Source organism: Sus scrofa, chromosome 1, assembly GCF_000003025.6.
Source record: "Sus scrofa isolate TJ Tabasco breed Duroc chromosome 1, Sscrofa11.1, whole genome shotgun sequence".
Lineage (NCBI taxonomy): Eukaryota > Metazoa > Chordata > Mammalia > Artiodactyla > Suidae > Sus > Sus scrofa.
The window spans coordinates 220,714,822-220,836,717 of record NC_010443.5 but is presented as its reverse complement, the minus strand read 5'-3'; the positions used below and the strand labels follow the sequence as shown (position 1 = coordinate 220,836,717).

Sequence of the window (121,896 nt, the reverse complement as noted above, 5' to 3'; positions counted from 1 at the left end):
GCTATTTTCCAATTAAAAGCTTAATAGCCCTGGAAACGGAGTTCATGTGGTGAAGTTTACCATAGCCCCTTGTTCTGAAAGGCTTTCTGCTGGGATCCCATTATGTGCTTGAATAAACCCTTTCTGCAAACAGAAATGGGACTCGGGGTTGTCAGGTGTTGGGTTACAATAGACTTTGAGGCAGGGGACATTTTACCAACATAAATACAAACCTGTCCCTATAGCGAGATGTTGTCAAATACTGGGATATGGAAAACATTCCCATCAAATATGAGAAAAGGATTACCGCGCTATATCAAATGAGTATTTAGATCTCAGCCCCTGATGTGCACTGGAGTGAAACGAGTCCCGGCACCAAATAATGCCAGACTGTTTGAGGAGTAAAGGGATAGGGTGGCTAGGTGACTGAGGGAGGAAAGGGGGTCGCCTTAGTAGTGGAAATGCCCCCTTCAAAAAAAAAAAAACCTGGTGCAGAGCTCTGCTGCTTTCCTTTAAAAAAATTATTTACTCCCGACTTCTTTATATACCCTGATTTTGCTGACCATTTGGTGACTGTCAGGAGAAACTTGGCTTTGAAAAAAGTCTGTGGTTGCCACCTTCCCAAGAGCCTGGAGATTTCAGCATGGAAACTCCCAGATACAATGTCATTCTAGGTCCTCTCTGTCTCTCCTCACGTGAATCGCGACTGGCTATTTTCCCACTTCCCTGCTGCTGGCCCACGGGGCTTCTGGTAACCTATGCCTCCATTCTTGAGAGTTTATGAAGTTCCTCCCAGTTGTAGTGTTTTAGGGCTTGTTTCCTCTCCAAGTGTGGGAGGAGAGGATCGATGAGGTGATGAGAAGTAGGAGGGTTAGGGGCAAGACCCAGGGGTTGGTGCCTAAAGTGGCTTTGGGGACAGGCCTCTCTTGCAAAGTTTTCCTTTCTGCACCCCACTGGATCTGCAGGTCAGAAATGGGAGAGATGGGGGGCAGTAAAGGGCCTCAAGGGAAATACAATCAACCATGTTCCCTTTTTAACTTCCTCCCCTCCCGGAATCACCCTTCTAGGTGGAGGGTTGGCTGCTAAAACGTGTGATGGTATTTGAATTCACAGCAAATACAGAGGGACATTTTTGGGTTGCCTGTTGGCTTCATGGGCAGGTGAAGGCAGATAAAAGCTTAGAGGACAAGGACCACTGTGCAACCAAATGTTTGCCCATCGGGGAACTTGTCTATGTAGGTGTCCCATTTGATTCGCCCAGATCGCCAAGAGATGAGTTCAGGGTCTGCTCTAAGGAGCTTGTAGACCTTTAGCTGTGGGACTGCCGCCTCCCCTGCTTCGCACTGAGACATCGTGCTACTCTGTGCAGCTGTATCCACCTGCCCTTTATTATTATTATTATTATTTGCTCTGGGGGCAGGCCCATGTGCATTTGTGGCAGTAGTCTGCTTTATGCCAAACCCGTACTCAGAGATTAAAAGCACGCAGATAACAGGTTAAACAGTTTTATGCTGTTACCTTGTGCAAGGGCCCTCTCCCACCCCATCTACCCAAAGACGCTGGGGGTGTTGGTGTGATCCTATCCCTTACTCATAACTAGAGTGCTGATTCCGTGGAGGTTTGAAATGGGTGATGCGAAACCTCCGTTTGATCGGTCAAAGGCAGTTGGGCGGAGGAGGGGAGATCATGACTGGTAACTCTGGGGATGCAAGCGTGGCTCCGTCTGCTCTCTGAAAGTTTAGACCCAGTACTTAAGTAAATCCTCCATAAGAGCACTTCTCAGTCTTTCAGAACAGAGACTTTTATTAAAACGTGGGGATGAGGGTAGAGAAACTCAGCGCCAGAGAGGAGGGACTGGTTTCCCCTGTTAAGTAGCCTGCAAAATGGATTGTCATCCTTGGACCAGAGGTTTTCTAATATTGTCTTCCGCAGCTGCAAAAGAAAAAACAAAGTTGCAAAAGGAAATCAAGAAAGCTAACATTTCTCGAACCAATTCCACTGCCCTTCCCCCAACTCCCCCCGCCAGTGGCCGCCGGGCCTCGCTCCCCCCAACTTAAAACCCTCTTGGCTCACGCCGGGACCAGGGTGCACCCACAACTCTCCGGTAGACTCCGGTTCTCTCGGAGCGGTGTATCTGTGGCCAAGTGTGAGAATGAAGGCGGCCTTGGGGTCGGCGCTGCCAAATCAGGCCTGGAGGGAGGGGAAAGAGAGCGAAGGAGCTCGCCTACAGTCACCCCCACTCTCACCCGCGCTGGTCCCTTCTTCCCCGCCCCGCGTGCACCACCGCGTAGCGAAGCGCTGCAGTGACTGCCGCCGCGGCAGAGGAAGCGCTGGGTGCTTGGAGGAGGGGCCTTGAGCGCCCCCGTGAGAGTGGCCGTGCGGCAGGTGGCAAAGAAGGTGAAGTGCAGGAACTGGAGGGGCTTGAGCTGCAAGGAAGGAGGCAGGCTTGGAATAAGAAGCCAGGGACCCGGGGGGTTGGGGTGGGGGTGGCGGTGGGAGGGAGGAGGAGAGGGGGGAGGGCGGCGGAGGAAGTGCCTGGCCGGCCAGCGCGGGAGCCGCAGACGAGCTGGCTCAGATCTTAATCGGAGCTCTTGCCGGCTCCTGGCAGCCGCTGCAGCGCTTGGGCGAAGAAGGACGTGCCGGCCAAATACGCTACCGGCGTGGGATAGGTAGAGCGCCAGCCGGGAGTCTGAGGCTGCTAGCTGAGCGCCGCGGGAGCAGTAAACAGCTGCTGCCCCGCCTGCCACGCCGGAGCGCACGCGGCTGCTGGGACTGCGTGCCTGCGGGACCAAGGACTGCGCCGCCCGGAGGCCGCCCCAGAGCCGGCCTCCCAACCCCGCCGTCCAGCGTCCGCCTGACCCGCTCTCGCCGCCAGTCCGCCAGCTCTTCCCGGGGCCCGGGGCATGAACGGCTACGGCTCCCCCTACCTGTATATGGGCGGCCCGGTGTCGCAGCCGCCGCGGGCGCCCCTGCAGCGCACGCCGAAGTGCGCGCGCTGCCGCAACCACGGCGTGCTGTCCTGGCTCAAGGGCCACAAGCGCTACTGCCGCTTCAAAGACTGCACCTGCGAGAAGTGCATCCTCATCATCGAGCGGCAGCGGGTCATGGCGGCCCAGGTGGCGCTGCGCAGGCAGCAGGCCAACGAGAGCCTCGAGAGCCTCATCCCAGACTCTCTGCGCGCCCTGCCGGGACCTCCACCGCCAGGAGACGCCGCCGCCGCCCCGCAGCCGCCGCCGACCTCGCAGCCGTCGCAGCCGCCTCCGCCGCCGCGTCCAGCCGCCGAGCTGGCAGCGGCCGCGGCGTTGCGCTGGGCTGCTGAGCCCCAGCCCGGGGCGCTGCAGGCGCAGCTCGCCAAGCCAGGTAAGAGCGGCTGGGCGAAAAAACTTCCAAGCGGCTGTTGTGGCTTTGCCAGGGAGGCCGGGAGGCCAGTTTTGGGGAAGTTGGCTCGGCCCGGCTTTCCGCCCCATCTTTCAACAAGCTAGTCCTAAGTCTCTCGGCCTAAGCAGCCTTCAGTCTGGAGCACGTGGGAATGACGCCTCGGCTCGCCAAGTGCCTTTCCCAGGTTAAAAGAGGAAGGGTTAATAAAGAGGTCAGAACTGGACCAAGTTAAAATGCAGCAGGCCAGGATTTTCTGGCTTCCGGCTTTAGTGGGCTCGGTATTTAGAAGCTGCGATGGATATGTGCAGGAAAGGAACTGAGATCCCAGGCGTGTCTGATTCTCGGCGTTTTTCTGGGCTCTCTGGGAACTGCAGGGAACCTGAAGCCTTCATAGTAGCCAACTGTGGGCTCCAGCTTCTTGCAGTTTGTTGAATGAAGCCTCATTTAGAAGCAATGATAAAGACGACCAGAAAGGCCCCTAGACTGATAGCAGGGACCCAGAATCTGGTGCCCCCAGAGTCAGCCAACTCCTTTTGCAGAAGGGCTCAGGTCCTTTAACACCATTTTGAAGGCAGCCCTTAGCAGTCTCTTTGGTTTTAAAGAAATACAAATAAAAAGACTTACAGTGAGAAAGGCCCCCGCCCCTGGAGAGTGCTTTCCCCAGTTGTGGGGGTGGGGGTGCTGGGCCTCCTCTGGTCCTCTCCCCTTTCCTCTCCTCCTCTGCTGCATGCCTTACAGTTAGAGAGTGTGGATCTGCCTTCAGCCTTGAAGATGGGCACATTCCCCTTCCTCACCTTTATGTCCTTCAGGCCTCTCTACCCTTGCAAACCCCTGTGGAGTCTTTTGTGCTTGGGAATTTCTGGCTTATATTGTTGTCCAGCTCAAGTGTTCCTTAGATTTCAAGCTCTTGGAATTCAGTGGACAGGTGTTTGATGTTTCCCTTTCACTGAGGCAAATGTACCCATCTCCTCAGGGAGGGGGTTAAGGTGTGTGTTAGAATTCAGAGAGGAAAGGCCTTGGAAGGCCCAAAGCCCTCCTGTAGGTGAAACTAATGGTAGAGCTTCTGCCTACTATCCCCCAACCCCCACAAAAAAAGACAGTACCTCCGGGTTCTCGAGATAGGCTTTCAGGAGCCCTAGTCTACTGTGTGGAGCTGGGGAAATGCTGTTTTGGGGTAAATTGGTAGGTAGCCTGGCAGGTGTAGTTCTGCTGCCCTGTTGCTCATTTATGTTCTCCAGACCCAAAGCTCTGAGGACATTTTATGTGAAGAGCAGATCTGGGTATTTAAGGACAGAAGAGAGTTTGCTGAACATGGATTTTTGTGGTTATTTAATCCAAGGTAGGATATAAGCATTTCCCTGAGCAATATCCCCCCACTCCCAGTTTACTCTCTCTTGTCAGTGTGATGTCTTTATAGTTTTCCATAGAGGAAAAGGTTAGCAGGTGGAGAAAGAACATTCTTTTTGTTTTTTTCCCTTTAAGTTCGAGCAAGTAACCAGCAGAGTTTTGTCTCGGTTCTAGAAGTCGATCCATGCCAATAACCTTTCCATTTCCAGTTTCTCGGCCTCCGGAGTTTGAGTTTGTATAGGAGGTAGCATTTTGCAGTGGCCACCTGTCCAACAGCACCCCCAGTAATAGTGCACAGGCTATTATCCAAGGAGGGATTCCTTTTCACATGGATTCTTGTGGTCTTCAAACCCTTCTTTGGGATAGCCAACATTTATGGTTTTTAAGAGTCAGAAAACCAAAAGCAGGCCTGGGAAGCGGGGAGTGAGGGCAGGCCGGAAGGTGGAGCAGCAGCAGCAGTGGCTGTGGAAAGGTACCTGCTTGGGGAGAATAAGAGAGGGAGAATGATTGCAACTGGACAAACCAGACCTGGTCCTCTCTCTTTTCCGGGGAACCAAACATTCAGGGACAGCCTGGCTTTCCAAATTGAAAATAAGTAATGGCAAAGGAGAACAGGATTTACCACAAGAAGAGGTCAGAGTGAAGGCCTCTGGGGACTGAGCTGTCAGGGACCAACGGCTTGGTTTCTAACTGGTCCTGCTGCATACCTTGCACGTTCATTTATATAACTTTTGTTTTTGTCTTTCGATTGGCTCAACCCCAGAATTCCATCCAACACCAACAAAAAAAGCCAATCACCAATCTGATGGTAGGAGGGAGCAGGAAAGGAACAGATAATTGTTTTCCACTAGAAAGGCAAGCATACAAGTGGATCAGTTCTATGCAGTGCTTTGTACAGAGAAAGCCCATGTGGGGTTGACGTTAGGGAAAATAGGTGGATGAGACTACCGGGTTGCTGTATGCATTATATGTTGTTGTATGTTTTTGGCTGTTGTTTTTATTCATGTCTAACATACCATCGTGCATATTGAGAAACATGTCGGCTATACTTCTGGACAGGTGGCTCACTGCATGTAGAGAAGTAGGTCAAGCTCTGTTTGAATGGTAGGCTCACATGTACAGTAGTTCCCAGACCATTAGGAATGTCTCAATATCTGCCGGCAAGTTATGGAGATCTATTTCTTTGTGATGTCCATGTCGAAAACTTGGTTGGTCCCTTTAGTACGTAGTTGTGGAGACATTTGCTTTTTTTGTTGGAGGCAAATGCAGGCGCACAAACACGGAGTCTTTCCCCCCCTTTAGAAAGCCTTGAGAAAAGCCCCACAGCCTAGAGAAGGGCACACCTGGAGGAAAAAAACACCCGATTTAGGGAGTCACATTAACACCAAAACTCAGTTTTGTCGCTGGAAGAAATTTTCCCAAATTCTGCTTCAGAATCTTTAAAGAAACAAGGATTATTTTATATAACGATGTGTTATGTTTAACATCCCTTTTAACGTGGCGGGAGAATTTTCATATTCTCACGTTATCTCTTCTAGCTGTCGATTGCAGCATTCTTTTTTTTTTTTTTCTTTTGGGGTGTACATTTCCCTTGCCCCTTGTTTATTATCCATGACTGGCCTGGAATTATTAGATTTTGATTGAGCTCCCAATTCTAATTTAAGCTTCTTTCAATCTATCCTGTTGATTCCTTTCTTTTCCATTCTTTCTTTATCTTCCTTACTCCTTCCACCTTCTTGTAATGAAAATATCTCGGGAAGTGTGAACATCTTTCAGCTCTTAGTGTCTCTGAGTCAGCAGCCTCAACCAGCCAAGCCAGCCTTTCAGGACCTGGCCCTGGAGCTGAGGAAAGTTAAGGGTCACGACAAAGGTGAGAAGCTAAAGTTACATTCCTGTGTTTGGCTCCCTCCCCCATCCCCAGCTCTTTCGGCGGTCTCCACAGGCTGAGAGGTCTGCGGCTATGGATTCTTCCTAGGTTTACATCTGCCATCCAAATAAATATGTTAACAAGTTGTTTACAATTTTATTAAAAAAATCAAAAACATCATATTTGATTAGGAATAAAAAAGCAGGATTAAATAGGAAGGTAGGATTTCCTTTCCTGTTTTGTATCTCCTGAAAAGGATGGACCAAGAGACCTATAGGGAGGGAAGTTGGAAGATTTGGGAAAAACTGGCTTTATTTTGTTTTACCTTTTGTCTGGCACCTCCTAGCATCTTTATGCTTGTTCTTGGCTTTTCAGCTCCAGCCTGATTAAATTCTGTCTGGGCAGCTTCCTAATTTTAAATTGTACTTTAATTTATTTTTTTAAAAAAGAGAGAGACACACATACTCACCTGTAAGGATAATGAGTGTTGCCAGAACACCAGTCCAGGCCCAGATGGGAAATCCTCTGTGACTAGAGGCTAGATGCAAAGGAAAAGTGGATGAGACTTCAGAGTCATTCGTGAGGTATAGCTATGAATTTAAAATGAAGGTCTGGTTATTTAAGATGGTTTGATTTGGGGCAAGGGGCCTGACTCAGAGTTGCAGTTTGAAAATTAAAGCCAACCAAATGAAAAGGAATATTCGACACTGAGACCGTGCTGGTCTCTTTCAAACCTTAACTCCAGGTCGGTTCAGGAGGGCTGGACACCGGGATGCTCACAGCCCAGGGCCTTTCCCACCAGGGCCCAGGGAGTTGCCTTTGGGCTCCACACCCCGGGCAGCCAAGCTGAACAAAGCGAATGAAAGTGTCAGTAGGCAGATCTGGGACCCAGAGCCAGCTGGGGCGATGGATAGGACCCAGTGGTGGCAGCCCCTTCTGCTTCCCGGAGGCTTCCCTGGACAGCTGTCCCCTTGCACAGGGTCCCCATTGCACCCTGCAGCAGCGGCTCCTTCCTCAAATTCTCACTGCCCCTCTGGCAGGGCCCTAGACCCTGGGAGGGGCTAGACGCCAGCCATGCCTTTTCCACTCCTACTGTTCTGGACACCTGCCCCCTCTCTGCTGGCTCCCTGCTTTGGTTGCCAGATTTAGCAAAAATGAAAACAAAAACACCACCCCCCCCCGAAAAAAATCCCCAAACCCTGCAATTAAACCCATAAAAATGGGATATCAAAGATTGCATGGGGTATCCTTATACTAAAACATTCTTTGTGATTTATCCTAAATTCCGATTTAACTGGGCAGCTTGCTCTTTTATCTGGCAACCCTAGGCTGCAGAAGCCAGCCCAGCCCCAGTGGCCCTCAGGGGTACCCCTTGGGGTGAGTGTAGCTCTGGCAGGTCTCCCAGCCTCTCTCTCCCGGTGGAGCCCAAGCGGCCAGGGCAGAGACTCAGACAGACGCTGGTGTCCATCTTGTGGGAATGAGCACAAGGCTGGCAGGAAAAAGGAGCGTTCCCAGGTCTGGGAAGCAGAATTCCACTGCCATCCCGGACAGAATCTCCCCCACCCCAACATGCCCCTCCAGGTTATAAATCTGGCAGATAGCCGCGCTCTCGACTTACACAACCAACTTTTCTTTTCCCTGATGGATGAACTCCCGGGTTTAAAAGATTACAGTAATCACAGGAGGACAGTGTAAATCGAATCTGATAGCAATAACTTTCGGGGAAGGTCAGGCTCAAGTGAAATGTTACCAAGCAACAGGCATTTTGTTTGCAAAATACAATCAAAGAGCATTGATGAGAAATTCTTTGCAGCAGCCAGTCAGCACTTTCTGCTAACAGCTTTACTGAGGGAAAGGGAGTAAATCTTCATAAATCAACTTCCCCGGAGGACTCGGAGCCCCTTTCTGGAAATGTTGCACTTCTTCCTGACAGGGAGGCAGACAGAACCCAGTGAAATCCTATTTGCCTGCGGGACTCTCCTTTCTCGTCTCCTCCTCCTTCACTCCTGCTTTCCTCCTCTGTTTGGTTTTTAACCTGTTGCAGCCCTTCAGCCATCACTCACTGAGGTCTCTGGATCCCCACCTCCAGTGCCATGTGATTCTGATGGTACAGTGGGGTTTGCATGGGTGCTTCTGGCAGAGGTCGGGGCCTGGGTGGTGGAACACTGGTCATCGTGGGCCCATCACCTTGGGATCTTGTCACATCAGTCCCCAAGAGTCCTGCATGGCTTTAGTGAGTCACCCTCTTGTCTGAGCACTGCAAACTACTGTTCTCTGAAGAAACAAAGGGGAAACTAAAATATAACTAGGTGGCTTTTTAAAAAATCTGTATCATACAGTTAAACAGCTATTTAAAAATGGGCACAATCAGCTACTGAATAACAGTATTACGGAAAACCTAACATACAGAACATTTTTTTAAACTAAATATCTAATCTCTTTTATTCCAGTGACTAGGCAGACATCAGTTTTCTGAAACTGGGACCAGTGTTCTACCTTCCCCCCCGCCCCCCACCACTGATTATTCCTTTGTTTAGTTCAGTATGTTGTACCCCTAGTTTTTATATGTGAATGTTTATAATAATACTCCCTCCCATGAATTCAGCAGTCTGCCCAGCTGCCAGCCTTTGGGTTACTGTGTTACCTGCTGTGTTTCAATGTAAAATATGACACTGCTCAGATAACTTGGAAATTTTGCAAAATATTAGTTAGTTAAAAAACCCTGAAAGCCTCTCAGAGGCCAAGAGGCAAATGGTTTGATCATCTCTGTATAATCCTACCTAGCACAGTGCATGGGCACATAGTGAAGGAGTTAATGCTATTTATTAATAGATGGATAAATGAGTCGCCAGCTGCATTTTTCTAAGTTTCAAACATGTGTGTAGATGTATAGGTAATTTCCTTCCTACTTCTTGAAAATTACTCTTTTTGGAGTCAAGAAAGAGATCAAAAGCCAAGTTTTGTAGGACTTACAAAGTCCACAGTTGCAAACCATACTTCCTTATGTCCAGCCCTTTCTATATCAATGTACCCCCCCAAATATTGGTCCTAAGGAGTCACCCTGATTTCTTCACATGTTATTAAGCCAGTATTGTTCATGATTTTTAAAAAGCAAAGCATGATTATTTATTTTTACTTTTCACAAGTTCCCCACTCCCCCACCCCAGGAAGAAAAGAAAAGATTTTAGACTGGCATTCACTCCCTGCTGTACTTTAGGTTTTCAGCTATTCAGTTTTTATGATTCAGCACTTCTAGTGCAAGGTAAGGACAACAACAAAAAAAATGTAAAAAACCTGCCTCCTGTTTGAATTCTGACTGGATTGTGGTCTTTTCTGGAAGCTCCATCCTGCCAGGGCTTCTTTACTGCCATTGCTGTAAGACTTGTGTGCTTTGAAAATGACCCATCAGGGACCAGTTATTTAGAGGTGTTGTTCCCCAAAGCTCAAGTGAACAAATGGGGATGCGACAATCCGTGTTTCAAAATGCTTGACGTGATTTCAAAAGAAAAAAAAAGGTCCAGTGACTTTCGCTCTAGGAAACAGCACTCTCTATTCCAAAGTGTTTGTGTTTTCATTCTGGACATTTGCCATATTTTGTTTTTGTAGATATAATTAGCTGGCATGGATAATACACCCCTCCTCTAAGTGAGGAAGATTTTCCATTTTTATGTGTCTTGAGGAGAATGTCTGTTTACCATTGGTAGTATGCTTCCTCAAAACCTTTGAAATGAATACCTAGGGGGTTTTTTTGAACTGCATTTTCATCTGAAAAAATCCACTAGAGAAAGTTACATTTTGCAAACTGTAATTTTAGATTGGAAATCACTTTTGTGTGAGTGTTCATTTTCTTTCTTTAAAGTCCTGTAGCTGTTCTTTTTAATAATGATTTTTATTTTTTCCATTATAGCTGGTTTACAGTGTTCTGTCAGTTTTCTACTGTACAGCAAGGTGACCCAGTCACACATACATGTATAGATTCTTTTTTCTCACATTATCATGCTCCATCATAAGTGACCAGATATAGTTTTCAGTGCTATACCACAGGATCTCATTGTTTATCCATTCCAAAGGCAATAGTTTCCTATAGCTGTTTCATGGAATAAATATATTTTAAAGTTGATAGTGTTGTTTCCCATGGAAAATATTTCCTCCTTGTAAAGAGTATCTAATTTACAAAAATCTTACCCTTGTGAAGAGATTATTTCAGGGGTGGCTGTGAGTTTCCACATCATGAAAAATATGAAATCGAAGAGTGAACATCTAGTAAGATTTTTTATAAATCTAAATGTTTAGCTTTAGAAATAGCAGATTTTATATAATTTTCAATAACTGGTTTGTAATATCTGATTAAAGGGACTTCTTTCAACTTTTAGTCTAATAGTTTTGGCCTTCAGCACCCATATACTAAGGAGTAAAAATATTATCAATTGAAACATACTCTTTTTAGGTGCTAGGAATTAAGGTGTAAATTTCAAGAAGAAAGAGGTTAAAATATTTGGGAAGTATTTCCCTTTTCATTTTGCTACTTGGCAGTTTTACATTTCTCCATCTAGAAAGGCCTTTGTGTTTTAAACCAACATGAACAATTTATAAAGCTCATTTAGGAAAAAAAATCTAAAGAGGTAAAGAAATACCTGTTATTAAATTATCCTTTATCACTGGGCTCAAAAGGCACCCTCTATAATTACCTGTGAAAGTCTGTATTTATGATAGAATAATTTATAATACTTGTAGTTTAGGTAAACAATACAACCAATACTTGGCACCATGAATTTTCAGGGATCATATATTCTGCCCTTTAGAAATTATTGCTGGGTGAGGAGTTGTTCTTGGTACAAGGTGAAAGGCCAGTCTTCCTTTGCCCAGTTTTGAATCCCCTGTGGTCTTGGATATTGATTGGGATTCTGCTTACCCAGCAGCCCTTAGCAGGACTTTATATGGTGCTCAGGTGTGTGGACCCCATAGGAGTGTCCCATTCATTGCTTCATTCAGTGCCTTCTGTCTCCCCTTTGTATACAGAATAAACAGTGCTGAACTTGGTTAGGATGCTCTGAATTTGTAGATTTGATTTCCTTGACAGCCTATTACGTTTTCTCACTTTTTGGCCATAGCCCCCACACTCTTTGGGAGAGACTGATCAGTCCATGAATCTGCAGAGAGAGAGTGGATGAATAAGCACAATCCACCATCACTTTCTGAGAAGTGACCAGAATTCTGTGCTTGTTGCACTGGGATGTCACAGTAGCAGGTTCAGAGGGTAGCACAATAAAATGCAAAAGAGGCTTCATGCAGTCTAGGGGTTCATGGTTGGTGAACAAGCTGGCACCCATCTAAGATTCCACTGTGGCCTGTTCTGCAGAGCAGGACAATAGGTTCAAAAGTGAAATTTTCTCTTGTCTGCTTTGTAATCCTGTCATCCAATAACCAGTTGATTGGGACAGTATATCCTTTACCATTGTGGGAAAAAATGCTGCACTTTCATAATGGTAGATGTGTCAGATTAGCCAGAAAATCATTCCTCAGTTAACCTTTTGGCTAAACCTTTTGGCTAAACTTCTGCTCTTTGAATCATTTCTTCTGGAGCCTGAAGCATTCTGAATCATTCTTAATTGATAATAGACCCCGAAACATTTTCCTCAAATGTCTTCAGTGTTTGCAACTCACCCAGGTGAGGGAAAATTACCTTTTAAAATAGGAAGCTATTTTTAGGTTCACACATTTCATTTAAATATACCTAAGTTTAGAGTTTTTAGCTGTACTTACATATCCTTTATTTCCTAGAAGAACCAGTTGTTTAACACTTAAAAAAGAATCTCATCATCTCCTATATTGCTCTGATACTCTGTATCATATTTCCTTCACTGTTTTGTGGTAAGATATACATAATGTAAAATTTACTATTTTAACCTTTTAAACGGGATATCTAATAGTGGCATTAAATACATTCACAGTGTTGTTCAGCCATCACCAATTTCCATTTTCGAAACTTTTTCATCATCCTTAACTGAAACTCAGTACCCACTAGACAATAAGGCCGCATTACCCACCTCCCGCAGCCCCTTGTAATAGTGTTTTACTTACTTGCCTATTCTAGGTAGCTTATGTAAGTGGAGTCATAGAATATTTGTCCTTTTGTGTCTGCCTTATTTCACTTAGCACATATCTAGGGTTCATCCACATGATAGCATGTGTGAGAATGTCATTCCTTTTTTGTTTCATTCCTTTTTTGAAGCCAACTAACATTCCATTATATGCACAGACCACATTTTGTGTATCCATTCATCCGTCATGGATGGGTACTTGGTTGTTTCCACTTTTCGTCTCCTGTGGATAATGCAGTTGTGATGTTTTCAGTGTGTGCATATTTGCCACTTAGCAAATTCTACCTGACTGCATTTGCTCCCCCTCCTCCTGGCATACGAGTATTTATCTCCCCAACTTGGTAATAAATTCCACAAGTTAGGGGCCAGTCTTAACACTCTTGGTATTTTCTACCCTTTATTCTGTTTCCCGCAATGTCTTGCAAGTTATCGTGGTATAGATATTTGATACTGATAATGATCGATAATGAAAGCCAAAGGAAGAACACTGTTTTGGAGAAGCACCATATTTAAAACATCATTTTATGTCCATATTTCCTCGGGGAGAATATTTGACTTGTTTTCTCAAGCTCCACTGAGCAGGGGCCACGATTCAATTGTGTGTTGAGTTCAGTGCTGAGTTAACATACTGTCACTGTCCACTCATTCTCAAGTGTTTAATAATAGAGTAACAACCAAGAGGCAGGCATGGGGTCATGAGTCAGGAAGATTTGGACAGGTCTAGCTAATTCAGATATGAAAGTGTGGAAGCTTTTTTGTTGCTCTTTTTCTTGTTAGGATCAAGGACAAATACCATATTAACCCACGAGATGAAAACTGGGTCCCCAGTCCCAGGAAGTTGCAGGAGAGACTGTCTAGTTTCTCTTGCAAAAATAGGTCTTTTGTGCATATCTCAGAGTTGTTATAGCAAAAATGGCTTCATATGTCATCCCCACCTGGGTGCCTGATGTTTTATATTGGAAAAGGAAGCAGTTTCGTTAAAGTGCACATTTGGGATAAGCATGAGTTTGTGTGATATTTATGACTCAGTGTTTCACTGATGTAGTTTAAGAATATTGTAAAAGTATTTAAGCTTAGCACATGTTTATTGCTTTGCAGAGAATCAAAGTTTTGTTTTTCTGATATAGTTAAGGTACATCCTTAACTGTACGTTCAAAAATGGGCCTTTGTTTAAGGCATTTAAACACCAAGCAGGAGGATATAGAGGATATAGAATTTAGAAGCTGCTATCTACACATAATCAGGTGTGCCCACAGAGAAGGTGACAATGAGGCTATTCAGGCAGGGCAGTAGAGAACACAGGCAAACCGGTTGTTTACAACCTGACAACTGGGTCATTAATAATTTTCATCTTTAGATCAGTTACACTGGCTTTGAGTAGACACAACCAGTACATGTTTGAAAAAAGATAAAAATCCACTTGCATATAGCTTATTAATAAAGGTTTGTTAGCATCTACTTCTGCAAGCAAACCAGTCTTACTTCTTTCTTCCTTCCTTTCCGCCTGCTTAGCACTGTAATACTAGCCCTTGTCGGCGTAATTGTCTTTCATCGAAATGTTAAGTTTGCAACTGGTTTACATCACAGCAAGTCTCTGCTCTATTTGGGAAGGTTTTTTGTTTGTTTCTCTCTGCTTTATTTGGGAAGAGAGCTTTATTGGCTCTCTTAATAGCATTGAGGAAGGTATCTTTAAGTCTCCTCTATGAGTTTTACTAATTAAACAGTTCATGAAAACACATCTGCCTCTTGCTCTCCCAGGTCCTAGAGACACACTGTTTCATTGGTGGATCTGGCTCCCTGGTGGTTTCACAAACCATCTCCAGCCATTTCCTTCTTCCTCTTCTGCAGCCTATCTCACATCCAGATTTCACAGCTGGTGTTGCTGGCCCTCTAGCGCAGGTTATAGGCAGTCAAGGTGGCCAGACCACGATTGGCCTTTTAAGAAAGATTTCAGTGTATGGAGGCTTCCTCCACTCTGGCAGTGGTATTGACTAGTACATGCTAGTCTGATGAAACTTACAAGACAACTAGTTCGCAGGACATTTAACGCAAAATCCAACCATGAGAAAATGGATTTAAAATGTGGAAATTTCCCATGGGCATATGGGTCATGCACCAGCTAATGATGTCCTTGGGTGACATTGCCCCCTTATTTGCAGAAGAGGAGCCTGAGTTCATTTTCTTGTGTTTATCTCCAGCCTGGTCCCTGTTTAGACTGTTCCTGCTAGATTGCCACATCTTCTACGGTTGTAGGTATCGTGTTGCTCTTCTGTGTTGAAAGCCAGCTTCCCCACACACACCATTTTGAGAAATCACTTCAATTTCTAGATCTTTATGTACAGAGTTCTTTTTGTTTTTATTTTTTGCCATTTGCCAATCACATAGTTGGGATTTTTAAAGGCTGGCAGTATGTTATAAGCCGCTTCCCCTTTTAAAAAGCCGGCGTAGGACCCTCTCTTGAGCACATCTGTTCTTCTTTATGCACACCAGGAAAGGATTAACCCAGCTGCTCTGTGCTTTTCAGATCTGGCTGAAGAACGGCTTGGGGACAGCAGCACCACCGACAACACAGAGACCTTCAGCGACAAAGACACGGACCAGAGGAGCTCCCCGGATGTGGCCAAAAGTAAGGGCTGCTTCACCCCTGAGAGCCCTGAGATCGTGTCAGTGGATGAAGGCGGGTACGCGGCCCAGAAGAACGGAGGCAGCTCCGAGAGCCGCCCTGACAGCCCCAAGTATCCAGGGGAGCAGAACCACCTCCTGATCGAGGGCCCCTCGGGGACCGTCTCACTGCCCTTCAGCCTGAAAGCCAACAGGCCGCCTCTGGAAGTGTTAAAGAAGATATTTCCCAACCAGAAGCCCACGGTGCTGGAGCTGATCCTCAAGGGCTGTGGCGGCGACCTGGTGAGCGCCGTGGAGGTCCTCCTCTCCAGCCGCTCCTCCGGCTCGGCCGCAGAGCGAACTTCAGCAGAGCCCGAGGGCCTGGTGTTACCCTCCAATGGGCACATCTTCGAGCACACGCTGAGCTCCTACCCCATCTCCTCCTCCAAGTGGTCCGTGGGCTCGGCCTTCAGGGTCCCAGACACGTTGAGGTTTTCCGCGGACTCTAGTAACGTGGTCCCCAACCCCTTGGCGGTGCCCCTGCAACACCCCTTCCCCCAGCCGCCCCGGTACCCTCTGATGCTGAGGAATACTTTGGCGAGAAACCAGTCGAGCCCCTTTCTGCCCAACGATGTCACCCTGTGGAACACCATGACGCTGCAGCAGCAGTACCAGCTGAGGTCCCAGTATGTCAGCCCTTTCCCCACCAACTCAGCCAGCGTCTTCAGAAGCTCACCTGTCCTCCCTGCCCGTGCCCCAGAAGACCCTAGGATTTCCATCCCTGAGGATGGGTGTCCCATTGTGTCAAAGCAGTCCATTTACACCGAGGACGACTATGATGAGAGGTCTGACTCCTCAGACTCTAGAATACTCAACACATCATCTTAGAAGTGGCGCCTGATGGGTGGTGACCAGGTGACATTTTCTGTGCATTTGAACCCCGGGCTCCCCCTTGAGGAGGGCCCACATCCTGTGTATACCTTTTCCTTCTGTTTGACAAAGTGACTGTGCTTGATTCTATACCTTAGCAATAAAAACATAACTTATTTAATTTCTTGCACTTCACTGGAAAATGCCAAATAGCTCTGCTCTGTGGCTTTAGTGCTGAATGTTCATTGTAAAAGAGAGTCTAATGCTAAGAATAGGCGAGAAAGCCTTGGGCCCATGGAAGATTTATTTGGGGATGTAAAGCTGAAGGTCAGCCTTGCTCCTAAACTCAATCTGGAATGTTCAATAAAATAGTATACTTGAATGCAATTTTGTAAAGGAGGATTCCTCAGGATATGTGAAACCTCAAGGAAGTGGTTCAGTTGCAAACAGACTATAAACAGGGACCTTATATTCATGTGCTAAATATTCTTCTTGCATTTTAAAGAGAAACTGCATTTAATAGAGTGAACTGCTCTCATGCTTATTTAAGCTTGGACAGTTTTCAGAGACAAACTCCATTAAGAATTATTCTTTTCACATGGCTGAATCGAAACATGTGTTATGTCAATGTAAAACCAATCACAGCTGTGAACTGCATGAACTGTATTGTGAAATGAACACAAGATTAAGCTTTGTCAGGTTAATGTAGCATGCTAAGGAGCCTAGGAAAAAAATAAACTAAGGAGATGATCTTGGTTTATGTCATTTCTGTTTGTTGAAAGAGGATGTCTAAAATAGAAACTTGATATAAAAGCTGCTTTCTAATGCATGGATCAAGGTTTCCGTTGAATGCGACATTCCTCGAGAAAAATGAATGGCAAAGTTTTGGGGACTGCATTCAGAAAGATAGAATGTATTGTTCAAGAATAGAGATAACTCAGCTATCCATCCATTTGTTTGTTTCTTCAAAAGATACTTATCGAGAGCCTACTATGTGTAAGACAAGGCTCTTTGTCTGCTATTGACCAAGTTACCTGCCCATGAGTTGAAGATGGCAGGGATTACATGATGGAGAATCTCATTAAAAACAAAGTAAAAATGAAACAATCTGCAGTGTGGGAAGTAAGCACAGTGCTTAGCATGGTACCCAACATAGAGACAGCACTCAATCAACGAGAGCAGTTCCTCCTATTCAGTTCAATATATTCTGCTATTTGCCGTCAGGATGCAGAAGTGAATTTCCTCATTCTCAGTTGGAGAAGATGCCATTGCAGTTTAGGAGGTGACTGCAACAAACCATTGGAAACAGGGCTTTTCCCCTTCATTTAAAAAAGCATTTCAGGGGGAGGACACTAATATGGCAAACCTCTTGCTCAGATATTTTTATTTTATTTATTTCATTTGTTTTTATTCACTTTTTTGCTCAGGTATTTTTAAAAGTGAGTTTTAATAATGTGCAGTGGTGTTCCCACCAACCATTTCTTACTGTTTCCACTCTCCTGAGTGCTTGAGAAGAAAGATGACTGCTCAGGTCAGACAATAAACTTATGAACGTGGAAGGGAAAGTAAATAAGAAAATAAATAAAAGCCTCTACATGACAAGGATGCAGAGAGAGCTCCCAGGGCAAGAATAAGTCTCCAAATGTTCTTCAGTCTGGGAGGGAGAAGGGTAGATCCTCTTGGCCTGAGATGCTTCCTCGGCAGGGGATAGGGGCTGATGTCAGCTGCCCCTCGGCCTTGCCTGGGTCCCAGGAGAAAAACAGGTATTTTAAATAAAATCTCATTTGTATTTCTATTGGGCACCTTTGGAATGAGAAATCCTTATACTAGGGGAAACATTCCTTATATTAGTTGGACTAATGTGTACTTAATTGATGTGATTACATACCAGAGTTTAAAAAAGGAAATGATTTGTTGTTAGAGTTCTATTTAAACAGTTTGCATAAAGGAAGAAATAGAGGGGCTGGAGAGGAGAATAATGTAACCCCTGATTCAAAAGACACATGTCCAAGACATTTTATGTGGTGGTGAAGGACTAAAGTCTGGGCCTACCTAGCACCAATGTACTTTCAAAGGCATCTTCATCTCAAAAGTTTATCTGCATTTATCTAATAAGAAACAATGATAACAGATCCCATATGTGACGACAGTGCTGCAGTCTGTCCCGTCTTCAGGTAGAATGACCGGGATTAAGCAAAACTTGGCTTAAGATACGAGATCCTGACAGCTTGATTTTGCCCACAGATCATCAGTCTTTGCCTTCTTTTTGCAATGGCCAGCGACATGGAATGATCTGAAAGACAGCTTATTCATGGGCTACTGCAGGTATGTTTGATCCTCAGTAACTCTTCTGAAGCAAGAAATGTTTGCTTCGGTGTGGTAGGTGTGGTCAGTGGTCAGAGGGAGAAATTGGCTGTTAAGATCCTTTGTCCTGCATTCACTTTTGCTTCCTCTGCAGTTTTGACAGCTGAGGCTCCTCTGGTTGAAGTGGCAAAGCCTCTTAGATTCTAGCTCAGCTCTCAAAGACCATCCTGCCACAGTGGTGTGTAGATTTCAAGGGAAATGAACACTCCTGCCCATGGGCACTCGGGACACTGAACATCTGGATGAAAAGAAAAAAACAGCATCAGCCACCTCTTAGTTAAATCCCATCTGTCACACACAAAATATCTGGGTCCTTGGCTGTACACTTGCAGTTGAGTCAGACCAGGCTTATAGAAAGTTAATACATACTAGGAGTTCCTGCTGTGACACAACAGAATCGGCAGTGTCCTGGAAGCCACTGGGACACGGGTTTGATCCCTGGCCCAGCACAGTGGGTTAGGGATCCAGTGTTGCTGAAGCTGCAGCTTAGGTCACAACTGTAGCTCTGATCTGATCCCTGGCCTGGGAGCTCTATATGCCATGGGGTAGCCAAAAATGACCTCCCCACCAAAACATTAATGCATAGGAAAAGAAACCACATGGCCTCTCTCCCCTTCTAGAAAGGACCTACTGGTTTAGGGTAAATGCTTTGCACATCTGAGATGTGAGGGTGGTGGGTATGTTATGTTGTTTCTCAGCAGTTTGTCTCAAAGTGTGGTCCAGGAACCCCAACACTTAATTTCTAGTTAAGATTCCTGGGCCCCATGCATTGAGTTGAGAATCCCTGGTTGCCCAAGAACCTACATTTTCACCATCCTCTCCAGGTAGTTCTTCAACTCACTACAATGTGAGAACCACCTGACTCTGCATTACATCGTTGGATTTCCTTCTTAGGATCTCTGCCATGTGAATGAGCTAAGGGATGCAAACTGTGATGCTGGGATTTCTAACCCCCCCTTCACTCCCATCTGCTTCCCTGTGACTTCACCATGTACACAGTCTTGCTTCATGCCCTAGAGCTAGTTCAAGTAACTGTCAGTGTCAGTGTTAATGATTAGATTGAGTACACATTTTGGATCAGAAATGCCTATTTCAGGAAGCTTCTAGTTAGTAAAAGACCAGATATTAGCACAAATGTGCTACCCTTTCTCCTGTGGGCAGTGTTGCCAGTTTTTCAGTTGTTTTGTGATTCCTGGCTTGCTGACCCACCTAGCAATGGGTGTTGCCCTGGAGCTTTGAGTTTTAAGAAATAGCAACAAACCGTTACCTCCTTCTGGCTCTACTGAGACATTATTGGCATATAGCATTGTTTAAGATGTACAGTGTGATGATTTGGTATATGTATACATTGCAAGATGATTACCATACTAATGTTAGTTAACACATCCATCACCTCACGTAATTACTTTTTTGTGTGTGGTGAGAACATTTAAAATCTATCTTAGCAACTTCCAAGCATATGGTACAGTATTGCTAACTCATCACCATGCTGTACATTAGATTTCCCAGGACTTACTATCTTACAACTGGACCTTTGTACACTTGGACCAACAGCTCTCCACTTCCCCCCGCCCCTCAGCTCCTAGTAACTACCAGTCTACTTTCTGTTTCTACGAGCTGGGCTTTTTTAGATTCCACATATAAGTGAGATCATATAGTGCTTGTCTTTTTGTGACTGGCTTGGTTCACTTAGGATGTAAAATTTTCTTTTTTCTTTTTTTTTTCTTTTTAGGGCTGCATCCGTGGTATATGGAAGTTCCCAGGCCAGGGTTTGAATCAGAGCTATAGCTGCCAGCCTACACCACAGCCAAAGCAGCGCAGGATCCGAGCCGCATCATAACTCACGGCAATGCCGGATTCTTAACCCACTGAGCAAGACCAGGGATCGAACCCACATCCTCATGGATCCTAATAGGGTTCGTTAACCGCTGAGCCACGAGGGAACTCCAGGATGTAACATTTTCTTTGTTGATTGGACACTTAGGTTGTTTCCATATCTTGTGAATAATGCTGCTATGAACAGGCAGTGCAGATCTCTCTTTGAGACAGTGTTTTCATTTCCTTTGGATATGTTCCCAGCAGTGGAATTGCTGGATCATGTGGTAGCTCTGTTTTTAATTTTTTGAGGAACCTCCATCCTGTTTACCATAGTAGCTGCACCAGTTTACATTCCCACAAACAATGCACATGGGCTCCCCTTTCTCTACTCCTCACCAGCTATTGTAATCTCTGGTAATCTTGTAATTATTCCGGTAATAGCTATTCTAACACGTGTGAGTGAGAGCTCACTGTGAAATACCAACACTCTTGATGATGGAAAAGACAAAAGGAGTTTCACAAATGTCTTGAGAAGCAAGGCATTTTTAGCCAGGCACATGGCTGTGGTTGAAATTAATGTAGAGCAACCTGGGAAGGTGACAGGTACCAGGGGAAAGGGGCACTGATTCTGGACCCCTGGACTAGGCTCTTACAGTTAATTGGCCGGCTTCTTAGAGCCTAAGAACATTAAAAATTATTAAAAGACTAGGACCAGAGGAAGGGATGTGCAGTGTAGGACTTATATATCATGGGCTTTGCTCTTCAGGGACTTGTCTTCCAAAGGACCTCAGGGTGCCCTGTGGCTGGATCGGCAGGAGGCGATGGGAGGAGGCATCTCAGGAACATTTGTTGGGTGCCCAGAAAACAGGCGCTGACTGCATTTGAACTGGTGTATTTGAAAAATGAACTTGATTTCACTGCATACTGTTTCAGTGATTCATTCTTTATATGTGCATTTACTCAGCAGAAGTGAGTTGAAAATAAGATGGATGCTAAATTTATATGTTAATTTTAATACTGAAGCTATCCTGTATTTGACGAATAAGATCAATGCTTCAATTTCATTTCTTATGGGGTACTGAATGTTGTCATTACTGGGGAGGGGGGAAATCATTTCTGAATGCATCCTCCCCAAATTCCAATCTTAGAGGGCAGAAGAGTCGTAAAGAAGCAATTTTGCCTTTTGCTGATGGTCTCTTCAGTGGTGGGCTTCATTGTTCCCACAGTATCATTTACTATTTCAGTGTGAAGGATAAATAGCGAGGATAGTGGTTTTTCCTTGAATTACAATGGAGTTTACTTAGTAATTGGATTCTGAGAGTTTGCTGGGATTGTTAGGCTGTGTCAAGCGTTTCATATAGCCCATAGACAAAGCCACTGGTTTTAACCAAAAGTAAACTTAGTAGCTGTTGAGAAAAATTATCCCTCCGGAAGACCTGAGTCCCTGCCTGGTGGTTTTAGCTGTGACCTCACACTTACACTGTGATTTCAGTGAAAGATTCCAAAGGTCTGTGGAAGGTCCTTTTGGGGAAAGATGGAATCTCTGATTTGGTGGAACCAAATGTGTGATGGCTTCTGCAGAGGGAGAGCAGGTGAGTTTGACTTGGGACTCAGCTCTTTATAGCCCCAAGGCTGCTTTGGTGATACAAGTGGGCTCTGTTTCCACCAGAAGACCACTGGCTCTCCACACAGGGGGTGGGGGGACGACACTGGGTGACATTGGCTGCTGGGGGTGGTTGTGTCTTTTGTGTTTTGCACCAAGGGGCTCAGCCAGTAAGGCACAGATCCAGAATGAGTGTTCTTTTCTAATTTGCCAGGTCAAAGAGGGTGCCTTTTTATTTCAGGAGGTACCTTTTTCTGTTGTGCACAAAAACATGATAAAGTGTAGCAGGACTCTGGGGAAAGATAGGGAGAAGGAAAAAGAGCAAATGAGTTGCCAGGAAATGGCTCATAGTATACAGATAATTAAGAAAGCCATTGATAAATCTTAGCACTCCATCTCCCTCAGCCCTTTTGAAAAAATAGAAAGTGGTTTCAGTTCACCCACAGTGTTGAGCAAATCTCACTCACTGGAGTTGAATGAGAAATGCAGGGAGATATTGGAAAGGGAGGCAGGAGAACTAGCCTTTATGGAGCACCTACTGCTTGCACCTGTTATCTCAGGCTGCTGTCCTGACTTTAGTATGTTTCTAAGGATTGTTCCTGCTCTAAAACCAGCTCAGGCCACTAGCAACCAGGCAGGCAGATGTCACTGGGGGCTACCTGAGCAGACAACAGTGTATGGAAAACAAAGCTGATGAATGAATGAAAATGCCTGCAGCAAACACTGAGCTATGCAGTTTCCTGTCTCCAAGAGAGCTCTATGACCCAGCCTGCCAAATATCTCCAGTACAGTAATAGCTGTGGTTCCCTGCAGACCCTGACCCTTCACGAAACATTATGTCTAATGTGGCTCAGTATTAAAGATATTTTATTATATGGAGAGTTTTGAAAACCGGCAATTGGGCACAATGCATACCTAACTCCCCTATTAAATGGAATATTGTATTTGCCAAAGTACCCTGTACGTATCTGTCAGAAATAGATACAAATACATGTTCTATATATTTGTGTTTATACCTGTAGACAAAATCTTATTAGTCCAATGGACTTATTCAAATATCAGTTTAAAACACCTGTTAGATGTTATTAAATATTGAAAAGATCTATTTCGGCCCAATCCAAATGCAAATTATGAAAAATCAGTGCTGGAATTCCCTTGTGGTGCAGTGGGTTAAGGACCCAGTATTGTCACTGCAGTGACTCCCAGTCGCTGCTGTGGTGCAAGTTCAATTCCTGGCCCAGAAACATCCACATGCTACAGGTGTGGCCAAGATAAATAAATAAATAATATATGGCGATCTGTTGCATTTGGGCCCCTCTCCTGCATGTTTTTTGTTTTTGTTTTTGCTTTTTTTAAATCAGTGCTACCCAGAATCTGGCATTTTCCAAAAAAGGTTTGGAGTTATGTGCGACTCTTATAAAGGATCTACTTTGTCTAGCTAGCCCTTTTATGTGATTAACATTTATTAGTTCATTTCATCTCTCATCAATCACATGAGGAGGGTAGTATTACTATTCCCCTTCGGTAGATAAAGAAGCAAAGAGGTAACCTGCCCAAGGGCACTACCTGGAAGTGTAGATGTGGGTTTCAGTCTCAGCAGTTTGGGTCGTTCTGTCGGCTAGGAGTTCACAGGGTGTTTCAGAAGCCCTGTCCCTTTCTTTGCCCAGCCCCTGGTTTTCTCCAGGCTCTGGAGATACCTCAATCACAAGTGGGAAATGCAGCCATGGCTGCAGAATCCTGGGCGTTCAAGCAACCAGAGCCCTCCCGTCCTCCCTTTCATTCAGTGAGTCTGTCAGTACAGCTGGACAGACCGTGAGGAGCCACCCACGTTAAGGAGTGTTCTTCCCGCCTCTGCTGCCCCCTGGAGGGCAGAGGGAGTAAAGTGGATGAAGCCGGCATTTTCCCTCTGCTCTTTGCTAATTAATTCCTTGGCTAAACAGGAAAGGTGTGAGTATATTTCAAAGGTATATTTGCTAAGTTCTGTTTCACTCAAGTTCTAGGATCTGTCCTCCAGGACAGTTGTGAATATGGACCAAGGCATTCACACCCAGCACCCCTGTGACCCTGGACCTGCAGGGATTCCTGAGAAGCCCCTGCCGACTAAGGAGTGAACTCCCCAATGAGTGAGTTTTGGTGTCATTGATGGTTGTGCTGTTGGCCACAGAGATTCCTGAAGAAGAGATTGCTGGTAAACAGATAACAATATGTCTCCTGGACTAAACTCAAATATGAATTGTCTAAATCCATCAAGAAGGAAGTACAGTGGGTTATTTTGGCCATGCCTGTGGCAGGCAGAAATTCCCAGGCCAGGGATTGATCCTGTGCCACAGCTGTGACCCCAGCCACAGCAGTGACAATGCCATATCCTTAACCGTGAAGCTACCAGGGAAACCCAGGAACTATAATTTTAAGTCACAGCTTTATTTAACCTACCAGACAAGTAATAGAAAATGAGGAAGATCATTTAATCCAAATCTTTTTCAATTGCCATCTATGAATCACCCGATTTGGAGTGCTGGGAGAGGTTGGTCAATAATCCAGATACCAGATTGCCCCCAAACCTTCCCAGTCAACACCTCTGGGAGGAGATGTCCTCTTCTCCTGCTAGCAATTACAGTGGCAACGAAAACCACCCAAACCTGCTTCTGTCTGGAGAACAGGCTTCTAGAGCCCAATCCAGCCTCCAGTGAGGGGGGAAAGACAAATCTACTCACCATAATGTTTGAGGAGAGATCGCTCATCGTTATAGTACTAACCCGGCTGACTCCAGTACCCTCTCAGGGTAAAAGCACATGTGAATTTGTCCAAATCACTGTAATGAGGCTCCTGGGTGGGGGGTGGTTAACATCAGGGTTCAGAAGTAACGTTAAATAAATCACCCTCACAGGGCTTGGGGTGAGAGAACAATTATTTACCTTCGCAGTTACTGATTGGTTTGATCAACTACAGGAAAAATGACTCAAGGAGAATTTCCCCCTGTCCCCCAAACTTGGAGTTGGACCCAGTCGTGAGGGTTTTGAAATGTGGGTGAAGGACCCAGTTGCCTGAGAGGGGGCTCCTTGTGGGGTGGGAGGAAGGAGAGGGGAAAGAGGCAGTGAAGGTGGAGATTTTCTTGGCAGGGAGAAGGGAGAGCAGGACTTCCTCCAGGTTTAGTTGTGTGGGTCAGACCTGTCAGACGGCTTAGTTGTAGGAGGTCCACAGTCTGTGCACAAGTATTTGGTGGTGGCAGTACTTGGGGCCTCTGCTTGGCTTCCTGGCCAATAGGAATATCCACCACTGCCCCACCTAGTGCAGACTATGTGAGGGAATCAGAATATGCCACCCCCAAATATGCCACTTTGGCACAAGGATTAAGGGGAGCTGAAGGTGACCAAGAATGAACAGATGCAGGAGGAGTTCTCTGCCCTCCTCATATCTGCCTAAACACAGGGCATCAATTTCCCTTTGAAGGAGGTACCTGCCCTGTGCCAGGGAGAGAAGAGTGACTCTTGTCATTGGTGATGGGGAGCCAGAACCAAGATGAGTTTACATCTACAGCCTTCCTAAAATAGCCATAACTTCCACTGGTTCCCTCCAGACCTCTCCTAGTCACTTCCCCACAACTTATGGTCTTCTGAAGCTCAAACCCTTTCCTTTGTTAAAAAGATATAAAATTCCTTGTGTCTAACCACTTCTCTGAGTTTCCTTTTTTTCTGTGAACCCACATGTGTGTAAATAGTAATGAAAATTGTGTGCCTTTCTCTCCTGTTAATCTGTCTTTTGTGAGTTTAATTTGCAGACCCCCCAGTTACTCAACATGAGAGCATGGAGGAACAGCCTTTCCTTCCTGATGATGGACAGTCTCAGACAGGACGTCCACAGTAAGGAGGACTGTGGTTTCTGGGCTGGCCTCCCTCTTACAGAGGGTTCGGGGGAGAAGACCAGGTGCAACCCCAGCAGAGCTCTGCACACCACAGTCGGCCTCCACCAGGACCTGTGGGAAGGTTGAGCCTTCAGAGGGCAGTGCAGGTGAGCATACCTGTGCTCTGGGATGCCAAGCATCCTGCTTGCAGTCCTTGTGGAAGAGACAGCAATGGGCTATGGATGCCAGTGCAGCCTGCAGAGAATCAACCCATGGGCAGTAGGCCAGATCTCCAGGTGGGTCAAAAGTATGGGGAGAGTAACATGTATTTTCACTGTAGCCTGAGGGATCCCCCCGAAGGAGGGGGGGACCAGCCTGTGTAGGGGTGCCTAGCCAGACAGCCACTTGTAGTGGTCCAGGCCCCTCTTGCCCACGGAGTGCATCTCTCTGAGGGAGGGATTACGTTCATGCCTTCCTGCACTGACCTGGGCAGCCTTTCACACTACAGAGCTTTGGTGATTTACTCTGAGCCTAGCTGGCTTCAAACACAGTTGTTTTCCAGATTTCCCGACCAATTGAGGCTGAAGAAAGTAGAGCTCACCAATGAGCTGCCTTGGTCAGGAGCTGGATGCAGCAAGCCAGTTGAACCTGAATGACAGGTAAACAGTGACTGTCAGGTAAACAGTGAATACTCTGAATAAGTATGTCCCAGGCCAAATTTGTATCAGTATCTCTGTGTATCTAAGTGCACATGTGTGTAACTATTTGTCCAGTATGTATAATAGATCCCAGGCAATATTCCATAAGTATTCTTTAATGTATTCTTCAAAATAAGGATTGTCTATACATACTTGTACTAAAAAATTACTTGTTGATTGTCTGAAGTTCCATTTAACTAGGGGTCCTGAGTTTTTATTTGCTAAATCTGGCAACTCTACCAGGAGAACAATGCTTTTGCAGCCTGACTGTGGCCATGGCCATGGTCATACCCCCACAGTCAAGGAAACAGGAGAGCCAAGGTTTTCTCTTGGGCTGAGGGCCTCATCTAGCCCTCACATGTATTTCATTTGACTAGTATAGAGTTATTGTTTTTTATGATTGCCAACATTTAAAATGGAGAGAACTCACATCTAACAAGGTTTGAGGCTGTTCTGGAAAAAGCGGGAGTTCTGACAATATTGCCTGGAAACACGGGGTGGTGCCTGCCTTGGCCTCACTCATTTATGCCTCTTGGAGCTGAGTTTGGGGTAGGCTCATCCAGAGCATTTAGTTTTCTACATTTTGCCCTTGAGCAGGGAGGCATTTTCTCTGGTCCTGAAAACCCAGAGTGACCACTGACCCTGATCAGGTGGATCTAAGGTGTGGGGGCTACTTATCTCTTACCCTCTCCTCTGAAGGGCTTAGGTGTGATGTGGGCAAGTTCTCAAAACTCCTTCTGGGTCTGTTTTTTTTTTTTAATATTTTTAAGTTTTATTGAAGTACATTTGATTTACAATGTGTTAGCTTTTTTCTGTACTGCAGAGTGATCCATTTGTATATGTATATGCATATATGTATTCTTATATTATTTTCCATTATAGCCTGTCACAGGGGATTGAATATAGTTCCCTGTGCTGTACAGTAGGACCTTGTTGTTTATTCATCCTCCGTAAGAGTTTGCCTAGTTTGGGAGTTCCCGTCATGGTGCAGCGGAAACGAATCCGACTAGGAACCATGAGGTTGTGGGTTCGATCCCTGGCCTTGCTCAGTGGGTTAAGGATCCGGCATTGCCATGAGCTGTGGTGTAGGTCACAGACGTGGCTCGGATCTGGCATTGCTGTGGCTCTGGCATAGGCTGGTGGCTACAGCTCCGATTAGACCCCTAGCCTGGGAACCTCCACATGCCATGGGTGTGGCCCTAAAAGGACAAAAGACAAAAGACAAAAGACAAAAAAAAAAAAGAGTTTGCCTAGTTTGCTAATCCCAAACTCCCAGTTCTGCTTCCACCCCACCTCCCCCTTGGCAACCACAAATCTGTTCTCTAAATCTGTGAATTTTTTTCTGTTTTGTTGATGTGTTATTTGTATCATATTTTAGATTCCACATTTACATGATATCATATGGTATTTGTCTTTCTCGAGTTGGTTTTTTTTCTCTAAAATGAGAGGGAAACAAATCCATGTTTTCCAACTTTTTTTTCCTTTTTTTTTTGGTATGAAAAGTTGTGTTTTATCACCCTCATGTCACCGTGGGCCTAATGTCTTGAAAGATCTTGTTTATCCGAGCAAATGACATATGCTACAAACAGCCTGTGAATTCTGGCCAGCCTGAAAGCTAACCAGTGTCACCACACCTCATTGATCAAATTCCCTCTAAAAGCAAAAACATTCCCTGCGCTCATATAACCCGACTGAACATACGTTGAGGTGCCCCAGGCTGCCTTCAAGCCCTTCAGGGTTGAGGGCCATATCAGTCAGCTTAGTCTAAGCTATGCCGAAGTAACAGACAAGCTTCACATGAAAAGTTCAAGCCCATGCAGACATGGGTTTGGCAGCCCTGTAGGTTCTGACACAAGGATCCCATTTCCTCCTTTTCTGTGGCTCAGCCATCTCAACACATAGCTTTTGTGGCAGGAAAAGAGATTGCTCTGGGGCTTTTGAGGGCCACTCCTCTGCTCCTATTTCTTTGGCAGGATCCAGTCTCAAGGCCTCACTTAAGGGCAAGAGGCTGGGAACTACAGTTTCTGTATGCCTGAGGAGGTGCCGAGAAATGCATAGAGTGAGCCAAAAGGGACTACCCTAGAGACAAGGGGTGGCCCATGGAGCCCCTTTTAGCCCCCAGGTCCTACATCCTGTCCTTCAGACTGCTCAGAGGATGTGATTTGTGGGTACATCTGCTGGCTCTTGATGGCTGATAGCCATCCTGCAGAGCAGATGCCATAGACACTTTGTTTCTATGTCTCATCTTTTTCTTCCTGATAATGGTAACTGACCTTTATTTTACCTCTTACTGGATGCATATATTGACCTGTTTATGCTCATAACAGCCCTACCAGGTACATCCCTTTTTTTTTCTATTTCTATTTTATTTCATTTTTATAGATACATGTTTTTATAGATTTAAAAAATGGGTGCTGTCTGTATTTGAACTGGTGTATTTGAAAAATGAACTGGAGTGCACTGCACACAGTTTTAGCGATTCCTTCTCTGTATGTGCATTTACCCCAGAAAGAAGGCCTAGAGTCACTGGAGTCACTCACTAGGGGTCATGAAGCTGGTTGGTAGGGATCGGCTTCCTTTGCTGAGAGCTGTGTTGCAGAGCCTGGCCCTGATGGCTTTGCCTTTGCTGGCACTGAGACAGCTAGGCTTTGGGGCTTGGATGAGTTCAGCTGTTTTCTAGACTCCCCCACCTCAGGATTTCAGAGCCCTTTGCATCTGAAGACTTCATTCTGAGCACAAGATGAAACAGGCATTGGTTTGACCAGCTATTGTTGACTTGGCTTTAATTTGATTTAAAATGGATTATATGTCACCCCCACAGGGGGTTTGGACTAGATTTTGTTCCTCGCATTGCCCAGTGGCCCACATTCCAGCAGGCGTGCCTTCTAGCTATCTGTGGCTCTGGCCCAGTCCAGCCCTGAATCCAAATAACTGCTATTTTCTTATAAGCTCGGTTTCAAAGTCAACTGACTCCTTTTTGTTTTCTGTTGTTAGGAAATTTTTTCCCCCTTTTTACAGCTGCTTTTGCAGCATATGGAAGTTCCCTGGGCTAGGGGGGAATCGGAGCTCCGTCTATGGCCTCTACCACAGCTTGTGGCAATGCCAAATCCTTAACCCACTGAGCGAGGCCAGGGATCAAACCCACATCCTCACGGAGACTATGTCAGGTCCCTAACCCACTGAGCCACAATGCGATCTCCCAGGAAATTATTATTGTTAGTCTTTTTAGGGCTGCACCTGTGGCATATGGAGGTTCCCAGGCTAGGAGTTAAATCAGAGCTACAGCTGCCGGCCTACACCACAGCCACAGCAACTTGGGATCTGAGCCACATCTGCGACCTACACCACAGGTCACGGCAATGCCAGATCCTTAACACACTGAGCGAGGCCAGGATCAAACCTGCAACCTCATGGATACTAGTTGGATTTGTTACCCCTGAGCCACAACAGGAACTCTTCCTAAGAAATTATTTTTATCTTTATATTTTGAACAGGTCATATATTTACAGAGTTCAAAAGCCAAGAGAAAATTCTCCCTTCTCTCAGCTACCTGAAGGCGACCAGTCTTATCAATGTGTTGGGCATCTTTCCAGAAATATTTCATGCATACACAAGCAGAGGTTTTTTTTTTTTTTTTTTTTTTTTTTTTGTCTTTTTAGGGCCACACCTGTGGTATATGGAGAGTCCAAGGCTAGGGGTCCAATCAGAGCTACAGCTGCTGGCCTACACCAGAGCCACAGTAACGCCAGATCTGAGCCACATTTTCGACCTACGCCACAGCTCATGGCAATGCCAGATCCTTAACCCACTGAGCGAGGCCAGGGATCGAACCTGCAACCTCATGGTTCCTAGTTGGATTCATTAACTACTGAGCCATGACGGGAACTCCATAAGCAGAGGTATTCTTTATTTCTTTTTCTACAGGAACGATGGAGTATTATATACCCAGTTGCTTTATCTTGCTTTTTCCCCTCACTTACTATGTCTTAGAGATAGTTTGCTGTAATTATAGAAATGATTTCTTAATTTTAAGAAAGTTACATAGTATTCCATGGTGTGGCTGTTCCATAATTTTTTATCAGTCCCTCTAATAGGTTTTTACAGTTTCTAATCCTGAGTAACTTTAGACAAATATGGATTGAGGGGGGAACAGGTGTAAGTCAAATAAATTCATGGAAGAGGAATTCCTGGGCCAAAGAGCATATGCATTTGTAATTTTTACTAGATGCTGCAAAGTGTGCCCTGTAGGTATCGTTCCAGTTCATACTCCCACTGATAAGGTCTTAGAATATCCATTTCCTATAACTTGGGCAAGGGTGTTTAATTTGCATTCTTTCGATGACCCGAAAATCTCAGTGTGTTTAATTTGCCTCCTCTCAATATGAAGGAGAGCGAACATCTTTCACATATTTTAGAGCCATCTGCATCAGTGAGCATTTCTTTCATGGCATTCTGGAAGGACAGTTGGCTTTGAACAGGTCTCTGACCTAAGCTCAAAACTGGCAGAACCCATTCCCCCAAAATGCACAGATCCACAGGTGAATGTCATAGGGAGTGAGGTGCTTGCAGTGCTTTTACTGAAGTGCTTGGAGGTGCAGAATCCAATCTGAACCAGACTGATGGCACCATCTGTCTTGAGATGGATGAATGGAATGCCATGCAGTTGGATAAGGGGGATATTCGGGTCCTGGCTTAGCTCTGAAGGAGCTCTAGTGCTCGTCCTGGGTGTGTCCCTTCAAAGCTGAGAATGATCTCACTGATTTGCTAAATTTTCTTTTATCCCACCCAATATCACAGATGTGGGCATGCCTTTTTACTTTTGATTATTAAAAAATCTTTTTTTATGAAACAAAAAAATGCGTATAGAGAATAGCAAAGTGAACCCCAATATACATATTACTAAGATTAAGCCATTATGAAGATTATGTCATGCTTGATTCATATATTTCCATTTTCCTCTTCCTCTCAAGGCAAATAATGTCATTTTACTCTTACATACTTCAGTAAACATCTTTTAAAAATGGATGCCTTCATATATAACTGGAATGGCATTACCACAACTGACAAAACTCGTGGTAATTCCTTGGTATTATTAAATACCCGGTTCTTGTAAAAATTATCCAGTTGTCTCACACGGCTCTCTCCCTTTCCTGTTGGTTTGTTTGTTACAGAGTCCACATATTGCATTTTGTGCGTATGTTTCTTAAACATTCTCCATTTCAGAGCAGACCCTATCTCCCTTTGTGAGGAAACTGAGTCCACTGCCAGCCATTCGGCAGAGTGCTGTCCATTCTAAATTTGAGTATTTGCTTCATTGTGGAGTTAATTTGTTCCTGCACCCTTTACATTTCCTGCAGAGCAGAAGCTAGTTCTAGAAGCGCATTTGATATAGGTTCGGATATTAGGGTGAGAGTCATAGGACATTCTGAGCACCTCTTACTGCATCGTTTGCATATAGTGGCTCTTTAGTCCACTAAGCAAGATCAGTGGGGTCAAGTGGGGTCAAGTGACATCAATCAAGTCTCTCCACTGCAGATTTCCCCTTCTCTCTTTCCCCTGGTTTTATCTACTGGCTGTGTTGCCTGATTCAGTTATTCATTGGGCGTTGAAAACAGAGATTTTCAAGTTCTATCATCCTTTTCAATTTATTAGCTAGATATTTTTTTTTTTATGGCTGCATCTGCAGCATATGGAAGTTCCCAGGCAAGGGATTGAATCTGAGCCATAGCTGTGACCTACAGCACAGCTGTGGCAATGCTGGATCCGTTTAACCCACCACGATGGGGTCGGGGATTGAATCTGTGCCTCTGTAGCTGCCTGAGCTGCTGCAGTCAGGTTCTTAACCCTCTGTGTCAGAGTGGGAACTCCTAGATTTTTTTTTTAATATAAAGAAAACCAGGGCAATTTGGTCACCCTGGGATAGTTTATAAACCATTCTTAAAATGGCCAATGATTTTCTCCAGTTTCTTTGCTTCTTAAATAGCCTACCCCTTTGCACTTGAGAAAAAATAGAAAAGTAAATAAAGAGGCCCATGTATGTTCAGACTGTGAAAACTAGCCTAGGAGAGCGCTTTCTTCGTAACTTTTCTCATTATCATTTAATGTTCAGCAGTAAATGTGTGTGTAATTTCATAATTACTAATTCATTCTTTTTTTTTTTTTTGTCTTTTTGTCTTTTTAGGGCTGTACCTGAGGCATATGGAGGTTCCTAGGCTAGGGATCCAATCGGAGCTGTAGCTGCTGGTCTACGCCACAGCCGTAGCAACGCAGGATCCAAGCCTCGTCTGCAATCTATACCACAGCCCACGGCAATGCTGGATCCTTAACCCACTGAGCAAGGCCAGGGATCGAACCCGAAACCTCCTGGTTCCTAGTCAGATGTTTCTCCTGCGCCACAATGGGAATTTCACCAGTTGATTCTTTTTAATCACTGGTCTTACTGTTTCTCCCTGCCTTTTGTCTTCTCCTCGGGGTGTGTCTCCTTGAATAGGCAAAGTATTGAAATATTAAGCAAACATGTAGCCTGAAATATCGTCATTGAATATTCTTTTAGATCTAAGGCCAGACACTTCTTGTTTAGATAATATACTGCACTGTCAGTTATATACACTTTAGTTAGAATTAATGCAGCCAGCTTGCTTTCCATTTCACAGGTTAGTTTACTGAGGGAAAATAAATTTGGGAGTTGGTGAGGAGAAGCAGACCCAGGGGGGGAAGCAGTGAACAGACAGAATTTAGCTTCTGATTGCAGGTCACTGCCTAGGTGGTTGTGAGAAGGCTGAATTTGGGGTTAATAAAGGCAACTGAGGGCATGTGATGCTATAAAGAAGTACTAGGAAGGAGAGAAAGAGATAAAGAGGTGCCAGGGAATTTTTGCTACTCAGGTATGGGTTAGGTGCCCCTATTATGGGCACCTAGAGTCCTTCTTCTTCCCTTATCACACCCTATCATGAAAGATATTTTTGCTGTAAATCACAGAATACCAGACTAAGAAAGACCACTGTGGAGACAATGTGCATTTGTGAATGAACATTGATTGGGAGGTAATATAGCTAGTGGTCAGTTCACAGGATTTGGAAACAGATCAAACTGAATTCAAGTCCTACCTTCATCATTTTGACAAGCTGCTTTAATTGCCTCATTCCTGTTTCCCCATCTGTAAAATGGGGATATAAAGCCACAGGGCTATTATGAAGATAGGTGAAAAATGCACTTAAAGCACTAAATACATTTACATTTACGCAAACTCTCAATAATAATGTTGAAAAAGAATTTATTTATTTACTTTTTTGCTTTTTAGGGCCACACCCATGGTATGTGGAGGTTCCCAGGCTAGGGGTCTAATCAGAGCTACAGCTGCCGTCTTACACCACAGCCACAGCAATGCCAGATCCTTAACCAACTGAGTGGGGCCAGGGATCGAACCCGCAACCTCATGGTTCCTAGTCAGATTGGTTCTGCTACGCCACGATGGGAACTCCTGAAAAAGAATTTAAAAACAAAACGTGGAACAGTGTTTTTTTCACTTTGCGAAAGAATTCCAATAGTGTTTGTAGACAAAGATTTCATTTTCACCAATCCAGGGGGGCAGACAACTCCAGGGATCTTTCTGTCATGAAAACAAGAGTGACCTGGACACCCCATGGACATTGCTAGATTGTTCCAGATGTGAAAGGTTCCTGGCCAGATGAAAAGCAGCTTCTAGCAGCCCTGATTTTCCACTCCTATTGTTTTTCATTCCACCTGTCTAGAGATTGTCCGGAAAGTAAGGCTGAAGCAAAATCCACATCTCACCTTTACTGACACCTTATATTCCTTGAGCTGGCAGCGCCATCTTGTGGTGAAATTATGCTAACACCGTTTGGCACCGATCCCATGTTTTGCTTCCGCTCTCAGCTTTACCATGAGCTGTTTTTGTGACATCATCTTATCTTTCACACTTAATAGATAAAGTACAGTCATGTGCCTAGGCTCCATCAGCGCCGATGGCAACATTGCTCACTGTTTGTATGGCCCTCTTTATATTTGGGAAGAGTGATGACAAATGCCAGGTACCCAGGTAAAAACAATTTAAGTCTTTTTTGGGGTAGGATTTGAGGGATGCTTCTATCTCTTATGTACCCTTCTTGTAATCCTGAGTATTTGAGAATTCATAGTCTCTGTAATTAGAACTCACTGCCACATAAGTCTGGAGCACTTTCAAAAAGGCACAGTCTATATATATGACTGTATTTTGCTAAGGCAGGGTGTTTGTGCACTGAGATGAGGCCATTGTGTGTCTGAGAACATGAGGGACCAAGAGTGTCCAGGTAAGATTATTAATCAAGCTAATTCTAGAACCTTGGTACAAGGTATGGTCCAAGGACCAGTAGCAGCAGCAATGGCAGCTCTTTAGTAATGCAGACTCTTTTTTTTTGTTGTTTTTTGGGGCTGCACCTGCAGCATATGGAAGTTCCCAGGTTAGGGGTCAAAGCAGAGCTGCAGCTGCCAGCCTACACCACAGCCACAGCAACGCAGGATTCAAGCTGCATCTGTGACCTACACCACAGCTCATAGCAATACCAGATCCCTGACCCACTGAGCGAGGCCAGGAATCAAACCTGCATCCTCACAGATACTAGCCGGATTCATTTCTCCTGCACCACAACGGGAACTCCAGTAATGCAGACTCTTGAGTAACACCCCAGACCTTCTGATCTGAATTTTAATTAGAACCTCAGTGATTAGCATGCACCTTAAAATTTGAAAAGTCCTGAGCTGTAGCAGTGGTTCTCAACTTGTGTTACACATTTGAGTAACTCGGGGGCTTTTAAAGATCCTGATACCCAGGTCTCACCTCAGACCGATTTCATTAGACCCTCTGGGGGGTGAGACACAAATTTAGAAACCGATTGACCATTTAGAACAGGTCCATACCATCACCAAGAGCTGGACTTCCCCATAAAGATAGTTCAGGAAAGCTTGACATAGACCCTTTCTTCCTTACAAAAAGTGACAAAACCCAGCAAAAGTGCTCCAGTAGCAAATATGCTAAGGAAGAGGTAAGTATTCTTCCTAAAGAGTTAAAAGCTTTAAAATGGGGTGGACGAGAAAATAAACACAAGATTCAGGTGTAGAACAGAGAAGACCTACCCACCCAAACTTTCACCAGATGGGATGGTGTTTCAGGGAAAGGAGGCTTTTTCAGAATCCCAAGAATTCTCACTATGATCTACCAAAATAGAGACAAAAAACCTGGAGAGTAAAATAGGCAGGCTGAAGGAAAAGTTAAGAGGATTGTGAGTTCTTGAGACCTCAGCAGAAGCAAGAAAACCAACAGCTTTAGTTGTTTCCCGGGGACCTGTCAGAACCTGATGAAAGTCCTCTGAAGGAATGAGATTCATCTCCTGGTCCAGGATGCGTGTAAAACCTTATGTTGACGAGGGAGCTTAGGACCTTCAGTAAAAATCTGCACAGTCCCAGCAGAGCTCTCCGTGCCTTTAGGCTGGAAAAATTGGGTAATACATAGTATGCAGCTTTCCAGAAGCTGTTTGGACTTCAGAAGACCAGGTCTCAGGTAGTCAGGAAAAATTCAGATCAAATCGATCCCAGGTATTATAAACATAATTGCCTGCAGGGGCCAGGCAGGTGCTGTAAATAAGTGATGCTGGTTACAAGTGAGGCAATAAAGGGTGTGGTCCATGGTAACTAAAGAGCAAAAGCTTTATCTGAAGCAGTGGTTCTTAAAGTGTGATTCCCCAGCAGTCTCGGCATCACCTGGGAACTTGTTAGAGATGCAAATTTCTTAAATATACTCTGTAGGTGGAGCCTAGGCAAAACTATTTTAACAAGCTCCCCCAGATGGTTCTGATGTTCATCAAAGTTTAAGAGCTGCCAATATGGAAAGTCTCTAGCTGATGGTTGCTATCTGACAATAAGTAAGTCCGGTACTGTCCTGTCTTACGATTTTTTTTTTTTTTCCAACAGAAGCTATAGTTCTGGAATGTTATGTGGAAGCTCCCAATTTTCAAATGTTGGTAACAAGTTTGTATTTTGTAGAAAACATCGAGTGGACCAAACAAGATACACGATTGTTTCACAGGGTGCAAGTCTGATTGATGGATAATATCTGGATGAAATTGCCCATGTTAAGCATGACAAAGATGAAAAGAAATGACATGGCAAATGTATAAAATACTACAGGAAAGAAAAGGAATGAATGAAAGGGAAGGAATCTTTATGTAAGGATAGATGAACAACTCAATGTAGAAGGAAAAAATACCCCCTAAAAAAGAAAACTCAAAAATTAGATGACAAAATGGTAACAAAATGGAGCCATTACACTTTGAAGAGATTTGAGATACATCCTCACTTTTAAACCCAGCAAACGGACAAACACTGCAATTCAGTGCACATGCTTTAGCCAGCCCACCGCTGAGTGCCATGCCTTCCTTCTGAAAGTCAGCCAAGCAGAGAGGGGCCCGCCTCCCGCTGCCAGCCAATCAACAACAGTCTCATCCAGTGACGTCATCCACGTACGCCCCTAAGCCCGCCTTTCCCAACTCTTAGATTAGATGGTCTTGTCTAATGGACAAACTGTAATAAGGCACTTCCTTCAGGTTTGTCTTTTTTATTTCAGATATTGAATGGGGGTCTCATGCTTTGTCGAATTCAAGGAACGAAAAAGTTGAAGTAAAATGAGATGGGTGGTAAGAAATGAATGTGTCAACTGAAAAAAAATGCTTAATGTGGGAATTGTGAGTTTAGTTTCATTTGGGTCAAAGGAGGACTCTAAACCAGGGAGGCAGCATTTCGGAGAGCTCTGAGAAACCACATATATATGTGATTTTGCTGACGGAAGAGATACATGCAGTCGAGCACAGGGTTTGTAGAGGCTTCCTAGTCAGCATGTCACCATGAAGGAATTTAGTGCTTTTCTGGATATGAGGAGATGCTAGAATTGGGCTCACAAAATCGTCTGAAAATATCTATCTGAAGACCTGTTCTGCCAGTTTTCCCAGAGCACAGAGTGCCCCACTTCTGATCTCAATCCTGAGCTCCTTTCAAGGGGTGTTGAAGGTCAGCAGCTGCAGTGGCTCATGATTTAATCCACTTAGAGGTAGATGGCAAGTGCCCGTCTCCAGTTGGCAAATGATAATAACCAGAACAAAGAATAGAACAATGATTGTGGTTATTGAATAGGATGTAAATGTTGTAGGTTGACAAAGTAAAATAAGACTAACAACAACAAAAACAGAAGGTTGGGGGAGCAAGGTGGAAGGAAAGATGTTTAATCTCTGCTTTTTTTTTTAACCTGGCATCATTTAGCAATATCTAAAATTCAACCAAAGTGTTAAAAAATTTAAAAAAGAATGGCTCAGCGGTTAATGAACCTGACTAGGATCCATGAAGATGTGGGTTTGATCCCTTGTCTTGCTCGGTGGGTTAAGGATCTGGCATTGCCGTGAGCTGAGGTATAGGTGGCAGATGCAGCTCAGATCCAGTGTTGCTGTGGCTGTGGTGTAGGCCAGCAGTTGTAACTCCAATTTGAACCCTAGCCTGGGAACCTCCATATGCCACGAGTGTGGCCGTAAAAAGAGCAAAAAAAAAAAAAAAAAAAAAAAAAAAGAAAGAAAAAAGAAAAAAGACTCTACAATGTTAGTCTTCCCCCATTATCTTTACAAATTATTTTTATTGTAATATAATTTAAATATGTGTGCTAATATGACTAGATATTATCTTCATATACTTGTAGTGTTTATACAAAGTAAATTCAAACAAAACCAGTAAAATCCAGATTAGCAACAATTTAAAAGTATATGTTGAATATGACATCCCTACAGAAAAGAGCACACAGATCATTGTATGGCAAAATGAAATTTTCACAGGATGAACACACTCATTGTCAGCACCAGGATCCAGTCTTAAAACATTGGCAAGACCTCAGAGCCACCTCTTGTTCATCCTTTCAATCATCAGCTTCTCCAACAAAGGTAACCCAAATGTGATTTCTAATTCCAGCTTCGTTTTGCCTTTTTAAACTTTATGAAAATGGAAGCATACAGTGTGCTCTTTTTTTGTGACTGGCTTTTTTCACTCAATGTTCCATCTGTTATGTTAACCCACATTGTTGCATGTGGTTGTATTTTATTTTCATTTTACGTGGTTTTCTATGGTATGAATATACCATAGTTTATCCATTCTATGGATAAATGGGCATTTGAGCTATTTCTGGCTTTTGGCTACTGGGAACAGTGCTTCTGTGAACATTCCTACACATGTCTTTTGGTGAACATCTGTTCATTTTTTTTTACATATATTCCTAGAAGTGGAGTTGCTTGGACAGAGTATACATATGTTCCATTCAAGTAGATGCTGCTGAACAGTTATCCAAAAGAGTTGTAGCAATTTATGCTCCCACCAGCAGTGCATGAAAGTTGCAGATGTTCTATATTCCTGCCAACAGCTGGTACTGTCAGTCTTTTTAATTTTAGTCATTCTGGTGGGTGTTCAGTGATTATCTCACCGTAGTTTTATGTGCATTTCTCTGACAGCTAATGACACGGAGCACTTTTTCACATTTCTGTTAACCGTTTGGATATTCTCTTTCATATAGTATCGATTCATATTTTTTCATTATAATTGGATTGTCTGTCTCTTTTTAATGATTTGTAGAAGGTTTTATATGTTGTGAATTCAGGTCTATTATTGGATGTTTTAATAACAAAAGTTCTTAATTTTAGTGAAGTCTAAGGTGATGAAGTCCTTTTGTCTAGGAGCTTTATTGCTTTATACTTCGTATTTAGATTTGCAGTTCATCTGGAATTGATTTTTGTGTATGGGAAGAGGTAGGGGTCAAGATTTATTTATTTTTTTCATATAGGTTTCCAGTTAATCCAGCACCACTTAGTGAAAAGACCATCTTCCCTTCACTGTATGGCGATTCCATCACAAACCATGTGACTGTCTGAAGGCTTGTTTCTAGTCCATTTTTAAGTCTTTTGGTCAGTCTGTTTATTCCTCTGTCAGTATTACACTGTCTTAATTATTAGAGCTTTACAGTCTTTTTTTTTTTTTTTTTGTCTTTTTTTGCTATTTCTTTGGGCCGCTCTCGCGGCATATGGAGGTTCCCAGGCTAGGGGTCGAATCGGAGCTGTAGCCACTGGCCTACGCCAGAGCCACAGCAACGCGGGATCCGAGCCACATCTGCAACCTACACCACAGCTCACGGCAACACCGGATCGTTAACCCACTGAGCAAGTGCAGGGACTGAACCCGAAACCTCATGGTTCCTAGTCGGATTCGTTAACCACTGCGCCACGACGGGAACTCCCCTAGAGCTTTACAGTCTTGATATCTTGCCATAGAATTCCTTTAGTTTTGTTCTTTAAGATTTTCCTGCCTTTTCGTGATCATTTTCCATATAAATTATAGCTTTAGATTGTCACCTTCTTCAGGGGAAGAAAACATGTTGGGGTTTTCAGTGGGAATTTAACTGAATCTCTAGATCATGTTGTGGAGAACTGATATCTTTACAATCAATCTTGAGTCTTCCAGCTCAGGACATATCCCTCCGTTTATTTACATCTTTTCTAATTACACTCAGTAATATTTTGTAGTGTTCTGTGTAAAGTGCATGCTTTTTGGTGGATTTATTCCCAGATATTCATATTTAGATGCTATAGTAAATGGTCCACTTAGAGACATTTCATTTAAAAATACTTGCCTAATGATATGTAGATTGGTTTTTGTACTTTGGCCTTTTATCCAGATATTTTGCTAACTAAATTCATTATTAATTCTAATAGTTGATCTGTTAATTCTTCTGTTTTTGTTTGTTTTGTACTTGCACAGTCGTGTGATCTAATTCTGGCAGGCAGATGGACTAGGGGTGGATTACTTTATCCAGCTGGATTTAAGCTAATTGGAAGCTCCATTTCTGTATTTGTGAGAGTTGGCTTATTTCCATTGTCCTTAATCCTAGAGTAGATGCTTTCAGGGGTCCTAACAAAACCTAGGGTATTTCACAGGGCCTCTCTCCTGAACTCCAATTTTGTCTTTTAGCTCCAAAAATCCTGTTTAGCTTCTCAGCCTCTCAGTCATCAATTATGTACTGGAAAATGCCTGAGGGGAAGTGGGGAGCTCATATGCCTTTTTTCCTTCTGGGACCTTGGCCCAGAAATCTGCTTTCTTCTTTTCTTTCTTTTTTTGATTATTAGGGCCGCATTTGCGGCATGTGGAAGTTCCCAGGCTAGAAGTTGAAATGGCGGCCTATGCCGCAGCCACAGCAACACCAGATCCAAATCCAGTCTTCGACCTACACCACTGCTCATGGCAACACCGGATCTGTAACCGACTGAGCAAGGCCAGGATCCAACCCACATCCTCATGGACACTAGTCAGGTTCATTACCGCTGAGCCATGACAAGAACTCCTCTACTTCCTTTCTTTTATTATCTTTTAAATTACAGCCATCTTAGTGGGTGTAAAGTGGTATTTCATTCTGACTCTGATTTTCATTTATTTAATGTCTAATGGTATCGAGCATCGTTTTGTGTGCCTTTTGGTCATTTGTGTATCTTCTGTGAAGAAATCTCTACTCAGATACTTTGTCTATTTGAAAATGGTATCATCTTTTCATTATTGATTTGTAGGAGTTCTCCGTGGGTTCTGGATACCAGTCTCTTATCAGATACACAATTTGGAAATATCTTCTCCCATTCTGTAGGCTGTCTTTTCACTTTCTTGACAGTACTGTTGGCAGCACAAAGAATTTTAATTAGATGATGTTCAACTAATTTATCTTTCCTTTTATTGCATGTGCTGTTGGTATTGTATCTACTTGCCCAATGCAAGGCCACAGAGGATTTCTCTTGAGAGTTTTGTAGTTTTAGCTCTTTACGTTTAGCTCTGGATTTAGGTCTCCAATCCATTTTTGAATTAATTTTTGTGTATGGTGAAGAAAAGCCTTCCCACCCCCTTCATTTTTCTGCATGTGGATATCCAGTTGCCCCAGTAGTATTTGTTCCACATCTTTTTTTTTTTTTTTTTTCTTTTTAGGGCCATTCCTGTGGCATATGGAGGGTCCCAGGCTAAGGGTCGAATTGGAGCTGTGGCTGCCAACCTACACCACAGCCACAGCAACATGGGATCTGAGCCATGTCTGCAACCTACACCACAGCTCGCAGCAGTGCCGGATCCTTAATCAGATGAGCAAGGTGAGAGATTGAACCCTCATCCTCATACTAGTTGTGTTCTCTAACCCCTGAGCCACGATGGCAGCTGCAGTTCCACATTTTCTAACTAGTCCTTTCATCATATTATCCTCAGTGACCCCAGGACCCTCAATTCTACATGGCTCATGCTTACCGAGGAACTGCTTATTCCTGGGACATCTCCCTCATGCTGCTGTTGGTTCTTACCCATTTCTTCCCCAGGACCTGGATTAGATTAGAGATTACTTCTGTTGGGCTTTGCTGTCATCAGGACTTAGTACTGAGGAAGGAGTGTAGAGTTTGGTATGGGATAGAAATAATTTCATGGAAGGTGGGCAGTGATCAGGCTACTACACTGTAAAATAGACACACTTCCAGCCCCTCCACCCTGCTCCCCCCAGTTTTCTAAGGTGGTAGGAAACACATGGTCTGGCAATTAGAGACTGCTGTGCTCCCCAACCTATAGCATTGCTCTTCCTGCTGAAGTCCTGCCATCCAAGTGCCAGGGGAGGGGGTTCTGACTCTTGCCACAACGGTCATTAAAGCAACATGACTTTTCCTTTCCTCCAAAAGAACATCATAAATGCAGCCCCATGCCTGAAGATTTCCTGGGTGTCCAAGGCTCATCCACCAGGAAGCCTGCTTTTCAATACTGTTTAGAACTTTCCACAACACTTTGAGCATGCTACTTCTATTTTTTCTTCAGGAAAGTGTGTGTGGAGTATCTATCTTAAAGCATAAAGAGAAAAATACCACCACCTCCTGAAATGTGGGATGAATCCTTAAGTCTAGGCACTGTTCATGAAGCGTATCAAGATATCTGGGAGTTCCCGTCGTGGCGCAGTGGTTAACGAATCCGACTAGGAACCATGAGGTTGCAGGTTCGGTCCCTGGCCTTGCTCAGTGGGTTAACAATCCGGTGTTGCTGTGAGCTGTGGTGTAGGTTGCAGATGAGGCTCAGATCCCGCGTTGCTGTAGGCCAGTGGCTACAGCTCCGATTCGACCCCTAGCCTGGGAACCTCCATATGCCGTGGGAGTGGCCCAAAGAAATAGCAAAAAGACAAAAAAAAAAAAAAAAAAAAAAAAAAAAAAAAAAAAAAAACATCTGGATGGGAGTTCCCATCGTGGCACAGCGGAAACGAATCTGACTAGGAACCATGGGGTTGCGGGTTTTATCCCTGGCCTCGCTCAGTGGGTTGAGGATCCGGCAGTGCTGTGACCTGTGGTATGGGTCGCAGATGTGGCTCAGATCCTGTATTGCCATGGCTGTGGCATAGGCCGGCAGCTGTAGCTCCGATTGGACCCCTAGCCTAAGAACCTCCATATGCTGCAGGTGTGGCCCTAAAAAGCAAAAGCAAAAAAAAAAAAAAAAAAAAAAAAAAAATCTGGATGATAACCTGAGGGGTATAAAGAACTATGTTCCTGTAGTTTTTATCCTGTCCTGGCCCCGTGTTCAATGATCACTAGCAGTTGTAAATGGGCTTTTCCTCAGGAAGATTTACAGAAACTCTTTATGGTCGGGAAGGACCTCATCTACCTTCCTGCCACAATTCTCCCTGTGTTCAAAAGGCAGAAAGCAGAACCAGCGCTAGGAGGGAGTGTTTAGCCAGCAGAGGGAAGTCTTTCAGGCAAGGATTCCTGATATTTTAAAGGCTCAGAGCTGCAGCAGGCAGGTCAGTGGAGCCTCTGTCACAGGTTACTAAGTCTCTCAACAATACAAAAGGAAAAAGGGGAGATGTTTAGATAAATCAGATGTAACAAGGGCTGAACTGTCCCTTTGCCTGCATTACTCTGTAACTAACATCTTTCCTGGTCTTGAACTGCCAGTGAAGTTTCCTATTCAGTTACTGATTCAATCAACAAATATTTATTGTGCACCTACTGTGTGCCAGGCAGTGCTTGGGTTGGCAAAAGCTGCTATGGAGTTTATAGTCCAGTGGGGGAAATCTGGCAATAAATATAAATTTGAAAATAAACATAACTACAGATAAATTACAAACAGAACTATTATGAGAAAAAAAATTAAGGGTGCAATAATATAGGATAGCGAAGAGGCTGATTATTTGGTAGAGGAGGCTTTTCTGAGTGTGATGGTTAATTTTTTGTGTCACCTTAACTGGGCTAAGGGATGCCTGGTTGATTAGAAAAACCATATTTATGGGTGTGTCTGTGAGGGTGTTTTGGGAAGAGATTAGCATTTGAATTGGTGAATTGAGCCCTTTCCCAGGTGGAGAGGATCACCCAGAACTTGAGAGCCTGAATAGACAAATTGGCAGAGGAAGGCTGAATTCACATTCTTCTTCTTCTTTTTTTTTAAATTTTTCATTATAGTTGATTTACAATGTTCTGTCAATTTCTGCTGTGCAGTAAAGTGACCCAGGTATACACATATATACATTCTTTTTCTCACATTATCCTCCATCATGTCCCGTCACAAGTGACTAGATATAGTTCTCTGTGCTGTATAGCAGGATCTCATTGCTTATCCACTCCAAATGCAATAGTTTGCATCTTCTAACCCCAAACTCACAGTCCATCCCACTCCCTTCTCCACCCCCTTGGCAACCACAAGTCTGTTCTCCATGTCCATGAGTTTGGTTTTTTTCTGTAAATAGGTTCATTTGTGCCATATATCAGATTCCAGATATAAGTGATATCATATGGTATTTGTCTTTCTCTTTCTGACTTAATTCACTTAGTATGAAAGTCTCTAGTTCTATCCATGTTGCTGCAGTGGCATTATTTTGTTCTTTTTATGGCTGGGTAGTGTTCCATTGTGTATATACACCACATCTTCTTAATGTAATCATCTGTTGATGGACATTTAGGTTGTTTCCATGTCTTGACTATTGTGAATAGTGCTGCAATGAACATGTGGGTGCACGTATCTTTTTCAATGAAAATTTTGTCCGGATACATGCCCAGGAGTGGAATTGCTGAATCATATGGTAGTTCTATATTTAGTTTTTTACTTTTCTTGATCTGAGACATTCATCTTCTCCTGATTTTGGACCTGAAAGTCTCTTGGACTCAGACTGAATTATACCACTGGCTTTCCTGCTTCTCCAGCTTGCAGATAGCATATCATGGGATTTTTCAGCCTCCATAACTATGTGAGTCCATTTTTTTTTTTTTTTATCTTTTGTCTTTTTGTCTTTTGTTGTTGTTGTTGTTGTTGTTGCTATTTCTTGGGCCGCTCCCGCGGCATATGGAGGTTCCCAGGCTAGGGGTTGAATCGGAGCTGTAGCCACTGGCCTACGCCAGAGGCACAGCAACGCAGGATCCGAGCCGCGTCTGCAACCTACACCACAGCTCACGGCAACACCGGATCGTTAACCCACTGAGCAAGGGCAGGGACCGAACCCGCAACCTCATGGTTCCTAGTCGGATTCGTTAACCACTGCGCCACGACGGGAACTCCACGAGTCCATTTTTGTAATAAATCTCCTCACATATAATGTGTATCCCATTTGTTCTATTCATCTGGAGAACTCTGACTAATTCACTGAGTGAAAGACTTGAAGGGGGAAAAGTGGAAGAAGAAGGTTCTGAGAAGAAGGAATAGCAGGTGCTAAGGGCCTGGGGTCAGAATGAACTTGGTGCCTTTGAGGAAGTGAGAAACGCCATGTGGCTGGGTGAACATGCAGAAAGCCATGAGCTGAGACTAAAAGGCTTAGTGGGCGAGTTCCCATCATGGTGCAGCAGAAATGAATCTGACTAGTATCCATGAGAATACAGGTTTGATCCCTGGTCTCACTCAGTGGGTTAAAGATCCAGCATTGCCATGAGTTGTGGTGTAGGTCGCAGACGTGGCTCTGGTCTGGTGTTGCTGTGGCTGTGGCATAGGCCAGTAGCTGCAGCTCTGATTCGACCCCTAGTCTGGGAACCTCCATATGCTGTGGGTGTGGCCCTAAAAAGACAAAAAAAGACAAAAAAAAAAAAAAAGGTTTGTTGGGATGTGCTACCTGTTTTGACTTTCTACCTTGAGTTCGTTGGGAAACCATTCTAGGGCTTTCAGAAGGGGACTGCATAGTCAGATTTTATCTGCACACCCTGAGTCTGTGTCTATGAAGACAGCTCTTCAAAGCAGGACCAGAGTCTTATGTCTGTTTATCTGCTTCACAGAGCCAGCACTGCATCACAGGGGCCTATCAGACTGTGCTGTGATGGTGATTCATGTAGAAATTCATTTAACTTGATATTTACGAGTTTGGTTGCACATAAAAATAGAACACAGATTCCCTGTAATACAGTCTGGGTAAACCAGGGTTATTTTAGTGTACTGAAAGGATAGATGCCTTTCTCTTCTTTGTATACATAAGTATAGGTATGTCTGTATATACACACAAATATGTAGTTAGGTATATGTGTATATGTGTATTTTCTACATGGAAATCCATAAATGATTTTTCACTTTTCTTAACCACTCTCTATTAGTAATTGAAGGCTGTACCTTTTTTCAACTCACCCAAAAATATTGTCCAGCTAATAAATAGGTTCAAAGGCAGACAAAAGAAGCTTCCACAGGTTATGAGAAAATGCCAGGCTCTTGAAAGACCTCCATGGATACAAGAACATAAATCTCAGGAAGTGCTTTTGAAATGTCACTCACCTTCCTTTCTCATAGGAAATCAGGGCCTAGAGAGAAATTAGCTAACGTTACAGTTCATCTGGACCTTGTTACTCAAACCAGGATAAGGATGGTAGAGGAGGTTGGACCCAGTAGAAGCAAATCCATTTGGAGTTTTATAGTTTCCCATTAAAAGAAAACAACAAAAAACCCCCAACCTCTTGAGCTTTCTGCTAAGACAAATGTATTTATCCAACATTCAGCACCTGGAAAATATTATTCACTGATGACAATCCAAAGAGTTATCTCTCGGGCAGCGTTGGGATGGCAGACTAACAGTGCAGGAACAGAAGCCGTCATTTGGTGCTGAAGCATCAGGGCCTTTAAGAAGACATAAAAGCCATCAGGGTTGTTTTAGCATCCTGGAGCCTGAGGTTCTAGCAGGCCGGGGAAATATCACATGCTTCTTAATATCACTTCTGGTTACCGTCATTAGTATTTCAAAAAAATATGCATCTGTTCATTCATTTTCTCCCTCCTCGTCGTCCTCTCTCCATTTCTTCCTTCCTTCCTTCCATCCATCCAATATGTTGTTCCACTGCTAATGTAATGTAACCAATGCTGAAGTGGATACACAGAGATTTAAGTAGGAACTCCATCTTCATGGAGTTTTCATTCTAGTGGGAAATGGAAAACACACGGTGTATGCAAGGCTGTGTTTGAAAAGTACCCCATGATTATAAATCTCAGGTTAGAGGGAAGGAGGCTTCTAAGGGTGATTATATAGTTGTGACACCAGACTTATCGGAAACAGGGGTTCCCAGGAAGTCCTCCTACTTATTAGTGGGCTTCGGGAATGAGCTGATTCATCCTCTTGCATGGCTTGTTTAGGAAGCCTCCTGTGGTCAGGTGAACTTTTTGGATATTAATAATGATGCCTGGTACCAAGGTTAACCTCCCTCAATCCTGCCCTTAGGGATTAGCCAGAGAGGAGCTTTGTCTGCTTTTGCAAAAGTGACCATTTTCCTGCTTAGTTCCCTCTGCACACAGAGGAGTCTCCAGGTGCCACCTCTCTCACATGGGCTGTTTTTCTGCATCCTGGGGACCCGGTGGACCCTTCCTTTCTCACTATTTGTCTCAAATGTTTTTTCATGCCCCTTGCTGGATAAACTATTTTGGATCTCAGTATGTTGGCCCAGGTGCATTTCGCACAAATACGCTTTCTTATAATCTCCAGCGGTGGCTAGGGATAGGGAGAGGCTTTCAGAGGTTATTTGAATTCATCTCCTGCCTCCAGAAAACAATTCCCTGTGAGCAGAGCTGTCTGTTTTTTTTTTTTTTTTTTTTTTCCAGAAAATCTTCTCAGCAAGAAAATCTCTTTCTCCTTCTGGACAGTGCTCCCCCCGCCCACTATCTAGAACTATTTTCAGTGCTGCTTCTGTTCCTTGGAGTTTCTTTAATTCTGGGAAATTTAAAGTCTGTGGTAACGGAGTTCCCCTTGTGGCTCAGTAGAAACGAATCTGACTAGTATCCATAAGGATGCAGGTTCAATCCCTGGCCTCGCTCAGTGGGTTAAGGATCCGTGAGCTATGGTGTAGGTCAGATGTGGCTCAGATCTGGTATTGCTGTGGCTGTGGTGTAGGCAAGCAGCTGCAGCTCCGATTTGACTCCTAGTCTGGGAACCTCCATATGCTCTGGGTGCAGCCCAAAAAGACAAAAAACAAAACAAAACAAAACAAGGCTCTGGGACCAAAACATGATCTGCTCCAAGAGGCCGTATAGCCAAATGGTGAAGGAAGTAGATTCCCAGAGTCGCACTGCCTGCGTCCAAATCTGCCTTTTGCCCTTTGGCCACTGAGACACTTAGCAGGTAAGGATCCTCTTGCACCTCTGTTTCAACTGTGAGGATAATACCAGTGCATACTTCAGGGGCTCCAGAGGTCCAGAAGGGGCCCTGGCAAGGAACACAATTCATGCACATTTTCTCTATTACTATTTCACCTTGAGTAATAGAAAAAAAATATTTTTAGACTAAATTCTCATGAACAACTTTTTTCCGCTCTTTCTTTTAGGAAGTTTATGATAGGGAGTATTGATACATATATCCACAGCTAAAGAGATAGAGAAATTGAGGAGTCCCCGTTGTGGATCAGTGGATTAAGAACCTGATTAGTATCCATGAGGATGCAGGTTCAATCCCTAGCCTGCTCAGTGGGTTAAGGATCTAGCATTGCCGTGGGCTGTGGTGTAGGTCGCAGTTGCAGCTTGGATCTGACATTGCTGTGGCTGTGGTGTAGGCTGGCAGCTGCAACTCTGATTCGACTCCTAGCCTGGGAACTTCCATATGCCGCAGGTCCAGCCCTAAAGAGAAAAGAAAAAATAAAGGGATTCATAAATTGAGAATCACTGACTTCCTTATGCCCCTTCCCACCCCGAGCTCTGTGGAACCCCTGCCCCGCTTGTGTCACTATACATTCCATTTGTCTTTCTAGAGCATCATGTAAACAAAAGTGTACAGTATGGAGTCTTCTGTGTCTGACTTAGTTGGCTGAATGTGATGTTTTTTAGGTTCAGCTCTGTTGTCCTGCGTATCTGTTCATTTCTTTGTACTGTTGAACAGTATTCCACTGTGGGGACATATCCATAGCACACTTTGTTTATCCATTTGCCTGTTGATGGACATTTGTTTAAATTCCAGTTTGGGCTATTATGAATAAGGTTGCTGTGAGCATTCATGGAGATGTCTTTATGTAGACGCATGTTTTCGTTTCGCTTGAGTAAAAACCCAAGAGTGGAATTGCTAGGTCCTTTGGCCAGTGAATGTTTTACTTTGCAAGCAACTTCCAAAATGTTTTCCAAAATATAACCATTTTTCATCCTTGCCAGCCATGTATGAGAATTCCAATTACTACGGATCACCCACACTTCGTATTGTCAAATGAAAAAAAAAATCAGCTACACTAATAGGTATATAATACTATTTCATTATGGTTTCAGTTTGCATTTCACTGATGACTAGTCATGTTTAAGCATCATTTCATGTGCTTGTTAGGGGTTTGTATATCATCTTTGGTGAGTGTCAAAATCTTTTACTCATTTTTCTTCACATTAGATTGTTTGCCTTTATTTTTTTATTTTTATTTTTTGTCTTTTTGTCTTTTTATGGCCACATCTGAGGCATATGGAGGTTCCCGGGCTAGGGGTCTAATCGGAGCTCTAGCCACCGGCCTCTGCCAGAGCCACAGCAACTCGGGATCTGAGCCACATCTGTGACCTACGACACAGCTCACAGCAACACCAGATCCTTAACCCACTGAGCAAGGCCAGGGATCGAACCCGCAACCTCACCATTCCTAGTCAGATTTGTTTACACTGCACCACGATGGGAACTCCTGTTTGCCTTTTTATTGTTAAATTGCTAGGGTTGTTTATGTATTTTAGTTACAAGCCCATTGTCAAATATTTGTATTATGATTATTTTCTTCCTATTTCAGGTTTAAAACTTTTGCTTCTTCCAAGGTGTATTAGGTACTAATCAAGAGTTAAGTTACCCGCAAGTAGTCCTAAACCAGGGGATTGCTTAAAGAAACACCATGTAATTGCTTGCCCCCACAACCTGGTATTTCTTCCATTCTTGGAGCTAAATGTTTACATTTGGAGTTGAAAAGACACCCTGTGTGAGCCTAGAAACAGCATTCCATCTAATGCTGTCAGAAAAAACAGCTCTCAGACCCAGCATTCCCAAATCTGCAAGATGGAACAAACAGATGTTCTGTCCATCACAGGAGGGGGTCTATCACATTTCTGAAAAGTTGTCTCTTTCTTCTGCAGTGTCCTGGCTTTTATTAGTGAGCAGTCTGACCATATGGGCTATCCCTGGCCTCTTTGATTCTCTTCCAACAAAGAGTGAAGTTACCCAGGATGGGCAAAGTAGGTCCTGTAGGCTTAACGGATGGATACTGGAGGCCACTCTAGCCTCACAGGAGAAGGACTCAGGGACACTTATCCGACCAGGAAAATAAACCTCTGAGCCAAAAGCCAGTGAAGGAGGAAGTGGTCGTTTAGATAGTTGGGAAATTTCTAATTTCTATCATTATCTAAAAGATAATAAAATAAAAATACTAATTAATGTTAGTTGAGTTCACATAGATCTTTTCCTTGAGTCTTCGTAAACCCAAGGAGCAAGGCACCTTTACTATCCCCATTTCTGATAAGGAAACTGAGGCTGAGAGAGATTTTATAACCAATAATGGCAGAGTGGGGACATTAACTCATGTCTGCCCCTAAACCTGTGCCTCGAGATACTCAGAAACATTTTCACTCATAGACAAGGGGTTAGCATTTGTTGTTAGCTCACACTTTCTTTTTCCTTTCTGGCTGCCTTTTCTTTGCTCATCCCACACGTTCCCAGATGAAGGCATGGAGCCCATGGCTTTCCTGAATCCTTTGCTTAGGACAGAATTCCTGATTTGGTGGGAGTGTAGACTGACTCTATGGACTGACTTACTGACTGATCCATTCAGACTGTACTATGAACACAGCTCACAGAACCAAATCTCTTATCTTCAGCCATGCTCAGGATATAGTTTCTGGTTTCTTTATGGTTGTGAGAGAGGAGGCTGACCCACGACATTTGTAGATGCATTGTAGGACTTTCATGATAGCCCCTTATGTATCAATATGCTTTTTTCTTCCATAAAATGCCTTCTAGATTTTGAGAAGAGCCACACAGTTGAGCTGAGGTGTACTCACTGGGTGCTCAGCTGGGCTCACTCACTGTAACTAAGGGGCTCACCTCCACGCCAGCTATGCAGTGAATCTGATTCAAATTGGTGCTCTCCAGCTCCCCCAAATCATAGATATATCCCACGTCCTGATCTCTAAGATTGCTCAGAGATCTGGGACCATGAATATTAAAACTGGGAATGCTAGAATTCCCGCTGTGGTATAGTGGGTTAAGGATCTGGCGCCGCTGCAGCTCTGGGATAGGTCATGGCTGCAGCTCAGATTTGATCCCTTTCCGGGAACTTCCATATGACATGCGTGCGGGCAAAAAAAAACAAACTGGGAATGCCAGGAGTCCACACTTCTTAATCTGAGATAGCTCTTGAGTTTTGTTCCAAATAAATTTGTCCACATCCTAGCATATTACAGAAGAAATTAGGAAAGGTCTTTTCAACAATAAAAGGGGGAAATAATCCAGTTCACATGAGAGCAGAAGCTCAGGAAGGCCTGACATGTGTCCATAGACACCTCTTGTTAGAATCTCAGGGGTGGCTGTGCTCAGCTATGAGAATCCTGGAGGAGGCAAGACGGAGAAACAAGACAGGGAAAGTCCACAGAAGTTCACACTCTGGCCAACCTGGTGAGTGGGAGATAGAGTGTGTGGCTGAGGCCACTGCAGGTGTCAAGTCCATCCTCTGTGCTCTGTGCCCCGGGCTGGTTCTGGCAGGACTGCAGGGGTTTGGACTATGAGGAAACTCACTTCGGGAGCACTGCTCAGTAGCCTGAAATCATGGAATCTGCTAGGCTCCCGCGTAGCTCGGCTTGAGGCTCTTGAACAATGGCCACACCAAAACCTGTTAACAAGCTCCTTTATCAACCCTAAGGCATGGATAGAAATTTCGTTTTGGTTTAGATAAGCTTAGTGGTTCTGAGGCTTTGGGGGGGAATGAAAGTGTGATTTTTTTCTTAGAAAAATTAGGTCAGTCTCTAGCTTAGTACCTGTTTATTTTTGATTTTGAAAAACAAGAGGAGGGGGAGGTAAGGAGTTTGATTTTTGGAAGGAACCCAGACCCAGTGTAGGCAACATGTGAAGTCAGCAAAATGTGTTGCCTGAGCCCTGATCCTAATCACCGCCACCACATTCCCCATCTTTCAGGCATTAGTTTCTCCCTCATTTCCAAACTGCTTTCAGGAAGGACTCTGTATATCAGCTGTTTACCAATGCGTAAATTTTGGTGGTTAGTCTCTGGTTATGGAGGCAGAGTGGGTGTTGTAGTTATTGTACTAGAGCCAGCCTGCCTGGGTCCAAACCCCAGCATAAATGGATGCATTTACTCAATTGTTATTCTCTCTTTGTTATTATTTTTAGAGTAACTTCTTCCCATGTTAAAATTATAATATTATATATCATCACAAATATTATAATATTTGTGATGATATAATATCATCACAAAGATACTCATATATAGAATTTTTCTTTGCTGGGGGTTCATTTATTCCTAGAAGTGAGGTCACTGGGTCAAAAGGCATCCCACCAGTGTGTGTACTTGACAAACTACTAGACATCTCTCTGCTTAAGTTTCCCCCTGTGTAAAGTGGGATTGACCATAACACTACTTTTCTCACAGGCTTGTTGTGAGAATTCAGTGTGTTGCCATATATTAAACACTTAGAATGATATCTGGCATGTAGCAAGCACTATACTTAATTCTTTTTTTTTTTTTTTTTGTCTTTTTGCTATTTCTTGGGCCGCTCCCGCGGCATATGGAGGTTCCCAGGCTAGGGGTCGAATCAGAGCTGTAGCCACCAGCCTACACCAGAGCCACAGCAACGCAGGATCTGAGCCGAGTCTGCAACCTACACCACAGCTCAGGGCAACGCCGGATCGTTAACCCACTGAGCAAGGGCAGGGACCGAACCCACAACCTCATGTTCCTAGTCAGATTCGTTAACTACTGCACCACGACAGGAACTCCTATACCTAATTCTTAATATATATTTATTATCTCTGTCAGGCATATCAATTTGAAGCCTTATCTCTAATTGGGAAATGAAGGATTATGCCCTGTTGAAGGAATACCTTAGGCTTTAGGGTGTGGCCAGAAAGTGGCTTCTGTGGAGGGGGGCGTCTCAGCTGATACCTTGATTTGTAGCCAGGGCAGCCCTCTCTGCCAGGGAGATGGGGGCTGCTCTCAGCACCAAGTGGCAGGTGGTGCAGCCAGAAGGGCTCTCTTTGGCCCTCCCAGAGAACCCAGCAGACCATGGTCCAAAGGTGGGCCAGCTTGCTCAGATTTCCCTGACTTTCTTTCTGGACAGTCAGGGGGCCTCCAGAGACCTGGGGATACAGTACAGGCACATAATAAGGTCTCAGGGGAGGCACTGAGGAAAGGAGGAAAGGAGTCCCATAGGAGAGCAAAGCTGTTTCATCACCTGCTTCTGCCTGTCACTTCTGTTGCCCCCAAGACCCAGGTATCACATCAACATTTATGGGGCTCTTCGAAGGCAAGTGGTTGCTCAGGTCTGGGGGCTCCATACACTTAAGTTCAAGTTCTGAAAGCAGTAGACTGAATTCTGGGCTACTTGGAGTCCTTGACATTGCTGTCTCCCATGATCTTCCCAAGGCTTATGTCCAGATGCCCTAAGTAGTTAGGTTGACCTCAAGGACAATTATCATCAATTTCCTTGATAGTCACACTGGGCATTTTATTTAAAGGTTTCAAACTTTTATTTCATTTTATTTTTATTTATTTCCAACTTTATTTGGATATCATTCACATATAGCATTGTATAAATTTAAAGTGTACCATTCATTGATATGAAACATGTATACTACAAAATTATTACCACTATTGCATAAGCTAACACCTCCATCATGCCACATGTCTGTGTGTGTGTGTGTGTGTGTGTGGTGGAGGTTCCTGGGTGAGAGGTTGAATTAGAGCTGTAGCTGCAGGCCTATCCCATGGCCACAGCAACACCAGATCCAAGCCACATCTGTGACCTGCACTGCAACTTGCAGCAACACCGGATCCTTAATGTGAGCGAGGCCATGGATCCAACTTGCATCCTCACAGAGACAATGCCGCAATGGGGACTCCAAGTTCAGCTTTTAGATTCCATATATAAATGAAATCATATAGTATTTGCCTTCCTTCACCCATGTTGTTACAAATGGCAGCATACCCTTCTTTCTCATGGCTGAATAATATTCCATTTTGTGCATATACCATATAATCTTTATCTATTCATCTGGTGATGGATAGTTTGGTTGTTTCTTTTTTTCTTTTTGTTGGGCCGCATCTATGGCATATGGAGGTTTCCAGGCTAGGGGTTGAATTAGAGCTGCAGCTGCCGGCCTACACCACAGCCACAGCAACTCGGGATTCCTAACCCACTGAGCAAGGCCAGGGATCAAACCCACATCCTCATGGATACTAGTTGGCTTTGTTAACCACTGAGTCGTGATGGGAACTCCTTGATTGTTTCTTATTGTAATTAATACTGCAAAGGACTTCCTACTGTGGTACAACAGGATTGGTGGTGTCATGGAGGGCTGGGACACAGGTTCTATCCCTGGCCTGGCACAGTGGGCTAGGGATCTAGCGTTGTTGCAGCTGCAGCTTTGGTTGCAAGTACAGCTCTGATCTGATCCTTGGCCCAGGAACTCTGTATGTTGTGGGGCGACCAAAAAAGAAAAAAAAAATGCTGCAGAGAACATTGGGGTGCAGATGTCTTTCTGAGTTAGTGTTTTCATGTTCTTCAAATAAATACCCAGGGAAGAAATTGCTGGGTCATGTGGTAGTTCTATTTTTAATTTTCTGAGGAATCTCCATATGGTTTTCTATAGTGGCTGCACTAATTTCCATTCCCACTATGAGTGCACAGTGGTACCCATTTCTCTCCATTCTGGCCAACTTGTTGTCTATTTTTTTTTTTTTTTTTTTGTCTTTTGAAGCCTGCAACCATGGTATATAGAGGTTCCCAGGCTAGGGGTCTAATCGGAGCTGTAGCTGCTCGCCTACGCCAGGGCCACAGCAATGCCAGATCCGAGCCATGTCTGTGACCTACACCACAGCTCATGGCAACACCAGATCCTTAACCCACTGAGCTAGGCCAGGGATTGAACCTGCAACCTCATGGTTCCTAGTTGGATTCGTTCCCTCTGTGCCACGACGGGAACTCCTCTGTTGTATTTTTGATGACACCTATTCTAACAGTACTTTGGATATTTTATTCCCTGATGACTTGGGAGTAATATACATGGTTCATGCTATATGTGGTCCACCAAAGACTGACATTTCTTGGTTTAAAGGGAACAAATCTAAATGTATATTTCATCTCCCTTATCTGATATTGATTATCCTTAGAATTTGACACTGGGAAAGGATTCACTGGTACGTGGAGGGTGATTAATGCATGCTTGTTGAATAAATGAGTAGATGAATATACCATAGATTACTTACCTATTTCCTATCGTTGGGCTTTCAGTTGCTTCCTTCTTAAAAAATTATAAATATTACCTTGAATATATTTGTGTATAGCTTTTCTTTCTTTTGGGTTATTTCCTCTTTTAGAGGTGGGATTTCTGAGTCAAAGGATGTGAATAATTTTATGGCATTTGATATTGCATTTTTTTTTTTTTTGTCTTTTTGCCTTTTCTAGTGCCACACCTGCGGCATTTGGAGGCTTCCAGGCTAGGGGTCTAATGGGAGCTATAACTGCCGGTTATAATTTTGCATTTTTTAAATTTCCACTGAGGCTATTTTTCTGTTTTTGATTACTAGTTGAATTTATTATTTTGTGAATTCTGTTCACTACTGTGTTCTATTATCAATGAAATAACACATATCTAATAAAGTTATTAGCCCTTTATCCTCCGTGCTATAAATATTTCCCCTAGTCTGTTATTTTTTTCTTTCCTCTTTCTTTCTCCTTCCTACCTACCCTCCTTCTTTTTTTCCCTTCTATTGTTTTAATATTCAGGTAGTCAAATCTGTTGCTCTTTTCTTTTGACTTCTTCATCTATAAGCCAGAAGACTGAATACCAGTAACAGAGGAGAAAGACAGGCACCTAATACACAAGGTGGGAAGTTTTCTCTAGTTTTGTATTGCTGGCTGGTTTACCTCTCACTCCATGTACTGTGGGAATTTTTCAGTCATATGAATAGTTGGTAGTGTGAAGGGTATGCGATAGTTCCAACACTTTTGGCATTGAACCTTTTTCTGCGGGATTGAGCAACAACTAGGCAGAAGGGTCACCTTGTTTCTTTCCTCCTCTTCATCTGTTTTGTGAAGACTGTGAAGGTGGCAGAGGCGGAGAAACGCAGCTGGCTGATTTGAGCCTTGGAGGAAGGAAGAGGATTATCATAGTGAAATGTACTTCACTCCTAGGTGAAAAATGTGGGAAAGGAGAGGGCTGGGGCCAGTGTTTCTTGGTTCATACAAAGTTGGCTTAGAGGGTTGAGCTGGGGGGTCTTTGCCTAGTGGGAGTGTTTATGCTGGCACCAGAGAGCACCTGCACTACACACAAGAAGAAAATTAGCCATTAAATGAGATGGAAATGCTAGGTTGGGCCTCCTCTGGGGATATCAAAAAATCAGAATATTGAGGCTCCAAAAGCCTAGTTCCATGGAAAGATCTGAAGGGCCTGTTTCTCCAGGGTCTGCCATCTGGGTTTTCAATATTTTCTGTGTTTCCCAGGCTGGCTGTGTATAGGGCAGGGATGGTGCTCGTTGTTTCAGAACCAAACAGAGCATGTGTCCCAACTCCCCAGTGAGGGGAAACTACTGTCTGGGCCATTCGTGTGGGAAGGAGGGGGCCATAAAAATTCTCTTTCTCAGTGGGTGAGTCTTGTTCTCCCTTGTGTTATTTTAACCATTAAGCTGTCATTTCCCTGTGGCCTGAAGGCAGCATGTGGCTTGTGTGATGTGTTTTAGCAAAAACCAATTATTTGAGAAACTGACATAATTGACCTAAAAAGCCATTGGAATTTTTTTTTTTTGTCTTTTTAGGGCCACACCCTCAGCATTATGGACATTCCCAGGATAGGGGTTGAATTGGAGCTGCACCTGCCAGACTACACCACAGACACAGTAATGATGGATCCTCAACCCACTGAGTGAGGCCAGGGTTTGAACCTATGTCCTCAAGGATGCTAGTCAGATTCGTTTCTGCTAAGCTACAACAGGAACTCCAAGCCACTAGATTTTAATCATTGCTATTTCCCCTCTTAATTATGCAGTGTATACAGTGCCCTTAGAATAATTGGTAATTGTAATGAGAGGTGGGTATAAGAAGTTACATAATTTTCATCTAAAGGTAGTGTGAACCTCAGAGTGGGTGACTTATGAAAGATTAGTGACACAGCAGAGGAATTTGGGCTTCACTTAATATTCAGTCTTATCTGATGCTAGGAGTGGCCTCTGTCAGCCCCTGTTTGTTACCAATAAATATCAATGCAGTCCAGGCATACAAATGATGAACCACTGAGAAACAAGCAAACAGCAAACTTGAGTGCCTGATGGAAGGACAGCTGCCCTTCAAGGGCTTCCTCTTTTGGTTGGTGATCTCAGGAAGTAATCATTTTTGATTCCTGTCTCTTTAATATATGTGTCTTTTAGCCCTTCCCGGTCTTCATCTGTCCAAGCTGGGGGTGGGGTTGCCTTGCCAACTGATGGAGGGAGCAACAGAGGGAGAAGGGATGTTCGCCTGTACCCTTGCTTGAGGGCAGCCAAGGTTGCTCCTAGATCCCAAGAAGCCCTTCTGAGATAGTGTGTTCATTTAAGACAGGCCTGGGTCTTCATGGTATGGTCTGTATTTAGAGCAGTGGCTCTGACCTCTTAGAATTGACAACATAACAGCCAATATTTATTGGATTGTAGGCACCATACTGAAACCCTTATGGTAGTGTTTCTCCAAGCATCAGCTCTGAACCAACCCTGTCATCACCACCTGGGAATTTGCTAGAAATGCAAACTCAGGCCTCCTCTGGAAACTTGTTAGGAATGCACATTCTCAGGCCCCGACTGAGACCCACTGAATTGGAAACTTTGAGGGTGAGGCCCAACCATCTATGTCTTAGCAAGCCATGTAGGGGTTTTTGATGTGCACTGAAGTTTGTGTGTCACTGTTTTAGAGAGTAAGTGAGTTCCTTAATCCACACAGCATTCCTATGGAGAAGAACCTACATGGTGCTTTTTTTTTTTTTTTTTTTTTGGCTGTGCCCAAACATACAGAAGAGATTAAACTTGATACAGCAGTGACAGCACCAGATTCTTAACCCACTAGACCTCCAGGGAACTCTCTAGAACCTATTTTAAAAAGTCTCAGTGTTGTAGATGAGAAAGGACAAAGGAATTCACCCAGGATTTCATAGCATTAGAGCTGGGATTTGAACCAGACATGCTGACCTAGAGCCCCAGATCTTTTCTTTCTTTCTTTCTTTCTTTTTTTTTTTTTTCTTTTTAGGGCCACACCTGGGGCATATGGAAGTTCCCAGGCCAGGAGTTGAATCGGAGCTGCAGCTGCAGGCCTACACCACAGCCACAGCAATGCCAGATCCTTAGCCCATTCAGCAGGGCCAGGGATCAAACCTGCATCCTCATGATAGTAGTCAGGTTTGTTACTGCTGAGCCACAATGGGAACTCCCAAAGCCCTAGATCTTAACCACTACACTGAGATGTGGGGACAGTAACAGATAAGAGGAGGAGGGCAAACTTTGCAGATAGTGTAAAATGGGCCATTTCTATTTGGTTGTATTTTTCCAGTTTATAAATCGTGTACTGGAACCTGTTCCTATCGGCTAGTGAGAACCAACTGTGAAATCTTGTCTTTGAAACTCTGAGTTCAGTGATAGCAGATTGGTTGCTTGAAATTCGTTATGGTGGGAATATTTACACCCCAGAAACTATCAGGCATTGCAAATCAGGGCTTCCCTGCCTCCGCCCTCAGCATGCCACTGTCCAAATGTATATATTATATAGTCTATATGCTTAGTAGAAATCACACACCAGTTATATAGGCTAAGTTAAAGCCAGCACCATTCATGGATTCATTTATATTTTAGCCACAGCTCTATTTTCTCATATCTGTAAAATTGCTTTGACAACATTAAGACTCGGGAACTTCAGAGTGAAAAGGAGCTTGGCATCTATCTTCTCAAAGACTTCTGATTTAAAACAAATCAGCTGGAGTTCCTGTGGATCAGTGGTTAATGAACCCAACTAGCATCCATGAGGATGCGAGTTTGATCCCTGGCCTCACTCAGTGGGTTAAGGATCTGGCATTTCCATGAGCTGTGGTGTAGGTCTCGGATGCGGCTTGGATCCCATGTTGCTGTGGCTGTGGCAACAGGCTGGCAGCCATAGTGCCAACTTGACCCCTAGCTTGGGAACCTCCATATGCTGCTGGTGCAGCTCTAAAAAGACAAAACAACAAACAAACAAAAAACAACCAACCAACCAACAAAAAAAGAAACCCCCCAAAAGACAGTACTATCACCTGCTTCAAAGGAACTCCAGGGTTTGAGACTTCTTTTCTGGGCCCTTTTGGTGCCCATTGGGCTGAAGTGGGGGTAGACACAGCTGGTCCTGAGCTGAGAGGTGGCAGCTGGTGGGAAAACTGGTGAAAAGGAGGGCAGCGCGGGAGTTCCCTTCTCTGTGGCCTGGTGAGCTATGGGAGAGATGGGGTCGAGGGTTCCCTGCTTCTGGAACAGGGCAATGAATTGAAATGTCAACACAGAGCCTTCTGTGAACTTCTGTCTCAGAGGGATTCGTGTAGGAACAACTGAGGATTTGAGATTTCAGGGTTTCTAGGCTGGGGTCGGGGGCCGGGGCTTTCTGTAGTTTCCCGCCAGCCCCTCCTTCCATCTCTGTCTTGGATGACGCGTTACACCACTCGCTGGCTCATGGGGTGTCCCTCTCCCCAGACGGTATCAGGAATGAATTAGCATGTTTCCCTCTTGTAAGTGATCCTCTTTTTGAGTAAACATCCCCTGGGTTTCTGTGATGTGTAACTAATGGAGTGCTAAACTCTCAGGGCTGGTTTAAGACTCAGAGCACACACGTGTTGCCTATCCATCATGCGCCTAATACTAATTAACATAGCAGGGACACAATAAAGCCATAGATCCTACGCACATTACTCAGCTCAGGTTACGCTCTCATAACAATCTCGCTATTGACCCGAGGAGAGCACACGTTGGGAAAAGGAGCTCCGGCTCCTTCTCCCTGGGCTAGGCCTGCCCCACCAAACAAAAACTGCCACTGAGCATCATCCTAACTGCTGTGCCTACTGTCTCTCTGGTGTTTCAGCTTCAGGGCTGTGCTTGAGTTCCCTAACACCCTGGCTACTGTTCAGACTGGAGTTTGGGGCCCTGCCTGGTTCCCAGCCCTTAAGCAGGCCTCTCAGGAAGATTTTCTGACTAAAGAGTGGCTCACCTGCATACCACCAGAGCATTTATCCCTCACCCTAAAGTCATCCAAATGGATAGGCACCTGTATCTCAGTTGGACTATTATTTATTTATATATTTATTTTTAGGGCCACATTGGCAGCATATGGAGGTTCCCAGGCTAGGGGTTGAATTGGAGCTACGGCTGCTGGCCTACGCCACAGCCATAGCATCACCAGATCTGAGCAGCATCTGTGTCCTACACCACAGCTCTTGGCAATGCTGGATCTTTAACCCACTGTGCAAGGCCAGGGATCGAACTTGTGTCTCATGGATGCGAGTCAGATTCAGGTCCACTGAGCCACGAGCGGAACTCCTCAATTTGGCACACCTCTATCAAAAATCATTGGAGTGTATGCTTGATGCCTATGATTTTACTGTAAATAACTTCTCCCTCAATTAAAAAGTTCTAAAAATTATTCTTTGCAGCTACTTTTCTGAAAGAATCAGGAGTTTCTGAGTGTCCTATAGTCAAAGCAAGATAGAGAAACAGTTGCCAAAGTTCTTAGGCATCCATACCCTTGTCAAATCTTATGAACATTATTCTCTCATGACACTATTGTCATTCATTTAAATGATTTTGGATGTCAACTTAGAAAATAAATGACAAAAAAAAGAAAAAAGGAAGGTTATGTTCAGACCCATCGTGGTGGAGCCTCATCACATATTAAAAACTCCTGCTTTAGGAAGTTCCTGTTTTGGTTCAGAGATACCGAGCCTGACTAGTATCCATGGGGATGTGGGTTCAATCCCTGGTCTTGCTCAGTGGGTCCAGCTTTGCCATGGGCTGTGGTGTAGGTCGCAGACATGGCTTGGATCCTGCGTTGCTGTGGCTGGCAGCTGTAGCTCCAATTCAACTCCTAACCTGGGAATTCTGTATGCTGCATATGCTGCCCTAAAAAGAAAAAAAAAAATTCCTGCTTTGGAGGCCTTTCATAAAGGGGCCGTTGATATAAGGGAAGCATGACAAAGTGTTCCTAGGCTGGTGTTGAAATGCTCAGCAAACAAATCCCACACAATATAGCCTCCAGCTAAGCCTACCTTTTCTCAGTTCCCATGATTTAGGGACCAGAGTGCCAGACTAGGCTGGGGGAAGTGGAGAAGCAGGGACATACAGGGCCCACACTCCTGTTTAAGTCAGGGTGGTTGGGAATTTAACACATTGGGGCCTTGTAAGATGCTTTCTTTTGCAGAAAGGTCCTTGAGCTAAAATATACTAGAAAACCAAAAGCAGATGATTCCAGCCCTCAATTTAATGTATTTATCATTCTCTTAATGAGGAGGTAGTTGCCTGAGCACACATTATTGGGTGAGATGTTCTTTACCATTTTTCCAGAGTCAGCACATCTTTTCATGTTGAAGCATGCCTAGCATGTAATGTACAAAAAGTAATAGTTGTGCATAATGTAAGATGCCTTTAAAAAATCACGTGTTTAATAGTTTCATGATATAGAAAAGAATAACTATGCATAATCCAGAATATTCAATTTAAAAAATTATACATGACAAATTGTTCCATAAAAAAAGGAGAAAATGTTAAAAACAATTTTAAAGTTGTATTGCATGGAAAGAGAAAGATGACCTAAAAATGGTATTATATGTATAGGCCCATGAAACTATCACCATAAAGTGATGGATTTAACATATCCATCACCCTCCAAGTTATCTCATCCCCTTTCATAATCCCTCCTTCCCATCTACCCTGGCTCCCCATTCCTACGACCTTTTTTTTTTTTTAAGGGCCACACCTGCGGCATATGGAGGTTCCCAAGCCCGAGACTGAATTGGAGCTGTAACTGCTGGCCTATGCCACAGCCGAGGCAATGCCAGATCTGAGCTGCATCTGTTACCTACGCCACAACTCATGGATCCACTGAGCGAGGCCAGGGATCGAACCTGCATCCTTATGGATGCTAGTCAGCTTTGTTTCTGCTAAGCCACGACGAGGACTCCCCCATGAACTTTGATTTACTGTCTTTCACTATAAACTTGAAGTTCTAGTTTACACTTTTGCTCTCCCTGCATCGTAATTATTTTCAGATTCTTCCATGTTACGTATATGCATACTTCATTCTTTTTACGAGAGACGAGTATTTACCTGTGTGGATTTATCACAATTTGTTTTTCTGTTCATATTGTAACATTTTCAAATATTGAAATATAATATTTTGCCAAAATATTTTTTAAAGATCAGGTCTCTGGTAGATAGTTGCTCCCCCCCCCGACATATTCTCAGTCTATGGATTTGCTTATTTAACTGTTGAACAAGTAGGCACATCAAGAAAATAATAAAACAAGCCAGCATTAACCTTGGGAAAGGAGTTCCCGTCGTGGCGCAGTGGTTAACGAATTCGACTAGGAACCATGAAGTTGCGGGTTCGGTCCCTGCCCTTGCTCAGTGGATTAATGATCCGGCGTTGCCGTGAGCTGTGGTGTAGGTTGCAGACGCGGCTCAGATCCCGCGTTGCTGTGGCTCTGGCGTAGGCCGGTGGCTACAGCTCCGATTCAACCCCTAGCCTGGGAACCTCCATATGCCGCGGGAGCGGCCCAAGAAATAGCAACAACAACAACAACAAAAGACAAAAACAAAAAACAAACAAAAAACCTTGGGAAAAAAGACAAAAACAAACAATGTCACATTGTCAGGCTTAAGAAACGTCAGAGGAAGAAGCTGTTAGCTCATAATGGATACTGATGGACAGCAGTTAAATCAATAAACCCTTCAGTTAAGAAGAGTCTTATCAACACATTGATAATTTGATAATTGGCTAATTGTTGATGACTTTGCTCCACCTTTGGGATTGCACTAAAATGTAACTTCATTAACCATAATATGCTGGATAGACCAGTTGATAATTAAATCTATCCTTCCTTTTATACATTAGTATTATTAGGTAAGTTCATAAATCATAAAGACTAGGCTCTCTGTTGAGCTCGAATTCTGAATACTCCAATAATTAAAAAGAGAATAGATGGATTTTTACCTGCTAAATATCAATTTTGATGTTTCCTGCAATTTTCTTTTTTTGGGGTGAAGTAGGATGCCTTTCTCCTACAGGATACTCTCCCTCTTAACTCTCATGTGAAGCAGCTGTTTCATCTGCACATCTGTGGTAGTCATCGCTGATTGATCACTCCCCTCTTTGCTATGAAAGCCTCGGAATCCTTTTGCACCGTGCAGTGCTCTTGGCAGCCACAATCAGCAGTCTGAGTTTCCTGGAACTGAAACCCATTTGCCATCCTGCCTTTGATTTCATCCTGATCACCGCTGCTGTCTGATTCAAGGATGCACTTAATCAGCGGGTCTCTCTCTTCGAAGCGACAGTACTTCCTATTCAATTTTGGCTTATTAGAGTACCCCTCCATAGCTCCTCCTTTTACATATGCAGATCCAAATGTGGAGTCTAGAAGTGTATCTTACAGGCACATGTTTTATGACTCTGAAATGAAATAGAAAAATAGAGAATTTGTTGGATAGATATTTGCCAAATAAGCCGTTCATTTACTTAGTCCAAGCTGGACACAGTCCCTGAATATCGTGGTTCTAACAGACTTTTTGAGCCCCTTGACCAGTGATTCTTAATCTTTGATGGCTCTCAAAAAGCCTGGGATCCCACTTGAGATGTGCTGATTTAGCACTGCCTGGGTACTGGCCTGGGCACTTTCTTTCTTTCCTTCCTTCCTTCCCCCTCCCTCCTTCCTTCCCTTTCCTTTCCCTCCCTCTCTCTCTCTCCCTTCTTTCTTCTTTCCCTCCTTCCTTCCTTCCTCCCTTCCTTCCTTCCTTCCTCCCTTCTTTCCTCCCTTCCTTCCTTCCTTCCTTCTTTCTTCTTTTTAGGGCTGCACCTGCAGCATATGGAAGTTCCCAGGCTAGGGGTCAAATTGGAGCTGCAGCTTCTGGCCTCTGCCACAGCCACAGCAACGCTTGATCTGAGCTGTGACCTACACCATGGCTCATGGCAATGCTGGATCCTTAACCCACTGAGCGAGGCCAGGGATCAAACCTGCATCCACATGGATACTAGTTGGATTGGTTACCACCGAGCCAGAACAGGAACTCCCTGGGCACTTTTCAAGGGTTGAGGGAAAGCCAAAATTTCACAGGTAATTTCCATCTGTTCCAGAAGTTAAGAGCTTCTACACTCAGGATAGATGCAGTATTTGCCCCTTTGGATGTTGAGGCCAATGGAGAGGCTTCAGTGACAGGACACTGGGGCCTGGACGCTGGAGAGTTCTAAGTACTGGCTCTTGCTCTCAGGCCTCCATATATCTCTGTTCCACAAGAAAATTTCTAGCAATATGTTAATGGCAGTTAACTTATTTATCTCAGTGGTGTCACTTGCCAGTAGTCTATATCCAGATTCACAAATGTTAACAATACTAAAAGCACATGTATATATGAACTCAACCATTTATATATAAGTCCTCTGTACTCAAGTATAATGTATGTTTGAGTCTTTTGCAATTTCTACCAAGAGAGGTTAAAGGATAGGTTCTGTAGGTAGATTCATCTAGGTTTGAATTCTAGGCCCGTCGATAATTGATCAGATGTGTGAGTGTGGGCAGGTTTCTTAGACTCTGTATGTCTACAAAATGGACATATTGCTCAACTCAGAGAAATTAATTGGATAATCTCTTCACTCACCTGGCCTAGGTAGGTGCTATGTAAATGCAGTAGTGATTTTATTTTACGTAATAGCCTGAGTGTTGGTCTGATTTTAGACACTGGCATTCATGCTAAATGATACAAATGGCCTTCATGCTTCACACGACTATTTATTTATGTTCTCTGTGTTCCTCAGACTGAAAGCCTAGGTTCTGTAGATTGTACATGATCTGCACCCCCCACCTTGCCAATGCTCCTTTGCCACCACTGTCTCCCTCACTTATTCTGATAGGGCTGCATTTGTGCCAGTTCTTAAACATGCTAAGCACCTTCCTACAGCAGGGCTTTTTTTTTTTTTTTTTTTTTTTTCATTTGTCATTTTCTCTGGCTGGAATGTTTTCCCATCAGCTAGGAACACCTCTTTAGGTCCCTGCTCAGATGACCCTTATGTGAAGCGATTCTGTGTAAAATAGCACCCCTTCCAGACACTCTTTCCTCTTACTTAGGTGTTTTTTTTTTGTTTGTTTTTGTTTTTTTTTTTTTTCATGCCACTTATCACCATCTGACATTTTATGTACTCGCCCAACTGTCTGTGATTGTCTGTCTTCCTTCCATAAGGCCAGGGGATTTTTTTCTCTTTTGTTCACTGCTGTGTCTCTAACGCTTAGAACTGGTCTTAACACATACTTTGTACTCAATAAGTGTCTGTTAAATTAATGAATGAAAGATCTTTATTTGCCACTCATAAACTAATGACTTAACCAGTTGATTAACAAATATCCACTGACCACATATCTTTAAGGTACTATTCTAGGGGCTATTGGGAACATAAAGAATTTAAGACACGGTCCTCTTCTTAAGGAACTTACTGCCTGGATTTGGAAAAATCACTTACCAAAATGATAAAAGCAAAATAAAACAATATTTAAAATAACCAGGAGTTCACAACATGGCTTAGTAGAAACAAATCTCACTAGTATCCATGAGGACACAGATTTGATCCCTAGCCTCACTCAGTGGGTTAAAGATCCAGTGTTGCTATGAGGTGTAGCATCGGTCGTAGACGTGACTCAGATCCCATGTTGCTGTAGCTGTGATATAGGCTGGCAGCTACAGTTCTAATTTGACCCCTAACCTGGGAGCCTCCAGATGCTGCAGGTACGGCCCTAAAAAAAAAAGACAAAAAAAAAAAGAAAGAAATTAGAAAATTTTGGAGTTTCCATTGTGGCGCAGCGGATATGGATCTGACTAGGAACCATGAGGTTGTGGGTTTGATCCCTGGCCTTGCTCATTGGGTTAAGGATCTGGTGTTGCCGTGAGCTGTGGTATAGGTTGCAAACATGGCTCGGATCCTGTGCTGCTGTGGCGGTGGTGTAGGCTGGCAGCTGTAGTTCTGATTAGACCCCTAGCCTGGAAACTTCCGTATGCCATGGGTGTGTCCCTCAAAATAAAAAAAAAAATTAAAAATAATAAAAATAAAAATAACTAAAATTACAGGGCAGAATATAGAGTGCATAGATACTGAGATAAATTAAAGGTCAAAAGAGAAAGTATTCCTTAGATGGGGTGGTAAGAGAAGATTTCATGAAGCGTGAACACATCCTTAGTAGATTGTGATTGTTGGAGTACTGAGGAGCTGGCAGCAGTGGACAGATTTAGAGGAGGTATTGGTAAAGACCTGCAGGTACGTTAGAGGGCACTGGGTAGCCCAGTGTGGGTGAGTTCTCATGGAGAGAAGTGGGAACTGGAGTTGTGATGGCTTTGCAAGCTGAACGAGAGCTAGGGCAGATGGCACTGGCCTAGGGCCCTCAGAAGGGAGTGAGCGAGGTGGGGGTGGACCACAGTGATGCGCCGGGATCTCCATATGATGCACCTGCTGATGAAAAGGGGAACTGGAAAGGCTTGCCAATAGGCCAGTCTGAGGGCACGGGAGACTGAGCCATACCCCAGACAGGAGGGCTGGCCTTGAAAATAAACTTTTTTCTTTTGGCTGCACCCATGACATATGGAAGTTCCCAGGCCAGGGATTGAACCCACCCTGCCATTGTGGCCTGTGACACCTGCAGTAACACCAGAACCCGCTGGGCCACAAGGGAACTTCTGAAAACAAACTCTTGATGGCACAGAGGCTGGTTAGACAGTGCAGGAATTATCCAAGCCCGTTGTCAAGTTTTAGTTGTCTTATATCAACAGGTTTTTGTCATTTTGTGGTTCACTGGTATCTTTAACCAGATAAGAAGGGTGAAACCTAGTGTTTTAAAACTTTTCGAAACCCCTCTTTCAAAATTAGTTTGCAGAGGACAGGAGGCTTGGGTCCATGGCTTTTATAAATATTTTGTAAAGAAACATTATGAGCATTAATTATGATGGCTTATAAATTTAATTACATCAGGCCGCCTGTTTATCAAGATAGTTCACATCACCTGCCCATCTCCAGTGGCATGTGCCCAGAGATGGAGCTGAGGACGCTCTCTCTAAACTGTTTCAGCTGTCTTACTACAGCCCTCACTAGTGTGTTATTGCTTAGAAACTTCTCCAAGGGCAAGGCATGACACCAGAGTCAAACAAATGTTTTGCCGATCTCTGAGGCCCCGTCGTGTCAGTGGACTTCTGTTCACACCTGCAAGAGTCATCTGTTCATGGCTACTTGGAGACATGGCCTGCTCCACCTTCTCCAAACCCAAATGGTGGAGACAGCAGTTGGAGCCTCTGAATGACTTAGCTTGTTGCCTCATCTGTCTTCTAGGGGTTCTTTGGCCAATAGTCCATGTGATGAATGTGAATTAAATTTCTCAAAGACATTAGCGTGATCTAGTTATGACTTGGAATCTTGGAGAGCCATCAAGTATATGGACCTACAATTCTTAGAATTTCATTGACAGTTGAATTAAACTCTTTGTCTATCTACAAGGGAAGGAAGCTCTTCCAGTGTTTTGAACCTAAGTAAGAGTGAAAAAACAAACAAACAAACAAACTGCTTTCATAGAAATGGCTTTAAAGCCCACTGAGATCTGCTTTCCCAGAGGCACTGAATGGTATGGGTTTATATGTGGCTTTCCCATCCATTCTGGGTCTTCTGAAAGCAGCTGCCCCAAATTTCAACACAGCTCTATGAAGCTTAGTAGGGCTGACTCAGATTGAGATTAATTGTCTCTTGGTTGGTGGAGATTTAAATCGAAAATAAGACTGGGACCCAGGTCCCTTGGGATGGTTATCAAATAACACAGTAGCGTAAAGCAAACAGCATTGTGTGAAAACTCCCTCGCCTGTCACTTCTGAATAACTCTATTGCACATGATAAATTGCACTCCCAAGTTCCTTTGTCAGAATACTGGAATTATGGAGTATTTAAAAATATCCTGTTTTGGCTATTTTCAGTTAAAGTTTTGCAAGTGGTTAATGAGAAATGGAAATGAAATGGTTAGCACCACTGCGCTAACTATCCTTCCCCCAACCAGGAACCGCAGACTTTGTATTTTTCATATCAATTTAATAAATTTTATAGTTTTTAGAGAAATGAATTTTACAACAGAAGTACCAGCTAAATTGTATACTTAGAAAGTGTTTAAATTCTAATTTGTATCAAGTATAGGTTTGGTTAATAAATCTTTAAAGCCTTCCAAACACACAGACAAAAACTGGATTAATCTCATTATGATGTAAATTGGTCAAAATTACTGGATAAAATTCCGCACTTATTATCTTTCCAGAAAATTTATACACAACATAGATTTTTTAATGCAATGTTCTAAACTTTCTTGAAATTAATTTTGTTTTTCTCTGGTTATGAGTAATCAGTTTCCTTTGCTTTTTTCAAATAGAGGAGTTGTTAAAAGCTTTTTTCTTTTTTTTTAAAATAGAGGAGTTATTGAAAAAAAAACCAGAAACCTTTCCTCTAGCAGTGATAACAAAATTATTTATATGAACCTAGCAAGTATGTATGTCCTTGAGGTAATGAATGCTCATAATTACGGAACTTTAGAGAAATAGAAATAATTCTGCTGTGTTGGAGAATTGGTCATCTAAAATGGTTGTAAAAACACTTTTGCTTTTACTAAGTATTTGATTACTTTCAAAGGCTTAAGAATCTTTCTCATCTCAGGTTAAATGCATGGATTTTTCTCCTTCAATTTTTATGTATCAATAGGTTCAAAGCTAGGTTTAGAAACCAGCATATATGTTACCTTGATCAATTAACTAAGAATTGGTTTTCTCAAACTTTGAAAAGATCACTGGTTGAGCTAAGTGTATGAATGGAAAATTTCACCCCAGAAGAATAACATTTTTAGGAGAGAGAAAATAGGGTTTGAAAGGAAGTGTGTGTGTAATCGGAAGAGGAAGGTGAAAAAGGTATCAGTGACCTTCCCTGGTACAGAAGTCACATTGTAGTTACATTAAGTTTCACTCCATGAGACAGTGACTCTCCTCATATCTTGACTTGAAAAACACTTGAAATTTAGAGACCGTGATTCCATAGCCAGAAAGGCACATTAAAACGTGTGAATTGAGGAAGTTCATTGATTTTTTAAAATGTTTTATCTTCAGTCAGGAACAGATATGTTAGATAGACTTTTAAAAAGTGTTTTAAAACACCAACAATCCACAGGGACAAATTAAAAAAAAAAAACACTACAGTGAAATTCTGCATCTGGTTGACATTTAAATAAAGCTGCCAGAGTACAAACAAATTTCAGGACAACAACTCTAGTGACATATTTTTAAAAGAGAGTGCAGAAAAAAAAATCTGGCTGAGCAAATCTTAATACCACATGTAAGAGGACCATCAATATTTATTAGATTATAGATTTGCCAAATGACGTGGAGCATCTGGGAATACTATAGAGGATGCCGTAACTGGAACTTGATTATGTGCTTTCATATATCGGACTCTGTTCTGACGCCAGTTCTAGTTCTTTTGGAAAAGATAAGCCAAGTCTACTAACTTATAACTCTTAAGTAGATGAAAGTTAAGCGTACAGATGTTAGCATGCACTGTGCAAACTGGGACGAAGAAACACTGCAGAAAGAAAATAATGACAAGAAAACCTCTGTTCTTTGAGTTCCAGAGAGGTTGTGTGTTCATGTGAATGTGAGGCAAGAGTTGCCTTCGTGGTCCAGCGGTTAACGAACCCAACTGGCCTCCATGAGGACTCAAGTTTGATCCCTGCCCTCGCTCAGTGGGTTAAGGATACTATGTTGCCGTGAGCTGTGGTGTAGGTCACAGACATGGCTCGGATTCTGAGTTGCTGAGCCTCTGGCATAGGCTCGCAGCTATAGCTCTGATTGGACCCCTAGAGTAGGAACCTCCATATACTGAGGAAATAAATGTGAGTCAGGTGTAGCTGTCTTAGTCTGGGAGCAAAATGTGTCCTGGGCAAAGACTAAAATTCTTGGAGTGTGGGGAGCCCAGCGGTTCAAAGATCTATACCCAAGGCTGAGATAAACTCTTTGCTAAAGTAACTAATTCTAGGCCTTCACAGTGGAAAAATCCTGAACCTTTTGAAGGAGTAATTGATGTCTGTGTTTTTGAGGGGTTGTCCCAAGTTGGTTAGAAAGAAAAAGGAGCCTGCACTAGAAAAGCAGGAATTCAGTTTCTAGACTCTAGACTCTAGAATCACTTGTGCCACCTGTGTCTCTCATTCCAGTCTCCTGGCTTCAAGCCACGTGATCAAATAATGAGTATTTTGCTGCAATGGTTTTTCACAAGATTGTGAATTCTAGCAGATTCAGTTCTGAGGTCTAAGAAATGCCATTCAGCTGTATAATTAAATCTTACCAACTCAGTGGGGCTACAGCTTTATTTGATAGAAATGCAGTGGACTTTCTGAAGTATTCTGAGAAAGAGGAGCAGAAAGAATGGCCCATGACAACTGTTAAATCTGGCTTAATGGATATATAGATAATCATATGCCCATATGGATGTACAAATAGCATGGATATTCTATTATTGGATTACACTAAGGGATATTATACTATCTGGCCTGCTTTTGTATGTTGCTTAACATTTCCATTATTAAAAGTATTAGAAAAAGAAAGGAAGACATCTCAGCTTATAATTCTGGTTGGAAATGGGTCTTAGCAAACTGAGCTAAGAGAGTTAAAGATGAACCTGTTCTTTCCTGCACAATAATACAGAGTTTCTTTGGAAGAAAAATGAAAAGCCTTTGGGTCAGGCTGTTTATTTAGCAAAGTTTTATTACCTTTCTGCATCCCTCCTGTTTTTCAAATTGAGAATAATATTTCCTTCTCAACACTTCCGTGGGGAGAAAGAAATCTATGTAAACATTCCAAACTTTGTTCCTTCTTGACCACAAAGGAGATAAAGCACTGAAGTTTTTATTTGACTAATGAATGTACATAGTGGCAGCTTCAGTTCAGAGAATGACATTGCTTGAGTGTATTAAATACCACAGTACTTCTTCCCTCTGTGGATTTCCACAGCTATCATCTTACTTGATGTTATCAACTTGCTACCCTGGGGTGTGATGTTCCTGATTTGACAAAAATAAGGGGCTCCACTGACCTGCTGACCCCACCTGGAAAAGGGGGCGGGAAGGCAAGAGGATTTCACCGGGCGGGTGCCTGTTCTGCCTGAATTCTAAGGTGGTGGGACCAGCGCTTCTGGGTCTCAGCCAGATCTTTTGAGCACTGGTTAGTGTGCCCACCCCACAGCGCCCCCACATGGCCCCTTGCAGTAGGGGGGACACACCCCCACTGGTTTTGGTAAAAATGGGTCCTTGGGCAGTTGGTGGGGCCAGGGGGTCCCTGGCGTATGACAGTGTAGCTGGCTGGGGACTACTAGTTGCTGTGGGAAGATCAAAGCATTCTTGTGCGGCCCAAAGCACCAGGGGTTGCAGTTTTGTTAGCCTGGTCTCACCTCACCAATAAATTTTCTGCAAAAGAAAGGGCAGGGGTGGAGGGCTGGGGAGAGGCTTGGTGGCCAAGAGCTGGGGACAGGAGTTTCTTGCACTGCGCTCCCACTGCATTAAATCAGTGTGAAACAAGTGACATCTCCCCTTTGTCTGCCCTCTTCCAACTGCTCATCTTCCTCCTTCATAACACCAGTCTGCTCTCTAGGGTCAGTGTTGTCAAAGAGGATATTTCCTCCTGACTCTTAAAGTTTTTGTAGCACTTTGTTATAAGGGACGTGCCCTCAAGCTGGGCTTTCAGCCCCCCTCCCCGCACCCGCTTTCCCACACACCTCCGTGGAAAAACCTTTACACAAGCCTTTTTCATTTTCTCATCCCACCTAGTAGTATTTAAAAAAAATATGGGAAAGACCTTTAGAGGTGATCTTATTCAAGTCTTTCATTTTGCAGAGTCAAGTACTATGCAGAAATGTTTGTGTTTCTGCCAATTGGCTTAGAGGTCCGTGATCACTCTTCAGTCACTTGGATATATGGTCAGTCGCTTGCTATCCAGGAAAGCAAGGACAAAGCCAAGTATAGCTTGGTCCTCTCTTCTTGGCCACTCCCTTCTCCATGCCCAGTCCAACACAACAGACATCGTGGAGCATCTATGCTGTGGATGTCTCACTGCTGGAATCTTCTACTAGGTTGGAGTAAGGCTTGGCCATAAGGATGCTTCTGGTAGAAATTGGGAGGAATTCCTCCAGCAAGGACACATTTCAGAGAGATTTCCTGAGGCTAACAGCAAAGGAAATAAATACTTTGGCCCTCTCCAGAGCCCAAACTCAGATCCCAGAGAGAGCATATCACACAGGGCAGGGCTAAGAAGGCCTGTTTAAGTGGCCTGGTAATATTGTTTTGCTCAAAATTCATGCAGACCAATGTAGAAGTCACAGGATCATGGAATCCTGGTGACATGTGAGAATGTTCTTTGTCAATGTAGAAGTCACAGGATCATGGAATCCTGGTGACATGTGAGAATGTTCTGTGTCAATGTAGAAGTCACAGGATCATGGAATTCTGGTGACATGTGAGAATGTTTCTTTGAAACTGCTTTGGGTCTGGGCTCTGGGAGAGTGGATCTTTTGTGAAACTATTCCATATCTCTATCTTTCACTAGTTGGCTTTTTTTTTTTTTGGTTTTATTATCACATCTTGACTAAGATTTTGATTATACATGATTAACAACAGAAGTATGGAGGAGCAGAAATATCACCAAGATGTCAAAAGCAACACCAGAGGTTATTTCTAATCCTTTATCCTCCTTCCTCCTCTTCTTGTCCTTCTTGGACTTTCTTCACGCCCTTGAACTTATTACCTGAACTATGAGTCCATCAAATGGGCGTTCACATTTGTTATAACTGTTAATGTTTGAGAGAAAACCTGGAAACCACAGAATTTCACTCCTTTCTTTAGTCAAGGAACTTCAGGCCCAGGAAGGTGAAAAGCTTTGCCCAATGTCTCCTGCACGTGGATGAATTAAATTTTCACCATAGTGCCTGCGCCTGCACCATGGACACTTAGTTTTCCTCTTCCTCTTTGGATTCCTCTCTTCTTGGTACTTGGGCTGTTGCGAAGATATGAAGAGTGATTTGAATGTGGATAACATCTGCCCCCCAGAAACGTTAAGCCCCAATATGGGATGGGAGTAGAGGTGGACAATTGTCAGGGTTAAGGGTTTGTTGTCCCCTAGGGGATGCAGGCAGGCCCCAAACTGGCTCTCTGTGTGTGTCTGGCCTCCTGATGGGCAACAAGCCACATATCTGTCTTCTGATGGCTGCCTTTCATAGCATGGACATGGCCCTTGGGATGGAACCCAGGCTCTGCTACAACCCTGAGTCTCTACCTCCCCTGACGACCATTTGGAATGGGTACTGAGAAGTCAAGGAGGTCTGCAGTTGCCTCATCTCTTAGCTGCTGCTTGACTTCCAAGTGAATTGAGCCACATTTCCCAGCATGGAGGATGGAAAGTGCCTGCCTGGCCGTTGGGGCAGGCTGGCTGGCAGAGCCCTTGATGTAGGATTGCTTCACAGACCGACATCTGGGCATCTGACTCCGCATCCCGCCACCGCAAAGGGCACGTTTTTGCTTGTTAGAATTGTGTGATGACATTGAGGTGGAGGGGGAGTTACTCTGGCCTCTTCGGTCCCACGCAGTCACTATGGAGCTGTACGCCTCCCTCACGAGTCCCTTGAACTTCTAAAAGCTCAGTTTTCTTTTACGTTTGTAAAACGAAAGGGTGTGGACAAAGCGCGTCCCCTTCTGTCAGAAATGCCTGTGATTTAAACCCTGCTTCCCAAGGAGGAGGGATGAGCGCCCAGACCGCAATGTCTTTTTTTTTTTTTTTTTTTTTGTTCAGTGTATTTTTTGTTTTTTGGTTTTGGACACGCAGGGCAGAGAAGGGGAGCCTTCTAAAGCCTCTCTCGGAGAATGGTCATCTTCCGAAGGCTCCCTCGCTATCCCCCCTGCCCCCCATCTTGTGACAGGTCGTATATTTGATTACGCAAAACAAATTGGGAAATCATATCTCCGCAATCCCATCTGGGATTATTTATTTCGCCGCGTTCACAGCCGGTCAAAGTTGCGAGATGATACAATGTTAAGAGTAGCTATCTGCGGGAGGAGGTGGATTCGCGGTCCTCTTCTGAAAAAATCAGAGCCATAACCGGCCAGAGGAAAGCACTTTCTGCGATGTCCAGACAGTTCCAAAAATCATTCACCGCCTGGGTGGGGCAGTCGCGGTGTAGCGGGGGAGACTCAGGCCAGGGGTGGCTCGCAGGCAGCACCTCCAGGCCTCAAGGTGGAAAGTCCGATGCGGTTGGAGGAAATCGCCTTGAATCTCCAGGCCTTGGGGCTCTCTGCAGGCCAGTTTGTGGAGCTAAAATAATAAAACTAATGCAAATAACTCCCAAGTACTGCTTGTTCAGTATGGGGAAGGTCACTGTGCCAGGGAGTCTACACCCGTCATCGGCATTAAGGTTAACGCCCTTTTGCAGTTGTGAAAAGTGGGGCGCAGGGGGAGTTGAGGATTCTCCTTGCTGTCCCTCAGCCCATGACCAGCAGAGGTGGCGTTTTAACCCCCGAGTACCTGCTCCAAAACCTGTACGCTGGGCCTCCGGGTCGCATTGCCTGCACAGAGCCTGACTTCAGAAACCCTCCCAGGATCCGTTCCACGGGCTGGAGCCTCACCGAATGCGACAGCACATGGCCCGGCCAGGCCAAGCTGGGGAAGCTAAGGGCTCTGGAGTCTGGAGTCTGACCCGAGCCCGTGGCCACGCGGAGGGGGAGATTGGGTGGACTAGCGGGGATTCGTGGCAAGGAATTGATGGGTGAGCGGGGTGGGGGGTGGGGCCGTGGGGGGGATTTAAAATACACTGATTTTTTTTTTTTTTGGTGCGATTAGGAAAGTCCCCCTCATTTAAACAGGGAGAGGGGAGAGAAAGAGAAAAGAGAGAGAAGAGAGACACTAGTTCCCTGCCCCCTTTTTCTGTCTTTTTTTTCTCCTTCAGTTTCCCCTGCTCCGCTGGCTACAAAAGAAAGGGAAGGAGTGTGGGATGAGAGGGATTTTGGGGAAAGGGAGAGGGAAGCAGAAGAAGAAGGGGTCCCCAGCTGACCAGCTCAGAGAAAAGCAGTCCCCGCGGCCATTCCCCGCCCCGCCCCACCGGGGAGGGACTGGCTGAGTCTACCTTGCCCCCGGTGCTTTGTAATTTACTAGAGGGACGCCGAATTGCACTTGGTAATTTGGTGTCGGTTTACAAGCCAAAGGGGCTTCTGTTTCCTCACCTAAAAGGTCCTCAGTCACGGCCCTTTTAAAAGAGGGACCTGGAGAAAGAAGCTGGATTTCTTCTTTTTTTTCTCAAGGTATTTATTTATTTATTTATTTATTTTTATTTATTTTTATTTTTTTTATTTTCCCACTGTACAGCAAGGGGGTCAGGTTATCCTTACATGTATACATTACAATTACATTTTTCCCCCAGCCTTTCTTCTGTTGCAACATGAGTATCTAGACAAAGTTCTCAATGCTATTCAGCAGGATCTCCTTGTAAATCTAAGTTGTGTCTTATAAGCCCCAGCTCCCTATCCCTCCCACTCCCTCCCTCTCCCATCAGGCAGCCACAAGTCTAGAAGCTGGATTTCTTGACCCTGCCTTTCAGTCAATTAAGGCACTCAGTGGCCTGCCTAGGGCTCCAGCCCGGTGACTGAACAAATAGTTGGTTATTGAGCTCTATTATGTGAAGACTATCATTATTACTGAGTCCTAACAACAAAAGGCCAAGGAAAGCTTTTCTTCCCGTTTTGCAGGTGAAGCAACTGAGGTGCAGGGAAATAATTAACCAAGATCAGGTATTGAATGGAACAACCAGCCTGGATGGAGCCCAGGTTCTCTGACTCCTGTTGCCTCTGCATATTTGGTTTACAAACAAGCTTGTACAGTCCTAGGTACTCCCCCTTCCATCCCTCCCAACAAGATAATTTCTTATTTAATATTAGAGTCCCTCAGACTTCCTGGAACTTGTCCCATGATAAAAATCTCTTTCTCCACCCTACTCCCACACCTTCTCACCTTTCAGCAATTGTCAGGGCCCGTGACTTTCTGGAGGAATTCAGGGACAGTGAATGGAGTGTAATTCAACTGGATCATAATTATAGCTGAATGCCCCTAAGTACCGAAGAGGATGAGGTGCAAGTAGAATAGGACTGGGGTAGAGAGAGGGGCACCTGGAGTTGGGCAGGCAGGGAAGTCTGGAGGAAGCAGGAGGGCTGTAGTGTAGATTTTTCCTGGAGGGAGAGTGTACAATGGAGGGGATGATCCTGGACCCACCCACCTAAAGCCAGGGAGCCCTGCCCTTGAAGTAAGGTTGAAGGCACTGCTTTCCCTGCTAGAGCCAACACAGCCAGAACCTTCTGGGGGAATGCACCACTGGATCGGTCTTCTTAAGTCCGTGATTTCTCCATATGCTCCCAGGAGCTGCCTCTGCCTCCCTGTCCCTCAGACGCCCCTCCCTTCAACTCCTATCCCCAGTCCTGGCTTCAGCCAGCACAGTTTACTGTACACAAATTCCACTTGTTTCCTCCTTATATAGCAGCTTTTACAACTTGAACTAGTTCAAGCACTTCTCTTTTGTTTATTTCCTTGTTAAGAAACAGCTGCTCCAGCCCCTCCCCCCATTCCCTCCTGGCTCCCCTTCCCCTCATTCTAGTTACCCCAAATTTGCAAACCTACTTTTTGTGACCCCTCTTCCTTACCCCTCTCCACAGGTAAGCTCTAGTTTAACAAACCCACTTTTTTGATTTTATTTCTTAATATTCACACTAGTGAAAGGCTAAAGGTTTGCTGTCCTCCACCCACCCTGCCCTGCCCCTCTCCCCCACATAAAAGCAATAAGTGAAATAAAAACCCTGCTTGCACACGAAGCAGGCAGTGGTAGAGGTTTGCTGTTTGCATATTGTGGGGCAGAAGCACCAAAATGCCTGTTTGTAAAGGCAGAATTGAAGCTAGTATGGGGAGATGCAGAAGGGCAGCTCATAACACTAGGTATTAAAATCAGAAGTGGTGCAGGAGAATAAAGTAAAAAAAAAAAATCACGAACCCATTATGAGTTTTTCTAGCTTAGAGCAAAGGTGTCCTCCAAGTTTGAGACCTAAGAGCAGAGGCTCACCCAGAACCAGTACTCACCAGTCCATTGCCCTCCTAGGGCAATGACCTAGGGTTTCTCTTTGACCTTCAGTTTCCACAGTGGAAAAATGGGAAATAACCCACTTCTGTTGCGGTCAAGGTCGAGGATTCAGATGTTAATGTAATTGAACAAATGCACATTGACAAGTACAAGAAACTACACAAAAGCTAAAACCCATCGGCGGGTGTTATTAGGTGGTGACAAAAGGGAGGAATGAACATGTCTGCTTGATTGTGTCCCCGTGTCTGAGCTCTCAGCTCCCAAGCACCCTTGAGATGCCTAGACTGACTGAACAGCCAACAGGAATAAACAGAACTGCTTCTCTACTTCCTTCACTGGGCACTGAAAGCAGATCTGGGGAGAAGAACCCTCACAAAGAGAAATCCTAGGGCTTGGTAACTCCCTGTTGCCAGAGGATTTGGAATACCTTTGGTCTGGCAGATGGCATCAGCTTCAAGGTAGTAATTCCTAAGATGCCTCCTTCCCACATCTCCAAACTTGGTTAACTTCTAACTTTCAGTGATTTCCTTCCTTTAACAAACATTTATTGTGGGCCTACTATGTGCTCAGTGCATTAGCACTCATTTTCTTTCTTTGGCCACAACCACTGCATATGGAACTGGAAGTAATGGAGCTAGGGACCTGGGGATCGAATCTGAGAGGCAGCTGTGACCTGCCTGTGCCCCAGCTGTGGCAAAGCAAGACTGGATCCGTAACCCACTGCCTGGGATGGAACCTGCTCTGCTGCTGCCACCAAGACAATGCCAGATGCCTAACCCGCTGTGGAACTCCCTCACTTAGTTTTCTAATCTGTCTCCTAAAGGGATTCTAAGGGACACTGATTATTTAAAGATGTAACCAGAAAATCCTCTAGGTGACTTTATATTTAGTTCAAGAAATAAAATGCAGCATTGAAATAGAAAACTAACTCTCTCTTTCACTATGTTGGAAGTGTCACTCTTATTAAACATTTACGCGAGAGATTTTTGAAGGAGCCCTTTTCCTCCCGTATAAATACATTCATGAATACCAAAAGGTCCTCTTTTAAAAAAAGCTTCGTTTTAAAAAAAATGCTTAGGGTGAATATATTGTACTTAAATTTCTTAATGGCATGTCTTCCATTCCCCCCCAGATCAACTCATAGTAATTCAGATAGAAAAATATAAATGATGTAGGTGGCCTAGCGACCCGCCTGTATCACGGGCGTGGTGAAAATTATTGAGGAACTACTTTGCACTTTGAGAATGAGTGGCGCTAGCCACAAAAGTATCTACAGATCTTAAGTACTCCAAACAGCAGCTGTGGTGTAAGTTAACCATTGATTTATTCTCGAAGGAGAAAGAAGGGTGCCGCCGCGCGCCTCTCTTATTTCTGCACCTAACTTTGGGTTAATTATTTAGTTACAGACATCGGTGATGCTGTGACGTAGCTTTTCTGATCTCCTCTTTGTCGTTTTACTTTTTCTTGAGGACATCGCGATTCGTAAGAGTGTGTCTGTTTTTTTTGTTTTTGTTTTTTCCCTAGCCTGCGAGATAAATGGCGACTCTGCTCCTGCCGGCGCCGTCACACTTTGGTTTTAACCTCGGGACAGACTTCTCTCCTGCACCGAGGGCCGCTCTGGAGGATTGTGCCTGAGCGCGGCGGGAGGGGCGCGGCGGGAGCTCGGAGGCGGGGAGCACAGAGCGGAACCTCTTCGGCCAATCGGCGTGCACACCGCCTGACAACCAGCCAATCAGCGGGAGCAGAGCTAGGGGGGCCGAGCGGATAATACTAGGAAAGAGAGCGGAGGCCGGCGACTGCAGCGAGGGGCGCTGCGCTGCACGCTGTAGCGTGCGCCCGCCGGCTCTAGGAACCTGAGGTCAGAACCTGGTGAAGGCGGCCCAACCTTCCCGTCCAGCTAGGGCCAGAGGAAGCCAAAAGCAGCCTCTGCGAGGTGAAGCGCTCCGGACTGCTGAGGACAGATCAGAACTTTGCAGATTCCAGGATGTGGTGTGGGATGAGGTCCCTGAGGATTTGACTCACCTCTCCACCCCCTTTCTCCTCCACTCCTCATCCACTGGGCTCCGAGCCTTCAGCTGTCAGACCCCAATTTCGTGGCAGGGTGTGGCGACCCTGATTTCTGTTTGCAAGCACAGCCAGCAGCCCAAGAGCAAGGTCCCAAGGCTGGATATTTTTTGCCTTGGCTGCTTAGCCTGGGCCTCAGAGTCTTGGTGAGTGCTGTGATGTTTTGGGGGTGTCAGGGAGGGCGAAGGGCGTGAATCATCTTTCTTTATCTTTCCTATTTTACTTGTACGTCTTAAAGTGCAAATCATGACCGATCTGCACAGAACCGTCGCGGCATAGCGCTACAGCGCCAAAGCATTGTTGATGCCGGACGGGCATGTGCAGTTCTGTGCCCAGTGTCCTTATGGGTTTCTAACAGCAGCAGAACAACTTTTGGTTTTATTTGATAAAACCCTGGGTGTGCTGGGGTGGGGGAAAGGGGTGGGAATGAGAGGATCTCTCCAAGCCCAAGAGGGGCTCCTTGTGGTGCTGTAGGAGGATGAGAAGCATTTGGGAGGCATAGGGTGGTACCTTGCTGGATCTGAAGGGCCCTTGTGATCAGAAGGAAAATAATTCTTCCATTGACATTTTAATATTAATCATGGCCAGATTAGTTGGGTATGGGAAAGCCTGACAAGTGGCCTGGATCAGCCTAGTTGAACACAATACTTTTGGTGTGTGATCAGTGTCCCCAAAGCATTTTTAAAGCCAGAGAGAGCTGTGGCTAAAAGTCCGCTCTTCAAAGAACATTTAAAATTCTTCGATAAAAACCTTGTTGGGTTTGAGATCCCTGTCGGGGCCAGGGGGAGGCTGAAGACACGAGAAAGAACGTGTGGTCTGGATGAGAAGGGCAGGAAGAGAGCTGGCCTTCTCAAGGGGCCGGCGGTGGGCAGACCAGGAGCTCTGGGCCCAAGGCCTGGAGTCAGCGCCTGACGGCGGTCGGTGGTCGATGGGTCTTTGGATCTTTTCGTTTCTCCCCAGAGAGCAGACGACTGAGAGTAGGCCAGGGCGAAGCCTTGTGCGCCATGGCGGAGGGGCAGAAGGGTCCCGCCACGGACTGGGAGATCGATGTGGAGAGCCTAGAGCTGGAGGAGGACAGCAGCGGGTTAGCGCTGCCTGCGCCGCCCGGAACCACCCAGCCGCCGGCCGACGGGGACGGCGAGGACGACGAGGACGCAGAAGACGAGGACGACGAGGACGCAGAGGACGAAGGCGATGGCGAGGAGGCGGGCGCGTTCCCGGAGGTGCCAGGCCGGCTGGAGGAGCAGGGGGCATTGGCGCCGAGGCCGCCTCCAGCGCCCCAGGCCTCGCAGGCGCGGGCAGGGCCCCCGGAGCGCGGTGCTAACGCTGTCTGCGGCTCGGAGCCGCGCAAGCTGAGCCGCACGCCCAAGTGCGCGCGCTGCCGCAACCACGGCGTGGTGTCCTGCCTCAAGGGCCACAAGCGCTTCTGCCGCTGGCGTGACTGCCAGTGCGCCAACTGCCTGCTGGTGGTGGAGCGGCAGCGCGTCATGGCCGCCCAGGTGGCGCTCCGCAGGCAGCAGGCCACCGAGGTGCGTACCCGCCGGCCCGGGGCGCGTCCAGCCGTGGTGTCTGGAGCCGTGGTCGGGGACGGGAGTCGGAGGGGCGTGCTCCAGACACAGCCGGGCCTGGGGCCTTGAGGCGCCTGGCACTTGCTCGGAAAGATTGTCAGGACACTTCCCTGCCCACGGTGGCCTGCAGGGTTGGGAGGGAGGAGCGGTGGCTGTCGCTGGGGAACTTGGCATAAAAGATTTTCTGTTAAGAAACGGACAGAGAGAACTTGAAAGTGGTTAGTCCTATTCGGGGCATTATGAGAAAGGTATTTTATTTCTATTTTGTATTTATTTGTATTTTAACGTGTTTTTTGGTGGTACTGAGGGACGAAGGACAGAGGTTGATGCAGTGCACAAGGTCTCTCGTCGTGTTACCCGCGCTGATCGAGAGAAAGAACCACGCAGCGCGCAGGCAACGCACCCAGTGCTTCCGCTGTCACAGGCCATTTAGAGAGAGAAGGTGTTGCTCATTTTACAGATGAGCCCAAAAGTGATGGGAAAAGTTAGAGGAAACTTCTATCCTGGAGAATTACCTAAGAACCACTGAGGGGCTAAGGCTGTGAAGAGAGCCTGAATTTTCCTTAAGGAAGAGGCTCCTCTGGAACCGTGGACCTTGTGTTTCCTTGTGTTCCCGCTTCCAGAGCGATGGCGGCTGCGCGGCGAGCTCCCAGACTCAGGGTGTAGAGGATTTTTGATTTTACTTTTTGATGAGAAGGGGCTGGGGAGTGGATCACTATGCATTCCTCAGGCCATTGCCCTAATGGGAAACTTATCAAGGGCCCCAGAGCAGCTCGCTGAACGCCTTAGGTTGTCCTAGTCCTGGACTCGATCTCTTCCCGCGTCCCGCGTGTTGCACCGAGGGCTCCGCAGTCCCCAGAGTTCCCGCCCGCTGGGCGGGACGCGGGCGAAGAAGGGCTCAGCATTCCACCGATCAGGCAGTGACCTAGGGTGTGCCTGTCTCCTTCGGACCCTGTGTGTTTTGTCTTCAGGCACCCCAGTCGCCCAGTGAACAATCCAAATTTTTCAGCTAGATGCGAAACATTTTTGAGTTTTCTCCATCACCTCCTCGGACCCTGTCGCATCTGTCCTACTGCGGGTGGGCTGGGGTGGCGGGGAGAAACCTGCCCCACGTGACTGGCCAGTGTCAGGCCCCAGGCACCCTTGGCCCTAGTCTGAGGTACCCTCAGCTCTCTTTCAGGACCCCTACTGTCTCAGGCACTGGGGATTTCATCCCCTTCCAAATATCCCCCCACTTTTAGCTGCGGGCTGAGTCTGGCCTGACTCCAGCAAAGAGGCCCCAGGAGAAGCCCTGCTCACCAATTGGTGGCTTCGGAATTTAGCTAGTTATCCTGGAATTAAGGAATGCTGATAGTATTTCGTTTAGAATCATTTTCACATGGGATGGGAAAATAAATATATGTAGAAGGGGGGGAGTCGAGGTTGTTTCTTCCTTCTCCCTTCTCTCCCACTTTTTTTTTTAAAGGGCATTATTTATTATGTTTCTTGTGTTTACAGGACAAGAAGGGGCTTTCTGGGAAACAGAATAATTTCGAGAGGAAAGCTGTGTATCAGAGACAAGTCAGGGCACCCAGTTTGCTGGCCAAAAGCATTTTAGAAGGTAAAGCGACATGAATTTATCCTTTAGCCTTTTAAACCATGTTTGAGTGATTCTCATACTTTAGGCACATGACATTTTCATAAACCTGTGAGGGAGTGATCTGAGGGGAAAATACTTTTTATTGGAAAGTTTTGGTTTAGGAAGGAAATCAGGATGTGGGAATATGGATCTTACCTGAGGTTTTCGTCACTGTTAATTTTGTTTTCTGCTTAGTATTTAATGGGTTAACATGGAGTGCATATGAAATTTGCCCTAGTGTAAGGGATATACAAATACACTGCCAAATGATCCCAGAGCAGATGTCCTGGGAAGAAGTAAATTTAAAAAAAAAATTCTTAAGTTATATTTGGAGCAAAATCGAGTCAAGTGAGGAGTTTAACAGCTCCCCACACCAATAAAGGCCTTTAGTCTGGGTGATCCAGCCTTTAATCCTACTCTTTTTCATTGTACTCTTTTTCTCTCTGAATTATCTACTTAAATTGCTGTTATTCCACACCTCGTTCTACTATCTTGATAGGTGAGATTCTAGAATCTGGAAAAGGTTTTGACTCATACGAGAGAGGCGGAGGTTAAATTTGAACAGAGTGAAGTGTCTGATTCTCCATGCGTTCACTTTCTCTAAAGTCTGGGGATATCTTAAGTTTTCTTAGAATATTACTGATTTTTAAAAGGATCTCTCTTTGGGAATGGAATTTATGTATTGTCATAATAAACAATATTTTGACTACTTTTCACCGTTTAAAGAAAAGGAAAGTTTATATTTGCTCTACTCACTGATGATTCATAAGATTCAGGTTGAAAAGCAGATTTTTGTTGTTGTTAAAGTAGACATTTGAATTCTGTTTTTTCTTATGTGGCTTCTGAATTGTTTCCATATAGGTTTTAAAATTTGTTCATGTCTTACCCTGTGCTATGTACTTCTGACCTTAGAATGGCTTCTCATGCATTCAAAATGAATTTGGTTACAAACTGGGTAAACAAATTTATAACCATAGGGACCACACTGATAAATTGAAATTGTGCCAAAGCAACTTGAGAAGTGGCAGGACTAAATGAAATAGAAAATTCAAGTAAATAACTTCCTGGCAAAGACTTACCATAGAAATGGACACATTAATTTTCAAATTTTATTTTATTTGCAAATGAGTACGATGGGTTTGTCACTATGTAAACACAAACATCATAATGAATCCTTCAAACAAATTTGATAGTGATGAGTGCTGGGGGATGAAGAAGTACTCAGAGTATTTTATGCTGCCAGTAATTCTGTTTATGTTATACTAATCTTTGCTTTTGATTTTGTCCTTACAAAATGTGCAGTGACTTAATCTATGTTCTAGTGATTTCTTGTTCAACCATTTTGGTATCTAGCCAACATGATTAGTACTTGTGAAAAATGATTTAGACCAGTTATTTTCAATATAGTAGGGGATCACCCACCTTTGTTTGTTTGTTTGTACTGGTAGTCAGAGGTAAGGATAGAGGTCTGGTTAAATTGTTCACTGCAGAGTCTGTTTGACTAGTTAACAGCTCTTTTCAATTTTCTCTGCTTCTCTGTTTCCTTAGATCTTTTCTCCTTCTCTTTACTAATCTGCTTTAACTTTCTCTTTTTTCCTAGTTCTCCTTGGATTATTCTACACCTGTAACAATGTGTACATAATGAACCATCTTTAGAAAATAAAAGTGACATCAGCTCTAGGTATAGATAATCTTTTTTTTTAATCATGGAAAAAGATGACATGGATAGTAATAAAACATTGATTAAAGCAAGATGACCAGCCTTGCCTGGTAATATATAGGAGCCTGGAAAGAATATTCAAATTTCAGCCAGTAAAATGTGCTTATCAAAATAAACAAACCTATCACAGCAAAAATAACAATAATAACAAGTTACTCTATGGATATCCTTCCCTGCAAAGGGATCTATTTTATTTTTTACTATTATTATTTTTTTGTCTTTTGTCTTTTTAGGGCTGTACCCGTGGCATATGGAAATTGTCAGGCTATGGGTCTGGTGTTGCCGTGGGTCACAGATCCTTAGCCCACTGAGCAAGGCCAGGGAATTGAACCCATGTCCTCATGGATACTAGTCAAGTTCATTAACCATTGAGCCACAGCGGGAACTCCCAAAGGGATCTATTTTAAATTGAAGCCATACTTTTGCTTTCTGTATAAAAACATGAGTGACATGGAATTATAACTGTTCTGCCAATTTGAAGTGTTTCTGTTGCCTTTTGGATTTCTAGATTCCCCCCCCCATTCAATGTTAATCTCTTTCATGTGCAATGCTTGCTCATTTTAGGCTACCGCCCCATTCCAGCGGAAACTTATGTGGGAGGGAATTTACCTCTACCTCCTCCAGTAAGTGACCGGATGAGGAAAAGGCGGGCCTTTGCTGATAAAGAGTTGGAGAACATTATGCTGGAGAGAGAATATAAAGAGAGGGAGATGTTGGAAGCTTCTCAAGCTGCTGCCTTGTTCCTGCCCAACCGCATGGGACATGGTCCTGAGTACAACTCCTACAAAAGCGCCTACAGCCCCACTCCGGTGGACCCACCAAGCAAAGACTTCTGCAATTTTTTGCCCACCTGCCTTGATCTAACCATGCAGTATTCAGGGTCCGGGAATATGGAACTCATTTCTTCCAACGTCAGTGTGGCCACAACTTACAGGCAGTATCCACTGTCCTCGAGATTTTTTGTTTGGCCCAAGTGTGGCCCCATTAGTGATACCCTCCTCTACCAGCAGTGCCTGCTAAATGCTACCACATCAGTTCAGACCCTGAAGCCTGGGTCCAGCTGGGACTTAAAGGGAGCACGACTCCAGGAGGGACTCGGAGCAGATCATGATATGATGCCACTGAAATTGGAAGGCTCTCTGGTGCTGCCTCACACTCCTGAGGGCCAGACCTTGAGAAATGACCTTCAGGGTCACCAGACCGGCTCGGAGAGGTCTGCGTTCTCCCCACCCCGACGGAATTTCTCGCCCATTGTTGACACGGACTCCCTGGCAGCTCAAGGGCACGTCTTAACCAAGATCAGCAAAGAAAGCACCAGGCACCCTCTGCCACTTAAACATAATCCATTCCACTCATTATTCCAGCAAACTCTTCATGACAAATCAAGTCCTGAGTTGAAAACATCATCTGTCAAAGAGGCCTTTGAAGAGGCCCCTAAAAAACCCAGAGAGTGTTTAGTTAGGGAGAATCAGAAGTACACGTTTACAATAGATAGATGTGCAAAAGACCTTCTCGTAGCCAAACAAGTTGGAACAAAACTCTCAGTGAATGAACCGCTGTCATTTTCTGTTGAGTCTATTCTTAAGAGGCCTTCGTCTGCCATTACTCATGTCTCTCAGTGAAAGGCTGCTTACATGGAAAGCTGGATTTTCTGCAGCCTCAGAGGATTCTTACAAGTCACTAATTTTTTTTTTTAAAGTTAAGATGCTTGTATAAAGAAATTTCTAATGGAAATGATGATGATTTAAAAAAATTATATGTTCGTATGCATGTAGTTTCCCTTGCCACATAAATATATTTAAACCTAAAGATGAAAATGGCTTACATGCAAATTGTAAAGTTTTAGGCTTTACATAGCATTTCAAAAAGCAATAAAATTGACACTGTTTTCTAATAGACCTAGAATTTGCTGAAGTAAATAGTTTCTCTGTCGAGGTGAAAAAGCTAGTGTCTGTGAAATGTGTTCTTTATTTTTCTATGATTCTGTGTCTTTTCATATGCTCTTAATTGTTGCTGGGGGCCACAGGAGAACTCATCAGGTCTTAGTTGTGCACTTTGGAGGTTTAGATTTAGCTATTTGAGACTGAGGCAAAAATAGCTCTAAGGAGAACATAGGGAAGATTTTAATATTCATAGAATCCTCATTTCATGTGATTGGACAAAGTTGAATTAATTCAAAGAGGAATCAAGTTTAGTATTTATGTGATAACATGGGTTCTTGGAATGGATTTCTTAACTCCCTAGATCCCAGTTTCCTTCCCTGATGGGGATGTGTATGTGGGGCCTCAGTCTTCCTTTCTAGATTAAAAATTCATTCTGTGATTTTCAGATTACTCAGTGCTTCAGAGCAGGTTCCTTGTAAGGTGCAGTCAGATCAAACTCTATACTGGTATGCGGTTGAACCCTCTCTCAGCTCTGTGTTACTTTGCCATTTCCTGGGGACTGGTGACAGCGGGCATTTAGCAGTAGGTCCAGTCACGACTCTCTTTACATAGCATTTCAAAAGCAAAAAGCTGGTCCAGGAATTTCAGCTTTATGTGTCCCACATTTTCATCACTGTCTCAGGTTTTGAGTGTAGCTCTCTTCTGAGATAAGAAAGTTTACTATTCATATTGCTTCAGCAAACAGTTGCTGAAGCCTGCAGATGTTTATCACAGCCTAAGGGTGGCCTCTTGCTTCTTAAAACTTTCCCTGTGTTTTAAAGTTTATTATTACCCTCTTGTTTTACTCAAAATGTTAGCTGTTGTTCTATATGAATGATAAACTGAGAGTGAAACATTTATTAAATATGAAATTTGTCCTTGAAGACCTCACCTGTAGACCCCAAATCAAATTCTGAGATGTTATAGTCATTTCAACCTGGAAAATCAAGAGTCAAGTATCCCACATGTAATTTTGCCACGGAGTGAGGCTTTACTTCCAACTCTGCTCTGATTTGGATAACAAGAACACCAGGTGGGCATGTTGAATGGACTATAGTATTCAGCGTTTAAAGAGTTTCTGCTCTGGAAGACATTAAAAATTATTTTAAAGTGATTTTTTGCTACTGATGAGCTCATATAAGCCTCAAGGGGTTCTCTGAATTGTTGCTCAAAATTAGCATCAGTTTCACAAACAATAAGCCAAACCTTAGATTGATTTTCAGTTTGTACTTGTAAAATAATACTTGATTTTGTTGAGTCAAATTTACTTATTTTACTATTGCAAATGCCGGAGGGAATGGAATTTCGCCAGAGAAAAAGAAAATGAAAGTGGGCAGAGATCCCAATAACTGTTGAAGATTATCACTAAGTGGAAAAATGTTTTTCAGCCATGAAGCCCTAGTGTCAGAAACAGAATTGTACTGTGGTGGCTGTTCTACTCCAAACAGCCCTAGTTGTCTTTTTTTTTTTTAATCTATACAGTTATTAATTTTTATCTTCCCATCAGGAATTTTTTTTTTGAGTGTGTGTTAAGTGTAAACTTAGTGTTGAAACTAACTGCTGCAGAAGTAACAGCAAATCCCATTAGAATAAACCCACATTGAAAAAAAATCTCACTCGGAAAGACATCTCAATCCAAACATGGATTTAAAAAATTTTTTCTTACTCTGTTTTAGCATTTGGAATACATATATTTGTCAAATTTTTTACCCTTTGTGTTCACTGAACATTTGGGAATATCTTTTCTGTCTTCTCTGTATATCATTTTAATCTCATTAAGTGAATCCAATTGGCTGTGGGTATTAGTGGTTTTTCTCACATTACCAGTGACCAGAATTTTATTGTTCGTAAACATTTATGAGAGTGAGTACTTTCCTTGGTGAATTTATTATTATACCATACATTAGTTCTGCTGTAATGATGAGTTCTTCTTGGAATTTCAAACCTACCAATTCTACCATCAACCAATCGGTGAGGACTTTGTGCTTGGCTCTTTACTTCTTTTCATCATTTCACTTCCATAAAAGCTGCTATTTGGCTATATACAGTCTTCAAAGAATGCTATCATTGACATATTGAATTAAAATTGTGGTTTAAGCATTTTTTTAATGTTCAAGGCAATGAATGGGATTTGGCTTTAATCATTTTTAAGAGCTTGAAGAATAATAAATAAAACATGGACTTTTTCCTCCATTTGACTCACAGTACAATAATGCAGATTTAGTGATGTATTTTCCTTCTATCTTAACTGATCAAGCAGTTCTGAATAGTTTATTACAGTGCTTCTCAATCTTTAATGGACAACAAATTACTTGGGAATTGATAAATACAGAATCTGATTCCACACTTCTGAGATGGGCCTGAGACTCTGCATTTCTAACAGACTCACAGAGTGTGCTGATACGGCTGATCTTAGGACCACAGTATCAGTATACTTGGGGTAGCAGATGTTTTCAGCATTTCTTTTACTTTAATAGGTTCTAAAGCAATAGAGTTATCATGAAAAATTTAATATACATGAATAATTAAAAAAATTTCACTTCAAACCCATAGAATGTACAATATCAAGAGTGACCCATACTGTAAACTGTGGACTTTAGGTGATTATGATGTAACAATGAAGATGCATCAATTACCACTCTGGTGGGGATCTTCATAATGGGCAGGCTATGCCTGTGTTGAGGTAGAAGGAACATGGGAAATCTCTGTACTGTCCCCTCGATTTTGCCATGAACCATTCTAAAAAACAAAATCAGTTTTAAAAAGTTCCTTTTCTAACAGGTTGGTAGCAGAAGTGGGATAAGCCCTAGGCAAAGTCGTGAAGTAAACAGGTTGCTTCTCTTCTCTCTCTTTTATAAACCTCCATGCTTTTTCAGTTTGGTTAAGAAATAATATGTACTTTTAATTGTGATAAATTCACATAACATAAAATTCACTTTCTTAACCATTTTTAAGTATACAGTGGTATTTACATTTCTTCACATTATATGCAACCATAACCACCCTCCTTCTCCAAAACTTTTCATCTTGCAAAACTGAACTCTGTTACCAATCAAATAACTCCTTCCTCCCTCCAGCTCTTGGCAACCACCATCCTATGTTTTGATTCTATAAATTTGAGTACTCTGTGTATCTCATATAAGTGGAATCACACTCTATTTGTCCCTTCATAATTGGCTTATCTCACTTAGAATGTTGTCTTCAGAGTTGATTCATGTAGCATATGTCAGAATTTCCTTTTGTTTGAAGTCAGTAATATTCCATTGTGTGCATGTACCACATTATGTTTATCCCTTTATCTGCTGATTTACACTTGGGTTGCCTCTACCTTCTGGTTATTGTGAGTAATGCTGCTGTGAACATGGGTGTACAGAAATCTCTGCAGTCAGCCCTCGTGTCCTGATTTCACCTTCTTTCCATCTTCAGGAACTCTGTTTTCTTGAGTATAAACCCCACATTATTTCCCCCACTCCCAGTCTGTGAACCATCTCCATTCCTCACCAGTGCAGCACTACTCTGCCCACAGAGGCTCCAACGTCAGTTGTGCAGCTTTTAATGTGAGTTTAAGTGAGTGTGTTATCACACCATCTTTATTCAAAACCTTAATTCTAATTGTGGGGTGAAAGACTTGCATTACTTTGTATTAAGAAACTTTCTGGAAATGTCTTCTGGAAAGTCTTGGCAGTACTAAAGAGCAAAGAAGTGGCTGGAGGTCAAGATGAAGTAAGAAGGAGCGTCTACAATTCCCTGTAGAAAAATAAAGACATCACTTAGCAATGAGGCTGGGTTTTCACTTGGGACTAGAATTCTTACTGGCCCTCTTGATTTTATTTATTTTTGGATTAAGTTTCTTTGTTCCTATTCTAGGTGTGTAAGCTTAAGCTTATTGCCTCCTGGGGTTTAGCTTTAGGGCTGTTAGCTCTTGAGATGCTGGATTCTGAAGTTTATAAAGTTTGGTTTGTGGCACCCACATATTTATTTTAATGACTGTATCGGGCTTTTATTATACTCTACCACCCTCAGTTATATTACTTTTTTTTAAAACTTGCTTTATCTAAATACATTTCCTGAATGCTGGACAGAGACACCTGGAAATAGATTGGCATCTGGTGTAATGATAAATATGTCATCATAATAATTAACATGTTTTTAGTGCCTGCTAATTTATAGAGCACACTCACACTTCTCTCTTTCTATGGATCACATGTAGGTCTTGTTTAGATCCTGTTTTCAATGAATAAACTGAAAAAGCCATTTTTGATACAGTGGGATATGATTGAACATAGACTAATATTAAATTCTATTTAAGGACTTATTGGTAACTTTATTGTTTGTGAAAATATCATGACTGTATTTTAAAATGTCCTTACCTATTAGAAATATGTGCTAAAGTATTTACAGGGAAAATGTAAATTTTCTAAGATTTGCTTTGGAAATACTGAAGCATGAAGTATTTGGGTATAAAGATGAAATCTTAATGGCAGTACAGTTCCCTTTAATAAAATGCCTTAACAGAAGTGAATGCAGTAAAATGTAGAAGCTAAGAACAGGAGGGTATTGAAGGTCGGCTTCTCATCTGGTTTTGACACTTCTGTGGACACCTGTCACTCTTTCTGCACATGGGGTGAAATCTTTCAGCCTGTCTGACCCATGAATTGAGAAATATAGCACCACTGTTAGATTTTTTGTTTCTCATATAAATTCTGTATAAAACTGAACAAATGGCCATATCAAGAGTTGGTGTGTGTGTCCGTATTCATCTCTGTGTGTGTCTGTATACAGATTTGTTTTTTTCTCCCAACATACATGAATTGATATGGTATAATCTATATCCAAGATTTTTACGTAGATGTAAAGTGCTTCAAATGCTTATAAGTATTATATATGATACAGTAGACATGCAAAATACTATGTGTATGACTGCGTATATTTCTATGTAGAAACGTTTGCCTTTAATTTCATAAAGTAACACACACACACACACACAGTCTTATGGCACTGTGAGAACAGTTGAGATAAAGATGAGAAAGAGAGCTATCTAGGGAAGCACAGCAGACCGACAGTCCCAGCTATTACACATTTGGATCCACTCTTCATACCAAGGCTATATTTCCCCCAGGTTGCTTCTAGCAAATGACTGAATAGAGCAGGATTGTTGGATTGGAACTATTTTTGCACAGATATGGGATTCCCTCTAACAGGCATCCTTGTCTGGGGACCTCCCTATCCAAGAATTTATTTATGGATGCTTGAGGAACCTAAAAACTAGCACCTCCATCATATTCCTGGGGTTCAATCAACAAATAAAGGAGTTGCCACTTGGAGATTAGAATATACCTTACCTATCTTTATTACTGGTTATGATTACATTGGAGATTGACATATCCAGAAGTAAGGAAGCTTGTTGCATTAATCCCTAAAGCTAACACCCAAAATTTATCTCTATACTAAACTCCAGAATTAAAGAGGCTTACCCATCAAGAAACAGTCAGCACTGACCTACCATATATTGCCTATGTGCAAGGAGCCGTTGTCTCCATTCTCTTTCATGTGGGCTGAATTTTGAAAGAAAGGAGAGAGGAGTAGGCAGAGCTGCCCATGCCCCTTTCCTTGGACCCAGATCACCAATCAGGTAAATTACTCCCTCCTCCCTTTGATTTGATGTATCTTTTATTAGTTTCTTTGTTTTGAATTGAGCTCAATCCAAAGACCACAAATTCTTTGATTTGTACACTTAGAGTTTAAGTCATTGATGAAGGCATAAAATGGTGTAATTAATTCATAGGTGCCAACTAGACTAAAATCTATATGCTTCCTATTTAAGAACAAAAAGAAAACTGGAGAAATGACTTCATGTAATCCAGAATGGAACTAGGACGTCAAGGGTAACATACCAGCATGCACAAATGTATCATTTCGTTGATTAGTAAGTACATCATTTGATACTATTAAGTAGAATGGCCCAGTGGAATTCTACTTCTGTCAACTATTACCAAATTGTTTTCTGGAATATCATCATAAAAAATTATCATAAGTAGGTACCTGAGATGTGAAGCTATCGAACCAAACTAATACTATTTTCTCTTTTTATAGGGTTACTAGAGAGGTATTGAAATTGAGACAATATACTTCTCAATACAGCAAGACATATACCAGAGTATTTCATGATAGGAAATTTTAGCATGGAAAACAGAGAAGTTAGGTGGATCTGTAGCTGTCTGAACAGCTAGTTTCAAAAGGCCTTGAGTAGGAGTTCCCTGGTGGATTGGTGGGTTAATGACCCAGTGTAATCACTCCTGTGGCATGGGTCCAATCCCTGCCCTGGGAACTTCCACATGCCATGGCATGGTCAAAGAAAAAAACTGAGTAATATATCAATTACAGTATCAAGGAAAGTCTAATGGCCCATGGAGCCTCTCATTTTGGACTATGTCTTGGCTAGCAAATGAAGATATATAAGATATTTTATCAATCTGTGCATGACATTAGGTTGGGCGGTCTGACCACTATTGTTGTTGGCAGAATTAGGCTTATACTGGGACTATATAGATGGGAAAAAAGGAAAAAAATCTTGTATTATTTTGAAAGCAACTGTCACCCCAATTATGAAATTATATGTTGAGGGATATTTGACTTGACATTAGTTTATGAGAAAATAATATGAGAATCATAGGGAATCACAAAGATCAAAAAGAACCAAGAATGAGTCATGGCTATAAGAAATTGCTAATGCAAACTTGGATTCCATTAGTAGAGTTTCCAGGTCAAGGGTGGTGCTAACTATAATGTATTTTCCCCTACTCTTCAGCTCCCAATCAGATCACATCTGGGAACTTATGTCAGGTTCTGGGCATTGCATTTTTAATGGGGACATCGATGGACTTGGTTCCATAGGAGGAGTGGAATCAAGGATGAGGATGGTAAAGGGTCTCCAAGTCTTGTCTCACAACTGTAGACAGTTACGAGCATAGGGATGATGACCTGGAGAAGAGAGATCTTAAGGGAAAAGGGCTTGATATGTGTCTTGATAAATTTGAAATGGTGTCATTTCAAAGAAAGAATTAAGGGCCCTTGGGAGTCTCCAGAAGAAACAATTATGACTAAGAAGGGGATGTTTCAAAGGATGAGATAATTAATTAAAGGAGCACCATCTTTCAGTTTGCGTTGTCCATAAATGGGTTAGCCTGCCTCATGGACAAATGCCTTTAGAGGTCTTCATGTGAAATATAGACAGAAACCTTGTGTTAGGCATAAAATTGAATCAACAAGCAGGGATTCTGATTTATTTATCTTTGTATCCCAGGTCCTAGTATACAACTGAATCAAGAAATTTTTGCTGAATGAGGAAAATATTTTTTTTCAACTCCAATAATTTCTGATTTTGTGACAAACTACCTATGGGAAGGATTAGAGGAAGTGTTTTTCTCTCCCATCCAAGTTCTTTAAAAAAGTCACACCACAATTTGTTATTTTAGTTGAAAAGATGGCGCAAAGAAACAATTCATTTAATATCTTTTTTATAATGATTTTTTCTTTTTCCATTATAGTTGGTTTACAATGTTTTGCCAATTTTCTACTGTACAGCAAGGTTACCCAGTTACACATACATATATACATTCTTTTTTTCAATTCACTTAATATCTTAATTGGACATCACTGTGAATAAGAACATTGCATCTTTATTCTGCATAATCCTAATTGAGTAATGAAATTCTCAAAAATGTTTATACTGGAAAAATGGCCTAACTTTGTTGATTTTTCCAGTTGTGATGTTTTTTGAGGTGTGGCACAGAAAATCCTGTTATATATAAGCAGATGCTTTGCTTTTGAATACAATTAATTTTATACAAATTTTTGAAATTAATTATATTAAGGTTTTTGTCTGTATGCTAATACATAATGAATGAATTACAAACCTGGCTTCTCTTCTGTTTAACCTACCTTAACAGCTGGTCAATTTTGATTAAAAATTGTATTTAATACAGTTAAAAATATCAAAACATTTAATTGATATTATTGATTTAGATAGTCTGAATCTGTTCAAGCAGAATGAAGATGAACTTTCATTCTACTTGTTATTGTTTATATAAATCCATAGTTATGATTCTTTAGACTTGATTTACACTTAATTCAACAAAAAATTATTAAGCACTTACTGTGGGCTGGGCAATATTGAATTCTGAGAGGTATAGACTACTAAGGTATGGCTTTCAAACATTTATATCTGGGATCTTAACATAAATTGCTTTTCTCTCTACTATACTTCATGACTACAGGCAAGCTCTTCTGCTTCTTAACATCCTCTGCCTTCTTCCTTGGAGAAAGTCCATGGTGATTTCCTGACATTTAAGGCATGGATTGTTTGGATGTGAATCAATTTACTTTCATCCTCCCTTTCTCTATTTTTAAATTTCAATCCAAACCTTTAAAATGAAACTTGTAGATTTAAGAGTTCTTGCAGGAAAGAAGTGGATTTAGCTTTAGTTATTCCAATTTGCTAGGAAACTCAGGTTTGGTGACAATAACCATGAAATCAACAAAGGACCATCATCCTCCAACTTACCCACTAAAACAATGAAGGACCCAGTGTGATGTACAAGCCAGAAAGCACCTAAACACTTGTCATTAAATGATGACTTTGCAGGAACCATCGGCACAATCTCAGTGAAAAATACAAAATATCCAGGACTGTTTTCTGAGATAATGCATCTGAAGACTCAGAGCAGGCAGAGAGCAGATGATAGAGCTATGTGATTTGGGGGTTGTTGATTGTATTCATTTCAGTTTAATGAATATCTTTTTTTTTTTTTTTTTTTTTTTTTGTCTTTTTGCTATTTCTTGGGCTGCTCCCAGCATATGGAGGTTCCCAGGCTAGGGGTCCAATCGGAGCTGTAGCCACCGGCTTACGCCAGAGCCACAGCAACGCAGGATCCGAGCCGCGTCTGCAACCTACACCATAGCTCACGGCAACGCCGGATCGTTAACCCACTGAGCAAGGGCAGGGACCGAACCTGCAACCTCATGGTTTCTAGTCGGATTCGTTAACCACTGCTCCACGACGGGAACTCCCAGTTTAATGAATATCTACTGAGAATTTTTGTGTGCCAGATACATGCTGGAAAGTGGGTATATGTTATTTAGATTCTTTTAAGTAGAAAAAGCCCCCAGGGGATTACTTAAGTCATCTAAAAAATACATAAGATTTTACTTTAAGGAGAGATAAGGAAATAGGGAAGATGGAAATCTCTCCCAAAGACTGGAACGTGTTCTGGGCACTAGAAGGTTATTCAGTCTAGGTCTAGCAACTTTATGTCCTTGTTGTTACCTTGGCAACTAAAATGCATGACGCAGGGAAAGCAGCAGAAACTGCTAGTTGCTTCTTCATTGTCTACTCTCCTTTTTTTCAGAAAGACAGTCCTGGTTTTATTTGGACTGGTGGCATGCCCAGCCGAAAGGCTGCATTTCCAGCTAGGTTTTCATTTGAGTGTGGCTATCAAGAGGCAGATGATCAACTATGGGTGGATTTCTGGACATCCCTCCAGGGACTGAAAAAACAAGGAGGAGCACATTTGGATTTTTTTTTCCTTTTGCCTTCTTTTTTCTGGAATTTGGAAGTATCTTGTAGCATCTTATGACCTTGAGGTTGGCAGTCATGTTCAAAGGAGACTAGAGCAGAGAAATCAAAAAAGCCTAGATAGATGCCTGTTCACTTTGAGGATCTGCCCTTCCAGCCCTGGATTGCTTTCCTCTTTTCGTTCCTCTTTTATGGGAGATAATAACCATTTCCATGCATGAGCCATTGTCACTGGCTCTTGGATACAAAGAGCTGAATGTAATTCCTCCTGATAAACGGGGGCTTCTCTGTTCTGATGAAGCATCTTCTGTTTGTGTCTGCTTTTCCTCTGTTCCCATGCTCTTTTCCCTATTTTACTTCCCATGGCAGTTTCTATTTACTGCTTTCTCTATGTGCACCTTTTGGCTTCTTTCCTTACCATCTGTTGTCCCCTTGTATTGTAAGTTCTTCTTTCAGACTTAAGGGTGGGATCTGATGAATTCAGTTAATTTCTGTTGTCTTCTCTCAGCCAAGCCTTACAAGTAAGGTACATTCTCTTAGTCTCTGTGGAGAGTTACGTGGTATAAGTCAACGCAATCTCCATTAGGAAACACCTCATTGGAAGCCTGGATGTAGTGGGTTCTTGGAATATAGCCAATCCTTCTCCTAAATTAGTTTCAAAGACGAATAAGGCATGATCCCTGCACTCTAAGGGCTCAGAGTCTACTGAAAGAGAAGCATCCATATACTTAATGTTTGTGTGTGCAAAATCCACTTCTAACTCTAAAAAAAAAACTTCATTTTTTTGTCTGTCATTTTGTTTAACTTGTTTAAACAAAAAGTTTAATTTGTAACTTTGTAACACAAAGTTTAGCTTGTAAAGTAGGTGTAATTGTTATCCTTATTCTGCATGTAAGAACACAGGCTTAGAGAAGTGAAACAATCTGCCCAGGATAATACAGGGGCATGGCTGCATAGAGAAGAGTCCTAAGTCACTGGAATTTCAGAGATAATACTCCTAATCAGCATCTTACAGGATCTCGCAGAAATGAAAAATGGCTCATTTTCATGGCTGCATCTTGGTGTAGGAGGAAGGACAGAGAAGTGGGAAAATGGAGTTCTGACCCATTGCTTCCTATTTCTGGCCTCTTGCTTCTCTGGGTCTCAGATTTTCTTCCATATATCTGCAAAAAAAGCTAGATGAAATGGGCCTGAAAGACTTGGCTGTTGAAAGTCAGAGTCTGAATCCCGGCTGGACTGTATGCCTGTCATGTGGCAGGAAGACCCTACAGAACCACTGAGCTGTGGTGTCTCTGGCCCATTTATTCAGCCTGGACTCCATCTGTAGCATTAATCCTCTGGAAAGAGATTCTTTAAAATCCACTTTATATAGAATAAAGCTAAATTGTCCAGGGGGCCATCTGAGGCATGAACCAGAGGATGTGTTTAAGAAGCTTGCCCTGATGCTAAAAAGCCTCAGCAGGAAACAGACATGGCTCATAGTCACTAAGTCAGCTCTAGTCTACCTTTTATATGGTATTTCCCCTCCTTTCCCCACCCACTTAAATGACCAATATTCTTAATGTGAACCTGTTCCCTTAGATTACTTCCAGGAGGCAGCATGGCAAACTGGAATGCATATAGGCTTGGAGTCAGGTTAAAGCCGGGTTTAAAATTTAGCTCTTCCTTGGCAAGTCACCTCACTTCTCTGAACTTTCCTTTTTTCTTCTGTGCAATGGAGACAATAACAGCACAGAAAATTGTTAAGAGGATTAAATAATATAATCTATAGAAAGTGCCTGATCCATAATCAGGTTGCTCTCCCCACCTCTGACCCATGGTATATACCCTAGGAGGTATTTCCCTTTCACTAAGAGCCTGTAACTTCAAGCAGACTACAAGGAGAATTGCATGGTTTTAAGATTAATTATTAAGATGGAAAAATTTAGCCTCAAGATTCCACAGAACTGCAGACTGTGTCATTTAATTTTCAACATTATAGTAAACACAAAATTATTATAAAAGCAAACTACATGCAGGTGGCAATACACTATAATAAAAAGTAGCCATTTTGTACCTACTTGTAATATGGGCCTCTTTTCTAGATTTTAAATTATTAAAAAAATTTTGGTGAAGAATGCACATGGTATAAGACTACAAAGGGTATGCTGTGCAAAGCAAGCTCCTGAATCCCTCTTCAGAGTCAACTGCTATTGCTAATTCCTTATAATATTTTTCCAGAGATAGTCCATGGAACACAGATGCACGAATAGATTACATGTGCATGGTTCTGCACCTTGCTTTTTCTCTTAGTGCTATATCTTAGGACACATCCCATGCCGATTCATGTTGAGCTGCCTTACTATCAGCTTAATGTGGACTCTATATCTTAGACTAGGTTCTTAGAGATGACCTAGTCTGTATGTGTTGATTTCGCATTTGTGGATTCAACCAGCGATACGCCATTTGGTTGAATTCGTGGATGTGAAACCTATGGATACTGAGGGCCAACTGTTTAAGACTTCACTGTACAGGTGAGGATAGTATGGCCCAGAGAAGGAGTGTGATTGTTCAAGGTTGCAGATCCCTTGATTTTCATCCCAGTGAGCTTTTTTATCCCCAGGCTGTGTATGTGTGTAGGTGTGTGTACATATGTGTGTAAGCATACTGGCCAGTGAGTTAGCTAGTATCTGCTACTTAGGATGTGCTTTCATTTAAAAGTCTTAGCAAGAGTTATACATGCAAATGAGGAGAGTGAAGCTTGAGTAAAGAATTTCCCCAAGCTTTCTGGTTCTCTCAGACTCTAATATCCATACCCTTAGGCACTGCACACAATTTTTTCCTCCCCCTCTTGGAGGTGACCAGATTGGAAAAGTGGGGACATAGAATGAGAAATGGTGTAAATTGAGTAGACATTGATTAAACATGAAGTACTTACAATAAAAGAAATGACTGTTGAATCTAGAGGGAAAGGCACACAGTGTTGTATTGGTAGAAGTGGGGGTAGCTGTCTGGGAAGATTGGTCATTAGGAAACATGGGTCAAAGCTGCCTGCAGGTCTGGTGAGGACATTATCGCATTGTGCTACTGGTACAGTCATGTAGGTGTTCTCAACATGACACGGCTAACTGACTTCATGTCCCTAAGAACCAAACTTGCCAACCAACCTGGCCAGCATCCTGCTTCCTTCTTTTCAACCATGGAATGTACCCACCCACTTTCACTGTGGCTTCTCAGCTTGTTGTGCAACTTTCCCTCTTTGCCCAGGAAAGTGCTCTGTTATCAGAGTTGGAAGACAAAGGCATCTGAGCCATCCTTACTCATAAGGAATACATCATTGTCTTTCTCATCTATGCTATAGGTTCTGACTCTTGCAGGGGCTGCTTTGCAGCACTAAGTGCACAGAGGATCCTAAGGCTGCCTCCATGACAGAGTGGATTATGAACAGTAGATGACGTGGTAATAATAATGGCCACAGCCACGGTGGCTGGCTACCTTGGGCCAGGATCTGCCTCTTTCTGACAAGTTGAAACCCTCTCCCTCCTCAGAGGTAGGGTCATGAATATTTCCTCCCTGTTTCACAATGAACGTCTGTGTGTAAGTGAGTGTATAATCTTTGTTTTCTTTCTCTCTTATTCCTTTATCATGTAACATAAAATGTATTAATTTTATATCACAGTATTTTAAGTATTGTTAATTTTATATCATCGCCTGTAAGTTATGGGAGATCAAGAAGAGAAAACCTCAAGGACTTTCTGTTCCAAGGAAGGGGTTTGTGTGGTTTCATTTACACAGGATAGTTATGTCATGTCAGGCAGAATTATGACCTTATTATTGTTTTATTTAAAGATTATGTATGGTTTAAGGAGATGCATGTGGGTGCCAAATTGACAAGGGGTTAATTTTATGTGTCAGCTTGGCTAGGCCACAGGGCGCCCTGATTAAACATTATTTCTGGATGTGTCTATACAGGTGCTTCTCAATGAAATTAGCATTTAAATCAGTAGACTCAGTAAAGCAGGTTGGCCTCCCAATTGAGGGTGACATCATCCAGTCCATGGAGGGCCTGAATAGAACAAAAAGCAGAGGAAGCAGGAATATGCCCCCTTTGCCTGCCTCACTGTGTGACCTGGAACATCTTATTTCATCTTCTCCTGCCCTGGACTAAGATTTACACTATCGGCTCCCCTGGTTCGTAAGTCTTTGGACTCAGACTAAACGACACCATTGGCTATCCTGGGTCTCCAGCTTGCAAATGGCAAATGGCAGGACTTTTCAATCTCCACAATCTAATGAACCAGTTCCTTAGCTGAACCAAATTTTTTTTTTTTTTTGTCTTTTTAGGGCTGCACCAGCAGCATTTGGAGGTTCCCAGGCTAGGGGTCTAATCAGAGCTGTTGCTGCTGGCCTACGCCACAGCCACTGCAACATCAGATCTGAGCCGTGTCTGTGACCACACCATAGCACATGGCAATACCAGATCCTTAATCCACTGAGCGAGGCCAGGGATTGAACCCACAACCTCATGGTTCCTAGTCAGATTCGTTTCCGCTGCGCCATCATGGGAACTCCCTGAACCAATTTTGGGTTGGAATTTGTAAATTTAACTTCACAGTTCTGCCTGCCTTTTGGCTCATCTGCTACCAGATAGTAATGATTCATTATGATCTTATGGATCAGATAGCTACTGAGAAAACATGGATTCACACACTTTTCCATTTAACCAAAGGAACTAGGGAAGTTTTTTTCATAAACGTCTCATTGTGATGTACTCAGTTTCTGTACAATTTTGTTCAAATGACAAATATTCTATGCCTTTTTGTTTTTGTCCCTAAAGTGGAGATACTTATATACATGTCCCTGGGATGTCACATAGATTTAAATTAGATCCTATATTATGTGCACCCAAAAAATATAAGTTAAGGGAGTTCCTGTCACGGCTTAGTGGAAACTAACACGAGTAGTATCCATGAGGATGTGGGTTTGATCTCTGGCCTTGCTCATTGGGTCAAGGGTCTAGCATTGCCGTGAGCTGTGGTGTAGGTCACAGATGCGGCTAGGATCTGGTATTGCTGTGGCTAAAGTGTAGGCCAACATGTGTAGCTCTGATTTGACCTCTAGCCTGGGAACTTACATATGCAGCAGGTGCAGCCATCAAAGGCAAAAAAACCAAAACCAAAACCAAAAAAAAAAAAAAAAACCCAAAAAAGCATATGTATGTTAACTTTGAATAGTTATTCTTTTCCATCTTTGTAATTTTCCAAAAAAATGGAGTGCTCTGGTAGCTATATTCTAGGTTCTAACCTGCTTTTTTAAAAAAATTTTCAGAAAAGCCTTTTAGCTTATAACCCACATTTGTGATCAAGGGAAATTTTTATAATGGAGATGTCCATAAGCATAGGCTACCAGCTCATTCTTATACCTACTGCTGATTTTTAAATAAGACAGGATTTCCAAGACTATATTATTTTGAAACACTTAACCAGAACCCAGCACTCTTTGTGAGAAAATACAGAATGCAATTATTCCATAATTCATCACTAGCATACCTCGGGTATTTAGGAGCTAAAGAGTAATTCAGTTTTTTCAGTACTTAACTTTCTGCTAATGAATTAGTGATTGAAAATGAATTACACTCAAGGTGAAGCTTACCGAGGGTGAGAAGGCCAGGTAGTAGGTGTTGCCAAATCAGGATAGGATGGAAATGTTCCTCTTTCCAGACTCCTACTATAATCCTTAGGTCTTTTGCTCATGGGAGATCTTTATCCTAAATAATAACAGAGTAAACTAGGACTGAAATGAAGGTTGGGGCAGGGTATGAGGAAGGCATGTTCATGATTCATTCATGCTTGTTCTCAAAATTCAGTCTATCTTGAATAATTTTGACTGTATATTCTGCAGATTTAGGGCAAATTTACTTACTACCATGGTGTAGATTAGAACTTCAGGTTTGCAGAAGAAATCCCACTGCCCCCTCCCCCCCAAACTATGTACCTGAGAGAAGAATATGCATCAACTCCTGCTTACAGGAGTATTATGTATTGAATGGTGTGTTAGAATACTTTGTATTGCATGTGACAGAAATCCAACCCTAACCATTTCATTTAAACAGAAATGTAGAGGAATACAAGTGCTTCTTTCCCCCCTCCCCTCTTTTTAAAAGTTTTATTGAAATATAGTTAATTTACAAGTTTATGATAATTTCTGCTGTAACAACAAAGTGACCTACTCATATATACACACATATCCATTCTCCTTCAGATTCTTCTCCCATGTAGATTATCACAGAATACTGGGTAGAGTTCTCTGTGCCACACAGCAGGTCCCCATTGGTCCATTGTTCCATACACCTCAGTGTGCATATGCCAATCCCAAACCCCAAATCCATCCCTTCCACCCCATCCCCCAGGTATCCCCAATGGTAACAAGGGTTTCTTATATAATTGAGGAAGGATTAGTAAATAAAATCTCAGAAAAATCAAGAAAGAATTTCAGACCTAAGGAAAAACTGAAACTAGGACATTTATCTTTGTCCAGGATTCTTTCTTATCCATCATGTATCATGGCTTCTTCTTGCTGCATTTCTCCTCCATTCTCTCTCATTGCAGACAAGGTCCCTCCCAAGCATCCTATTTCATAGCTTTCACCCATGAGAATACTGAATTCCTGCCCTTATCCCAGTTAAAAGTCCTGGGAAAGAGCTCTGGTTGGTCAGGCTTGGGTGAAGTTCCATCCTAGACCAATCAACCCTAGCCAGGAAGATGAAGACATAAGGGCTAGGCAATATTACCAGAGACCAGAAAAGAGACTCCTGAGTCAAACAGGCCACTGGTGGTACCCACTGCAGTTTGTTGGTCCTGGTATCTTTAGGTGCTCAGACATCTCTGTATTTTCTGAAAAAACCCTGTATACCTGATATACTCCTGTGCTAATATCCAGGTACAGAAATCTGGAGGAACTCTGGGAGGTATACCTGGAAAGCACATATAAATCTCTGGCCTAGGGAAAAAGATCCTCCTGGCCATAGGATGAAGGTATAGAGAAGTTTCTTGAGTCATGTGTCCAAAAGGAACACACATTTCTTAGAGACAGAGGTGAACAGAGAACTTTGGCACTTTCTTTTCCCAATGAAAAAACAGGTCAGACCACTGGCTAATTCATTTACCTTACTACATTTGAAAAAGGCTCATCCGACTTCATCTTTGAGATACTCAGTAGAGGAATTCACTGGTTTTGATATCACAAATAATTTCTTCTTTTGGATGAAAGTGTTTGCTGAGGCAGCAGAGTCCCCTGATTGATTCTTTACTTGTGAATTTAAATAGAATAGGTCTGCCATTTTAATCCTGGACCAGAAAGAACATAAAAAGTGTTTGATCTCTGGTTCAAGATGGAGCTCCTCAGGTCTTGGAAGATTTCTGAATAGGTACCCTTTTGCCCCCAATTCCATCGAGTACTCCAGGGTCAAAGATAAACTGTGTATCCAGAGATGAAAGGACAGTTGTTTCCCTACAAAACCTCATAAATCAGTTTTGATATCATTCCTGTTTGAGTTGATCTGATTTTTTTTCTGGCACAACATTGGGTCTGTTTGATACATTTAACTGAAAATATCTGTAAAGGGTCCTGGGTTTTCTTTTGTGATGAAAAGTGTTACTTCAAAAAAAAAAATGAGCTGATAAATTGAGAGGCAAAGTAGGGTGAACATCCACCCAGCACTGGGCTCTGAGAGTCCAACATCTGATTGTACTTAGCAGGGAGGAAACTCAAAAAAAAAAAAAAAAAATCAACCCAACTTTCATTTCTTGCTTCTTTTATCCTTAAGCTCAGCAATAAACTAGCACTCTTTGGTTAAAAAGTCAAGAGAACAGATGTATAATTCTGGCTCTTCAGCTTGTATATTTCAAACTGAGCACGTAAGTTCTTTGAATCCGCTCGGAGGGGAGAGCCTCAATGAGCATGCGCTGTGCTGCTGTCCATCATCCAGGCACATCCGGAAAATAGCTGTTCCTCTGGTTGGCTGGAGCTTGGTACAAACCCATCCCCTTAAGGAAGTGGGTGAATGGCACAAAAAGTGAAACACCAAAATTTGACAGCTGGTAGGTCCCAGCCAGGACCTGGAAATGCTACTGCTGAAAACTAGGGACAAACATCAAAGGTAGTTTAAAAAGGCAGTGACTGTGCAAGGTCTCCAGTTCTGTCCTGGAAGACCTGGATTGTGTTCCACGGGCTCCTTGCTAGTTATGTGATCTTAGGGAAGGCACTTAGATTTCTGGTCTGAAAACTGTGCTTAACTGTGCCTACTTCACAGAACTTTGGAAAGGATGAATAACGGTAATATATGTAAAATGCTTTTCTCATGTCCCACTGCAGTTGTCTTTAAAAAAATTTTATATATATTTGGTGTTTTCTAGGGCCCCACCTGCAGCATATGAAGGTTCCCAGGCTAGGGGTCCATCAGAGCTGTAGCCATCGGCCTACGTTCGCCAGAGTCACAGCAACTGGGGATCTGGGATCTGAGCCGCATCTGGGACCTACACCACAGCTCAAGGAGACGCTGGACCCTTAGCCCACTGAGCAAGGCCAGGGATAGAACCCACAACCTCATGGTTCCTAGTCGGGTTCGTTAACCACTGTGCCATGATGGGAACTCCTAACATTTTTTAAAAATTAGAACTCATTACATATAAAAAAGGTAGTAAAATATTTATTACGGTTTCATTCAACTTTTAAAATCCCAAAGCTGGAAATGATCTTTGAAGTGATCTAGTCTGACTTCCTCATTTTGAATTGGGCAGTGGCTTTTCCCATGAAATGACAAGGCAGAGTAGGCTGAAAAAAGCACATGTTTCAGCCTCAGCCTAGTACTCCTGCTAAACCACACTAGTACCAGCCTCTAAATGCCACTGGGGCAGGGCCCCCAGGGGTGTATTGAGCACTTGCTGCGGTGCCTGACACTCAACAAAGATTTGTTTAATTGGCAAGTGAAACTCAGGATGCTATGCTGTCACCAGAAGAAATCTTTTTTGCTTTGTGTTTCAGCTTCTAGGTCTTTCTAAAGAGACAATGAGCAAAATATTGTGAACTGCTTATGCCACAAGTAACTAAACAGCTAAATATGTGAACTGAACCAAAATCATAGGATATTTTAAGGAAAACTGCTCATTGATGGATGACATATAGTTCAAACCCTAATTCATTCTCTGGCAGTCAGGAAATAATTTTTTAGATGCCTGCTTTATGCCTTGGATTATTTTGTGTCAAATTGAGAACAGAGGTTAAAGACTTATGTTTGGCAAACATCCCTCAGAATATGCTTGAACAAACAAGCAAATGAAAAACAATTCTTTCAATATTCTCATAATGCCTTTAAGGATTAGTAGTGATTCACCTCCCTTTCCTATGAATTATGATCAAATGCAGACATTTGTCCCTCTTCTCAAAAAATACCCTTTGGAGGCTCAGGCTAAGATTCTTTCTTCTTCTTCTTTTTTTTTTTTTTTTTTTTTGTCTTTTTAGGGCTGCATCCATGGCATATGGAGGTTCCCAGGCTAGGGGTCGAATTGGAGCTGTAGCCACTGGCCTATGCCTCAGACACATCAACGGTGGATCCGAGCCACATCTGCAACCTACACCACAGCTCATGGCAACGCCAGGACCTTAACCCACTGAGCAAGGCCAGGGATTGAACCCATGTCCTCATGGATACTAGTAGGTTTTGTTAACCACTGAGCCACAAAGGGAACTCCTCAGGCCAAGACTCTTGGCATGGTTTTATGCACAGCCATGCTTGCTTTGCTCTATTTGCAAATGGAATCCATAGAGAACCCTGTCACCAAGTGCCATCCAATGCTCCTGCCTATTCCTGCCATTAAGGAAGGATGGCCAGATGAAGGGCACAGTTAGACTCTGATGGTCTGGCAGATGATGGGAATGATGGTTCGGCTTCAGTGTTCTAAAATGGAAGAACTTCTGCTAAATCTGTCCTTCCCTTTTTGTAAGCAAAGCTGGATAGGAACGGGTGTTCCCCAGGCAGTTTAATAACTTAATTCCTTGACAGTCTGTAAATATGCATTCCACATTTATTTAGGTTGCACGGGAGAAAGACCACTATCAGTGTTGCTCTGCTCGTCCTCTGCTTGTTTTCCCCACACAAGTCAACTCCAACCCCAAACATGCTTATCTAATGTAGGAAACAAAAGCTTTGCATTCTTTTTTTAAAGAAGTTTTTATTGGAGTATTGTTGACTTACAATATTGTATTAGTTTCAGGTATACAGTAAAGTGAAACACACACACACACACACACACACACACACACATTCCTTTTCAGATTCTTTTCCTACATAGGTTATTACAGAGTATTGAGTAGATTTCCCCATGCTACACTGTAGGTCCTTGCTACTTATCAATTTTATTTATACTAGTGTGTATATGCTCCTCCCAACCGCCTAATTTATCCCTCCCCTCAACATTTCCCTTTTGGTAACTATAAGTTTGGTTTAGAAATCTTCGAGTCTATTTCTGCTTTGTGAATAAATTACAGAAACCTTGCATTCTGATCGAGTGGGGTTATTTGCTCACCTAAATGATTAAGCGACCCTCCTAAGGAGGCAGTTTAAACAAGGCCACCATGGATAGTCTTGCAGGTCATATGTAAATGACAGCTGCTAGAGTTATGCACAACTCTGTATTGTGTCCTTGTGAACCTGAGTTTAAATAATTCTTATTACTATTCATGTATTTTCCTGGGAGAGGGTCCACACACAGCCCTACCCCCCAGAATTTAAAATTGGACTCTTTCAAACCTTGTAAAGTGCTCTCAGTAACACCAGTGCTAGGAAAAATAATTTTTTCCATCTTGCTATAATTCTAGTGATATTTTTTAGCACCTCTTAAATACTAGCACCCCAGGCAACTCCTGTCTGACCCACCCCTTAATCTGGCTCAGCATGGGATAGAATATAAAAAAGAGGAAAGAAGAAATCTGTGGTAATGAGAGATCACTGGGGATATTTAAAAGCTCATAAAATATAGATGAACTTCCAATGTATGATGCTTAACCAATGTGTAAATCCCCATTTTTCAGAATTCGCTTAAGATCCGAAAAGTTAGGGGTGAAATTTATTTTGGGTCATTTCACTCCACTTCAGTGAAGGAAATAATAAACTCTAAACTGTTAAACATTTTATCCTTTCAAAGAGTTTTCATGTGTATGATATCATTTCATTTTAAGGTGCAAACTTCTCAGTTCATAATACCTTATTGTCATTCATCATTGGTTGATGTAAACCCCTCTTATTTTATTATTTTTTCCCTAATTCCCCAACCTCCATTCCTAGTTCCCTCTCCACAATAAATTTACAACTACTCTGTTGATAATGAGTGTTTAAAGATGCGTGCGTTCTAGTAAAATATGGAGTGCTGTTTGGAACATGTTTGTGTTTTTACAATCATGTATTTAACATCAAGTGGCTGTAGCTAGTTAGCTTAGTATTTTTAACTCCTGCAAGGTACTGCGTAGTGCGCATCCACTGTGTTTAAAAACCGTTTTAAAAATTGTGGTAAAATATACATAACATAAAATTTTACCGTTTTAACTTTCAAGTGTACAGTTCTTAGCATTAGGTACATTCATATTATTCTACAGCCATTATCAGCATCCTCCTGCAGAACTTTTTCATCTTACCAGTGGAAACCCCGTAACTATTAAGTCACTAACTCTGCCTTCCCCTTTTCTCTTAGTCCCTGGGAATCACTATTGCATCTACTGCATTTTATTGTTTCTGTACTGATGGACACTTAGGTTATCTTCAAGTTCCAGTTCCACAAACCACACCATAACCAATGACCACATGTAGATCCTCTGTGAAGCTGTGCAAGAACTTCTTGACTTAAAGAACCACAAGGGAATTTTGGAGTCATAAAGTCATGTTTTCTAGAACGACTATTCCAGTTTACAGTCTCCCTAAAGGTATCCCGGAGTTTTCATTTTGTTACATCCTGCTCCCTCTGGAATTATCTACTTTGAGTATTTTTCCATTCTAATAGTATTGTTTTCATTTAAATTTCTTTATTGAATTTCTTTCTTTCTTTTTTTGGCTATACATGAAAGCTCCTGGGCCAGGGACTGAACTTACATCACAACAGCGACCCGAACCACTGCAGTGACAATGCCGGATCCTTAACCTGATGCATCACAAGTGAACTCCAAGTCTGAGCATTTATTTATTTTTTTTGCCTTTTCTTGGGGGGGGGGGTCTGCACCCAAGGAATATGGAAGTTCCCAGGCTAGGGGTCCAGATTGGAGCTACAGCTGCCAGCCTACACCATAGCCACAGCAATGCAGGATCCAAGCCATGTCTGCGAACTACACCACAGATCGTGGCAACGCTGTATCTCTGACCCACTGGTAGAGGCCAGGGATCCAACCTGCATCCTCATGGATACTAGTTGGATTCATTCCTGCTGTGCCACAATGGGAATTCCTGAGAATTTTTTGATACTCTTTTTAGTTACTTGGGCTTCCCTTTCTGAGAATTACCTATATAATACTTAGCTCATTTTAAAATTACATTTCACACTTTTTTTTCCTTATGGATTTTGAAGAGTTGTTTGCATATTATAGAAGTTAAGTTCTTGCTGGTCTTGTATGTTACAAATATTTTCCTCTAAGTGCTCATCTTTTGCTTTGTCTATGATGTTCTGTATTTTGACAGAATCAAGTTAATCATTTAAAAAAATATTCTAAATTATTTTTAATATTTGTGTTTTTAGGGTCTTGTTCCAGAAGTCTTTCTTCCACCCCCATATAAAAAAAATACTGTTGTATATTTTCTTCAAAGTTTTTTTACATTTCTGTTTTTTTATATTTCTTCTATATATTTATAAATTTACCTCTCATATGTATGTCTTTAATCAATTTGAAGTGTACCTTTTTTATAGTTTCAGATAAGTTGTAAGGTCCAGTCTTATTTTGCCTCACCATAGTGATCACTTCCCATCACAGATTTTTTTTTTTTTTTTAAGGGCTGCACCCAGGCATATGGAGGTTCCCAGGCTAGGGGCTGAATTGGAGCTGTAGCTGCTGGCCTACATCACAGCAACAGCAATGCCAGAGCCAAGCCACGTCTGCAACCTCCATCACAGCCACGGCAATGCTGAATCCTTTAAACCACGTATTGAGGCCAGGGATCTGACCCTGCATCCTCATGGATACTAGTCACATTTCCTTCCCCTAAGCCAGGATGGGAACTCCACATCACAGTTTTTAATAATTGATCCTTTCCTTATTGTTTTGTGGTGCCAGCTTTATCTTGTATAAATTCCCATGTTTGTGTAGCACTACTTCTAAAAACTCTGTTCTTTTCCAATGGTCTGTTTGTTGCTGGTTTAGTACCATGACTTTTTTGTTTGTTTGTTTTGTTTTTTTTTTTAAGGCCGAAGCTGTAGCACATGGAATTTCCCAGGAAGCGAGGGGTCGAATCTGAGCTGCAGCTGCCGGCCTATGCTACAGCCACAGCAACTCCAGATCTGAGTCGAGTCTGTAACCTACACCACAGTTCATGGCAATGCCATATCCTTAACCTGTGGAGATAGGCCAGGGATTGAACCCTCATCTTCATGAATACTAGTCAGGTTCATAACCCGCTAAGCCACAATGGGAACTCCTACCATGTTGTTTTATAGTTTTGTAATATGTCTCAATATCTGGTGGGGTGAGTGTTACCCCCTATTCCTATTTCAAAATGGCCTTAGCTTTTTGTGAAATTTTACATTCCCATATAAATTTCCCATGTAAATGAGTATATGGAATTCTTAAAAAAAAATCACCTTGGAAATTGAATGAAATTGATTTGAATGTGTAGATTAATTTGGGAAGCATTGACATCATTACAATATATCTTCATTTATTCATACTTTCTTTTATGTACTTTAATAGAATATTTTTAGTGTTTATTCTGTAAAGGTCATATATATTTTTGTTAGTCCCTAGGTACATTGTCATTTTTTTTCAATTATATATGGCATCTTATTTTCTAGTTCATCATTGCTAGCAGAGAGGAATATTACTGTTTTTGTAAATTTATCTTATGTTACAATGACCTTGCTAGACTCTTGTAAATTTTTTTTTGCTTTTTTTTTTTTAGAGCCACATTCGCGGCATATGGAGGTTCCCAGGCTGGGAGTTGAATTGGAGCTGTAGCTGCTGGCCTATGCCAGAGCCACAGCAACTCAGGATCCGAGCTGCATTTGCGACCTATACCACAGCTCACGACAACGCTGGATCCTTAACCCACTGAGCAAGGCCAGGGATTGAACCTGCATCCTCATGGATGCTAGTCAGATTCCTTAACGGCTGAGCCAAGGCAGGAAAGCCAACTCTTGTAAATTCTAATAGTTGGTAGGATGTTCTTGAGTTTTCTATGTGGATAATATTATTATCTGAAAACAATGTTTTACCTTTTCCACCTAATCCTTACATGTCTTATGTCTTTTATAAATAGCATTGATCATTTTTTTCTTGTTAAATGGAGCAGTGGTAACAGGCATTTTTGTTTTGTGTCCAGTATTAGTGGAAATAAATAAATTGTTTCTCCATTATATGTGATGTTTAAAATTACTTTGTGGTATGTAGCCTATTTAAAGGCAGGGAAATTACCTTATTTTCATAATTCTCTGAGATCACTGACCTTTATCAGATGATTTGCCTGCATGTTCTTAGACAATCATGGATCTTTTTCCTTCCGTACATAGTGCCTCTTATTCTAAGGAACAAAAGATAAGGAGTAATCATTAAGCATCTGTCCTGTACCAAAGGATTCTGATAGGCTACAATGAGAATTGGAGATTATGGACATATTTTTGGAGATAATGACCAGTACCAGGGGCAGGTAATCTGTGGCTCTTTAGGGCTTCTGAGGAAGTAATTGAAGGGGTTGTGAGGGGAAAAAAAAAATCTCATTAAAATTGTGTAATGCAGTGATTAAAAGTAACTTAAATTTATTGAATATTTACTCTGTGTCAGGACCTGAGTTGGCAATTTTATTTTATAAATTTTTAAATTTTTTTTCTTTTTTTGTCTTTTCTAGGGCTGCACCCTTGGCATATGGAGGTTCCCAGGCTAGAGGTCAAATAGGATCTGTAGCCACCCATCTACTCCAGAGCCACAGCATCGTGGGATCTCAGCCACATCTGCGACCTATGCCACAGCTCACGACAATGTTAGATCCTTAACCCACTGATCCAGGCCAGGGATCGAACCTGCAATGTCATGGTTCCTGGTCGGAGTCGTTAACCACTGAGCCACGATGAGGTCTCCCTGAGTTAGCAATTTTAAAGCTGTTATAATATCTCTGTAAGCCTCATAATAACCCTGTGAGGTAGATATTATTTCTCTTGTTTTAAAGATGAAGAAACAAAGGTTAAAGAGGTTAAATAACTTGCCCGAGTTCTTGCAGTTAGCCAGTGAAAGAGCCATTGTTCAAACTCAGATTGCTTTCCAAAGCTCTCATCTCTCCCACATACCGTATTGTATTCCTTAGAAGATCTCTAATGATAACATGAAAGAGATACAAAATTGAAGCCCAGTCAGTCATCAAAAACAAAACAAAACAATTCCATCTCAATGTGTTATATATTTGGGAAAGAGGAAAATGAACTAGAGCTTCTTTGAGAAATGAGCGATTCTAGGACTGGGACAGTGAAGTTACAGGATGCACTTAGACCATGTTATTATGTCAGAAGTAAAAAAGTCCTCATAAATATGGTAGGGACCAATCAAAAGGATAGAGGAATAAGCTTGAAGAGGCTCCTGCAGGCCAAACCTGGAAAAAATTTGAGCATGAAGAGGAATAAGAACAGTAATTATAATTGTAATCCATTGACTAAGAAGCTATGTGCCCACACTAATACATAGGTAAATCAAAATAGGGGAAAAAAAGAGGATTCTTTCTTTTTAAATATGATAGAGAGGGAGTGGTGTAGTTGGGAAAAATCATTATTTGGCAGTCATCATGGCAAGGATTGCTTTAGGCTTAAGTCATCAGTGGTTGCTACATTTAAGGTGTAAATTCTGATGCGAAGCAGGATGTTTGCATGGTCCCCAAATGTCTCTCTAAATATTCTTTATTGATTCAAGTGGAAGGCAATGAAATGGAGAAAATGGACCACACCTTGACCTAGCAATAAAAATCATTATCACTAGTGATGGGCTTGTGTGGCTCTAGATATGATACGTTTACATACATCATCACCTTAGTATTCTGTAACCAAATCTAATTACAAGGAAACATCAGCCAAACTCACACTGAGGGATATTCTCTATGGTAGCTGACCTCTGCTGAAGGACTGAGGAACTGTTTCAGATTTAAAGGGATTGAAAAAACAGGACATGGAGTTCCCACTGTTTCGGCAGCAGCTCAGGCCCCTTCAAGGGTGCAAGTTTGATCGCCACCTGGTGCAATGGGAATGCGTTTCTGATTGGATCAGTGTAAGGCAGCTTTTTACCCTGTTTGGATAATTTCACAAGGTTATGTTTAAGTAAGATATATGAAATATATCTAATATAATCTATATGAAACCTACTTAATGTAATCTAATTGGAGTAAACCAATGGGATGTTTTAATTCCTTAAAACTAGTTTTTGTTTTTTTAAGAAGAACTTACAGAATTTCCTGTAGATACACAAATATTAAGCTGTCACCTGTGTGCACCTCTAAATATAAGATTTGAGATTCTGTAGTGATTTGAAGTGCATTTTTACTAATTTGTATTTTATTGAATTTGAGTCAGTATTTTCTTTGGACATGTAATGTGGTGACTTAATTGTGGCTAGTGCTTTACTCCTCTAGGATTGGTGGCTACTTGGGTTCTCTCTGTGGCTGAGAGAGGGGTCTTGGAGGTCCTGGAACACTGATTGCCCTGCCTTCCGCTTTGGTCTGGAGATAGTGTTACAGGGTGTGGTTGCCATGGTGTTCTGCCATTGCATACTTTTTATTGCCCTACTAAGGAAGATGGAAGAATTATAAAACACTTGTCTACAAAACCTGGTGCAATTTTTGTTAAGAAATCTAGACCATTTAGTAACTGCGTTATTTAGGAAGCATTTTATTTTATTTTTATTTTTTGGTCTTTTTAGGACTTCACCTGCGGCATGTGGAAATCCCCAGGTTAGAGGTCAATGGAAGCTGCAGCTGCCTGCCTATGCCACAGCTAGTAATGCCAGATCCAATCTGCATATGCGATCTATGGCACACATTTTGTTTATCTATTCATCTGAATACATTTGCATTTGGTGAACATTGGGATTTTGTCTACTTTTTGGCTTTTGTGAATAATGCTGGTGTGAATGAAAATTGTTGTACACAATTATGTCTGCATCTCTGTTTGCAGTTCTTTTGGGTATATACCCAGAAGTGGAATTGCTGGATCATATAGTAATTCTATTTTTAATTTTTTGAGGAACCACCATACTTTTTCCATAGTGGCTGCATTATTTTACATTCCCATCAGCAGTGCACAAGGGCTTCAATTTCTCCATATGCTCTGTAACACTTGTTATTTTGTTTTGTTTTGCTAGAGGTCATCCTAATGGGTGTATCGCACTGTGATTTGTGTTCAGTTTCTTTTAAATGCAAACACCCTGGAGAATGAAAATCAGATTCTTTTTTCAGGTATCAGTATTCTAGATTGAATTAGTTTGTAGGATTTTCTTTTTTCTCTCAAAATGACAGCTCCCTTAAGAATGACAAGTATCTGGATGGACAATACTGTTATGTGGTTAAAACAACCCTGAGCTTAGATCCAGAAAACCTGTCTAGAGCACATTACTGTGAGACCTTTCATAAGTCAATATAATCCACAAAAGCCTTAATTTCTTTATCTTAAAAATGTGCCTAATATCCTATAGCCGTGGTCCTCAAGCTTTAGCACACATCTGAATGTTCTGGAGAGCTTGCTCAGGCATAGATTGCTGCATCCACCCTCAAAGTTTCTGATTCAGTGGGTCTTGGGTCTGTCCCAAGAATTTGCATTTATATAGATAGTGCTGATGTTTTCACTTTGAAAATCATGGCTTTAAGGACTTGTTTTAGGAGTGAGATAATGTTAAGTAAAATAAGTTCCTACAATGGTTAAACAGTATGAAATATCAGAGATTAATTTAATCATATGAGGATAGAACAGTCTCCTAAGATAGGCAGTGGAATCGAATAGAGTGATGATTTTCAGTATGTGCTAAAATCTCTGAGACTTGAGCATTTTGAGAAGTAGCCAGTGAGGAGAGGATGTCATGAAGGAGATGGACTTTGGGAATGAAGCTGGAAGGTGTGAAAACCTCATTTTGCCTAAGGCACAAGTTTGTCCAGGACAAGTTCTAGCTCCTCTTTGAGGCCTCTGTATCAGTAAAGAATTCTCTTTGGAAGCAAGGAAGAATCAATGGATGGGCGTTATAGGTGCTTAAACAATTAAGGTTTTTTTTTTTTTTTTCCTTTGTCATGCAACAAGAACTCTGGAGGTAGAAAGTTATTTGTATTGATTCAGTGGCTCCAGGATTTCAGTACTGAGGTCTGTAGTTTTCTTGCCCTTTCTGTCATGTGTACAATGTGGTTGCTGCGGTTCCAGCTATTACATCTGCTTTCCACACAAGTATAAATAGAAGTTGTTAAGAAGGAAAGGTCAATGTCTATGTCAGGAAAGCAAAACTTTCTCAGACGTTTTTATCTGGTTTCTGTTTATGCCTCAATGTTGAGAGCTGTCCCCTGGCCATTCATAACTTCAAGAGTGGCTGGGAAACATTTCAGTTGAGTACATAGATACCCAAAACAAAACTAGTATTCTGTCAGTAAGGTGGAGTGTGTCTGCCTAGCTAGCATCATAGTTTTTCTCGTCCCTGGTGATTTTATACTAAGATAGTGAGGTCACTGTGGGCAAAGCTGTTAGTCTGAGTTCTTTTATTCTTATATAACTTAATGTACTTTTTTGTGGTTATTGTCATCATTGATACTTTACTGTGTATGCAAATTGAAGCCTGAGAGTGTGTTCACTTATATTAGCTCCACTGTTTCTCCAAGTCACCTTGTGAAGTCATTTCAGCCCTATTTTGTAGGTATGAGAATAGCAGCTTCTCTTCCCTTTGTATCTCTCCTGAATCCTACAGTTTTCCACTTAAGTTTCTCTAGCCTGTCTTCCTGCTTTGGTTTCTCCCAGAATATGGTATGTTTGCCAAATTCCCCAAATATCCTTTTTCAAATGTCCCGTTGCTCCTGGGAACTTTGTGATGATCAAACTGATCACATGGACTGATTAATGGAGGTTAAACCTGAAAGTGAGATTTGGCTGTCACTGCATAGAAAACATTTTCAATCTGTATTCTTTTTTTTTTTGTAAGGTTTTTATTTTTCTATCATAGTTTATTTACAATGTTCTGTCACTTTCTGCTGTACAACAAAGTGACCTAGACTCTCTCTCTCTCTCACACACACATGTATTTATACATATATGTAAGAATGTGTATATATATATAAATATACATATATTCTTTTTCTCACATTATCTTCCATCATGTTTCATCACAAGTGATTAGATATAGTTCATGCGTACAATGTGGTTGCTGCAGTTCCAGCTATTACATCTGCTTTCCACACAAGTATAAATAGAAGTTATATTCCACTTATACAGCAGGACCTCATTTCCTATCCACTCCAATGCAATAGTTTGCTCAGTCTTTATTCTTAACCAGAGGTTAATTATTTTCTTAGTTTCCTAATCCACTCACCATGATGTAGAGGCAATAACATAGTCCAGCTCATGCACTTTTGAGAATTTCCTTGGAAATATGCTTTGTAAACATGAGACAGTATATTTATTTGTGGTTTCTCACTTTCAGTTCTTCTTGTGAGCTTGAGTGGGGAGTAAATAGAGAAAGAAATGATGTCTTACAAGAAAGGTAACATTAACTGTCTTTTTGAAGAAGTGAATATTCAAGGAGATTAGGAAGAAGAAAGGCTGATAACTGGGCCAACAGGCTCCTGGCAGGGAGGTAGCCTTAGCATGGGTGTCATGGGGAAGGCAGTGGAGAGAAGGGAGGAAAAGAAGGAGATAATAGTCAGTGAAGAGTGAACTAGCCTGCGTAGGTGGGACGGGAACAGAAGAAAATGAGCGCTGACACTAAAGATGGAGTTGAAAGATGTGAATGGCAGGCAAGATACTGGGGCCAGGTCAAGGTGCTGTGGTGTAGACAAGAGAGTGGAAAAGGAGGCAGGGAGGGGGACTGATTTGTGGGAAGCACTTGAATGCTGAGGAAAGTGATGATGTTCCAAAGCAAGTAAGAGTCTGGGGAGAAGTGAGCCACCCATCTGAGTTAATACGCCCATCTGAGTCCAATTCAGCAAACTTTTGTTTTATTTTGTTTTGCTTTGCTTTTTTGGGCTGCACCCGTGGCATATGGAGGTCTTCAGGCTAGGGGTGGAATTGGAGCTACAGCTGCTGGCCTACACCACAGCCACAGCAATGCCAGGTCGGAGTGACCTACACCACAGCTCACGGCAACGCTGGATCCTTAACCCACTGAGCAAGGCCAGGGATTGAACTTGCAACTTTATGGTTCCTAGTTGGATTCATTTTCGCTGTGCCACAATGAAAACTCCAGAAAACTTTTTTAAATCTAAAAAAATTTTATTTATTTACTTTAGGTATAGTTGATATACAATATTATATAAGTTACAAGTATACAGTATAGTGATTCTCAATTTTTGAAAGTTATATTCCACTTATACTTATTATAATATGTTGGCTATATTCCCAGTGGGATGCAGTATATCCTCGTAGCATGTTTTATACAGAAGAGTTTGTATCTCTTAATCCACTATCTCTCTCTTGCCCCTCCCCCTTCCCTCTCCCACCTGGAAACCACTAGTTTGTTTTCTATATCTGTAAGTCTGCTTTTTTGTTATATTCATTCGTGTTATTTTTCATATTTCAAATGTAAGTGATATCATGTAGTATTTGTCTTTGTGTGACTTATTTCACTTAGCACAATGCCAAGTCCATCCATGTTGCTGCAAATGGCAAAATTTCACTCTTTTTTATGCCCTAGTAACATTCCATTTGTCTGCGTATACCACATTTTCTTTATCCATTCATCTGTTGCTGGACATTTCAGTTGCTTCCTTATCTTGGCAATTGTAAATAATGCTACTATGAGTATTGGGGTGCATGTGCCTTTCTAAATTAGCATTTTTTAAAAGATATGCATACGGGAGTAGAATTGCTGGGTCACATGGTAGTTCTCTTTTTAGTTTTTTGAGAAACCTCCATACTGGTTTTCACAGTGGCTCATCAGTTTACATTCCCACCAATAGCGTATGAGGGTTCTCTTTTCTCCACATCCTTGCCGACAGTTGTTCAGCAACTGTTTATTGAGTGTCATAGGGTGAAATAATCCCTACCCCCTCAAAAAATTTCTGGCCATGTCCTAATTCTTAGAACCTGTGAATATGCTCCTTTATATTTTACTGATGTAATTAAGTTAATGAGCTTGAGACGGGGGGACTAGTTTGGATTATCCAGGTGGGCCCAATGTAATCATAAGCATCCTTATAAGTAAGGGGGCGGGGGGAGAAAGAGGGATTTGAAAGTGCTGCTAGCTTTGAAATCAGAAAAAAAGAGCCAGAAGCTAAGGAATGCTGGTGGCTTCTAGAAGCTTAAAAGCAAAGGAAACGGATTCTCTTCTACAGCCACCAGAAGGAACGCAGCTGTGATGACACCTCAGTGTTGGTGCAGTGAAACCCATTTAGGAACCTCAGAACTGTAAGTCAGTATGTGTATTTATTGACTTACAGAGAATTAAACAATATATATATTGTTTAAATTCACTGAAGTCCTGGTAGTTTATTACCACACCAGTAAAAACAAAACAAAACCAAAACCAAGAAAACCCCTGATACACTGAGCAAGTTTCAAATGGTGCTGTGGATTGGGGAATACAAAAATGAGTAAGATATTAATGTTAGCCTTTAGGTGACTACCAGCTCACTGGCTCGAATCAGTGATGGTCAAATTTAATGTGAATAGAAATTACTGGAGGATCTTATTAAAATGCAGATTCTGATTGGCTAGGTCTGAAGTGATTGTAGGATTCTACATATCAAATATCTGGTGATTCCAGTGCTGTTGTCTGCAGACTGGGCTTTGTTTAGTAATAGTTTAGGCCATAAATCTTTTCTAGGGCCTGGGAAACAAAGAACAGTAATGCTTTTTAGTTATGATGGGGAATATGGTGGGAGAGATCATATGACTTTAAAATTTAACAGTCTGAAACTTCCTAGTAGTGGGAACTTGGGGCTTCAGACTCTTTGAAGGATTGTTGTGATAATCAAACAAGATGATGTATATGAAAGCAGTAGGTAATTGATAAAGCACTGTATATAAATGTTAGTTATTCTTTTAGATGTCAGATGAGAGCAGATTTGGCAAGAAAGCACAGGTGTCATTCTTGACACGTTATTTTCCCTGCTAAAGTGAAGGAAGAAATAGTTGGATTAAAAAATATCCCAATACTCATCCCAGTCATTTTCTTTAATTTATGTCCTCTACTATGCTATGATTATAATACACATATGGAATGGAACACTTGAAAATAAAAAAATTTATAGAATAAAATAATAGTCATCTGTAATTTCATAATTCAGAGATTACCAGGAACTAGAACTTTTCCAGGATACTGATTGATGTTCTTTTAGAGTCTTTGCAGACTTTTATCTCCTTTAAGTATTAGAGAAAAAAATAACTATGTTTTTGTGTTCACTGTTATTAATGCCCTATATCTGCATTGTCTTTAAAAATTCTAATCACACCAGGGAACACTTTACCATAAAGCAGTAGTTCTCAACTGAAGGCAATTTTGTCCTTCAGGAACATTTCACAGTGACTGAAGATGTTTTTTGATTGTCATGACTTGGTGGGGGGGATAGGTTGCTACTGGCACCTGGTTGAGATTGGCCAGGAATGCTGCCCAGCATCCTATAGTGCACAGAACAGTAACCAGAGCAATAATTATCTGGCTCAAAATGTCAGTAGTGCTAAGTTGTAGGAATTTGGCTATAGAACAGTGGGTTCCAGATTTTACTAGTCACCAGAATCACCTGGAAGGCTTGTTAAATCAAGGATTGCCTGCTACCAAATTTCTGATCTAGTAGGCCTGGGAGGGGGCCAAGAATTTGTATTTCTAATGAGTTTTCAGGTGATACTACTGCTTGCAGACAGTCGCACTTTGAGAACTACCACCATAGGGCTTAACAGCTACACAACTTTAATTGTACTCATAGAAAGTAGAGCCTGTGTCCCCACTTATATTTAGTTAAGCTTATAATAAATAAACATCACTGATGTGTGGCAAACATCTCCCAGGCCAGGTCTCTTCCTTCTCTGGTGTGTCTGGGACATTGAGAAGAGGCATCTCTCATTACTATGGACCAGTTTTGTTTCTTTTGCCTGTGTGGACTTGGCACCACATAAATGGCTCCAAGGACATAGGAATGGGTTTTTGGCTTGGAAGAGATGGATGGAGAGAGGGGAGACATGGGGAAAATGAATGGGGACAGAAAAGAAACAGCCATTTTAAAAAAATTCAAGTGTTGATTTACAATGTTGTGCCAATTTCTGCTATATAACAAAGTGATCCAGTCATTATATATATATATTCCCTTTCTTATATTATTGTCTATCATGGTCTATCCCAGGAGATTGGTTATAGTTCCCTGTGCTACACAGTAGGACCTTATTGTTTATCCATTCTAAATGTAATAGTTTGCATCTACTAACCCCAAATTCCCAGGCCATTCCACTCCCTCCCCCCATCCCAAGGCTGAGAAACAGCCATTTGTGTTGTGCTTAATACACTCGCTCACAGTATCACAAACTCAACACATCTGTGCATCGCTTTGCACTTTCTTATAAAACAAGGTCTTTGGGTTTGAAGTGGTAGACGCTCAAGTTGACACCGTGCTGCTGGTGTTGCAGCCAGGTTAACTTTTCACTGTCATCACATTAGCAGGCTCTAAAAGAGGGGGAAGATAGATCACCTATGTCCCTGGGGTCTTCAAGGTTCCTTTCTCCCGCCCTGCTTCCTGTTGTCCCCTAGCCATTCAGCGTGAGCAGAGCTTATCCCGCTCGCATACACCTCATGTTGAGACCTTGTGTAGAGGTGGTGACATAATTTAGCATGGGGGGGAACAGAGGCAAGATGGAAATGAAAGTCTGGGGGAGGAGTGGTCAGGCATGGGTTGGACCAGGAATAGCTCAGAAGCTGAGGGTCAGAAACCAAGGAACACATTAACTCTTGTGCTCAAAAGGAGGCAGTGGGTCAGAAACCAGGTGAAAAGTTAGAAGAACCCTGGGGCAAAGCATCCAGGAATGCGAGAGCTGACAACTGAGCTGAGGCCAGGATTTCTGCTGGACCAGTGAATAAAATAGGTGCCATCTGTAAAGTAATAAGCTGGTTCACCTAGTTGGTGGGGCTGACTTCAGATCATCAGAAGAAAAGCTGATAAACTTTCTAGGTGGAGATGGGCATGCAGGGCCTTTCAAAGGTACTGCTAATATTCCTTTCGTTATGCTGTGAATGCAAGTGCTCATTTTATTGCTATTTTAATACTTATAGTAATTTATATTCTCTAGCATTCAATATTTAACAATTAAGGGATGACAGATGATGTTCATCAAGCCTCTACTATTCCTTTAAATAGTGCAGGAAGCAAATTTTCTCCCCCTTTCAGAAATAAGGAAATGGGAGCTAGGAAAGAGAAAGTCATTTACTCAAGGAAGTGCAGAGTTGGAATTTGTACCCTGTTCCCTCTGGCAAGACCTGCGCTCTTCTCACTGGAGAGAGAGGCTGTCTGGGTGCCAGGCTATTTCCCAGGTTTCTTCCTGATGATTCTGGAATCCTCCCTCCAGACAGGGGGTCACTCTATGTCTCCAGTCATGGGTACTCTCAGCTCCAATATTCTAGTCTGCTGACTTTTAGCCACCTCTTTTGAAAAGGTCTTTATTGGCTTCCAACAAATACTTAAACAATTCTCAATATCTCATAAAGATACCAACTCACTTCCATTCTAACCTGCATATCTAGGGGAGGGAGAGTGGACTTTTGCAGCATTGAACATGAAACTTGCTAGTTTCATAAGTCCCCCTTAGAGTCAACCCGACCCTTTTTGATGAAAGGAGCCACAAACCACATGGAAAGGCTGCAGATCCACTGGGTATACATCTGGCCCTGTAGAAGCCCTCTCCTCACCTTGTGATGAGAGTCATGCCTGAGTTTCCTATAAAACAGTGTTGCATCATTCCAGAACATTCTGCCCTCAGTCACATGATTTGTTCAGTCCAAGTGGCACTGTAAAACCATATTTATAGCACTGATGAGTCAGTGAGAAGGGGATCAGGGCAGCACTGGAGCCAGTGGCAGAACCTGAGAGGAAGATGGTGGGGACCATGGTTTAGGGGTCACCTGGGCCAAAGAGTCATGGATTAATACCCACAGCAGGGCACTCTGGGGAATCCCTGCATCCTAAAAAGTCAAGAACCAAACAGACAGCCCAATCTGGCAGTTTTTATAGGACACACCCTGATAAAAAACCATGACTATGTCATGCAGCTAGAGCCAAGCCAGAGATGTGTTTCTTCATCCTGATAGTCCTTGCTTCTGAAACCCAGAAGCTGGGATGTGATAAACTTCACAGATCTTGCTTTTAAATAAGGTCTTTTAAATATGTTCTTAAAAAAAACTCTTTCATGGTCGCAGTTGACATCAGAGCAGTTTAGCCTGGTGTGATTAGACTCCCCCGCCCTCCTCT

At 42.8% G+C, this 121,896-nt stretch overlaps 2 protein-coding genes and 1 long non-coding RNA gene across 4 annotated transcripts; 2 read left to right on the top strand and 1 right to left on the bottom strand.

Annotated features, from left to right (window-relative positions):
• On the bottom strand, positions 1,759–3,107 carry LOC110255645. Its single transcript, XR_002336226.1, has 3 exons — positions 2,907–3,107; positions 2,075–2,169; positions 1,759–1,911 (listed from the first exon to the last, which is right to left on the bottom strand). It is a non-coding gene; the product is annotated as an uncharacterized LOC110255645 (long non-coding RNA).
• Positions 2,638–17,193, top strand: DMRT3 (doublesex and mab-3 related transcription factor 3). Its single transcript, XM_021064400.1, has 2 exons — positions 2,638–3,339; positions 15,197–17,193. Exons 1-2 carry the CDS (start codon positions 2,883–2,885, stop codon positions 16,159–16,161), a joined length of 1,422 nt encoding a protein of 473 aa, XP_020920059.1. The 5' UTR covers positions 2,638–2,882; the 3' UTR covers positions 16,162–17,193.
• On the top strand, positions 36,939–91,225 carry DMRT2 (doublesex and mab-3 related transcription factor 2). Of its 2 annotated transcripts, XM_013993599.2 has the most exons (7): positions 36,939–37,065; positions 38,335–38,439; positions 79,124–79,809; positions 80,624–81,192; positions 82,729–82,831; positions 84,450–84,530; positions 85,134–91,225. In XM_013993599.2, exons 4-6 carry the CDS (start codon positions 80,668–80,670, stop codon positions 84,503–84,505), a joined length of 684 nt encoding a protein of 227 aa, XP_013849053.1. In that variant the 5' UTR covers positions 36,939–37,065; positions 38,335–38,439; positions 79,124–79,809; positions 80,624–80,667; the 3' UTR covers positions 84,506–84,530; positions 85,134–91,225. The 2 variants fall into 2 exon arrangements, with proteins under 2 accessions (XP_013849053.1, XP_003480574.1); XM_003480526.4 differs by lacking the exon at positions 84,450–84,530 and having other exon boundaries at positions 36,975–37,065.

Excerpts from the sequence above, each read along its gene's own strand:
- DMRT3 (XM_021064400.1), top strand. The coding sequence starts at position 2,883 with ATGAACGGCTACGGCTCCCCCTACCTGTATATGGGCGGCCCGGTGTCG. Across the intron at positions 3,340-15,196 it reads GGCGCAGCTCGCCAAGCCAG|ATCTGGCTGAAGAACGGCTT; the intron begins GTAAGAGCGGCT and ends TGTGCTTTTCAG.
- DMRT2 (XM_003480526.4), top strand. The coding sequence starts at position 80,668 with ATGGCGGAGGGGCAGAAGGGTCCCGCCACGGACTGGGAGATCGATGTG. Across the intron at positions 81,193-82,728 it reads GCAGGCAGCAGGCCACCGAG|GACAAGAAGGGGCTTTCTGG; the intron begins GTGCGTACCCGC and ends TTGTGTTTACAG. Across the intron at positions 82,832-85,133 it reads GGCCAAAAGCATTTTAGAAG|GCTACCGCCCCATTCCAGCG; the intron begins GTAAAGCGACAT and ends TGCTCATTTTAG.